Source organism: Oryza sativa, chromosome 1 (assembly GCF_034140825.1).
Source record: "Oryza sativa Japonica Group chromosome 1, ASM3414082v1".
Lineage (NCBI taxonomy): Eukaryota > Viridiplantae > Streptophyta > Magnoliopsida > Poales > Poaceae > Oryza > Oryza sativa.
In genome coordinates this window covers 38873885-38990751 of record NC_089035.1, presented here as the reverse complement: position 1 = coordinate 38990751, position 116867 = coordinate 38873885, and the positions used below count along the sequence as shown (strand labels likewise).

The window sequence follows — 116867 nt, the reverse complement described above, 5'->3', positions numbered from 1 at the left end:
GCAATTAGTTATTTTTTAAGCCTATATTTAATACTTAATGAAGGTGTTTAAACGTTCGATGTGACATGGTAAAAAATTTTGGCGTGGGATTCAAACAGGGTCTTATTCCAAAAGATGGGGCTGTAGAGTTCATGTAGGTACATGTTGGGGTGGGCTAGGATGCTTGATCAGTGGATCATCCATCATGTCTTGTCTGATTGGTTCTTTATTGAGTCTTTCTCAATCAGCATCAATCGACTCACCAAAAGGTTAACCTCATTTTGGGATGTGTCGACCAGGGAGGACCCATTGAAAACATAGCAGTTGCTTAGAAATTTCATTGGATTTGAACTCTAGCTTCTAATATAGGACCTCTTTGAAATGAATGGTTGTCACAGGAATTTTGGAGGATTCAATTTCCTAAGCTATTGTTGGAAAAAAAAGGCATAACAATTGTAGTGCTCTAAGGTATGCTGTAGAATTGGGAGTACTGTGGAAAAAGAACAATATTTGTGTGGTGTAGAATTATAGGTGTCTTACTTCATGTTCCATGGTTCAGATCCAAATGTCAATTGAAGTTAACTACATGCTTATTGTATACATCTTTAGTTGGTGTAAATTAAAGGCTAAAAAAATACTTCCATTATATAAAACTAGCATAAGAAAACGATAGAACAATTTTCTTTAAAAAAACTTGCGCTGGAATGTTTCAAACCTTAGGCCATATTTGATTTGAAGGAAAAACATAGGAATTTTATAAGATTCTAATCTTATATGATATTTTTTCCCTATATGGCTATTTGAAATAAATGATTGTAAACTATTGATGATCTTATGAAATTCGTAAGGAAGGCCTCAATACATACAAGTTTTGGAGGATTTTTAACATGAGCTCCAACCTCATGGAAAGTTTCCTACGAGTCTATTTCTCTCATCCAATTCCTGCATTTTTCCTGTTGTCCAATCAAACGATCATTCACATATTTTTCATGTGTTATACAATTCTTTATTTTGCACCTGAATTCATGTTCGAATCCAATATTTTTTTTCTATTCCTCCATTTTATTAATCATGTGTTTTAGAGGAGCATTTAGCCTTTTTTTTACTGGCCGGGAAACAACAAGTGGAGGCTCCTACGATACAATTTATATATATTTGTAGAGTTAATTATGAGCTATCTAGACATGATTGTAGAAAAAAACTTAAGTGACTATAGTAAAACTTCTGTTGCTAAACATTTATTGAGAGATTACTAAACAATATTTTCCGAACCTCGGATACCCTCCTTAATAATCCTGCACCCAATAAATGATAGATTATCATAGTGTACTAAGAACTTTTGCAACATTGTTATATATTCAAACCATCTATAATAGCAACTTTCATGGATGATTCACATATTGGATAATATGCCAATGTGTGTGTTGTAGCAGGGTGCAAACACCTTTTCCTCCAATTCGGTCAAAACACTACGAGGTTTTGCAAGACCTAAGTATCCAGAAGGGAAAACACTCATTTTGAGTGGAAACTACCTTTCCAAGAGGAAGAACACCTTCCCAAAGGGAAAATACCTTCCCAGAGGAAGAACACTCATTCCAATAGAAAATACCTCTTCGGGTGAAGAACACCTTTTTAGGGACATTCCATAATCGCTAATACAACTACACATATTTTGGACAAGTTACAATTTCACAGGTGTTTTCCAAGGACGAAAGAGAAGGCAAAGGGGAATTCGAATTCCCAGGAGGAAGAAGACGGTCCAGGACGGAAAAGGCATTTTTCCCAAGAGTTCGAGGAAGAGCACTACTCGAACAAGAGAAGATGCCAAGGGAAGATTCCGTGGGGACCACCTTCAACCACTCTCGCCAGCTAGCACCTAAAAGACTAAAAGACCCCTGGAGATGTACTAGAATGCCCCCACAGACGCTGATGTGGCAGGGGCATTAGAGTAAACTTACAAAGACCCACAGGGGTAAAAATGTAATCTCACGTGTACGACCACTGGTTATAAAAGCCAGTCAAAAACCTGTAGCAGGACAAGACATCTTGAATACAAAAGTAATCCTCAAAAGTTGTGTTTGCTGTTTGAGCTCGTTTCTAAGGATAGGCGGGAAAACACTTCTTTCCGGCCTATCCCCGATCTTGTTCGTGACCTAAGGTCACAACAGTGGCGCCGTCCGTGGGGACGGAAAGTCTCCATTGAATTGGGCTCAAACAGCAAATGCGACGTTCTCAACGACAGAAGACTGTGCCAGTACGCTATACAGGAGCTTTTGCAAGCGCGACAGCTGCACTCGAGAGAGAGTGGGAAATGGCAGTGGAAGAAAGTGACTTGGCAAGAGCAACAGAAACACTTGATAAGCAGTGGGCAGAGATGGCCAAGACATCCACAGCAGCAGGAGGTAATGAAACAACTCAAGAAGAAAGAATTGCTGATGCGGTGGTGGAAGAAACAGGGAAAACACCCATGAGTGATGTAGAGCTTGCTGAATTGGTCCAAGCGCAAGGGGCTGTCATGGTGAGTAAAGGACAATATGAGGAATTGCAAAAAGAGTTACAAAGATTGCAAACCCTACACAATCAGACAGTAGGAGCAGGAGGGTCAAGTGATCAGTGTGCAATACTAGGGGCTAGGGAAAAGCAATCAGATCAGGCAAAAGGAGATGCCCAGGGGGAGAACAACGAAGGAGAAAGTATCAAAGCCACCCAAGCTCAAGATCTACCACGAACCCAAGCTCCCAGTCAAGTACAAAACCCATCTCAGGCTCAAATTCCCATTCTTACCCAGAATACACCTCAAGCTCAAATTACCATTCCTACTCAGAACCTAGCTCAAACCTTGATCCCTAGCCAAAACCAAATTCCTATTCAAACGCACATTTCTTTCCAGCCGCATATTCCAATTCAAACTCAAAATCCTAACCAAGTACAATATCCTCAAACACAATTACATCAAGCCCACCCAGTTCTTCCCAATCAAATCCAAATTCCCCAACCTCATATCCTACAAAGTAATATTCCACGAACACAACCCCCACAAAATGATACACCACAAATACAAGTTCCACAAACCCAAATACCACAGATTCAAACATCTTTGCCCAACTTCACACATACGCAATCAACAAACACTCAAGCAGCTCAAAACCATCACCAAGTCCCCCAAGGTTTTTCCCTTTTCCATATGCAACAACCAGAGATGATGTTTGAACAAGGGTACATCCCACAAATGGCCAACCATATACAATATGCAGGTCAAATACCGAACCAAGCCTTTCAATTCCAGCCCACACAACCCTATTTTCAACCAACCAGAGCAATAGATACAAAGAATCCCTTAAGTCAAAACCTGCAAATGGCACCTTGGCCAATAAACTTCAAGTTGTCCAACATCACAAAGTACAAAGGAGACACAGATCCCAATGAATACCTCAGAGTATATGAGACAGCAGTTGAAGCAGCAGGTGGAGATGATACCACGAAAGCTAAGATACTCCCAACAATGCTAGAAGGAGTAGCATTATCATGGTACACTACCATTCCACCAATGACAATCTATTCATGGGAACATATGAGAGACACCTTTCGAGCAGGATTCATTGGGGCGTATGAAGAACCAAAAGAGGCAGATGACTTGTATGCCATGAAGCAGCTTCCAGGGGAAACATTGAGAAGTTTCATCGTGAAGTTTTCAAGGGTAAGATGTCAGATCAGGCATGTAGATGATGAAATGCTCATAGCGGCAGCAAAAAGGGCATTGCTACCCGGTCCTCTTCGTTTTGATCTTGCTAGAAATAGACCAAAGACAACAAAAGACTTGTTTGAAAGAATGGAAAGTTTTGCAAGAGGAGAAGAAGATGAGTTGAGAGTGCAAGAGGAAGAAGCCGTCTTGTTGGGAAAAAAGCAGTCAAAGAACAAGCAAATTTCCCAAGGGGAAGAACAAAAGGGAGAGAATACCGGAAAGCCCTGGAAAAAGTTCAAGTATGACTATAGACAAGATCAGAAAAAACAGGTAAATTTTATCGGAGATGGATCCAACAATGAAAGAGAAAAAGGAAAACATCAATGGGACAACACTCGCAGAGGGAGAAACAATTGGGGGCAATCTGGAAAAGGTCGAGGACAATGGTGGAATTCAGGCAGAGGTAGAGGACGATGGTGGAACAATGAAAGAGGAAAAGGAAGAGAAAATAAACCTGACCAAACCAAATTTTGTCAAACACATGGACCGGGAGGTCATTCCACAGAAGAATGTTACAGTAAGTTTTGTCATATACATGGTCCGGGAGGCCATTCCACAGAAGAATGCAGGCAAATGACTCACTTGTTGGAAAAACACGTAAATCGATATGAGAACAAGTATGAAGGAGCTCGTGATCAACGAGGACAAAATGCCATAGAAGCACCGCAAGTTATGAAGATAGAGGCAATTGAAGAAGTGCCAAAGAGAGTGATAAATGCCATAACTGGGGGCTCTTCATTGGGAGTTGAGTCAAAAAGGCAAAGAAAAGCATATGTCAGACAGGTAAATCATGTCGGGACAAGCTATCAGTCAAATCCACCAGTATACTCAAAAACGGTAATTTCCTTTGGGCCTGAAGATGCAGAAGGAATACTTTTCCCTCATCAAGATCCTTTAGTGGTCTCAGTGGAAATAGCACAATGCGAAGTGCAAAGAGTGTTAATCGATGGAGGAAGTTCAGCGGATGTGCTGTTTTACGATGCTTTCAAGAAAATGCAAATACCAGAAGATAGGTTAACAAACGCAGGAGTACCTTTACAAGGTTTTGGTGGACAACAAGTACATGCAATTGGAAAAATATCTTTACAAGTGGTCTTTGGAAAAGGCACTAATGTGAGAAAAGAAGAGATAGTATTTGATGTGGTCGATATGCCATATCAGTACAATGCAATTCTTGGAAGGTCAACAATCAATATTTTTGAGGCCATAATACACCACAACTACATATGTATGAAGCTCCCAGGACTAAGGGGAGTAATAACGGTCCGAGGAGAACAGCTTGCAGCAAGAAAGTATGAGCTTCAAGGAACACCAAGTGTGAAAGGAGTACATGTGGTTGACCAAAAACAGGGAGAATACATAAAAATACAAAAGCCAATTCCTGAAGGGAAAACAAAGAAAGTACAGTTGGATGAACATAACCCTGGAAAGTTCATTTTGATAGGAGAAAACTTGGAAAAACATATTGAGGAAGAAATCTTAAAGGTAGTAAAAGAAAACATGGCTGTATTTGCATGGTCACCAGATGAGTTGCAGGGAGTTGATAGAAGTCTAATTGAGCACAACCTAGCGATTAAGTCAGGATACAAGCCCAAAAAACAAAAATTGAGAAGAATGTCTACAGACAGACAACAAGCTGCAAAAATTGAACTTGAAAAGTTGTTGAAGGCGAAAGTCATAAGAGAAGTGATGCACCCAGAATGGCTGGCAAATCCAGTGTTAGTAAAGAAGGCAAATGGCAAGTGGAGAATGTGCATTGACTTTACAGACCTCAACAAGGCATGCCCAAAAGATGATTTTCCTTTGCCACGGATAGACCAGTTGGTAGATGCCACAGCTGGATGCGAACTAATGAGTTTCTTAGACGCATACTCTGGCTATCACCAAGTTTTTATGGTGAAGGAGGATGAGGAAAAGACATCATTTATAACACCATTTGGAACTTATTGTTTTATCAGAATGCCATTTGGTTTGAAGAATGCAGGAGCGACTTTTGCCAGGCTCATAGGAAAAGTCTTGGCTAAGCAGTTAGGACGGAATGTCGAGGCATACATAGATGACATTGTGGTAAAGAGTAAACAAGCATTTACCCATGGCAAAGATTTGCAAGAAACATTTGAAAACCTGAGAAAATGCTCAGTTAAGCTTAATCCAGAAAAGTGTGTTTTTGGCGTTAGAGCAGGAAAGTTACTTGGTTTCTTGGTGTCCAAAAGAGGAATAGAGGCGAATCCTGACAAAATCGCAGCAATCCATCAAATGGAGCCGCCAAAAAACACAAGAGAAGTGCAGAGGTTGACAGGCCGAATGGCATCTTTGAGTAGATTTCTATCTAAATCAGCAGAAAAGGGATTACCCTTCTTCAAGACTTTGAGGGGGGCAAACACCTTCGAGTGGACTGCTGAATGCCAACAAGCTTTCGATGACTTGAAGAAATACTTGCATGAAATGCCAACATTAGCAAGTCCGCCAAAAGGTCAACCTCTGTTAATGTATGTGGCAGCAACTCCAGCGACAGTTAGCGCAGTTTTGGTACAAGAAGAAGAAAATAGGCAAGTGCCGGTATACTTTGTCTCAGAAGCATTACAAGGACCAAAAACACGATACTCAGAAGTAGAAAAGTTGATTTATGCAATTGTGATGGCTTCAAGAAAGTTGAGGCATTATTTTCTGTCACATGACATAACAATACCATCGGCATACCCGATAGGAGAAGTGTTAACAAACAAGGAAGTCGCGGGGAGAATAGCAAAATGGGCAATGGAACTCTTACCTTTTGACCTGAAATACATATCAAGAACAGCCATAAAGTCACAAGTACTAGCAGATTTTGTGGCAGAATGGACTCCCAATGAGGTAGAACAACAGGAAGAAGTCAAAAAACCATGGATAGTATTCTCCGATGGAGCATGCAATGCCGCCGGAGCAGGAGCCGCTGCAGTTGTGAAAACACCAATGAAGCAAACGTTGAAGTATTCTGTTCAATTAGTTTTTCCTTCAACAAACAACACAGCAGAGTATGAAGGCGTTTTGTTGGCTATGAGAAAGGCAAGAGCGCTAGGGGCTCGGCGGTTAATAGTCAAAACTGACTCAAAGTTGGTAGCAGGTCACTTTTCCAAATCCTTTGAAGCAAAGGAGGAAACTATGGCTAAATATCTGGAAGAAGCAAGGCTGAATGAGAAACATTTCTTGGGAATAACGGTAAAAGCCATAACAAGGGAAGAGAATGGAGAAGCTGATGAGCTAGCTAAGGCAGCCGCAACAGGTCAACCATTGGAAAATTCATTTTTCGATATAATCACCCAGCCAAGTTACGAAAAGAAAGAAGTAGCATGCATACAGAGAGAAGGAGATTGGAGAGAACCGATCTTGAAATACCTTGTCAGTGCACAACTTCCAGAAAAGGAAGAAGAAGCAAAGAGAATACAACTAATGTCCAAGAAATACAAAGTGGTAGAGGGACAGTTGTATAAAAGTGGAGTTACTGCTCCATTGTTAAAGTGTGTAACAAGGGAAGAAGGCATGAAGATGGTGGTAGAAATACATGAAGGCTTGTGTGGAGCTCATCAAGCACCATGGTCAGTGGCTTCAAAAGTCATAAGACAAGGAATCTATTGGCCAACAATTATGAAAGATACAGAGAAGTACATCAAGACGTGCAAAGCATGCCAGAAGTTCGGTCCAATGACAAAAGCACCACCCAAAGAACTGCAACCAATTCCGCCAGTCTGGCCTTTTTACAGATGGGGAATAGATATAGTAGGTCCTCTTCCAAGAGCGAAGGGAGATCTGCGCTTTGTCATTGTTGCAATTGAATACTTTTCAAGATGGATTGAGGCAGAAGCAGTGGCAAGAATAACTTCTGCAGCAGTACAAAAGTTTGTTTGGAAGAACATAATATGTCGATTTGGAATCCCAAAGGAAATAGTATGTGACAATGGAAAGCAATTCGAATCTGGAAAATTTCAAGACATGTGTAAAGGCCTTAATTTGCAAATCAACTTTGCCTCTGTAGGCCATCCTCAGACAAATGGAGTTGTGGAAAGGGCAAATGGTAAAATCATGGAAGCTATCAAGAAGAGGTTAGAAGGATCAGCAAAAGGGAAATGGCCGGAGGACTTGCTATCAGTGCTTTGGGCACTAAGAACCACGGTAGTAAGGTCGACTGGCATGACCCCTTTCAGATTGGTTTATGGCGATGAAGCAATGACTCCAAGCGAAGTAGGGGCACATTCTCCAAGAATGATATTTGACCAAAAAGATGAAGAAGGAAGAGAGATAACTCTTGAAATGCTAGATGAAATAAGGGTCGAAGCTTTGGAGAAGATGGCATCATACACAGAAGGAACAAAGAGCTATTACAACCAAAAAGTAAAGACAAGGCCGATTGAAGAAGGAGATTTAGTCTTGAAGAAAGTGCTCAATGAGGTAGCTGTTGGAAAACTCGAGTCAAAGTGGGAAGGACCATTCATAGTCAAAAAGAAGACAGAAACGGGAGCATTCAAGTTAGCATATCTTGATGGTGAGGAGTTAAAGCATACTTGGAATGCTGTTTCTTTGAAGAAATTTTATGCCTAAAAAAAAGAAAAAAAAAGGGAGAGAGAGAAAGAGAAAAAGGAGAACACGGGAGCTCGAGTTTGTAGTATACTCACTCAGATGTAAATACGAATGATATCCAAGTTAATGAATATAAACAGGACGTAGGGTTTTTTATCCATAATGGAGGCCCGAACCTGTATAAAAAACATGCCTCTGTGTATGATTGCAATAGAACTCCGCACGCTCGGAGTCAAATACTCTCGACTAACAAAGTCGACAAAATAGAACTCCGCACGCTCGGAGTCAAATACTCTCGACTAACAAAGTCGACAAAATAGAACCCCGCACGCTCGGAGTCAAATACTCTCGACTAACAAAGTCGACAAAATAGAACCCCGCACGCTCGGAGTCAAATACTCTCGACTAACAAAGTCGACAAAATAGAACTCCGCACGCTCGGAGCCAAATACTCTCGACTAACAAAGTCGACAAAATAGAACTCCGCACGCTCGGAGCCAAATACTCTCGACTAACAAAGTCGACAAAATAGAACTCCGCACGCTCGGAGCCAAATACATTCGACTAACAAAGTCGACAAAATAGAACTCCGCACGCTCGGAGCCAAATACATTCGACTAACAAAGTCGACAAAATAGAACTCCGCACGCTCGGAGCCAAACACTCTCGACTAACAAAGTCGACAAAATAGAACTCCGCACGCTCGGAGTCAAATACTCTCGACTAACAAAGTCGACAAAATAGAACTCCTCACGCTAGGAGTCAAATACATTCGACTAGCAAAGTCGACAAAATAGAACTCCTCACGCTAGGAGTCAAATACATTCGACTAGCAAAGTCGACAAAATAAAACTCCTCACGCTAGGAGTCAAATACTTTCGACTAGCAAATTTCGACCTCGTCACTCCTTCGAAAGGTGAGGAGGACGGCGGTTTTCGAACTATTTTGCCTTAGTCCTAAAACCAGCTCAGGAATGCTCGAACTCTATTTTCCCCTCGCTCGAGCTCAGAAGGCGGAAAATCCGCGTGACGAGGTAAAACACGTTTCGACCTCGTCACTCCGTCGAAAGGTGAGGAGGACGGCGGTTTTCGAACTATTTTGCCTTAGTTCTAAAACCAGCTCAGGAATGCTCGAACTCTATTCTCGTTCGAGCTCAAAAAGCGGAAAATCCGCGTGACGAGGTAAAACACGTTTCGACCTCGTCACTCCTTCGAAAGGTGAGGAGGACGGCGGTTTTCGAACTATTTTGCCTTAGTTCTAAAACCAGCTCAGGAATGCTCGAACTCGATTCCCGTTCGAGCTCAAAAAGCGGAAAATCCGCGTGACGAGGTAAAACACGTTTCGACCTCGTCACTCCTTCGAAAGGTGAGGAGGACGGCGGTTTTCGAACTATTTTGCCTTAGTTCTAAAACCAGCTCAGGAATGCTCGAACTCTATTCTCGTTCGAGCTCAAAAAGCGGAAAATCCGCGTGACGAGGTAAAACACGTTTCGACCTCGTCACTCCTTCGAAAGGTGAGGAGGACGGCGGTTTTCGAACTATTTTGCCTTAGTCCAAAAAACCAACTAAAGAATGCTCGAACTCTATTTTCCCCTCGTTCGAGCTCAGAAGGCGGAAAATGCACGTGACGAGATAAAGTACGTTTCGATTTCGTAACTTCTTCCAAAGATAAGGAGGACGTAGTTTACCTAAGGGTGCTTGAACAATTGAAATAAAGAGCATTTATAAAGAAAAGAAGAAAGGAAGGGTTTATTTGATGTTAAGAAGGTATAACAGGTTACATATAAACTCTACAAAGAAGAAAGAAAAGAGTCGGGATAAACAATGTTGAGAGGAGAAGGCATTACTGTATATGGAACTATTGAATAACGCCTTTTCCATATTCTACGTTGGCGTTCGGATGGTTGGAAGTTTTGCCAAAAGGCTTTACTAGCAAGATTATTGTTCGAATGCCGTTCCCTAAACTCAAGTACAAAGTCACGTAAACTGTCATGTCGATGGCTTCGTTGCCATCGGAAAAACTTAAAAGCAAATATACAAGTGTTATAATAACAGGCTTCGAGTTCGTCATCGGAGACGGTGGTCCTGGTAGAAGAAAGCTTTGCAGGGTCTCGAAATGCTAAGTGCTTCACATTTCGAGTAGGCAAAGTGTTGTTGCGTCGAATCACAAGTTTTCGATTCGAGTTAATCTACAGCCCCCCAAAGAAAGGGAATTTCTGTGAAAAGCATGCAATAAGAGAAAAACATTATAGTCAGCTACACTATAAATTTTTACAATAAAGGCTCTCAACCATAACGGCTTTGAAGCAGCAAAATAGCATTGTTTTCGAATATACGAAGCATCCTTAACTAGTCTTTTCACGAACGTCACACATGTGCGCTCGAGCTCGGAGTACTACTGTCTTTATCTTGTTGGCTCGAACTGGCCGGCTGTGATTTTGATCTTGAGGCAAGAGATGCTCGGAGAGACCTCAGGGTATCTTCATATCCTTTCTTCTTCCAGTAAAGCACTTGGAAAGCCTTTACGACGGGTTGAGCTGCATCTCGAAGCTGTGCAAATTTGGCCTCATCATTAAGCATACCTTGGATATCAGCTTTAAGGGTGGTAAAGTGTTCACACCCATTCGAAAGCAGACAGGCCGAAAGGCTCTCCACAGCAGTCTTCGAGCAGCGAGATGCAAAGGGAGTAACGCTATCTTTTAGCCCAGTGGAAAATTCCTCGAACCATTTTCCCACAGCTGCTAAGGTATTTTCTTCCGATAGCAAGCTGATGTCAGCCCCTAGACTTCGCAACGCGATTCGAACGGTCTCGCAACTTTTCAGAAGAAGTTGGCGGCAATTTTCGCTCTCGAGCTCTAAAGCAGATATCTTCTCGCTTTGATTTTTGCAGGCGAGTTCAAGTTCTTCGTTCTTCTTCTCCAAGACCTCAACTTGCTCTCTCATCTTGTCTTCTGATTCAGCGCGTTGTCGTGCGACGTCTTGATACTCGATGATTTTTCGCTCTTCTGATTCAGCGCGTTGTCGTGCGACGTCTTGATACTCGATGATTTTTCGCTCGAATGCTTTTTCACGAGCGAGTAATTTCTTCTTTTCCTCAGTAAGCAACTTCTTTTCTTCGGAAAGCTCTTTCTTTTCGCCGCTTAACTTGCGCATGAGATCGGTGGTGATTTTCTTCTCGTCGGCCATTCGATCAAGTTTGCAGCGAAGATAATCCCGATCTTTTTCGAGTTTAGCGATGCGATCAAGTGATTTCTTCCGTCGCGTGCAAAGAGCTCGAAGAGCTTTCCGAGCAACACCACGTTGAAGACGAGCAAGGCTCGCAGTCTGCGCATCAGAAAATAGGTTTTTATTAAAAAAAAAGAAAAGAAAGAAAAAATAAATAAATAAATAAATAATAATAATAATAAATAAATAAAAATACCTGTGCAGCAGATACATCAAGTGCTGTCCAAGAGGACATAAGATCATTTTCTTCCAAAAACTCCTTTTCAAGATCAGGAGTAATCAGAATTTTCTCGAGTTCATCACCAATCGAACTCAGGGGGTGGCGATACTTTAGGTCATTCAAACACAAGTTTGGGCCATGATGGCTACTTTCCCCGAGTTCATTGAAATTAGGAAGACCCATAAGCCAATGTCCATCTTTTGCGCATCGTTCGCTAAAACCACCAAGAACATTTTGTATCAGCTCTGGGGAAGGGGTTGCGATGAACGGCGGTGACGGAGGTGGAGTTGGGTTCGAACTACCTGTAGTTCGAACACCTTCACCAGCAGCACTCTTCCCTGCTTCGGTTTTTTCGGCTGCATTGACGGGCGATTTTGCCTTTTTTGCAACCAAGTCTTTATCAGCTCGAAGAGGGTTTGTTGCCTCAACAGTATCACCCACTTGGGTCGAACAATCTTCCTCGACAACCGTGGTGGCTAGGGCAACAACATACAGTGAAGCTACTTCTTTTGCCGAAAGGGCAAAACTAGCATCAGCTCGAATTGGGGTGACATGGATGGCAGAAAGATCAATACGGATATCATCTTCATCCAAATCTTCATCACTATCAATAACAAGTTGCACTCGTTTAGAACTCGGTTCAGGAGGAGGACTGCTGGCAGTTTTCTTCCTTTTCAAATCAGCTAAAACAGTAGGAGGAGGAACTGTTTTGCTATCATCAGATTCAGACGAGTCGCTCGAGTTGTCGCTCGAACTGCTACTCGAGTCGCTATCATCACCCGAGTCGTTCTCTTCTTCATCAGCCCCTTCCTCGCCTTCTTCTTCTTCAGCATTTTCTTCCCCAATTTCTTCGTCAATATCTTCCACTTCAACATCATCATCATCATCAGAGGAAGAGGGCTTCACAGATTTCTTTTTCTTTAGTTTGGGGACAATTTCAGGATGAACACGGACAGGGATATCGGAGCCTAGAGAAGCGAAGACCCGATTTTGCCTTTTCCCGTTTTGAAGTGTCAAAAATTTCAAATGCTCATCCTTGGTATAAGGGCCAAGAAATTTCCGAACTGGGCGGACCATATCCTCTGGAATCACAACTACAAGGAAGAAGATAACAAAGGGAGAAAATAAATCTTCTTAACTAAATCACTTTTTCAAGACAAACAAGGTTTGCAGTTCGAAAAGGAAACTTACGATCAGACGAAACCACAAATGGAGGAAGACTGGAAGGGCAACTTTCGGGGATTTCTCCGAGAGTGATATCCCAGCCGCTCGAAAGAGGTCTAATTTTGAGAAGAACAAACTCTTCCACCAGGTCTCGGCAGCTAAATTTCGAAACAAGTTCTTCGATTCGAGGTTGTATGGCAGTGAACCCCGGCGACAAAGAGACTGATGGCTCAGAGACAGTTTTCGGTTTCTTCCCAGAGAACGAAAAAGGACAATCCTTATCATTCAGCAGGCTAAGAGGGATTTGATGATAAAACCACTTCGATTGCCACTTGTTCCCCCACTTTGCTCGAATAGCAGACACAGCTGGCCATGGACTTCCGCGCTTGGGATGAGGAGCAAAGTTTACACACCCAAACTTCGAGTTCTGTTTGGTGTAGTGCCGAGTACAATGGAAGTATGCAAAGTCTTCAGCTCGAGGGGTCCCACCGCAGCTTCGAATCATCCATTCGAAAAGCCCAATTCGAACTAAAGCATTCGGAGTCAATTGAGGAAACTCAAGTTTGAACAATTTCAGGACCTCAACCAAAAAAGTGCTGCACGGGAATTTAAACCCGGCGTAGAAGAAATCCTCAAACACAAGAGTGTATCCCAGCTTGGGAGAAGGCCTTGATTCTCCCACTGGTCGAATTACAACGTTTCGACCAGTTATCCAACCAACATCAACAAGATCGTTTAAGTTTTTTTCCTTAATCGAAGAGGCACCAATACCACAAGAAGTATCTTCATGGCTTTTTGATTTCTTGGACTTCGACTTTTCCGCAGTTTTCTTGTTTTTCCCCATGTTGTGTAGTGAGAAAGGAAGAAATCAAGCAGAGCACCAAAACTCGAATGGAAGAAGGAAGAAAGAGATTTAGTTCGAGTATTTCGTGATTTCGAGTTGATGGCAGAGCAAACGAGTGGTGGCGTGGGTCACGTGATAGCGACCCCTCCTGGCCTTATATAGCGCAGGGTGGTAAGGGTTGCGGGTTTACGAGCGGACACGAAACCCGAAGCGACGCGACCCCTTGAGCGCACCAATGAAATACCGGCACGTGGCATAAAAAAAATAAATAAATAAATAAATAAAAATGAAAAATAATAAGAATAAAAATAAATGAATAGTAAACGTGGCGTATATGCATATTTGAATAGTGTGTTTCGACCGAATAGGAGGACGGCGGTTTTCCCCCTTTTTCCATAAACTCAGGCACGGTTTCGGCCGAAAACACACATCGCCCTTACCCGTGAGGGGCTTGTTGTAGCAGGGTGCAAACACCTTTTCCTCCAATTCGGTCAAAACACTACGAGGTTTTGCAAGACCTAAGTATCCAGAAGGGAAAACACTCATTTTGAGTGGAAACTACCTTTCCAAGAGGAAGAACACCTTCCCAAAGGGAAAATACCTTCCCAGAGGAAGAACACTCATTCCAATAGAAAATACCTCTTCGGGTGAAGAACACCTTTTTAGGGACATTCCATAATCGCTAATACAACTACACATATTTTGGACAAGTTACAATTTCACAGGTGTTTTCCAAGGACGAAAGAGAAGGCAAAGGGGAATTCGAATTCCCAGGAGGAAGAAGACGGTCCAGGACGGAAAAGGCATTTTTCCCAAGAGTTCGAGGAAGAGCACTACTCGAACAAGAGAAGATGCCAATGGAAGATTCCGTGGGGACCACCTTCAACCACTCTCGCCATCTAGCACCTAAAAGACTAAAAGACCCCTGGAGATGTACTAGAATGCCCCCACAGACGCTGATGTGGCAGGGGCATTAGAGTAAACTTACAAAGACCCACAGGGGTAAAAATGTAATCTCACGTGTACGACCACTGGTTATAAAAGCCAGTCAAAAACCTGTAGCAGGACAAGACATCTTGAATACAAAAGTAATCCTCAAAAGTTGTGTTTGCTGTTTGAGCTCGTTTCTAAGGATAGGCGGGAAAACACTTCTTTCCGGCCTATCCCCGATCTTGTTCGTGACCTAAGGTCACAACAGTGTGAAACACATTTTCCCTAAAATAAAAGAATGTGTGAAACACATTTTCCCTAAAAAATGTGTAGAACACATTTTCCCTGAAATAAATGTCTAAACCACATTTTTTAAATAGGATAGAGTAAAATGTAGTGTCCATTTTAAGACTCAACAAGATGATAATATGCTAAACATTTTATTGAGTTCTAACACAACACACAATTGTTTAAAGAGAATTCTCTGATTGTGAAAGTGTGATGGAAAAGATGAAAAGGACTAACCTCCAAACTACTCTCATTTATTTTTCTCCACTTAATTCCTCATCTCAACCAGTCACAATATTCCCTCATTTAATTCCACCTCTCTCTACTTAATTCCCATAGAAAACTTTAGAAGTGCTTATATCTTGGGACGAAGGGAGTAAGATCAGAAGACACAAACAATCGCGAACATGGTTTGGTTGCTTGACTTAACTTTGAACAACAAAATATGTCTACTGCCTGAACACAAGGCAGAGAATACAAAAAAGACTTGATTACCAAAACATTCATAAATTAGGACCTAAATAAAGTTATTTGTAGATATCCCTAGGTCACATCCTACTGAGACACAGGTGACACCACAATCTCTCCATCGGTGCTCGAATTCTTCAATAGCATGAGCACATTGGCAGCTTCAAGTTCAGCAAAGCCATCTGTCTCGAGCATGGAAACATTGGTGGCAATGTCCTTCCCATGGAGCCTCCTCTTCGTCTCCTTTTCCTCTTGTACTATGCAGGACGAGCAGTGCCATTCCCCTTCAGGCACTAATGTCAATGGTGGGATCAAGCAATAGAGGTGGTATCCCTCATCACAACCATCACAAAGGATGATCTGCTCATCATCCCTATCGACTTTGCAAACTCGACAGAGACAAGATGGGCAATACCAATACTCGTTGCCCTGTTGTTCACTGCTCGCGATCTGTTCGTACCTTAGGCACCTGATATGGTAGAACTTGTATGGACAGAGGGAGTGGGCACATATCAAGAATCTCTTGTTAGGTTTTTCAACCTCATTGCACACCTTACAAAAGCTCCCTGGAGTGCCCTGTGACAACTCGATGAGTGCTCTTGCGCCATTATCCATGGCTTCATCTTCAATGGAAGCCTTGTCACGTACTATCTCAGAGTTGGTCACCACAAGTTGCTGCAAAATAGAAAGAATTGACAAGGTAAGAGATGTTATAATATATGCACACATAAAGGTGATACGCTCAGAAGACATAAAAAATGTAAGACACACAACTGATTTCAATTAAAAAAGTGTAGGGTAGGTCTAGAAAAAAGAACATCATTTTAAGCCTAAGAGTCTAGTATTCATAAGATTCAGGTGAAATAGGTTTATGCTAGATGAAAAAACTTCCAGTTTAGTTGCTTTATAAATATTAATGTGTAAAATATCATTTTGAGCATTTGATAGATTAAATGCATAAAACACAAAGGTACAATTTAGTTGTGTCATCAACATATAATATGCTAGAAACATTTTTAAAAGAAATGAGACATAAGTCTTGAAGTCTTGTTAGCTCAAAACATAACAATGGACGCAGTTAATAACCATCTAGGCAAAACAAACGCAAAAAATCAAGAGATTAAATGTCCGGCTTGGGCCTAGTCACTGAACGGATTTTATCCCCCCCCCCCTTGGGGTGTGTGTGTGTGTGTGTGTGTTAGAGTAAATATTGAACACTAAACCTATAATACAGAACAAGTGTGCACGTCAACTAACAAATCTAGCATGAGTGGTTGGCACTTCGTATTAACATGTCCATCTTGCATGCTTTCACGTTAACCTACGGATCCATCGAACATCACGTGTATGTAGACCAGAGCATGGGTTTAGGCAGGAAAACCTAGGTCTGATAGTAAGGATTGTAGTAGTACTTGACTAGGCAACAGGATTATTTTGATTACAAAATAATACAATATATGTTTTGGGATATGCTAGGACAAGGCTTGATTTTCTATAAGCTTGCATGCTATTTCCCAAGCCTACCAAAAAACACACACATGCTTTTCAAAAACTAGGTCAAGCTTTCTTTTAGAATGCATGTACCTCTTGGAGGCTATTGGTTAAAAATAGGGCGAGCATTCAGTTAGACCAAGAAATTCAGTCTGATCTTTTGTGTTTTTGTTTTGTTTAAAATAATATTGGTCATCCAGAAGTGAAGACCAAAATGTGTTGCAAAATATTGAAGACCGAGAAATTTGGTTTTCAGTCTTATGGTTCTGCGCGGTGACCTTATCCCTCTATCCCGATTCCTATCCTCTCTCCATGTTTTTTCACCGCCCCTTCTCTTCCCGATTGAGAGTGGCGACGCGAGAGGAGGCGGCGTGCGGCCATTCAGCGCGCATGAGAGAGGCGCGAGAGGCAATGCTGACGGCATGCGCCACCAGTGGCGCGACTTCACCTGCTCAAGCTCTTTGCGTTTGCGGCCCCCTCCTCTCCTCCCTCGGCACAGTCTCACACGTTGCTCTCGCCCATTGTTGTTTCAAGTCAAAGCCGGTGGCATCAGTAGGAAATCGGTAGCCCCAACGAATGACTACGGCTCTGTTATTCGGTTTTGGTATCAATTACTTGGGTTCAGTTTTTCGGTTTCGGACAATTTTGCTCACCTAGTTAAAACAATGCTATCAAAAGAAACAAGGTAAGCAAGGTGGTTTCTGTGCTAGATGAGTGTGTAAACGAATCCCCCCCCCCCCCGCCCCCAATCGACATGGTGGTTCCAACCCCATGGAATGGTGAGGATAAAGAGCTACCCATCAGCTAGGAGGTTCGGTTCACGTGTGTTTTGTCCATTGGATTTTCTTGTGCATGTACGCAAGGAGCATGCAACATTGTTGAGTGAAATGGATATATGTGATATGCACATTGCCATGCTTTGAGGATGAACTATAGAATATAAGTGCATGGGATCTATTTAGTTTTATTATGCGGATTTGCTAACCTTCATTTTATTTTATTTTTGGGCGGGGGGGGTGTGGGTGGCAGCTGTTAACAGTGAAATTTGGTAAGCCCCTAAGAGAATTCTCACATCACTAATAGTCGAATTCCTGCTATATTCGGGTAAGGAAATTAATCTATTAAAGGAAGCTTATCCAGAAGTAGGGGTGGGTAGAAAAAGACCGAACCGAAATGACCGAGACCGAGACCAAGGAATTCGGTCACAAATTCGGTCCGCACTTTCAACTAACCAAATTTAGTCCGGTCAATTTGGTCTTAGAATTCGGTTAACCGAATTGACCGAAAAAACCGAAATATATCAGTGGCCCAGTAACATATGTGAAATCTCAGCCCACTAGGCCCAATACCTCGTCACCTGAGCAAAATCATCTCCCCATCCAGCTACAAAACAACCATGTCACGACCTTATCCTCCCATCCACGAGGCCACAATCGAGTTTCAAAAAAAAAAAGAATCGGCAACTCCCTAGTCCCCACGGCGCGTTGGCGCGGCGGCGTTGCTAGCGGCGACCTGCGCTGAGCCGCTCGTTCGCCTCTCATGGCGGAAGAAGGTCGTGCGCCCTGTAGCACCCCCTGCCGCCTACCGGCCAGCCGCACCCCGTGGCGAAAGAGGCGTCGATTGCGGAAGAGGTCGGCCAGCCCTTGATGAAAGCGATGGAGCCGGGGGAACAACAACGATGGGAGATGAGATTGATGGGATCTGGAGCTTCTGGTGGAGTGAAGATCGACGAAATCCAATTCATGGCATGATCGATTTGCTTGATTTGCTTCTCTTTTTTTTTTTGCTAAATCGTGCTCTACTTGCTGCTTGGCTGCTTGATTTGCTCTTTTTTTTCCTGAATCGGTGCTCTACTTGCTATTTGCTAGTGGCATCATCATATTGTAGACTTGTAGTCTTTCATCTGAGTGACTGAGTTGCGATTATTTTTTCTATTGTTGAAACCGCTGTTACGGTTAGTTCGGTCTATGACCGAGACCGAACAGAACTAACCGAAGACCGAAGCACTCGGTCTTGAGTTTTCTTGAAGACCGGTCGGTCTTGTGATTCTGAAGACCGAATTTTCCAAAAGACCGAAGAACCGAACTGAATTTCTCGGGTAGACCAAATGCCCACCTCTATCCAGAAGTGACCGAGTTCAAAGAGGATGCGGCATGGCAAGTTATCTATTAATTAGGAATAATTTGTTAGTTTCCTTATATCTTTAGGAAAGTGTGTTTAGTGTCCGATAAGGACTTTATGTTTTCTTTTTATCTTTAGGAAAGTTTCTTTCTTGTCCTAAAAGGACTAGTATCTACCCATGGGTATAAATATGTACACCCGGGGTCATTGTAAACTATCTCTCGATCAATGCAACTACTCTCGACGCATCGCCACCCTCTTTTTTGAGGTTTTACTTATCAACCGACAGAATTTGGCACCTGACATAGGGCTGCATCAGTTCAGTTCAATCTCCGGCGAAGAGGTAAGTCCTACGTTCTGCCGGCCCTGGCAATTGTATTGGCTCCATCGGCATCGTTGAAGGCTGCATCAGTGCATTTGACCTCTTGAATTGCTCTGGTTCGGCTGATATATTTGCCTACCTATTTATCATATGTGTCTATTAATCTAGTCTTAGCATATCAATTTAACTCTATCGGTTGCTTCTCGTTTTAGGGTTTCTGTCGGTATCGGCTAAATCATGTTGCTAGATTAGATTAGTTTAGACATCTACCACCCTGAAAACTCAGTCAAGGGCTTGATTTTCTAGATATTATGTTTCTCTTCATACTTAGTGCTGCATCAGTTAAGTTTGATCTACTAAGTCATTCTTAGAACCATAATCTCTAGCCTACTTGTTGACTGCCAATAAGGGTTTCATCCGATGAGTTGTCTGGACGTTGCATCGGCTTACAAGGATCGCATATAAGTTGGATTTAGCCGATGATAACAAAGACTTTACCGTTTAATCTAATCTTGTGGATTTTATGACATCGGACCTCTAACCGATGTATGCTTTAACCTTCGGATCAATGCTTGTTCTATCATCTCATTGTTAGCTGATTGGTTTCTATTGGATTATATTGTTTTATTACATTATCATTAGCCGATTGCCTTTATTTACATCAAGTGTCAGACTCCACATCAAACACATAGCCGATAGCTCAAAACCCTATCGGCATCGGCTGGAATTACTACATCGGCTTGTCAGCCGATCAACTATTTGATCTATTGTTTACATATCTTGTCAGTTGCAGGATCAAACTGACTGACATGCCCGCACCTCACCAAGATTCAGACTTGCACTAGAGCTAAGCAGATCTCCCAGGCCAGTGTGTGTTTTTCGCATCAACAGCAGCCACCTAGCTAGTGGTGGGTAGTGGTTCGAACATGCAATAAGATAGTGTTGGTAACGGGGCATGGGATCTCGACCGGTTAGGAGGTGATCGTGTGGTGGTTTGTCCAGCAACGGGAGCCGTTGGATATGATTAAGATGGTGGGGCTGGCACACTTGTCATCACCTGACTTCAGTAGGGGGAGGACAATGGCTTGGGGGCTCACCGACGCTGCTGGTGGCTTCCGGCGGTGGCATCAAGTGGGAGTCAATCATGCGAGTTCACGTGCATCGCTGAGAGGAGAGAGAGAGAGGGAGGAAATATGATAATGCTATTGTTCACACACGAATGTCGACGTGATCTGGGATGTCCAAAACGAGTTTGGGATGAGGAGGGGGTTCTGTTAAATGTGGTATGGAAGTCCCTTTATATGGTGGATCACTAGTACAAGAGCTCAATAAGTTTGTGCCTTGTGCACACATGCATATATAGCTAGCTCTAGGACACTCATTTGAAATGACAATGTCAAAAGAAATAAAGGTATAATCCTCCCTGCGTAAGGATATACATATTAGTGAGATTGTTCTTGATTCCCACGAATGAGAATGACGATATACATATTAGAACTCTACCTTTGTAGCCAAGTGGTGGAGTCCAGAACTTTCTCATCAAAAAAGGATATACATATTAGTGGGATTGTTCTTGACTCGAGAAAAAAAAAGGATGACAAGGAATCAATCAATGAGGTGGTTCCTTGCTCCATGAACAAAGTAAAGAGCGACAATAAGGAACCAATTAGTAAGTGGTTATATTTTCTTGTGTTGTGCATAACATTTACTTGTATGTGATGTCCACAAGAAGTGCATTAAGTATGAACTTGCATGCACACATAGGAACATATTAAAGGTTTGATTGAAAGAACATCTAAATTAATGAAGATAGAAGATTACATGGACAAGGTGCTAAGACTTCATTGATGTTGTATATGAGATAGTCAAAGACTCCAAAACCAAGGACAGAAAGTCCTCACCGATGAGGACATGCATAATGAGGAATGCAATAGTGAGGTGATTCCTAATACTATAGACAATGAACCAAAAATATGAATTCCACTTGCTTTTGTTGTTTTGCTCGTGCATAAAATTTTGCTCAAATGATAAGTGTGCATGGTTACATAACACACAACAGGGTATTTAAACAAATACGCACGGTCTAGCTGCATGTGCCAACACTTAGAATTACAATAAGGATGGAGGGAGTAGGTGGAGGGTATTTACTCATTACAAGGGCATCATTGGTAGAAAAACTACACGCCTAGATAACTGGATGGATGGATTGTGATACAAGATGAGAATGACCTATGACGTAGATTAAGTTCATCATGTTGCATATTGCACCTTATTCCATGCTTAGGTAAAGAGAATATTAGATATCTATTATGAATCATAAGTTCCTAAGATATGTTCAAGTGGCTGCGTGATAGGTGAGTAAGATAAACATCGAGGATATGAAGGTGGCAGACAATAGTGGTAGAGCAGTGGTAGGAGTGGTTGAGATTGGTGTGGTATAAGAGCATATATATATATATATATATATATATATATATATATATATATATATATATATATATATATATATATATATATATATATATATATATATATATATATATATATATATATATATATATATATATATATATATATATATATATATATATATATATATATATATATATATATATATATATATATATATATATATATATATATACATGATAAAGTGTTAATTTGTTCAATCCTTGCCTAAGTTCCATTAATATACCATGTTTCCATTCATACTTAACAACGAAAACCTAAAAGGTCTGGAAAACCTTCATTACACCATGGAAAAAACAATTATAAAGGTGGGAGATGAATAGAGTAAGAGAGCTTGACCTCAAGACGTACATGCTATGATTTGATTGGGAGAATGTGCACCGAGAGATCAATTGAGAAAATGAATTGATCCTATTACATGATATAGACCGAGTTTATGGCATGATGGTCCCCCACGTGGATCGATGTTAAGGCCACATCACCTTTGAGCATTCTCCATTGCCTCAAAGGGTGTTTGATCATTAAATGGTTCTCCACGACTCAACCTAACATATGCTTAGGCCTACCCAAATGACACCAATTGTAATTCCAATTAAATGGACACTTAAAACATGTCCATCAGTGTGATGCGCATTTGTTGTCTTGCTCTATGGGATAAAAAAAATACAAGATAAATATCGTCAATACATGGAAAGATCCTAGATCATTTTAGGAAGGTGTCTTAGTAAAGAAGGGCAAAGGTACTCTTTCCCTATCATCAAGACCTTACATTAAAAGTTCACCTCTCCCTCGAACTCCGTCACCAGTAGGGATGGCAATGGGGCTGCCCCAATTGGGTTGTGCCACCTCGTCCCTGTCCGCGTAGCAAAAAAGTTATCTCATCCCCATCCCCATCTCCGCACACGAGGGAGGGTTTGCCCTCATCCCCACTCCCGTGCGGGTACAGGCCACCCATCGGGTGCCCACACCCAACAATGATATCTCATAAAATAGTGGATACAAGGAAGCAATTCATAATATTCAAGCTTTACAGGTAGAATATTGGCCATTTAACCGTGATTAAGACAACAAGACTTAGCCAAATGAGTTAATGAACACCAAACTTCACCATAATCTGTCTCTAGAAGCAAACAATAATTAGCATGATTACACAAGCCCATGGCCTCGTGGCAACCATGACAAGAGTAGGCTGTGGCAGTTGGCTTGAGGTGGCGACGACTAGGAGTGACGATGGCGGTGTTGAAGTGAGGCTGCTTGCTCCCTTGTTGACGGTGATGTGGTTCGGAGGTCTGCTCGTACCTTGGAAACAACAAAGCGGCGCGGAAGCCCTACTTGGAGAAGGCGATGCAGCATGGACGACGAGAGCTCGACAACACGGCTTGGAGGTGTGGATGCGATGTCACGCTCAAAAGCCCAAGCTCGCGTCGCAAGCGCATGGCAGGGAGGCCGAGCTCGCTGGTGGTGGCTCGATTTCTCGATCTGGATCTAGGGAGGAAGACCCCAGCGAACACAGTGTGAGATCCGACCGTGTGACCTAGGGTTTATTTAGAGCCCCTAATAGATGTATTCCCCACCGGGGATTGGGGTTTGTGGCCCCATTGCCATCCGTAATCACCGGCCTAGCCTAGGGGCATAAATTTGCATCGTTCCATTCATCATCAGGTTATCGATGCCCCAACAAACTATTTCGCCACTTGGCAGCACCGAGAAATGAGAAAAATTAGGGCATGCATACCCAGGAGAGATTCAAATTGGTCTCGGTGGTCGTGACATGAAGGTCAAATTGGGACGCCACCACCATCATTGTTTCCAACCCAAGCATCAGTCCTGCAATTATCTTCTTAGCCCACACTTTCATGCTTGCAATGCCCTTGAATGGCTTATTGCTTGCAGGCATGTGCTTGCCTTGCATGATGCTTGGGCTTCTGGCTCACGACCCTTTGGCTTCTTGGGACCCTGGCCTAAGGAATCATTGTCATGATACATGTGGGAGTACTGGATGGGGTTGGAGTTGGAGTGGTTGAGAGGATCAATATGGAGAGAGAAAATAATGTGCACAAAGCCAGATTGAGAAGGTTGGGACGAAAATGGAATGCGTATAATAAGTGATTTTGATCCAACTTGGATTCAGATTTTGTAAGGACTCCCGTGCCGCTATCCCTTGGCGACATAAGAGGCGAAACAGCCTTGAGCGGAAGCTTCCCCACCGCATCCTGCTCAAGTCGACATCGGCGATGGCAATGATGGCGTCTTCCACCCTATCCTCCCTTACTCCTTCCCTCTTCCTTTCCCTTCCTCATTTTCTCTGGTTCCACCTTGACTCGCCACCGTTAGCGTGGCCACCAGCGACGACGGTACCGGCGGCGGCAGCACCTCCCTCCCCATCCCCTTCCTTCCTCCCCAACTCTTCCATCCCCTCATTTCCTCTCCCTTTTCCTTTTATCTTTTTTTGTAGATCCAGATACAGGTGATATGGTTGGTCTTCGTGAGGGGACTGGCAGCTGGTGCTCGACTGGTGGCGGTGACGGTCTGGCTCCTTGGCTCGACGTGGAGCTTCATCAGTCCAGCTAGGTGGCGACACAGATCATCATGGCAATGGCCGTTGTGCAGGTAGTTGCGGTGTGCAATAGTGCATGTAGCTTCAGTGTGCTGGCGACATTTGGTGGCTTCCGTTGTGGACGCTTTGGTTGGATGGGACTCCAAGGCGATAGCCTTTCTCGGCTTGTCGGTGCTAACGACAGCGATGCCTTCATGTGTTGTTCTTCTTGAAGGCGTTGCTATGGAGCTCTCATTCAACTCCACTTCAAGAGATCTCTTCGGGTGAAAACCTTGATACGTTTGGATCAGGCGATGTCGTCATTCTGTCGGCATGTCCTTCTGGAAGGCTTTGTTTTAGAAGTTTTCCCCTTGTTGGATTGTTGTTCTTAGGTTTAGCGTGTCGATGCCAGGGTTTTCATCGATTTCCCATAAATTAACCGTGATACTGTAAGTTTTTGGGTATGATTTTCCTTATAAAGTGGATCAACTCTCTTCTTCTTTAGTGAAATGTAGGAGATCCCTGCCCGTTCCCTCGAAAAAAGAAAATAAGTGTTTTTCTAGAATAGTACAATGAAGATAGGAGCATAAATGTGCCAATTAATGCTTTTGAGCCCGGTGAGGGTAATAGTGGTGTAATGATCCTCAGGCCAACTAAGCTCGGTCGATGGGTGATTGCCATCAAAATGGGCTCGAGGTGAATAAAACTGCACCAGGCATGGTCCTTAATAAGTAAATTTGCCGTTGGTTCGGTAATCGTAGCCTATTTCTATACCTAGACATATTGAGGTAGGTGTACGTACAACTAGACAAGCAAAGGAAAATGACGAGGAAGGATACTGCAATGGGAGTAGAAAGTGATGTACTACCTCTGTCCACACATATAAGAGCAAATTTTGGAAAATATCATTGGTGAGAAAAGTGAGTTGCAAAATGATTATATACAAGATAAAAATGTTTTGGGATAAAAGGTTGCTTATATTGTAAGCCTCAAATTAGTGGTGTATAACATTAACATTATGTAATATATTTCCTTAAGGAGATTATTTAATCTATGTGTAGTACTAATATGTAAGGAAGACAATAAAGGATAAGAATTAATGAATTCTTCCATTTTATTATGGGCTTCAAGATCAAGAGCATTTACCAATTAGGGAGTGGTGCTAATCTACTTTCCTAGCATTACTATTTTTCCATAAATGATGGTTTTTATATATTTTGAAATAGAAACCACCTAGTGTTTTGTTATAAAGATAACCTTCTCATGATTACCAGTTTTTAGTTAAAACATTTACTACATTTGAGGATATATGCTATATAGTCTATGCTCCATATTACATAATCATGGCAATCAATAGTTGAGCCAAGTAGTACAAAAGTTACAAATACTCCTATCATCTACAGACAGATCTCGCAATGGTATCTATCATATTTTATCCCTATGAGTTAATTTATAAAAATAGCATAGAATGGTCAAAAAAAGACCAACGCTTACTATAAATGCGACAACATAAGCTTGTTTTATGTTTTTGCTAGCATATTATTTTTATAAAAAACAAATATTGTGTAAATAGTTGACATCTTTTCATGAATATGACATGTATAAATTATAGGCACTCAAACAAATATTGTAAAAATGACATATAACCCATTAGCCTATACTAGCTAAACAAAAGAGGGGATATTAATAATATATTATACCAGTTGCTCATGTTGTTTGCGCCTCTTGTAGGTGATCAGGGGCATCTTAGAGCAGATCTGAGAATGGTACCTCTCCTGCATGTTTCCATTTTCACCTGCCATCAACTTCTCTAGGTGCTTTTGTCAAGAATCCTACAATAGCAATGCACCCAAAGGGCCAAAAGTTAGAAACCAAAATATAGTAATCTAAAGAGTGAAAGAAATCAAATAAGCAAGACACACCCAACAACTTCAATAGCCTTCACAAAACAAGGGAGGAAGAAAGCTTGAAAGGGCAAGAGGTAGAGCAACCAACACAAGCTATGGCTAAGGATGGGGAGAGTGGATTTTAATCAACTTTTGGGTCCACGGAAGGAAAACAGAGGAGCCAAAGGAGAGGAAAAAATACGGGCTTGATAGAATTGTGGATTCAAAGAGAGAAGAGGGGTGGTGTCCAGATGTAAAAAAATTATGGCAACTTAAAAGTATTCCAGGCTTGACTCAACCTTCAACTTCGAGACAAAATAGAAACAACTGGAAACTTAAATACAGAACGCTAGTCTTTATGGCATTTATTTGTTTCTTGGCTCATTTCAAATATTGTTTTTCCTTCTCTGCCTCCTATTGATATCTCTAAATAAATGCCTACTATTTGAAGAGAGCCGGTGAGAAAATCTGATCTGGGCCGTGTTCCAAGTTCCCACCATGCTAACACCAAAATCATATCCACTACAATTATGGCATTGGCTACATGTGCCAGCAATATCTCATTATGACATATACTTGTTTCTTGGTTCTTAGAGATTTAATATCCAGTAAAAAAAATCTCACAGATTTTCCTATTAATGCTCCATTAATCTACATAAATGCCTACTATCTCAAGAGAGTTGACGAGGAAATATGATCAGCACCTTTGATTTGTGACAAACGTAGAAAGCAAGATAATATATTTACTAACAAGATGGCTTAGAAGTTGTAAAGTTCCTTTTCCCCTCTTTTTCCCTTTTCGACCATATTTTTAGTTTCTTATTTATGCCGTGCCAGCACTGACAACTGGAGCCCAACAAAAAACTTGGACCTAACGGCTAGAAAACCTACGTCTCAAGCTGTCCTTTTGACTTAAAGATTCAGGCAGTGACAAATCTGATCAAAACTGAAGGTGGCGCTTTATTGAGCTATAAGGGACAAAATGCTGGTAAAAGATAATTGGCAGAAACTAACAAAAGGCTACCATAAAACAGCATGCATATTCTGCAGCACACCTGGTACACATAATGAGCGTCAATCAACCAGCCGTTGAGAAATTAAAGCTACAAAAATAGCACTGTGAAAAACAGTTACAGGCCCTGTTTGGATCTGGAGGGCTATTAAATAGCCCTCTGGAATCTTGCTATTTAGGAGTATTAAACGTAAATTGCTGCCAAAACCCATTCTATAACCCCTAGGCTATTTTGCGAGACGAATCTAACGAGGTATATTAATCCATGATTTGCTACAGTGATGCTACAGTAATCAGCCGCTAATTATGGATTAATATACATCATTAGATTCGTCTCGCAAAATAGCTTAAGGGTTATGGAATCGGTTTTGTCGGTAATCTACGTTTAATACTTCTAAATAGCAATATTCCGAAGGACTATTTAATAACTTAATAACTTGGAGGATCCAAACAACGCCATAGCCAGGAAGTAAATTAAGAACGGCACACGAGTTGTACCGTAGGCGAGGGGGCCAGCGTATTGTTCATTCGAGTTTAACAATATGTGACGGGCCAGTTTTGGATGGTGAGCCAGACCACTTGGACTTCACGTTCACTGGGCTCGGCCCATTGCAGGGCATGACGCTTGCGTCAAAGGCCCATGGCACCGGTTCATCCCTGGGAGATGGGCAAGAGAAATCACAAGGTTAGTTCTATGACACTAGAGTATATGTATGCCGATCATGAACGAAAACACAGTCCAACACTGTACAACCAATGCTGTGGCTGGAAAAGGAACTATATAGATCATAAAAATTACGAAGGACCAATGGCATCCTCTCCACAAGGGTATTTGTTACAGCATCCGACAAGCGCCTAGGAGGATTGAAATTTCATCAATGCATACACCAAAACAATCAGCTCGGTTGTTGGTCATAGAACGGGAGACAAAGCACGGTTTCAACTGCCTCATCAGCACGCTTAGGAGGCTTGTTCTTCTCTACATGCTGAGAGGGGCCCTTCATGGCGTTAGCTTGTGTATCTACAAGGTCAGATTCTGGTTTTCTTTTTTTCTTCTTCATCTCGCCAGTGTTCCGGTTGATGTCGTCAGGATTTGCACTCGCACTTATTTCACGAACTCTGTCAAAACTTTTTGATCCCTGGTCAGTCACAGGGTATGTGGCGACAGGGTTTGTTATGGGTGGTTGTGCCACTTGCTGGATCAGTGCGCTTTGCATTACAACAGGGTAGCCATCTTGCAGTTTAGCTGCCGCAGCCAACCTTTTTCTCTTCATTCTCTCCTCGTTGCGAACCTGGATTAATTAAGAATAGAAAATAATGAGTTACATCATGTGCATGTATTTTTTATAAAAAAACATTTAAGGGGTTATTCGTCCAAAAAATGACTTTGCAGCAAGAGTTGCATGAACTATTCAATTGCCATGTGACAATTGACATAATGTTTCATACTATCACAAGATAACTTCAATCTATAGACAGGCATGCATTTTTTTAAGAAAAAGGGAAAGGACTGATGACCTTCTGCTGGTTGTATAATGATCTCCTTCGCTCCTTCGATCTATTAATTGCATCTTTGATTCCGACATTATCCATGGAACCTTCAGGCCACAACTCCGCCAGCTGGCACAACCAATATAGGCATATAAAGACATGCAGAGCACCATAAGATAAAGGGCCCTAAGATAAATAGTACAGCTAGAAATGATATCTCAACCAAAAGAACAATCCGCTTAACTACTTATAGTGTATAGAAATGCAAGCAAATAAACACCCAGCTTAAAATTACATCTACAAACAGTTAAAGGAAGAAAAACTGGATAACAAGTGGAAGCAGCACGGCAATTAATTTGTCAAATTTGATTTTTAAATATACGTGTAATATTAAGGGGAGACCAGGCAATTGGGCTCAACTAAGCAAAATATAATTCTGACATGGAAAAGCATAGAGGTCAATAAGTAATGACAAGGGTCAAAACATCAACAGTTACACAAGTTCTGAATCACAATGCGGAAGGAAAGGAATCTCGTAAAGAGAGAAAAGATCTGGTAAAAGTATCACGAGTTCTTTCAACAGACATCATAATGGTCCTTCTAGCTGTTAACAAATATAAATAGTCAGGGCAATTACCTCCACATATAACTTCCTGCTTTGAGGGCCCTTATCTTCGTCCATACCCTGACAAAGTAACAAGTATGCAGATAGATGTACATTTACAGACGAAACCAAACAAGTTAAAAAGAGGGGCAAAGCTGGTATGTCACTGAAATCAGCTTTGTTCTAAAGCAAATCTGCTACTTGTTTAGCTACTAAAAGTTATGAAGAGTAAAAACCACATATACTTGTATATTTATTTCCACCAACATCAAAATGATAAGACCAATAGAACCTTGAAAAACATAATATATCTACATGCTTATACCTCAACGTACAGATCATACAGATCACAGATCCTGTCCTCCAAAGCAGCATCCATTACAGACTTTCCTTTTAAATATCTTTTTTCATCATTCGCAATCTGAAAATCATCAGCTGATCCACTGTGGTGTTCATTGACCTGGTGGCATGTATAAAACATGACATCTATAATCAGAAGTGTTAAAGAAGGATGCGACTCCAATTACCATCGAAACATCCTGCTTCCATTTACCTTGGCCTTGGCAGCCACACGCGATTTGATCATTTCATTGATCTCCATTTTTACACGTTGGAATTTATCAGCCTTCTCTTGTTTAGCGGACAGACCTGATTCTACCATTTCTTTCATGTTTCTCTTTTAAAACAAAACAAAAAAACACACAGATCAGACGGACCAACCAAACAGAGAGTGCAATCTCATGGACATGTAGTTTGAGCGATTGCCAACAAGTTACTACGAGAAGTGGTATGAAATGTTATGTATTGGAGATCATGTTCATACCTAAAATATTTTTAAAAAAACATTTCTTTTTAACAGAGCAGTTTTATTTTTTTTATCAAATCTGAAAAATGCAAAAAGCAAAAGGTCAAATCAAAAGAATAAGCAACCACTATCCTATACTAGCAAAATTTCAGGTACTAAGGAAATGTTTAATTACTCCCATTATTTACCCTGAGTGTCCTTCGCTGCACAAGATGCCCAACTATGCCCATGAGGCGATCCATTAACTCATGTTCTTGAATCTTTCCATGGTTTGCCTGCACAGATCAAATGTATTAGAAGTATGAACTATTAAAAGCTGGCAGGTAGGCAGTACAGGGTTCATGAAATTGAGCACATAAATGTCAAAAGGGAAAACGGGTTCTGGTGTAGCTTGATATCGATTCACAAACCGTGCAGTGCTAGCACTTAGTGCAAATGAACTAATATCTCACTAACTACAGTTGAGAATAAGAAAAGGCTAGGTATTTTACATAATTCACAAGTTTAAGCGACACCAGTAGCTTCCAATGCCGCTCTTAGAGAAAAACTATTGTGCGTAAAAGAGATGCATATATACTGGGTACATAAACCATAAATTTCCGTAGCAAGTATACAAGGCTGAAAAAATTCTGTTAACAGTCACATATAAAAACACATGGAATTCACACATTTGATAAAATGGAATCACAGGTAGATTTGGTTATGCTACCACATACCGATAGCCTTGCAACTTTGGCTAGTTTTTGTTTTACTTCTGGAGGCAACCGTCTTTTAACTGCTACCTGGCCATTTGGATCTACCTCGTTAATATCGATAGCTGGTGGTCTGTCTGCAAAAGTATTCCAAGTACCTGAAGTTACTTTCAGAACTACTCCGTGATCCATGCTATAAAGCAAGGAAAAGCCATGTGATACTCACATTCAGCAGCAATCTTTTGCAGATCCCGAATAGCTCTCTCAAGTCTAGTGCCTTTAGGTTTGGTACCAGAACCGTCTCTAGAAGTGATTGGCTGCTGGGAAATACGAGTAAAATTGAGTAAACATGCATGTTTATAAGGTCATACAGGTCAAATATACAGCTATATATAGACTGCATGAGGATTTATGTTCATTTTGTGCACAAGTCATGCGACGAACAGAATAGCTCTTACCATTACTTGTCCAGAATACAGTGCACCAGTCGTTGCCATGCCGGAAAATTCACCCATTCCATGTTTTTCTTTTCGATGAATTTTGTTTGATGGATCTCGATTTTCCCCAGTATAGGCTCTTTTTTGTTGGAAATCAAGTTGCATTGAAGTATCCCTATCCCTGTATGCTGAATAGGCATAGTCATATGCCTCAGCAGTTTTTGACCTATGAGTGTAATCAGTAGGCTGGAGTCCTGCAGCTTTATTGAGCTCCGAAGAAGCATACGGCATATCCTTACTAGATATCTTCGTGTATGCTGCAGTATCAGAACCCATGGAAAAATCCATGGATTTCCTTTTGTGGACTCCAGCACCAGTTATATTCTTCACCACTCTGTTGTCATCATGGTAATACTCGCCATAAGAACCTATGTTGCTACTGGTTAATTTCTTCCCAACATGTGCACCACTTCTTGCAGCGGATTTTCCAGGCATATTGCCAATGCTCGGATAATCAGCTGGAGCAACCTGATTGTTTTCAATATAACCACTTGATGAATCTTTTCTTCTCCTTTTCTTTGGTGCAACATTTGCTGATGTACCAGCTTCACTGCAAAACACAGACAAATTGGCATATATCATCCACTCAAGCATATACATTAATATGCAATGCATGAACAGTTGCACACAAGTAAAGCATGTGTAGAGTGCTACTATTATTTTTTCCACTCCTTCGATTAATTTGGAAAAAAAAACATCTATGCTGCCACATATTAATGCATGTGTTTCTGTTAATATGTATTAAACTCTGAAGGATGAAAGTTTCTTGTAATAAGAAATGCACTGCAAATCCCATCAAACAAGATTATCATACTCAATAAAAAAAATCAAACATCCAATGGAATGGTGTGAGTGTGACAGGGTGTCCTCAATGATGATCAGCACAGGAGGATTGGGTAGAAATATTGTGCCTCTATTGACCCCAACCAAACTAAAGAGATTTTTAGGAATCTTACATCTGTTCCAGCTTCCCTTTGTTAACAAAATACCCATCATGCTTAGTCCTCAAATTATTGACTTCAAAATACTCATCCTGCAAAGATAAAAAAACATGAAAGCAATCACCAATGAGACAATGACAACACACTCTCAACATATGTACAAATACAGATTTGACAATGCAGAAAATATGTTTGAAGGTGTCACCCCATAAGGATAGGAAGTTTTGCACATGCTATCATACATATAAGCTGGCACTGACTTCTACATAACCCAAGTCATATTAGTACATGATACAGGGGTGAGGGATCACCCAATATGCTGTGAACATTTGAGTGCCACCATTTCCGAGACATATAGGTAACACTATGTGTAGATAAAGAACCAACTGTCCATATGCCAACGAATCGTACATGACATATGAACTATATAAAGGCCTCATCTTTTCGCTTATGCTTATGCTTATGCTCATTGGAAAAAATTTGAATTTTCAACCTTAAACTTACAGGTGATTTTGGTTTTTTTTTTTTGGCCGAAGTTTATTTTTCAGCCTTTGCTCCTAGATCGCTAAGAACACGTATATTGAAGTTTTATTCACAAATTACTTTTCGTTTGCAAATATGCTGTTTGGCTTATTCCAATAAGCCAAACAATGGGGCCATAAAACAATAAACTGAGAGTTCATGAAGGTATTACAAGAAGTAAAAATGTGGTGGGTGTTGATGGTAAATCATGAGTTTGTCTTACTGGTATTATCTGATGTGGTCTGCATCATTACATTAACAAAAAGAAAAGAAGTGCACTGATAGACAATCAGAAAAGAGGGAGAAGAAACTAAAGCATAAAATTGCCCCCGAGTTATTACTGGCATATTGACATGAAATTTGGATATGCTTAGAAATACTAACCAATTCAGCATCGTCAATAAAAGAATCTTCAGTGTCATATTGATCATCATCCGGTACATCATCAAGATCTTCTTCATCACTACTATGTTTGCCCTGGCAATTTTAATACAGAATCAGAACTCAGCGAATGGTGAATACATAGTCAAATAACAGCAGTCCTTACCATGTAAAGGCGCTCAATTTTCTCAATAACAGCATTGAACCGATTTGGTTGTGCTGGATCCTTTGGATCACTTTCTGGAGGATGCACCTGATTCAAAATTTCAAATGATATGATGAACTCGGTGCCAAATACAGAACCTATATTCATTGCTATGCAAACGTACAAGACTACAAGGTCTGACTAAAACATGTAAAATTGAATGGTAAAGGTTTTATGGCATAAACAACATAGTAAATTACAATGTCAACAGAAAATGTCACCGAGTATGGCATAATTTTATTCTACAGCAGCCATCCTGAAAGAGGTTTAGGCACGGTAAGAGCTAGGCAATAATTTCGAGCAGAGAGTTATCCCAAGGTACCAGGAAGAGACAATAAAACCATTTCAAAATCCGAAACGAGAACGCCAGTAATCAGCCAGCCAAAAATAAAGTCACCCACTACTCATGAGACATAAAAATAGCTTTTCTGCATTTATCCTAACCTAACAAAGCTAATGCCCTGAAGAGGCACAGAAGCTCCACTTTTCCACTTCTGGATCTAGTATTTAGGCTTCGCATCTATCTATTTACATCAGCTCACGAAGAGCACCTAAATCAGCACAGGCATTATTGGCACACAACAGTTGACCAACCGACAGTAGCAGCAGTAATGGTAGCGCTTACCGCACCAGGCTGACCGGGGAGCGCAGGGAACGCCGGGTCGGACGCCGCCACCGCCACCGCCGGCGCGGCGGGCGGCGGCGAGGCGGCCGCGTGGCCCGCCTCCTTGAGCAGCTTCTTCCACGACACGATGGTGGTCTCCCCGGGCCGGAGCTCCACGGAGAAGACCTGCCTCCGGCACCCCGCCGCGGCGGCTGGCGCCTGCTGCGCGGCGAGAGGGAGCGGGGCCGCCACCGGCGCAACCCTAGGCGCGGCCGCCGCCGACGCCGCCGCGACGGAGGAGGAAGGGGCAGCCACGGGGTCTTCCATGGCGAGGCTGGGGGAGGCCACGGGCTCACGGCATCAGATCGAGGGGAGCTAGGGTTTTGGGAGGCTGAGAGGAGGAGGAGGAGGAGGAGAGTGAGGCGGAGAGGGAGGAAGGCGCTCTAGGTTTTTTTGGTCGGGGAAGGCGACGCGGCGGCGGGGGGGGTGGGGGTGGGGGTGGGGTGAGGCGGGGGTTAACCGCCGTACGTAGATTTCTCGTCGCCGTCGTTGGCTCGGCGTCTCGCCGCCGTTTACCTTTCCCGTTTCCGAGCCCGGAGAGGGTATCGCTTGCCTTGATGGACGCGCGCGTGGGCCGGGGGAAATGTGGTTTGGTTGACTCGCGCCTGTCTTGGGCCGTGATTGATTCAGCCCAGTCTGCCAGTTTGCTGTCTTGAATTCTCGGAGGCCCATGTAGAGAAATCCATCTATCCACGTGGAAACGTGGGCCATGGCCATTGAGCGAAATCAGATTAGAAAAAGTATAATTTGACTCCCTCAACTATCGCCCGAGTATGATTCATATCCTCCCACTACAAAACAGATACATCGACCCCTACAATTATCAAAACCAATGCAAACAATGTCCCTCGGTGGTTTTGGCTGAAGTGTCGCCTACGTGGCGGTTTTGGCTGAGTCTTTGTCCTACGTGGCGCGTGGCATTAGAATAAAAAAATATGGGACCCATATGTCATTCATAAAAAAATATATTATGGGACCCACATGTCATCCTTCCTCTCCTTCCCTTCTTCCTCCCGTCTTTCTCTCTCCCTTATCTCTCTCCCAGCCTTTCTGATCGAAGCGGCGGTGGCGGCGGTCGGGAGCAGCTGCGGTGGTGGTGGGGAGCGGCGACGATGGCGGTCGGGAGCGGCGGCTGTGGCGATGGGGACGAGGTGGTTGGGAGCAGCGGCGGTAGCAGTGGGGACAAGGCGGTGGGAAGGGGCGGACGTGGGCCAGTGCTCGGGCTTGACGGCGGTGCAGAGTAGGGCGACCTCGGTGAGCCTCAGCATGTCGCCGTGGCGGTCCCGGTCGGTGACGATCTCCACATCGAGGATGTCTGTCGACCACTCATGGCTCAGCGCCAGTTGCGCCCACTCCGCCAGGTCGTCGTCCTCGTCGACGGGGACCTTCCCGGTGACCACCTCGAGCAGCACGAGCCCGAGGCAGAACACGTCGGCATGGGAGGACAGCCGCCTCCCGCACGTGAACTCTGAGCACTTGGCCGCCGCGAGACGATGACCGTGGTGCAGAAGCAGCGGGTAGAACCCGTGGTCGGTCAACTTGGCCACCGGCACCACGTCGCCGCCGCTGCCGGGCGCCGGGAAGACGACGAGCACGTTCGACGACTTGAGGTTGCCGTGCGGCGGCCGGTGGACGAGGTCGCCTGGCTCTGGACACGCGCGTGCACCACCACCGGACGCCGCCGTCGCTCCCTACCGTCGTCCCCACCGCCACCGCCGCCGCTCCAGAGAGAGAGATAAGGGAGAGAGAGGGGGAGGAAGAAGGGAAAGAGAGGGAAGATGACATGTGGGTCCCACAATACTTTTTATTGTGTGAATGACATATGGGTCCTACATATTTTTTTTTGTTTTTATTCTAATGCAACGTAAGCGCTACGTAGGACTAAGACTGGGTCAATACTGCCGCGTAGGCGCCACGTCAGCCAAAACCGCTTCCAAAACCACACAGGAATATATTTTGCACCGATTTTAATAGTTAGAGGAGTCAATATACCTGGTTTTGTGGTTGGAGGTTATGAATCATACTCGAGGCATAGTTGAGGGAGGCCGTGTTTAGTTGCAAATTTTCTCTTCAAACTTCAAACTTTTCCATCACATCAAAACTTTCGTACACACACAAACTTCCAACTTTTTCGTCACATTGTTCCAATTTCAACCAAACTTCCAATTTTGAACTAAACAGCAGCCGGAGTCAAAGTACTTTTTCCAATCAGATTTGAGCCGATCATGATTTGAACTCTTCAAAACTACTAGTAATTTTCAGTTCGAATTCATGAAAGTTCACATCATGCTATACCTACACCTAGCATGTATAGGACTGGACTGTATTGGTACTAGTACTACAGAGTATCATAGCCGTACGGGTATCATAGACAAGACAATACAGAAAGTACAGTGTCCTGGAAACGTCAATGATCAAATCGACCATCAATCCCTCCTCACCTTTCGGCTTTCCATCAACCGGAATCAAATCGGATAGCGAAGCAAAGCCAACGGAAGCAAAGTAAACAGGGCATTGCCGTTTCTGGAGCTCCCCTACTGAACCGCCTCGAAAGCCTCCTCATCACCATTCCTCTTCCTCCCATGGCGAACTCCTTTACTCCTCCTCCACCCCCACCGCCTCGCCCATCCACACCGACGCCAAGGCAGCGCTTGTTCTTGTTGTTGTTGTTGTTGTTGGCTTCGCTTTGCTGCTAAGCTAGCTGGAGGAAGGAGGAGGAGGAGGAGGAGGCGGGATGGGGCGCGGGAAGATCGAGATCAAGAGGATCGAGAACTCCACCAACCGCCAGGTGACCTTCTCCAAGCGCAGGAGCGGGATCCTCAAGAAGGCCCGCGAGATCAGCGTCCTGTGCGACGCCGAGGTCGGCGTCGTCATCTTCTCCAGCGCCGGCAAGCTCTACGACTACTGCTCCCCCAAGACCTCGTGCGTCCCCCCCTCTTCTCCTCCCCCTGGTTCTTTTGCACATAATATTTTTCAGTGTACTCTTTGTCTAGATGATAAGGTATATATGCAAGAATCGTTTTGATGCAACAACTAGGTTGAAGATTTTTACTCTACTCCCCAAAAAAAGGGAAAAGGGAGATTTTTACTCTACCAACTTGCCAGGACCGGAACTGTGTTTTTGTATTGGTTAAAGTCAGTTTCTTTTGCAGGAAATGCCATGTCCTTACTCTTTTTCCTAAAATCGGTTTTGAGTTATGCTGATATAGTATCTTGAACCACTCGCATCTGTTGCACTGACATGCTTGATTAACCTTCCAATGGTGGGACATGTATAAGGCTATCAAGAATCTTGGAGAAGTACCAGACCAATTCCGGAAAGATACTGTGGGATGAGAAGCACAAGGTATTTCAGAGCTACAATAGTACACTGTTTTTAGATCCGGAAAGAGTGATTTCTGACTGATGAGCACATGAATCTTTTCAGAGCCTTAGCGCGGAGATTGATCGAATCAAGAAAGAGAACGATAATATGCAGATTGAGCTCAGGTAAATTCTTCAGCCTTTAAATAGGGTTGTTTCCTTTTCATTTGGACTTCAGTATTACTGTATTGGTATCTGCGGAGATTACAGTCAAACCCGTTGTCATGGATTCATGGTACAGGCACTTGAAAGGTGAAGATCTAAACTCTCTGCAGCCCAAAGAGCTCATCATGATTGAGGAGGCACTTGACAATGGGATAGTGAACGTGAATGATAAACTGGTAAATATGTCTTTTGCATTTGCCTTCTCAATTCTTTTAACCTTTCAGCAGTTGACCATATAGGTATTAGCACTCATGAAATTTCTTTGCTACTGATGTTGCTTTGTTTGTTGGTATAGATGGACCACTGGGAAAGGCACGTGAGAACTGTATGTATGACCTAGTTTGGATTATTGAATATATTACTATTTCTCATGTGTTTTGTTAGCCACGGGAGGTTTCCTTTTATATTTTGGTCTCATTATTGTTATCTTGATCAACCGAAGGATAAGATGCTGGAAGACGAGAACAAGCTGCTGGCTTTTAAACTGGTGGGTTAATTTGCAGAGTGATCTGGATTTTTGAACTTCAAATAAATTGTCTGCATACCATTTCACTTATGTTCAGCATGTAAGCTATGTTTGCACATTGTTTTAGTAACCTCTTTTGATTTAGATTATAACTATGGATTATCTACTTGATTATAAGAAAAAATTAAATATTTTTAGAAATAAACTCAATAGATCGTTAGTGGTCTAAGCAATGGAGTAGAAGAATGTTTTCTGAAGCATGGGGCAAATAATCTGTTTTGATAATCCAACGAGTAATCTGAAAAGAAGAGGAGTTTTAGCTATCCCATCGTATGAATGCTTTCGTCATAATTTCTATGACCATTTTTTTTTCAGTGATAACTTAATGTTCTATAAGGAACCCAAATGAAATTCCTAAGGTGTTAAAAGCACCCAAGGATCTTTCCATCAGTTATGGAAGCTGGCAATATTAAGCAATCAGAGGATTTAAATGCTTTGCATATCCTGATTTCTATCACACATTACTCATTTTCAACAATGAATTGAATTCTGCTTTACCTTGTACTAGTATAATACTGCCACAGCCCACATAAGGAAATCAACTACTCCTTACCTAAGCCACAGCCCACATAAGGAAGTATAAATTAGACTTGCAGTGCCTGCAAGATGTGGTAGTTTATCATATACTCTCTTACCTAAGCCATTTTTTTTCATCCTTCTCATCCAGCACCAGCAAGATATAGCGCTGAGCGGGAGCATGAGGGATCTTGAGCTTGGGTACCATCCAGACAGGGACTTTGCGGCCCAGATGCCGATCACCTTCCGCGTGCAGCCCAGCCACCCCAACCTGCAGGAGAACAATTAAGCTGCTAGGTTGCCCCGCCACTTCGATCAGTTATCTCATCCACTGATCCACCACTGGATTGAATGTCCTAGTGCATTGTCAACTGTATCCCTGTTTTCATGTCTGTTTCGATGAACTATTGAGCATGTCATATGTGAGTTGCTTTGTGTGCCAATATATAGTCTGTCTCTAGTACAAGCTCTGTGCTTGCCATTCTGCCTCGCTGTAGATAGCACCAGCAATGGAGCTAGCTCAGATATCAGTAACTTCGTGCAAGCTGCAAGGTATGCTTGTGTTATCACCGCATTTGTCAGATGGTGAATAGTAGTTTGTGATTGTAACAAACAATTTATGCAAGCTTGGTTTCATGCTAATGTCGTTTCACTTGCATTTCAACACATGATATACTGTCAGTTACTGAGTTACATGACTCTGAGGCTCTGAGCATCAGTTAGCTACCACTTACAAATTAAAGTACAGTATATATTATGCATAATATCATTAGCATTCCAACACAAAGACAGTGATACACTGTCATTTACATCAACTATTGGTGTTGACTAACTCTGAACATCAGTTGGTCTGCATTCGTTGCAATTTTACATGCTGCAATAAACTGCAGCATTGCAGCCTGTAAAATTGCAGATCCATGGATGTCTCCAAACTCAAAACATATTTCTCGTTGCATCCATCAACGATTGATACCATTGCCCTCACCGGAGCATGTCGCCGAAGTCCATGAACGGGGGGCCGCTCAGCACGGACGAGGCGCTGAAATTGGCTTCGCCTTCGTCGAACGCGATCCTCTGGCCGTACGGCTGCGGCCGTTCCGGCAGGTCGGGCACGTCCATGTCGCCCTCCAGCATCCTCAGCGCCTCCGGCATGGTGGGGCGGCACGCCACGGTGACGTGCGCGCACAGGATCCCGACGAGCACGAACCTCTCCATGGCGTGCACCCCGGCGGGGCCCTCCCGCTCGCGCAGCGCCGCGGCGACCACCTCCGCCGCGCGCCCGGCCCTGACGAGCGCCCACGCCCAGTCGGTGATCAGCACGACGCCGGAGGGGTCGGACAGGTCGAGCGCGCGCCGGCCGCTCATCACCTCCAGCACCAGCACGCCGAAGCTGTACACGTCGCTCTTCTCGGTGAGCTGCCCGTACAGCGCGTACTCCGGCGAGAGGTAGCCGTGCGTGCCGGCGACGCGCGTCGTGACATGGGACTGCCCCTCCCGGCTCCGGCGAGCCAGGCCGAAGTCCGCCACGCGCGCGCGCATGTCGGTGCCCAGGAGGATGTTGGTCGCCTTGATGTCGCGGTGGTAGATCCCCGGCTTGACCCCGTGGTGCAGGTACTCCAGCCCCCTCGCCACGTCGAGGACCACGCCGCGCCGCTGCGCCCACGACAGCGGCGGCGGCCGGCGTCCGCCATCGCCGCCGTCCTTGAAGATGTAGTGGTCGAGCGAGCCGTTCGGCATGTAGTCGTAGACGAGGAACATCTGCTTGCCCTCGTCGGCGTCGTCGTCGGAAATGCAGCACCCGCGCAGCGGCACGAGGTTCCGGTGCCGGAGGTGGCTGATGATCTCCACCTCGTTGGTGAACTCCTCGTCCCCGCCCTCCATGTCCGGGTCGAGCATCTTCTTGACCGCGACCACGGACCCGTCGTCGAGCACGCCGCGGTACACGACGCCGAACCCGCCGCGGCCGATGAGGTTCCGCTCGGCGAACCCGCAGGTCGCCTTCGCCAGCTCGCCGAGGCTGAACAGAACCGAGCCGACGTTCGGCCGCGGGCGCGACAACCGCCGCTCGCCGGAGAGTCGGCGGCTCTTGCTCCTGATGCTGTCCTGCCTCCTCCTCCATACAAGCAGCGCTGCTATGACGGAGACGAGTAGCGCGGAAGCGACCGGGATGGCGGTGGCTACCGCCATGTTGGTGTGGTTGGAACTGGACGCCGGCGACGAAGAAGACGAAGGGGTGGAGAGAGCGAGGCCGAGGGCGCAGTTGGCGGTGCCGGGGGAGGTCGGGCCGGCAGAGCTGGAGACGCCGGCGGCGTAAAGGACGGTGAGGTAGAAGCAGTTCTGCGGATTGGTTCCCTTTGCGGCGGCGGCGACGAGTCGACCTGAGGCGTCGATGGCGGCGGCGAGGCAGCTGGAGCAGAGCGACAGGTCGGCGAGGTCGGAGCCACAGGAGGAGTTGAGGCTGCCAAGAACCGCGGCGTTGCCAACGGTGGCGACGTACTGCTTGGCGGTGGTGACCCCGGCGCAGTAGGACGGCGAGATGGCGAGCTGGGACGAGACGGGCCAGCAGGCGGGAACGAGCGTGTCCTGGAGCGAGAGCGGCGGCGAGGCGAGCTCGTCGGAGAAGGCGCCGAGGCAGGCGGCCGAGGCGTTCGCCGACGGTAGCCGGAAGTGGCCCGTGGCGCGGAGGCGCGCGGCGAGGCCGACGCCGAGCACGGAGAGCAGCGTCGTGCAGCAGGCGGTCTGGTTGGCCACCGGCGGCATGCACGGCGCGGTGTCCCACGGGAACGACCGCACGTACCCGAGGTCGAGCGGGCACGCCGTCGAGCTGTTCCCGCCCCCCGCCGCCTTCACCGCCGGCGACACCACGCCCATCACCACGGCGGCGGCGGCGGCGAGCCGGAAAAGCGGCGCGGCGATCGCCATCGCGGCGGATGGATTCGAGATCCGGAGAGCACGAGCAAACAGATGTGGAGTAGCGCTGTGACTCGTGCCTCGAGACGTTTTAAGCGCCACTGGGAGTCTATGGCTCGTGGGCCCAACCTGCAGAGGTCAAAAGTGGGGCCGACATGTCAGCCGTTGGCCCGGAAACCGCCACGCCGCGTCGTTCGCGGGAAGCAGCCGCTGCGCGCCATGGAAAGCATCGGACTTGGCATGTTGCTCATTTATCTCTGAATTTATCACATAGGAGTATTCGGTATTCCTGTAATTATTCAGATTTACGTCTTCTGCTTGTGTGGCTATGGTAGTATCAGTGAATGGATGCAAAAACACCTCAAATTCTCAAAGAGTTCGATAGGTACAGGGAAAAAAAAAGTGTAGAAAGCCAAGGTCCAATTCTTTCTAAGGATAACTAGTGAGTAGATTAGTGGCCATGGCAGTCTTTTTCAAGCTGTGTTCATAGTCAAACACTCAAATTGCATCCGGGATTCAGGATTATGCTAAGGAGGTCAACTCAGAGCAGCTGTGGTTTCGATCTCACGGTGAGAATCATGAGAAAGTTGGTTCCATGTAGCTAAAAAGATGCATCACGGGGTGGTTGATAGCTACCTTTGCAGCGAACAAACAATCTGGTGAGATGATGATGCTAAACTAGATAGATCGAGCCAACGAACTGATCGATACTTTATACTAGTTCTTACTTCTCAGCGATGCAGTAAACTGTAAACATTTCTTCGTCGGTTCAGGTTATCATCTTCAGGGTATCTATGTCAGGTTCTCCTTTTCCAAGTCAACGCTAATCTTGAAATGCATAGATGATCAATCCAAGATCGTCAAGAGCAGTAGCTCCATTCGTGAACAAACATTTTACCAAAGTTGGGGTTTTTCCACCGTATATTTGCCCGTGTTTCATAGTCATGAAAAATTAAAGAGAAAATCAATTGTATACCGCTAAAATTTTAGCTAATCCCTTATATATCCCTGAATTTTGCTTACTTCCTTCTATACCCCTCAAATTTGATTTTGACCCCTTCTATACCCCTCCCGTCAGTTGACCGTTAGTTGACTATCTAATTTCTATATGAATTATATTATTAAAAATGTAAAAACTTCTCGCATGAGACTATTATAGTTATTAGTTTGTTGTGCGATGCATTATTTATCCCAAAATTTATTTTTAGATAATGAAATAAAAAAATATGTATTTATTTTTAAAAAAAGACATAAAAAATTAGGAGCATTCATATAAAGATAGGACTACCAATGTTCACAATATTTTTTTATAAATGCTCCCGATTAAAAAATCCACTGTCCTATTAAAATTTCAAATAAAAAATTTTAATTTATTACATTTGTTTTATTTCTAAAATTTATGTCAAAATTTTTTGCACTAATTATTTAGTCTCATTAGTTTTATAAAATGTACATACTGTGCACTCAAACAAAATTTTTAATCGTTTTTGAAGCCTATATTCAAACCTAAAGTATCAAGGGTAAAAGGACATTTGCAACCAAATATAATAGTGAAATGATGGAAAATGTAACGGTAGGGATATGGAAGGGATCAAGTTAAAATTTTAAGGGTGTAGATTGTAGAAGAGATCGGGTAAATTTCAGGGGTACGAAAGGGATTGAGTGAGGGGTACACAGGGAATTTACTCAAAATTAAAAGAATGAACGGCCCGTGGAGCAGGTTCGGATAATGCTGGACTTAACTGGATCGAAAAAGCTATCCGCTATCTGAATTTTATTGGCCTACTTAGATCGAAAAAAAAAGGAATAAGTTCACTTCGTGACCCTCAAAAGCGATCGAAATCTAATCCGTGATCCTAAACCACAAAACCAGATATCTTGACCCCCCAAACTCTTGAAACCGGTGTAATTTGACTCCCTCGGCGGTTTTGGAGGGCGGTTTCACTGACGTGACGCCTACGTGGCGATATCGACCGAGTCTTCGTTGTACGTGGCGTTGACGTGGCACTTACGTGGCAATCGAATTAAAAAATATGAGTGGGACCCATTAGTCATTCAAAAAAAATGTGGGCCCACTGACATGAGGGGCCCCTACTTCCTTCTTCCTCCTCCCTCTCTCCCTTCTCTCTCTCCCCTTCAGCCGGGCAGGAGGGCAGCGAGAGCAAGCGGCGGCGGGCGAGGGCAGGCGGTGATCTCCCCTGTCCCCGGCCTGTCGCGGGGTTCCGATCTGCGGGTTCTTAGATCTTCGAGTTTGGATTTGACGCAGGGATAAGAAGGCGCTGGAGGAGAAGGCTGCCAAGAAGGTGGCACAGGCCGTGGGCGGCGGCGGCGGTACCTCCACGGACAACAAAAGTAAGGCCGGCGGTGCAAAGAAGTAGTCGGCACCGCCGTTTGTACGATTAGTAATGCCTTATAAGCTTTGTACCTCATGCATCTGCGGATTCCGGGCTCCCCCCGCCTCGCCTCGACCTAGCTCCCCCCCCCTTGCCGGAGACGACGACCTCGCCACCGCCGCCGCCGATGACACGGATGGCGGATTGCTTGAGCTCCCCTGGATTTTCTCTCTCTACCTCGGAGCCCTCGCCTGCCGCCACAGCTCGGGCCTCGCCGCCCGCCGCCGCTCGCTCTCGCTGCCCTCCCGCCCGCTAGCCGAAGGGGAAGAAGGGGGGAGAGAGAGAAGGGAGAGAGGGAGGAGGAAGAAGGAGGACTGACATGTGGGCCCCACATGTCAGTGGGCCCACATTCTCTTTGTGTGAATGACTAATGGGTCTCACTCATATTTTTTAATTTGACTGCCACGTAAGTGCCACATCAACGCCACATACAACGAAGACTCAGTCAATATCGTCACGTAGGCGCCACGTCAGCGAAATCGCTCTCCAAAACCGCCCAGGGAGTCAAAATGTACCGGTTTTAGGACTTTGGGGGTCAAGATATCTGGTTTTGTGGTTTAGGGTCACGGATTAGATTTCGATACCTTTTGAGGGTTACAAAGTGAACTTATTCCAAAAAAAAAACGCTATCTAAACTACATTGGGCCTAGTTGGATCGCAAAGATGGTGAGGCCTGCCACCATCCTGCGGCCCAGCGCCGAGTCAAAGAAAGCGTCTGTAGTGTATTTTACTACGAGTGTGTTTACCAATAAAATAATCTTGACGGTTGATTTTTAAGTTTTATTACCAGTATAAAAAGATATTATATGAACAAAATCTGTAGTTGACGTAGGGTATAAATAGATTCGGTCAATTGAACGAGAAAATATAAAATGTTTAGATTTATGAGTAAAACACATGATCGGTACTTAAACTTTAGCGGTAATGTCATTTAGATTGTAAACTTAAAAATTACACGGTTAAAGCCATGATCTCAGTTTAATAACCTTGTTTGGCCGAGGTTAACTGCTGACGCTCCACATAGGCAACAATTTTACATCAAGCCTCCTTCCGCGGGATAGCGCGGTGGTAAAATTGTACTTAACCCATTCAAGCTACAATATAAACCCTCCCTCCCCCCTCCCCCCCCCACACACACACAATCCCCCAAATCCCTCCTCCCTCGCATTCTCCAAATAATGGCAACCCAATCAACAACCAACTAAACCTTAGATCAAATCCCTACTATTTCAGTAGTATCATGCCGTATTGCATAAAGAACCAAACTTTTACCACTAAAACCTAGCTAGATGAATGCTATAGCTCAAGAAATAGGTGGGCAGTACTCACGATAGACAGGTGCCAGTCACCTTCTCCTCTAAAGTTGAGGTCCATTGCTGTCGTCACATCGACGATGGAGCCCTACCATGCGGCGCCTCTTGGTGCAGCTCAAATCGACGGCTGAAGTAGGGTGAGAAGGCCAACGATCACCAACATCACCCTACTAGGGGGAGCTAGGGAGGGGTTTCTAGGTAGTATCGTCACTCAAAGGGGCAAAGTGTTGTGGTAGAAATTGTCTATGTGTCACGTTGGTTATTAGCTCTGGTCAAACGAGATTTGGATCTGCTGTGGTTTATTAAACTAAGATCATGGACACCTAAACATGAAATTTTTATGTTTAACTAAGGATGATCATATATTTCACTCTAGATTTATTCTACCACCAATAGATATAACCGCAAATTTTGCCTTGCAAGATTTTTTTTATACATCTACCTTTTACAAATATACAACCGAAGGACAGGTTAAGGTTAAAAGTGCTTAACAATCGTTGTACTACAGCTCTAACAGGTTTAAGAGCACAAATGCTGGTCAAGACAAAAAGGGCCAGACAGGGGACAGCTCCAGCCACTGCTTTATTGTTTCTGTCCAGGCAGCAAGGGCCCCTGCATTTGTTTGATGCCATAATCAGTCGACTCCTTTTATACTCTAAGCCAGTTTAATCTGTCCAATTAGGTGCTTAAACTAGTACTCGGGTTATCATCGTATACATGATGATTCCTGAATCTTATTAAGTGCATGCATCTGTTTTATCTATCATATATACTAGTACTACTCTTCTGGAGCTTTTTTAAAAAAAAAAGAATGGCCCTCCATCACAAAGGCACATTCGTGTATCCCTAGCCATTGCTTTTCTTTCCTCTTGGGCTAGGACCGGTCAAATGGAGAATGTAAGCATTCTGAAAGTTATTAGTGTGATTCTATATGAACCCCAAATCATACTGAGTTTAAGTGCGGATGCTACTATGATCTAATGCACTCATTCTTAAGAACTACAAATTAATTATATCTCCGTTCTTTTCAGCCTATTCAATGGATTAATATCGCCCCAGATTATTTACTCCATATGCTTCTTGAAAATATGATTTGTTCTATGCTGTAGTATTTGTTAAGTTTATTTCTTATTTTATATACTTTTTTCTATAATCAAGTAGATAATTCACAATAATTCGGTGAACATCTGTTTCAAACACTACTCCCTCCGTCCCACAATATAAGGGATTTTGAGTTTTTGCTTGCAACGTTTAACCACTTGTCTTATTCAAATTTTTTTTGTAAATATAAAAAACGAAAAGTTGTGCTTAAAGTACTATAGATAATAAAGTAAGTCACAAATAAAATAAATAATAATTTCAAAAAAAATTGAATAAGACGAGTGGTCAAACGTTGCAAGCAAAAACTCAAAATCACTTATATTATGAGACGGAGGGAGTAATATCTAATCCTGAACAGTGACATATGGGCTTGGGCGCTTGACTAAAGTTGTCCTTGGATGCTCTTAAATCTCATGATACATTGATCAATCGAGGTCCATCCAACGGGAGATGAACAATGATTCATGGCCAAGTGGACTCCGAAAAGAGGAGATACCGAACCTATTCCATGGAACCAAAAAAAGAATGGACGAAAACTCCAAATCCCATCGCCGTGAGAGGCACAGATCTGCATGCAGACAGCCTTAAGCAAAGCACCCTATATAAACCCGGCCTAACCGCTGCAGATGAAACACACACCACACCAAGCTCTCACCAAGCTGGACATATATATCTTGCCATTTTGCTGATCCATTTTCTGCTTAATTGCTCGGTTAATCCCTGCAAGGGGAGTAGAACTGAAGCAGGAGATCGAGCAGCTATCTTCTTCAGAGAAAGGTAATTTAGCTAGCCATGCATTGGAAAGGATCTGTAAATGTGTTGCACGCACGCACTGAGGTAGCAAGTGGTAGAATGCAGGAGACTGTTGCCATCTTATCTTAGCTCTTATGATGCGAAAATCGATATCTGTTACAGTGAAGTTTTCGGCTATCTGACTGACCTTTGCGCGTCAGCGAAATTGAGTGGTGTTGCCGCGCTGTGATGATCCTTTTTTTTTGTGTGTGTGCTATATGCGTGTGAGGACCGTTGACTCGGATGCTGGGGTAACAGTGTGGTGTGGCAAGTAGGTACACCCTGTTCGCCCGTTGACCCCCATAAACACATGAAAATCGTAGTGCCTCAAGACTTCAAGAATAGTCAAGTCTGAACAAAATTGTACACCTGAACAGTAACCCTTTAGGATTTTGCCATTTGATGTCTTCTATCATATCTTTGCCAAAACCAGACCATCTGACATAATCGCCCTTGTGACTCAGCGATCACATTTATCTAGCTCTATATCAGATGATCTGGTTACATTTTTATCCATCATCTCTATGTCTATGTGAACTTGTGAAGTAGATATATAGATTTTTTTTTCTTTTGATAAAAGATGATATCTTTTTACGGGTTTATTTGGTAGAACTATAACTTCTAGATTCTGGTGGAAAATAGGGCTAACTCCAGCTTTAAATTTTTAAGAATCATATATTCCTCTTACTCTTAGGCCAGCGTTCAATGTCCACTCTAGCTGTGCAATTTGCAGTGTATCACCTTTCTCCCCAACAAGGCCACCAGCCACCGTTCCCGGCAGCCGCCGCCCGGCCCCTCGTTGCCGACATGGTCCTGCACCCACTTCGCTCGCGCGCGCGCGCGCGCCGCCGGCGCCTATAAATCGCAACCCCACCCCGGCCTCACCCACCACCTCGCACTTGCATTGCAGAATTCGCACATGCATCTACGTGCATAGGTCACAGCCTCCTGCTGCTGCTGCACACTGCTTGCTGTGTGTTGCTGAGCCGTGCACTCTGTGTTGCCAGCTGATCAGCTGAGACCATGGGGGAGAACGTGGTTGGCACGTACTACTACCCGCCTTCGGCGGCCGCCATGGACGGCGTGGAGCTCGGCCACGCCGCCGCCGGCTCCAAGCTCTTCGACGACGACGGCCGCCCCAGGCGCAACGGTAAGCGCATGCACGCAGCACACGGCGTACGTGATTAATCAAGCTTCTTGCTGATGGTCGCTGACTGACGGCGGTGGGTGCAGGGACGATGTGGACGGCGAGCGCGCACATCATCACGGCGGTGATCGGCTCCGGCGTGCTGTCGCTGGGGTGGGCCATCGCGCAGCTCGGCTGGGTGGCCGGGCCGGCGGTCATGGTGCTCTTCTCCCTCGTCACCTACTACACCTCATCCCTCCTCTCCGATTGCTACCGCTCCGGCGACCCCGTCACCGGCAAGCGGAACTACACCTACATGGACGCCGTGAACGCCAACCTGAGCGGGTTCAAGGTGAAGATCTGCGGGTTCTTGCAGTACGCCAACATCGTCGGCGTCGCCATCGGCTACACCATCGCGGCGTCCATCAGCATGCTGGCGATCGGGAGGGCCAACTGCTTCCACAGGAAGGGGCACGGCGACCCGTGCAACGTCTCCAGCGTGCCCTACATGATCGTCTTCGGCGTCGCCGAGGTCTTCTTCTCGCAGATCCCCGACTTCGATCAGATCTCCTGGCTCTCCATGCTCGCCGCCGTCATGTCCTTCACCTACTCCGTCATCGGCCTCAGCCTCGGCATCGTCCAAGTCGTCGGTACGCACGCCATGATCCATCATCCAAAGCTTCTTGATCAATGTGTTCGTTGCGCTGACAAGCATGGCGTCGCGGTGTGCAGCGAACGGAGGGTTGAAGGGAAGCCTGACCGGGATCAGCATCGGCGTGGTGACGCCGATGGACAAGGTGTGGAGGAGCCTGCAGGCGTTCGGCGACATCGCGTTCGCCTACTCCTACTCGCTGATCCTCATCGAGATCCAGGACACCATCCGGGCGCCGCCGCCGTCGGAGTCGGCGGTGATGAAGCGCGCCACGGTGGTGAGCGTGGCGGTGACCACGGTGTTCTACATGCTCTGCGGCAGCATGGGGTACGCGGCGTTCGGCGACGACGCGCCGGGGAACCTCCTCACCGGGTTCGGCTTCTACGAGCCCTTCTGGCTCCTCGACATCGCCAACGCCGCCATCGTCGTCCACCTCGTCGGCGCCTACCAGGTGTTCTGCCAGCCGCTCTTCGCCTTCGTCGAGAAGTGGGCGGCGCAGCGGTGGCCGGAGTCGCCGTACATCACCGGGGAGGTGGAGCTCCGCCTCTCGCCGTCGTCGAGGCGGTGCAGGGTGAACCTGTTCCGGTCGACGTGGCGCACGGCGTTCGTCGTCGCCACCACGGTGGTGTCCATGCTGCTGCCCTTCTTCAACGACGTGGTCGGCTTCCTCGGCGCGCTCGGATTCTGGCCGCTCACCGTCTACTTCCCCGTGGAGATGTACGTGGTGCAGAAGAAGGTGCCACGGTGGAGCACACGGTGGGTGTGCCTGCAGATGCTCAGCGTCGGCTGCCTCGTCATCTCCATCGCCGCCGCCGCGGGCTCCATCGCCGGCGTCATGTCGGATCTCAAGGTTTACCGCCCGTTCAAGGGTTACTGATAACTGATCGGATCACGTACGCACCCAGAACGACACGTCAAAAAAATCAAAATTGCCCTTCTCGTAGAAGGAAAACCAAATTCACTTCACACGATTAAACCCAAAACGAAAAAAAAGGAGCAGTGATCAGACGCTAAGGGAAAAAAAAGTGTAAGTGCGTGTCACTGTTGATGTACTGTAAAAGATAATTTATGAAGGAAAAAGATAAGGAAATGGAAGTGCCTCTCTGTACTATGAACTCCTCTTATCAGTCATGTCCTGGCACCAACCTCACAATCTCAGCCAACTTTGGCGCTAAAATGCACTCACCGTTCCTTTTTTTTTTTCAAGTGATTGAATCCACCAAGATGAAAGAATCTTCCTCTCCTCTTCCTTCCACCATAGGTAAAAGAAAGAAAAGAGAGAAGAAAGCACCATGGATACTGCAACAAGGAAGAATCTCGGAGGCTCCATGGCACGTAAAAAGCTGAGAGATCCCAAGCAAGCACACTTTGAGACGGGATCTCGCTTTTTCTAGTGAGTTGGATTCTACCATTCTGCCATTGCCAAGTCGACACTCTTCAGTGGGTTCGTGCTGGCTCTCTGCTCTTCATGGAGCCTGGACCTCTGCAGTCGCCATCAATGGAGAGTGGGGGAAGAAGATTCTGCGGCTGGTACTAAAATGTTTATCGCCTTTTCCTTTTCTCTTTGGTGGTGCCCAGTTAGCAAATGTTTCTGTCACGTGGTTGTATTTAAAGTCTAAAACCTTCATCTCGCACTGAACTCTGGAGGTTAGGGAGTGATTAGGCAGGCATCTTTTAGGTGCTCTTTTGTTTAGGAAAAGAAAAACACTCGAGTATGTGCTAGGACGAGAAATTTGCGTACCAGGTTTCTTTTGTGCAACTGTAGGCCACTGATACGAGATGGTTAACCAAGGCCAGAGAATGTGCGTATCACACGCATGCCCAAAAAGTTAACCGTAATTAACGAAGCTACTAATCCTCAGGTACATCCCCACGGACGACACGGGAGGCGACCTCGCCGTCGCCTGTCTCCCCTTCCTTCCTCCTCCGCCTCGCCACCACCCGAGCGGTCACCGATAAAGCCGCACGGCCGCAAGGATGGCGGCAGCAGGACTTCGTTTTTTCCTCGTCGTGCTCAAGGAGTGGGGGGCTGGGGGCGGCGGAAACCGCGCTGATCCGTGCCGCCCGGCTAGAGATGGCAATGGTGAATTCACCGTCGGGGGTCATGCCCGCGTCCCCGTCACCGCAGTGAAAATATTTCACCGTCCCCGCCTCCATCAACCACGACGGGGCTATAATTTCTCCAGCCCCGTTCACCACGCGGTGAATTTTTCCTTGTGGTGAACCCGTCCCCGGTTAAACAACATATTCAGTCACATTATATCAAATATATCCAAAATGCTCCACTCAACAAATCAGCAAATTACAGAAGGAGGAGGCTGCTCCTGGTGAAGAAGGAGGCTGCCGGCGGCGACGGCGGCTCCCGGCAACGGAGGTTGCCGGCGGCTCCCGGTGAAGACGGCTGCAGGCGCCGCGCCGGCCCGGCGGCGCGTTGACGAAGGCAGCTGGCAACGGTGGCTTCAGTCCATGGCGACGGCAGCTTCAGTCTCCCGGCGAGAGAAGGCAGCGAGTGGAGGCGCGCGTGGTGGCTGGCAAACGGCGCCGGTGGTGGCTGGCGAATGGCGGCGCGCGTGACTCGGGTCGGGTGGTGTTTGGCCGCTGGTGTGGTGTGGATCTGGATGGGTGGGAGTTTGACCTGTTGACTTAGGGTTAGATCATATATATGCCTGTCAAATGGGCTTCAATATTATGGGCCAATACATCTAAAAAGTCTAGAATTCCTCCCTTGTACAGTACAGTCGGGTCACAGTGGAGGGCGGGGACGGGGAATGGTTCACCGTCCCCGCCCCCGTCATCCCCGATGGTGAGAGGTTTTTAACCATTTCATTCCCCATGGTGAGTGGATATTAACCATCCCCTGTCACCTAATAGGTGAATTCACCGCGGGGAAATGGTGAACGGGCCCCCATTGCCATCTCTACGCCCGGCTGGATCTGGCGGTGGGGCAGAGTGGTCGGGCGCAACGATTGGAGGTGTTGGCGGCGGCGGAGGAGGAGACCGCTAGATCCGTGCCTGGATCTAGCGGCGGCGGGCGAGGACCGGCGCCACTACGGCCGGATCCGGACGGCGACGATTGTGGGCGACGGTGACGGCGGTGGAGGTGCGGGAGGCTGCGTGAAATCCTAGCCCGGTCTTGGCCAGACCAGCAACGATGATGTTCGAGCGTCATTCCCCTCCTAAGGCCGTTGTTATGCCATCTCACCCTCAAGTGTAGTTGTCGGGCGAAAGCCTAGTCTTGGTTCGATTTGAGATCTTGATAGACTGTGGCGGCGATGTTTCATCACTTCTCTCCGTTTTCGTGGTAGAAACTAGAAACATCGTCTAGGCATCACCTTGTTGAAACCCTCAAGCTTTTGGTGCAAGCTCACTCTAGATTCTCATCCTCTTGTGACAGCGTTCTAGTTTCTGCAAGTTGGCCATGTCGAAGGGACTAAGGGAAGAGGAATTTCATTCTTCTCTCTCACCCTCTCCCTAAATCCCGAAGACTTGGATAGAGTGGTTTTGCGTTGGTTGTAAGGGTCGGGTTTGGGCAAAATCTCGGCTGTGTTTCGTTGTTGGCCTAGTGGTGGTCGGTCACGCTTAGCGGCGGCTGGCCCGGTGATAGCCTTATCTTGATTTTGTGTTGGTGCTATCGGTGTGTGGGTGGTGATGTACTTTTTTTCATTTTTCTTGGTTACAATATTACAACATTGTAATCTTGTATTTTTTTTCCTACTCTATCAATGGAACTTACGGGTTACGGCTTTCTGGTGTTGGGGTTCGTATTTGGGCCTGATCTAGCGTGGTTACATGCTTGGGCCACGTCTCGGACCATCCGCTTGGGTGGACTCCGCGGAGATCACCGCTCAGTTGAACAAACTGGGCGCACGACACCGTCTCCGAGTCTTATCCGCTCAACGCGGTCAGTACGCGCGCGGCTGTTATCTTCCCGCCACAGGCTCAAACAAACGACACCCACCCACCCACACACACTACACTACAGCAACCAGCGATGTGGTCGGCGGCGGCGGCGCGCACGGTGACCCCGCTGCCGGCGGCGTCGCCCCTGCAGCAGCATCAGCAGCGGCGCGGGGCGTGGGCGCGGGTGGGCAATGGTCGGGCGGCGAGCACGACGGCGGCGCGGGCAGGGCTGTGGGACTTCGTGGGAGGGGACCTGGTGAAGCCGGACATGGGGCGGTGGCTGGACGACGTGGAGAAGCACAAGTCGCTGGCCATCTACCCGCCGCACGAGGGCGGCTACGAGGGCCGCTACCTCAGCCGCCTCAGCTACCAGGGCTACTACTTCCTCGACCTCTCCGCCCGCGGCCTCGGCGACCCCGAGACCACCCTCACCAAGATCCACCCCGTCTGCCCGGTCAGTCCACAAAACAATCCTCTCTCTCGATCTCGATCTCGAGCTAGCTAGTAGCTAGCTGCCTCCGATCATGGCTGACACGAGCTTGCTTGCTTGATTGCTCTGATGTGCGCAGCCGAGCCTCGGGAGGCAGCCGGTGGCGAGGTGGTACTTCCCGCCGGAGGTGGACTACAGGCTCAGCTTGCTGCACCCGGACGCCAAGGGCCTCGTCGTCTGGGTCATGGAAGCCAAGGTCTCCATCCATTGATCCATCGATCTCACCATCCTGTTCTCTAGCTCAGCTCTGCAATTTCCCGTTTCGTTTCTGCGTCCCGTTAATTTGTTTGGTGGTTTCTATTTCTGCAGGTTCTCTCCAAGGCCGAGCTGCAGTTCCTCGCCATTCTCCCTGACATCCGCCCCAAAGTCAGGGTGATCGCGGAATGCGGCAACTGGTACGTAAACCTGAACCCCGAAATTAATGATGACGATGTGTTCTTGTGATCTCTGAATTAAATTCTGTGCCCTGTTTGGCCCAGGAGGAAATTTGTGTGGAAGCCGCTGAAGCAAATCGCGGGCCTTGAGCCGGACCCTGACGCAGAGGAATGAACAAGATCAAGACCATTAACAGGCAGCCTGAAACAAAGTTACTTGATATATATCTCATCCAACACACATTGTTTCCCGCTTTGTACTTCACTTGAGAGAGGCAATGAAGAATGTACATACATTTTGGCTCAAATTACCCCAAGACAACCATGTAAAATCAAACTTTCACATAATACAAATCCATCAGAAGACCATGCGATCCTTTCGTCTCATCAGCGGCGTAGGTAGACAAGGTCGGTGCTGAGCAGGAACGGGTACCCGATTCCCCTCCTCTTGGACGGGAAGAGCACGAAGAGGAGGCTGACCACGAAGCCGATCACGAGGGGCACCGTGTTCACCACCTTCCTGGGCACGCCGGGGTAGTAGCACAGCACGATGTCGTGGTGCGACGCGGCGAACGTGACGAAGGCGACGAGGGCCAGGGCGGTGTGGAAGAGGTCCGACCACCGCAGCCTGTACCTCTCCGGCTCCCTCGGCCCCGCCTTCCCGCCGCCCCGCCGGCGACGCCGGCCGCCGACGCAGAACGTGCGGATGCCGCTCGTCGTGGCGATGCCGTACCGGAGGCGGCCGGTGGGGGAGCGGAAGCTGTCGGTGAGCGTGAAGAAGACGCAGGAGGCAGCGCAGAGGAGCATGAGGGCGCCGGTGAGGGCGCGGTTGAGGCGGGTGCACTTGCCGTCGTCGGTGAGGAGGGGCGCGAAGATGGCGAAGGCGAGGATGGTGGCGGTGGGGAGGAGGACGTTGAGCCGCGCCGTGCCGCTCAGGATGAGGTTGGTCAGCAGGATGAGGCTCGAGCTATCGTCGTCGTCTTCGTCTTCGCAGTCGTCGTCTTGGTGTGGATCACCAGCTTCGTTGCTGGCTTGATCGATGAGCACCTTGCATTCTTCTTTCTCAGCCATTGGTAGGGGCTGTATGAGTGTATGCACGAGCTTGTTGGGGGACTTGGGATGATGAGAGAAGGTTAGTTAAAAGAGTGAGCTGAAACAACTAAATAAACAAGAAACTGAAAAGAATCCACCTTTCGGTACTCATGAACTTAGGCAAGGAAGAAAGGATTGCTTCAGCAAGAGTACCGAGCCAACCGAACCTTTGCCCCCACATAGAAGCTAAGAACATCACAGCAACAGATAATGAAAATAGATCCAGCAGCCTGAATGAAGGGGAGGTAAAAAAAAAAGGTTCTTGACGGAAATCAGCAATGGTATCTTCTTGGAGTTGCTCTTCCTACTTCTAATTGTTCATTTCAAAGAATACAACAGTTCCAAAGAACGGCATATGCATCTATCAGACCATCACCCGGGATTTACATCCAAAAAACCTTTTTGATTCTAACCCATTCTGGGTATCTTGAGATGTATAAGGGGTATCTATCCCCAATCTGTACCGATGTCTCAAAAATTACAGGGGAGCCGAGCTTTTACCTTATAAGACCTAAAGTACATCTACAATTTGTATGGAATGAAAGAATGGCTGGGATTGCTTGCAGTTCGCTGGTCAAAATCATTCTGCTGCTCTTGGTGACCTAAGAGGGAGGCCTTCAGCAGCAGACCTGAGGGGGATGCCTTCAGCCGCATAGCCATCTTCATCATGTTTCGGTATTCGGATAGGTAGAGTTGGTGGGAGTCCTACGAGGCCAGAGTGAGAATTCACAAACATATTTTTTGCAAATTAAAGAAAGAGTATGAAATCATACCATCGACCATATCTTTCGTCTTGTGAAGAAGAAACGTCCCAGAAAGGATGGTAACAAAACCACACATCTCTGTCACAATTTGAGTTGGATTTTGACGATCCCAGTCCTGCATGCAAGTATATTAGTTATCCACAACACAACTTGAGCTTGTTCACTAAGCACAGCAGGTTTCCACCGCTACATGTATAACTGATAGGACAGTGGACAGCAGTGATAGTTTATATTTAAGTTTTGCAGACTGCAAGAAGTATTTTATATTTTAGTTTATATTTAAGTTAGATGGGACAGGCTGCAAGGCATAATATTGACCACAACCACAAGGCTCAAAATTATATAAAGATTCTATGTCCATGTAGCGTAACAATTCAGCCAACAGCCAAATCAACTGACTAGCAACAAAGTTAAGGCCCTGTTTAGATCCCACCCCAAAATTTTTCACCCTGTCACATCGAACGTTTGAACACCTGCATGAAGTATTAAATATAGGCTAAAAAAAATTAATTGCACAGATTGCGACTAATTTGCGAGACAAATCTTTTAAACCTAATTGCTCCATGATTTGACAATGTGGTGCTACAGTAAACATTTGCTAATGACGGATTAATTAGGCTTAATAAATTCATCTTGCGGTTTACTGACGGATTCTGTAATTAGTTTTTTTATTAGTGTCCGAAAACCCCATGCGACACCCTATATAATACCTAGCGTGACACACCAAAACTTTACACCCCTGGATCTAAACACTCCTTAATCAAGTTGAACAGGTCAAGCATTGATAGCAGGATTGCCTAGGGAACTTCAAAACAATAGCTTTGTCATGGATCATACAGTTGGTTCAATGTCTACAGCTTCAAATAATAATCAAATTTATCAGGTAATGGCCAGTAAGTCAGTGACTGCCCTCAAAAACAAAATATTTGGGGATGATATGAGTTGGACTAATCTTGATAGAAGAGAAGGATTGTAAGTGTTAACTTTGATGCCTAACTTTCCATGCAATCTTAGTCACACCACACATTATAAGGAGTTTAGTCCACTGCCACAGTTGTGGCTTCCAGACTCTAAGCCATAGCTGTCTCAACCCATCATCACAAAGTTGGGCATAAACCAAACATGCATTACTGGCACTGAGTACAGCTGTCAGCAAGCTGAGCTCGAGCAAGCTTAGGTCCCAGGCTCAAGCTCCACATAAACTAGAGCTGAGCTCAATCTGAGCCTAGACTAACCTTCAAGCTTGTAATTAGTCTAAGTTTCGACTCGGATGAAGCTCAAGCCTGCTTGAGCTCGGCTACACAAAGCTCGGAATCTCACCAGGACCGCGGTGGTGATGATGCCTGGAGATGTATTATCCAGCAGACCAGCAGGGGAGTACCCTGCTGCCCTGGTCACACTAGCAGCTCACAGAAGGAGAAATAGAGAGAAGGAGCAAGGAGAGTAGACAGGCGGCTGCCACCGGTATGAATAAGATGATGTGTGGCATACTGGCATGCAACTAGGATGCATTGCAGATAGCTAGCATTACTGCACTAGCCTTGGGCTTGACATTGAGGAATTGAAAACTTCAATGTAGAGCAGGTAAAGCATGAGAGATTGACAGGCTATGAGAAGAGCATAATCCTTATGCATGCATTAGAGCTTGGCTCAATGCGGAGCACGAGCCTTAGGCTTGATCTCAGTTCGTTTTAGGCTTGAGCCAAGCCCAGAACAAGCTGAGCTCGAGTAGCTCACAAGCCTTAAGCAAAGACTGTTAAGTGCCCTCGAGTTTTTTTTACAGCCTTAGCAGAGTACTAAGCACACAAGTACATACTCCATATTAACTAGGAAAATGTGGTATAGAGTGAATAGGATCGGTATTTCTGTACTCATCTAGCAAGAAATGCCACTTAGTTTCTACAGAAACATGTGCCCTTGTATTATGGGGTGGCCACAGAAGCAGATGGCCAGAATGGTAATAAATTTCAGCAGTGTATGCTTCAGCAAAATCTTACAGCATGGTATTTGTCCCGACAATGCTAATGATAGAAATCTCACAAAAAAGTTGAACAAATAGAACGGCGATGAGGTTCAGGACAATAGGTGATACTGTAAAGAGCGGTTCAAGAATCAATTGTACGTCACACGCTCAAACTATTGGAGAAAGAAGGGAAAATAAATGAGAAACATGAAGGTGTTAAAGCTCAATTCCTAGTTTCTGATTTGTTCTGATGAGACTCAGTTATCTCCCTTATTTATCATAATTCCTATGTACAAATATGGAAATAAAAAAAAGCATATTGCTGTTGACAAAATGCAGAGAAGGATATACTTTTGTGCTGAAAAATATAATCTGACAATACTCCGAGTAACCAACACATTACATTAGCATCTGAAAGCTATATATAAGCAACCTCAATGTAAAATTCTAGTCAAAACAAGCTTTGCTTCATTTATGCCAAACTTGCAGTTTTAAAAGTTAAGCTAAAGAAATGCCTGGCATACATCAATGCAGAAGGTCATAGAAGCCAAAAGATGTTACCTTGAACATTATCACACTAGCCAAAATGGTTAGTGATGTAAACATTGTATAATATATAGGCGAAACAACTGCAGTATTGAATGTGTCAAGAGCCTGTAAAAGGAAACAGAGTAAGCTTAGGGCATTTAACAAGCTATATTGAACTGTAAAGTGATGGACATTGTACAGTCATGCATGTATATCAAGCCTGAGTTCTAAACAGGCAGAATCAGGTGTTGTGATACTAATTTTAATAGCTAGCTAGTGTCCATTATGGCATGTTATATTCCAGTACAATTTCGTTCATGTTCCAATTTCGTTCATGTTCCTTGGACCTTGGATGACATGAAAACATATTATGATATAATGATAGTTCACTTTTAGGCCAGAAATCATGGTTACCTTGTTTAGATAGTTCATCTGAGTTAGTATACATGCAACAACAACAATGGTGAACATCCATGTCTGTGGATAGATTAGCTGGTTCATTCCTGAAAAAGTCAGTTTCAAGGCTATTCCAAGTGCTTTCACACTCATGACCTGCCAAAAGCAGCAATATACACAATTTTATGAATAGAGGATACTAGAACAGCTTAACTACTCAACAGTATTTTATGAATATCAATTGAAAAGAGTTATTAACACATGGAACACATACCGAGAGAGACCCTACAAGAGAACAAACACCAATATACACCATAATGTGTGTCTGACCATATTGGGGGATAAAGCGGAATATGAGCACAAAAGTCGCAGCAAGCACAGTGACTGCATAAAATAGAAAGGCTGCAAGGCAAAAGCTAAAACCTTAGTACGAGATAAAAATGTGGCCAGTAATGTTTTTGAGATTCAATTGTCAGCAACACAGTACCTGGTTCAGTAGCAAGAGCCCACACTTCAGCTACAGAATCAATTTCACGCTCCTGCGGCGCATGAAGCACAATGGTTGTTGAACCCACAACACAGAGGACACAACCAAGTATACCAAATATGTGAAGCTTCTCCTTCAACATAATATCTGCAAGAACAGCACTGTAGAAGAAATATGCTAAGATGAAGAATGAACAGACTGATGAAAATATAAACAGCAGGAGATCTCAAGATTAGGGAAGTGTAGGTGCTAGCTGTTACCTGATGATGATGCTTAGCGCACCAAGTGGGGTTACTAAGATAGCAGGAGCAAAGGCATATGCTGCAAAGTTAGCTACTTCTCCAACAATCACTGGAAAACAGCACTGAATACTGTCAATATCACACTGATAAGTATTAGCATGAATAATTACTTATATTTAGAAATTTTGACTTACTTGTAATCATTCCAGCCCACCACAATGGTTCATACAAGTAGGAGTAACCTCCAACGCCTGCAACCCAACCAATGTAAACATAGTCAGCGAAAAAGAACTATTGCCCATCCAAACTAACAAGGCACATATGTTATAACTATATTGTACACCCAAACTAACAAGGCAAATATGTTTATAACTATATTGTACATCCAAACTAACAAGGTATGCATCTTGCAGCCAAGCCAACAATAACCCCTTAAAAAGTTCAAACAATAGAGTTATGGTTTCTTCCCAATCTTATCAGGAAAATTTAGGCCATTCCCACTCTTAGCTGGACTAGGTCATCTAAAAATTTTACACGCTCAAATGTTCGGACAATTATTATAAACTACAATTCAATTATAGAACATGAAGCATAAACTCAAGAGTAAGAAATAGTAATGCATCATTATTGCGCCAACATATGCCAACTCCTCACCATCTAATTCCATGCCGTTGCCAATCAATTTAGTATCCAATCCACTCTCGCTATGCCTAAAATGCCTCATCATGGTGTACCCATAGGCTCACCACTCTCCCTAACCCTAATACAGATCCGCAGTACTTCCCCGGAGAGATCGCATGTATAGAAGTATAAAAGAAGACCAAACATTGTGGTTCGGATCAGAAAACCAAAAAAAGGAGCATAAACTACACACAGGTCCGGCACCGAGTAAAATGGTGATGTTAGGACGAGATTAGGTCACCTGCGCGGACGCCGGAGGCGCCGGCCTTCTTGAGCCCCTTCTTCTTGACGATGAAGCTGGCGCCGATGAAGAAGCTGGAGGAGAGCGCTAGCACCAGCCCCTTGATGTTGTCGGCCGACATCCCCTCCACCCAGCTCCCGCCCCCGGCACCGGCGGCCGCCGAAGTGGACGCCTCAGTCGCCATACCCCCCGGCGCCCCCAAATCCCGGAAACCCTTCTACAACCTCCGGGGGGTGCGACGCCGCTAGATCCCGCCGCGGACGTGGCGCATGCGGAGATCCGGATGCGGCGAGGAGGGACTGGCTGCGCTCGCCGTTCCGGGCCGGGGTAGGCTACGGGCGGCGAGGGCCACGCATTCGATCCGCTCTGGACTGCGTGGGGGGCGGGGAGAAATCGAGCGGCGGAGACGGCGGCGACGGCGACGGCGACGGCGAGGTTGGGTGGGAGGGGAGAGGGGAATTGGGGTTCGCGAGTCCACGCGACGGGGATGTTTGTGTGATGTCTCGGTGTGGACTTGGCCGCTACTACTACTTTGGCTGCCTCACCTCACCGGCTCACCGGACTCGTCTTGCTTAGCATCGAGGCAACTTGGGTGTACGCGTGTGCGGCGTGTGTGCTGGAAGTGAAAATTTGGACAGAGTGAGATGGATTTTGTGGATGTGCTTTACCTGCTATTTTCGGGTGTTACTAGTACACTCGAGTAGTCCAGTGTGTGCTTTGGATGACTTCTTTTTTACCAATTACAGGAAATATGCTCATGAACATCATGCGAACATTATGCTCACGTATTTAAAGACCAGTGGTAAATTCACTAATTTTTTACTGAAAGTTTACTCACATTTGTAAGACGGATCGCAAGCAAGCTGAAGTGCTGAAGGCACTTTTATCTTCACGTGATATTAGCGTAACAAATGAAGCATTCTCTCGAAAAAAAATAAAGCGTATTATTAAGCCAAATCAAACATGCTTTTCAGATAGCTGAACAAGTCAGATAAAGAGCCTTTTAGCGGAACTCTAGCTCTACCTCTTTTGCAGCTAGAGCACAAACAACGGTTTCAGCTCCAATGTTCCACCAAAAAAGGAATTAGAGTGGGTTGGAGTACTCTCACAAAATAAAGACATGGAGCGTGGTTTCAGACTGCTCCACAACTTCACTCTAGATACATCTCTTAAAGTTAAATTTAGAAGTTGAATCTCTACCAAACAAGCCTAAAGTGGCAGAAGAAATGAAGCATTTATAACTGGTTATGTTAAGTGGTCATCTTAAAGAGATATATATTGTATCTGCCTCAAAAATATAATAATTTCTAGAGTTCAGATGCTGTTTCAAATATAACTATCGAATATGTAATGCTCCGCTTTTCGTGAGGCGTTAAAAAAACTAATTCGGCAAAATCTTATATGCGAAATTTTTCGTTCTTTGTGTGCGAGTCTAAGTCGTGCCGTGGATCTCAATTTAATCTCCTTGTCCTTCTCGTCGCCATCAAAATCGTCCACCTCAAGATTCCAATTCCGATTCGAGTCTCCGAAATCAAATTCCGAAAGTCAATCCCTTCCTTTGAATCCTCTCCAAATAATTGTTCCCATTCCCGAAAGTATCAAACACCCGCTTTGTTTCCTTCCTCGTCTCCTTGAACCCTTGTGTACAAGTTTCAAATTTAGATTCAAATCCAAGCTCCAATTCTCTCCAATTCAAATTCTAAGAAGAAGTCTATTTTGCCTCCCTCTGTTTTGGATGGACCAGTTTCCTTCCCCTTGGCCCATCTCCCCTCTGCCGCTCCCCTTCTCGCGTGCGTCGCACGTGCCCAGAGCGAGAGCGTCGTCTCTCTTCCTCTCTCTCTCTGTCTCGATGCCTACGCTCTCTCTGTTTCCTTTCTCTCTCTCCTCTCGCCACGCTATGCGCCGTCGCCGCGAATCGATTTTCGCCACCGCCTTTGAAATCCCGCCGCTGCCTTTCGAATTCCCGCCGCGCCCTTGCGTCCACGCGCGCGCTCCCGCGTCGTGGCCGACCGCCCGGGCGCTCGCCTTTTGCCGTCATCCATGGCTCCACCGCTAACTTCCAAAGCAGAGAGGCAGTGCCACCCTCCTCTCTCTCTCACACACCAAAATGGCAAGGGACCGAGCCTCTTTCCTCCCTCCCCTTTTCCTTTTTCTCTTCCCAGACCGGCACCCTGCTCCGCCAATGGCGCCTAGCACCGAGGACCGCGAGCCCGCGACTGCCTCGTCCCCTTGACCGCCCCAATGTCGGTTCCTTCCCTTCAAAGCCCCATCCGCGCCTATAAAGCCCACAGCCGAGCCCCTCCTCTCAATCCCTCCCGCTTCACTCTCCACCGCTGCAGCGCCATTGTTGCTGCCAAACCACCATCGCCGCCTTGCTGCCGCCATCCTCGCCTTCCTCCGCCGTCGCGTGTGCCGGGAAGCTGGCTTGCGCGCGGAGCCGAAGAGGACTCCGGTCGCCCTCTCTCCCTCCCCTTCCCCGGCCCGAGGCCGAGGCAATCCCTTCTGTGCCGTCGGACGCTCTTCCCGGCGACCTCCCGACGCGGTAGCCCCGTTCTCCCTCCCCGCTCTTCCTCTCCCTCCTAACTTGCGCGATTGCTAGCCTAGACCTTCCCGAACGTGCCTAGTCACCGCCCAAGCGTCGCCGCTGCTCGCTGTGAGCTCGCCGCCGTCGACAGCCGCTCCCGGAGGCCGCCTCTCGTCGCCGGACCTCCACGGCGCTGCTCTGCTCCATCCGACCACCATGGCGAGTTCCCTTGGTCCCGGAGATGCTCCCGACGCCGCGAATTGACCCCATTCCCTCCCGGCGCGATTTCCCCTTCTTCTCCCCGCCGGCGTGCGCCGCCGCAATCCGTCGCCTCCGTCCAGCCCCGGCCGCATCTGAGCCGAGGAATGGAATCCATGCCTCCTTTCCTCCCCTCCGGTGGTCTCCCTTTCTCCCTTCGCGCCTCGCGCCGCTCCGTCGACGCGCGCCGCCGTCCGCCGTTAATCCCCGCCGCAGGCCGTCTTCCTCCTCTCGCTCGCCAGCGTGGCCGCCACCTCGGCGCCACATGGGCTTGTCCCGGTCAGCTGCTCCCTCCGTCCCCCGCTCGCGCGCGCGGTCCACCGCGAGCCGTGAGGCTGCGCGTGGGCCCGTCGCCTCCTAGTCCTCCGAGCACCGCGCCGTGCACCGCTCCCCCTCCCGAACCCCAGCGCCGCCCTTGCGTGCGCCCACCTCTTCGTGAACCGTGTCGCCGACATGCGAGCCCCACCAGGGACCCGCGTGGTGGACCGCGTCCACCCGAACCGCCCTCCCTCTCTCCCCGCGCGCCCTAATGGGCCGCCTCCCCATGGCCGCGCTCGGCCCAATGGCCGGCCAAGCCTTGTGAATCCCTCGGGCCGCGCCTAAGCCGCCCGAGGAAGTCTAAATCCGATCCCTCCTTCCTTTTCTTTTCCAAGGGAATTAATAATTCCTTTTCCTTTAGACAGAAAATCAAATAATCCTTAGAAAATCCATATCTTCCCAACCGCTCATCCGATTGATTTCGTTCAACTTCCAGTAAATCCATAAAATTGAGATCTATTCAATGGCACTATTAATTAGTCTAAATAGATCTTTCTTTTGGTCTTTTGTTTAGGTTTTCGATTGTTTGCGTATAGTTGCGGTTACCGGATTTTCGTCAATCGTGGGATTTCTCGAAGATACGTGAAGATTCGTGAAGACCTTGAGCAAGGCAAGTCACCCTTTGACCAATTGCTCCTATAATTGAAAAATCATTATTATTTTGTTTGCAACTTGCATTATTAGAATCACCCGTTTAACTTGCTTGGCCTCGGTTTGCATGCCAAACCGAGGGACCTACTAGTAGTCGCACTAATTCCTGTAGGTTGTACTACCCTGACTCCTTGTCACTCCACCTTTGTGGTACCTCGGTATTCGTGCTATCTAAGCACGTATACCAAATATCCCACATACATCGTTGTTTGTCGAAAACTTGGGAAATGGGTTTGAAAAGCCTTGAAAACCCGACATGTGGTGTCGGTGTGTTTGAAAATAAAATAAATTGTGTAAACTCACGATGCGGGGGTTGTGCCTGTGTGGCACTGTCCCGTATTCGCATATAAGGATCGATTCCTGTGGGAAATTCATCCGAGCATATAACAAGTGCGACCACACGGGTGCAATGGGACGCCCCTGGCTGAGTAAATAGCAAACCAGGGAAGCCTTGATGCCAAGAGACATGTGGATTCAATGGGGTGGTGTCGGGTGGAATCCTCAGGCTTCCTGGCACAGTATGGTCTAGGACCTAACCTGTTGTCGGTCTGGGACCCCTCTCGTTGGCATATGGCGACCCTGTGTCGGCTTTCGAAATGCCTTGTCATGAAAGCCTTAAGGTCACCAGACGTAGCTGTTCTCCACGGGTTGGATGATCCGGGTTAGTAATGTCGTGTGGGTAAAGTGTACCCCCTCTGCAGAGGTTAACTAACTGTTCGAACAGCCGTGCCCACGGTCATGGGCGGATGTAAGGTGTTTCCTATAGCGTAGATGTGTTTGCCTGTGCTTTGTAAAAAGTTGTTGTGGTGTGGGAATCGTTACCAGAATCAGCCTATGTGGCAGATGGATGACCTGAGTGGTCAAGAAACGAATCTGTGTGATTCGGGATGTCTACGGGCATCATAGACTAGGCTTCCCGAGTGGAAGCGGATTGTTGTGCTGCTGGGCAGTTGGACTCTGGGAGTCCGAGAAAATGAAAAGGCTCTGGGAGCCGCTTAATCAAGTGAAATGGCTCTGGGAGCCGAGAAGTAATGATCTGACCCAGGAGGTCGGTACATTACCAAATGAGCTATTGAAAAACATCTCTTAAAAGTCGAATCGAGACACAAGTCTCTTTTCGGCACAAACTTAGAAAGAAGTAGACCACTTAGTGATTTCAAAATGATTTCAAAACAATAGATTTGCAAAACAACCTTGCCTCTCTTCCAAGCTTGCATTAAACACCTAAATTCCCGTGACTTGCTGAGTACGAAAGTACTCACCCTTGCTCTATAAAAAAATATATATATAGTTCCTCCATCTTGAAGAGAAGATTAAGTGAAGCGAAGATTAGGGTTTCGTCCTGGTTTCCAGCCGTCGCCTGTGGTGTTGGGTGTTAGTCCGTTGTTTCCGCTGCTGCTGCCGTTGTTGGTGTTGCCTCGTCCGTGTCGTCGGTTGTAATCTCGGGCTATCCTGAGCTGCAACCCTAGTTAAGGTAAATAAGTCATTTATTTATTTCAAGGATTGCAATGATTTATATTTGTCACCGTGGGTACCAGCGCTATGTCCTGGGATTGGTACTGAGATCGCGGTCTCGTAGGAAGCGGTTCTCACCGTTTTTCCGACAACACGCCCCTGTTAGGTACCGTTGTACGGCGGTGCCGGATTGGGGGTGACAGAATACTTGTAAGGGTAAATTTTTATCACTAAACTACCCATACTAGAGTATCACTGGCCTTTTATATCATCCCAAGATCCCAACTAGTCGACAATTCACCCATCCCTAAGGAGACAAATAAAGTATTTTTATCTCTCTCCTTGATACTCGGCCGAGGGCTAAAACTGGCTATATTGTGGGACAGAAGGAGTGTACTACTTTAAATGCTATTCCATCCGTCTCATTTTAAGCGCAATCATGAGTTTCTTTTTCCAAATTTGATTGTTCATCTTATTTATTTATTTTATGATTAGTATTAGTATTATTATTATTATTATTATATTATTATTATTATTATTATTATTATTATTATTATTATTATTATTATTATTATTATTATTATTATATGATAAAACATGAATAATACTTTATGTGTGACTTATATATTTTATTTTGTTAAAAAAAATAAATAAGACGGACGATTAAAGTTGGACACGAAAACTCATGGGTTGTGCTTAAAATGGGACGGAGGGAGTAAAAATTAGGCTCATATGGTTTTACTAGCATATGTCATTATTGTAATATTCATGAGCTATCTTATGTTCCATTATCTCCCTCATGTCTTGGCCCTGGTTGAATCATCTTCCTCAATCGTAAAACCAGGTATAACGCTTCTCGCATATTTGAAAATCGATGCAAATCAACTTTTTTAGCGGTTGCGAAGACGGTTTTGTCCTATGTGAGACTCATAAGACTCACATGTCGGTGAGAAAAAAGATTAAAAAACGGCCCCACATCTTAGTATTGCGGCCGTGAGTGGGGCACTCGACTGGTGCGCGCGAGAGAGAGAATGGGAAAGAAAGAGAGAGAGGAAGAGGAAAAAGAAAAGGAGGTTAATTAGGATGACTAACACATGGAGCTGTTATTTTTTTTTAACTTTTTATCTCGCTTACATGAAGTCCCATGAACGCCATACAGGACGGAAACTCTTTGGAAACCATAGTAGGAATTTGATTTGCACGAGTTTTTAAAGATGTGGGAGGGGTTACCGAGAATGCTAATGGACGGGTGATTGCTCCCCCGTCCGCCCAGCGATCACCCGCCCGCCCCCTCCCCTATACGATGCACTCCTCCCTCCTCTCCCTCCTTCCTCCTCCCCTTCTTCTCTTCCTATTACAGTACACCACACAAAATTTTTAAAAAAACCAAAAAGTTAGAAAAAAATATGTATAGAAATACTATATATAAAAAATTTGAATTCAAATTCAAATTTGAATCGGGTATGTAAACTTTTGACTTATAAACTTTGGGTCTATAAACTTTAGGTGTATAAACTTTTAGATGTATAGAAATACTATATATATAGAAAATATTTGAATTCAAATTTGAATTTGAATCGGGTATGTAAACTTTTGACTTATAAACTTTGGTTCTATAAACTTTAGGTGTATAAACTTTAGATGTATAGAAATACTATATATAGAAAATATTTGAATTCAAATTCAAATTTGAATCGGATATAATTCAAATTCAAATTTGAAACGGGTATGTAAACTTTTGACTTATAAACTTTAGGTCTATAAACTTTAGGTGTATAAACTTTAGATGTATAGAAATACTATATATAAAAAAGTATTTGAATTCAAATTCAAATTTGAATTGGATATATAAACTTTTGACTTATAAACTTTTGGTCTCTAAACTTTAGATGTGTAAACTTGAGGTGTATAAACTTTAGATGTATAAATTTACTAAAATAGAAAAGTAATACGGTGCCAAAAAAGCAAACCAGGTGGAGGGGTGGAGGGAGGGAGGGGAGAGGGGATCGATCGCTACCCCCGTCTCCGGGCGATCGATCGCCCATTAGGATCCCCCAGGGTTACACCCGGTTTTGCGATTGGAAAAAGTACACCGAACGTCCCTCAATTTGTCGTCGAGTTACAAAACGTCCCCCAATCACAAACCAGATATATGACATCCCTCAACCTACAAAAATGTTTGCATTAGGTCCCTCAGTGGTTTTCACCGTGGTTTTGTCTGACGTGGTGGCCAAATCAGCGTGGGACCCACGTAGACCCCACATGTCAGGATGCCACGTTATCACCCTCCCTCTTTCCCCTCCTCTCCCTTCCTCCTCCTCCCCCCCTCTCTCTCTCTCTCTCTCTCACTTTTCTCCTCTTGGGCAGGCTGGCTGGTAGTGGTGGGTGGGGAGGAGGTCGCCGGGCGAGGCGGGTGAGGTGGTCCGACGGAGCGAGCAAGCCGCCGCTCTTCTCCGCTGCATGCCACCGGTCGCGCATGCGCCTCCGGTCTCCCCTGGCCTCCAGTTCTCTTTCCCCTCTTCTCCCCCTTCCTCCTCTCTCTCTCTTCCTTGGGTAGGGCAGCCGGCGGGGCGAGCGCGGGAGAGGAGGAGGGCGTCGGCAACACACCAAGCTGCAGAGGGGGCGGGCTCGAACGTGGCGGCGGCGCGGCCGGCCAAGGACCATGTGTGGTCGGAGCAACCGCCGCCGGGAGCTAGAGCGGCAGTGACGATGGTCTTATTGATCTGGATGTCGCCGCAGCCGCTGCTGGAGATGGTGAGGCTGCCGCTGGTGCCTTGTGATGGCGTAGCTGATGCCGATGAGGAGACCGCGCTTCTCGCCGCAGACGCGCGGGTAGCTCGCCGCCGCCCGCGTGTACCCCGATGACATCGTCAACGGCGACGGCAGCGTGAACGCACTGATGAGCGAGGACGAGCTCCGCGTGCTTGTCGACGCCGTGATGATGCACTACGACCAGGTGTTCCGCCTCAAGAGCTTCGCCACCTAGTCCGACGTGTTCCATGTCCTCTCCGGCTTGTGGATGAGCCACGCTGAGCGCTTCTTCATGTGGCTCGGCGGCTTCTGTTCCTCTGAGCTCCTCAAGGTTTGACACGAGTGATCACCCACTCAATTCAGTAACAAGCAAAGAATCTGAAGCTACCATTGACTGCTATTGTTGAATGATGATGATGATGATGTTGTTTGTGCAGGTTCTTGAGAGCCATCTTGAGCCACTGACGGATCAGTTGTTTATGGGCATCTGCAACCTACAGCAGTCCTCGCAGCAGGTCGAGGACGCGCTGTCGCAGGGGATGGAGGCTCTGCAGCAGACGCTGGGAGACACATTGGCATCGGCGGCCGCCACCGTGGTCGTCGGCGGCATAGGCGCCGACAACGTCACCAACTACATGGGACAGATAGCCATCGCCATGGCCATGCTCACCACGCTGGAGAACTTCCTCAAGCTTCGGTCAAACATCAATGGCGAACTAAATTGCTTATTACCATGGCGTGATGCGATGATTTTTTTTTGTGTAGGCTGATCTGCTGAGGTAGCAGACGCTCCAGCAGATGCACCGGATCCTGACCACGAGGCAGGCAGCGCGGGCGCTTCTCGTCATTAGCGACTACTTCTCGTGGCTCCGGGCGCTAAGCTCGCTGTGGTTGGCGCGGCCGAGGGACGCGCGTCACGGCGTGGCAGAGCGCGCATCGCACCGACCGCGCCCCCGGCGGCACGGCTAGGTACGCGCCGCAGCCACTGCATCCCGCTGTCGGCGACCTCCTCCCCACCCACCGGCCGGCCTGCCCAAGAGGAGAAAAGTGAGAGAGAGAGAGAGTGGAGGAAGGGAGAGGAGAGGAAAGAGATAGGATGATGATGTGGAATCCTGCCATGTGGGGCTCACATGGATCCATGCTGATTCAGCCGTCACGTCAGACAAAATCGGGTCAAAACCACCAAGAGACCTAAAGTAAACGGTTTTGTAAGTTGAAGGATGTTATATATCTGGTTTTGCAGTTGGGGGACGATTTTGTAACTCGATGACAAGTTGAGGGACCTTCGGTGTACTTTTTCCTTTGCGATTTAGGGGCACGATTCAACCGGTGGCAAGACATGAGGAAGACAGAATAGACTTATTCATCCACAGTTCCGTCGTGGCATCGTAACATGGGCCCGAACTCTCTTGGGCCAGAAGGTTGATGGGCCGTCATCCAGCCAGGCTACCGTGGTTTAGGCCCAACCGCGGCCGAAAAATCCCGACTCGTGCTCGTGCACCTCTCGGTTCTCGCAGCCTCCCCTGTTCGCCCGTCTACTCCCTTCAGCAGAGTGGGACGGATATATATTGCCAACTTTTAAATCTACTACTAGTAAAACATCAAATTTCATGGAAAAATCATCAGCTATTTAATTGTACAAATGTATGTATGCACTACGCACATGCCTGCCTGCTGCAAGCTTAGCTAGCAGGATGGTATTATATATCGTCACAGTTTACTCGAGACAGCGAGATACTTGGTGATCCGGCCGTGCGCCAGCACCTCGCCGGCGCCCTTCCTCCTCACCTCCACGGTGACGCACCCGGTCGTCTCGCCGATGCCCAGAACCCTCGCCTCCATCTCGATCTCCTCCTGCGACCACGCATGCATGATCGATCAATATCCATCGCGAAGCAGCCGAAGCTCGATCACGGGTACTGTACTTACGTTTGCACGGGCTGCGTCGAGGTAGGAGACGGTGATCTCGACGGTGACCCCCGTCTTCGGCGAGCCGCCGGCGAAGAACACGGCAGACCCCACCAGGTCCACCAGAGACGCCACCGCGCCCCCATGCATGCGTTTGCTCCTTGCATTCTTCACTCATTTTTCGAGTCGTAAGCATACGTATACACATGTAAGCGTAGATGTGTGCTACTCCGTCCCAAAATATCCGAGCGGATGATTTTTTTTTATATATATAACGTGTAATCATTCGTACTATTAAAAAATTAGTATAAATATATGAAAATATAAGTTAAAACTATAGTTTCTTTTATGATAAACAACAAGTTACGACAAAAAATAATATTTTTGTAACTTTTAAATAACTAGCAAAATGTCCGTGCGTTACAACGGGTGAAAAAATTCTAATGATAATATAAGTTTTTCATCCATAATCATGTCAATGACAATGTTTGTATTTTAATGAGCGGCTTGTTTTTTTTATAAACGGTGTTTTTTCTTGCTCGATTTTCTCAAACTATTTTTCAGAAATAGCGCATTTATTTCTAACAATTTTTTCCTAGCATGTTTTTTCCTTTTTTTTACTGATGACGAAAACCATATTTTTCTCCCCTTTTTTGTTTTGCTTTTCTCGCGTGTTTTTTGCCTATTTTTTCTAACAATTACTTTATCGCGTGGTTTTTTTGCCTGTTTTTTCTGAATATTATTTTTTGCTTTTTTCCAATACATGAGAATATATGACGAAATAAAAACCGTGTAGTAGATGGTAAAAAATCGATGGATCCTATCCGACTCAAGCGTCCATCAATTTAGCTTTTTTCTAACAGTTTTTTCAGAGCGATTTATAGTGATTAGAAATTGGACTTTGTTTCGCCCTTTTCATTGTTTTTCTCGCGTGCATTTTTTATTTTATACGAACCAGCTTTTTATTTTTTACGAACTATTTTTTGCCACTTTCTTAGGGAATCGGACAAACTTTTTTAGATTTTTTTCAGATTTTTTTCGCTTTTACAGGGATCAGACTTTTTTCCGTTTTTAAAGGAATCGGATATAGCGTTTTTTTCGCCACTTTTTTTTGCCTTTTATACAAATTAGATTTTTTTTCCGTTTGCATCTATAGTTTTTTTACCACTTAGGGGAAATAGACTTTTGTTGTTGTTGTTTTTTTGTTTATTTTCTTTTTTGTGTGGCTTTTCTTTTCCTTTTTATGCACCTTTCTGCCTTTGTTCTATCCCTTTTATTTATTGTTTTTTTCAAAAAAAAAGGACCAAAAGCACCTTATTGCAAGATTATAGGGACTCAAATGTAAATATAAAAATTACAGGGACTCAAATGCAAATGTACAAACCCAAAAATTAAAATCATATAAAAATGAAATGCTCTCGACATGTAGGTTCCATTTTTGCAAACAGATCTTCAATCCGGCATATCAATTTTTTTTTACCAAGATGTATGAAATATCACGCTATAGATTGAAACTGAGAGAAGCGGTGCCTAGTATCTCGGACTCAAACCGAGAGGAGTGGGACTCGGATCTAGAGTTGGACTTTTTTTTTGTTTCTGAGAGGGAATCGCAACGAGGAGTCGGGCTTTTTTTTATTTTTATCGCTATTTTTTTACGGGACCGAGTCGGACTTTTTTATCGCTATTTTGTTTTTTCTTTTTTTTTTACGTTTTTGTTGGCCCGGTTTTTTTTTTGGATCGGACAATTTTGGTTTTTTTCCCCGGTTTTTCCCCCCTTTTTTCTGGATCGGGCATATTTGGTTTTTCTTTTTTTTCGCACTTTTTTCGCCCGGTTTTTTTTATCGGACAAACTTGTTTTTTTTCGCCTATTTTTTTTTACGGACGATGGAAGCACATTTTATTTTTTAAGTAGTAGAGAAATGAATAGTCGAGCCTTATGTAAAAATGTTAATGGCGTTGTTTGTTTGGGGAGAAAGGAAGTACTCCCTCCATTTTATTATAAGCGTATCTAGGATCGATTGTGATATTTCATAGTAAAACGACTATGGACAGTTATCCATTTAAACTCATTGTATTATGAAGGGACTGTTCAAATTGATGCTATTTTCAACTATACTATTTTTTTGGTAAAGTTGCAAAAAATGTCAAATTTAATAAATGCATAAGAAATCCTACCAAAATTTTGGCAATTTGTCAAATTTTGGTAAGGTTTATTTTCGCTACAATCTAAATATGCCCGCAATATTATATACAATTCTAGATGCATGTATATTGCGACAGAAAGAGTGTTTACTACTCACTACGTCCTATTTTAAGTGGAGCCATAAGTTTCCGCGCCCAATTTTAATCATTCGACTTATTTGAAATTTTTTTATAATTAGTATTTTTATTGTTATGAAATGATAAAGCATAAATAGTACTTTACTCCTAACTTATGTTTTTAATTTTTTTTAAAAGTTTTTTAAATAAAACGGACGGTTAAAATTGGACGCGAAAAAACCAAAACTGTATTTAAAATGAGACGGACGTAGTAGCTACTAGTAGCGTACCGTGAGGCGAGGAGGGACGGTGAAGGAGCAGAGGACGCGGCCGGGCTGGATGGCGTCGACGCGGAGGCCAGAGACGGTGAACGTATCGTAGAACTTGCTGCCGTGATGCCGCCACTCCCGCAGCGCCTCGTCGGTGGCGCCGTTGCTGCCGCGGCCTGCCAGCTTCGCCATCGATCGCGGCCGCGCGCCCCACCGATAGATCGATCAGCTTCTCTCCGATGCCGCGTAGATCGAGATCGTGAATGTTTCAGTACTCCGTAGGCTGAATTTATAGGCGGCTGCACCTCTTAATCAGTTCGGCCACACACTGTATTAATCACAGGCCATAAATGGCTAGAAACTGGCCACGATTGCTGGTCGTCAGGTCCGTGTTGCAGCAATTTCTCACCTATCCACACGTGCTGCTGCTATAATTTATAGTGATTTACGATCTGACTCGTTTGCTTTGGTATGATTCTCCGTCGGTGGTGTTTCGTGGTTGGTCGGATCTTCCATTTCCATTAAATTGTTGGATTTAGTCCTATACCGTTATAGGATGATGGAGAAGCACGACTAAAAGGTAAAAACAATTCTCACCCATCAGACTAATTTTTTAGATTGTGCAGACCAGTATCTAAAGTTTTAATTCCGGTTAAACCTACGATAGAGCATATCTCAATGTGATTTGGGTGACCCATGTTTGATGGGTAGCGCTGCACACTCTACAAATGAAGAGGTATTAGAGCACTTAATTGTCGGATTTACTCCCACGTTGATAATCGATAACAGAGGACACCAAAATGTTGCCTATTATATTTCGTGCATGGGCTTTCTTTTCTCGAAGGGATGGGCTTAGTTGCTAAATCGGCCTACGATGCTCAGCGCGAGCGATCGGATAGTCTTCGCGCAATGGGCCCTAAAGTCGCTGGGCCGTGTCCGGCCGACGGCAACGGGAAAAGTTCTTCGTCTCCGCTCCTCTCCGCCGCCTCGTCTCGTCGCCTCCGCCGGCGAAGCCGAAGCCGTCCGCGCGCGCGCGAACGCGACAACCGCAACCTGCTGCGGGTCGCCGCCGCGGGCGCCCTCGGTAGAACCCCCCGCGTCGCCATCGCCCGCGAGATGCCCCACCATATATCCCGCCCCGGCGCCTTCGAGATGCCCCCCGCGCCTGCAGCAAGCAGGGCGGCGGCGGCGGGATGTACTCCGCGCTGTCGCGAATATACTCCGCCGCGCGCCGCCGCCTCGGCCTACTAATAGCCTCGCTCCCGGGCGGCCACGATGGGGGAAGGCGGCGGCGGCGGGGGCGTGGGGACGACCGGAGCAGCGCCACCAGCACCCCGGTCAGCACGCCCATGTCGATGTACTCGGTCATCGCGGCCGGGGACGACCACCCCACGCCGGCGTCGTCGGTGGCCGCGGAGGCTGCCGATGGGAGCGCCGCTGCGGGCGGCGGGGCAGCGGTCCAGCCCGCGGCCCTGCCGCCGCTGCTTCCGCCGCCGCAGATGGTGGTGCTGGCGCTCGACGCGACGAGGGACCACCGGGAGGAGGAGATCAGGATGGCGCTCAGGGCGGTGGTCACGCGCGGGGACATCCTCCGCGCCGGCGGCGACTCCCTCCTCGTGCTCGGCGTGCTCCACGCCATCACCAATCCCAGTGAGGGCCACGCTCCCCCTTCTTTTCCCACGGGTTACCTTCTCCCAGCTCTTTCTCCTTGAATTAAAACTCCCTCTTTTGTTAACTCCTACAGCTCAGAAATTGTACTTAGACGAATTAACCTACCCGAAATGCTGTCTAGTTGCATTTTGCATTTACATAGTACTCCACAATTGAAGTGGTATTACATGAGTACAAGTGGAAGCCTAAACATGTGCAAATTCTAGAGTGGGAATGGATTGTAGCACACTAGCACTTTTATCGTACATTTAGATAGAATTTTTATAGTGGCATTCTTGTTTTGTTAGTGAAAGAGATGTCAAATAGATGTGCCTACTGCAATTCTGTGCTGTTGGTCATCAATATTGGGGCAACATCTCGTTGGGTAGGACAACCTATAATGTCATGTAAGGGAAACAGAGTGACGAAGAGGAAAAAAGAAAATAAAAGAAGAAAAAAAGAAGATCCATGCATTCTTTATTCAGCGAATCACTGAAGACAAAGTTGGATTTCTGAACATCTAATTCCATCACAAGGAAACTGTTAGAATTCCTCTTTTCTTGTTTCAAAAACAGAATCCTATTCATTTATTCAAGAGATAGTCCAGCATTAATACGATGATATGTTTAGATCCTGCTTTTGTGAAATTTCACATTGAATGTCAATGATAACAGTTCCATTTTAAAAATATCTAGTCTGAAGCTGTAATAATTCGATTTTAAATAATGGTTAGCTAGTGCACCCTTATCCATCTTAGTACAGGTATGTTTGGAAATATGGATTCAGTTCCTGTTTGAGTGTTTGTGCTACTTCGAATGTTATATGTTAGCAAAGTAATGATTGCATTTACTGAAAACTTACTAGTTCTTTTTATTTTTCCTTTGTTTAGTGGGATACCAAACCAAGGCATGTATTGATTCTTTTGCCGGGACGAACTTGCGATTACTAAGTGATCAGGTTAAGGCGAAAGCTGAATTCTACCAAAACAAGCTCCGTCATGACGTGGAGGAGCTAAGCAAAGTCGGGGTACCAATGCTTGCATTTACGGAGTATTTCATAGAGAAATAAGTCTTCTTTTTATGAAACAAAACTGCAAGTACTTTCGTCTCTAATCCAGTAATCCCTGTCCAACCTTTTTCTGTCTGGATAATGAAGTGCTTCACCGATTAGATTGAAAACATGCACTAAAAATTGTGTTACACTCTGATGCTCGTTGTTTTTATTTCAGATTAATGTGACCCTTAAGGTATCTCCTGGATCACCAGCCAAGTTTGTCATTATCAATGAAGTCAAATCCAGCAAAGCTGCTTGGGTTGTACTAGATAGGTATGCACATTATGTCTTGTTTAACATTGTTACAGACTTTCTATTCTAGCAGCAGAGACAAATTACTGTCCACACAGTTCCTCTCTGCATTACAGGAGAGGATCTGTGTGACAAGTCTTAAGCCTGTTTGGTTCAATACTTGACGAGGTACTTATTTTGTAATTTTTTAGGCACTTCAGGAGAGATTTCAAGTACTTAGAAAAGCACATTGCCTGCAAGGTGGCAGTATTTCAGGATAACTTGGTGGTGCAGCCATTGAAGATAATTAGGACAATTCCACCGAGCAAAAGCATGGGGGAAGTAAAGGCTCTGCAGCACCTAGCAGTATCACTCGACCTGCGTTCGGAGACATTAGATACTGACACTCATAGTGTGTTGACCAAGTCATCACCTGTAAGTTATTTTGCCTCTCTAAGCTATCACGAGATGCATGAAACATCCAGTGTGGTCGGGAGCAGCATGTCATATTTGACACCATCAATGAGCGCCATGTCTCTCACAACGATTGACGGAACTGATTCCTTGTCCAACGGTATGGCATGTTTCTTTTGTAAAGCAAAATCGTAAGTTAGCAACTAGTGTACTTTGCTCAAAATTTCAAACTAGATAAACGTGTAAAGAAAGAAAAGGAAACACTGTGTCCTGGTTGTATTTCTGCTATTTCATACAGATAGAATTAGAGAGCTTTTGAAAACCTTTTCTCAGAGTTAAAATTGTGCAATTTTACCCTCCAATAGTTGATTTTATACAGCCCATGTACCATACCTATTTGCGCACATTACATATGCTCCTGTTGTCCTTACAGGTAAAGGTGTTGAAGGAAACATGTTCTACCACTATGATTCATCAGAGCGACCAGTTCTGTGTGCTGGTTGTGGTCTAAAGTCAGTTCTTTACATAAAGGAATCTATGAAATTCCCCTTCTCAGAGATTCAAGCTGCAACGTCTGAATTCTCAAATGAGAATTTGCTGGGTGAGGGTGGGTTTGGGCATGTTTACAAGGGCCAACTCAAGGATGGCCAGGTCATAGCAGCTAAAGTACGCAAGGAAGCAAGCTCACAGGGCTATACTGAGTTCTTCTCTGAAGTACAAGTTCTCAGCTTTGCCCGGCACCGAAATATTGTCATGCTGCTTGGGTATTGTTGCAAAGAAAGCTACAACATTTTGGTGTATGAGTACATATGCAACAAATCCCTTGAGTGGCATTTATTTGGTAAGAGCTTAGTTGATGTGCAGAAAGTAATTTATATTGTGAAGATGAAGGGTGGCTAATTTACTTTGCTCGTCACTTGATGAAATAGACAAGGACGCAAACTTACTGGAATGGCACAAGAGGCATGCTATTGCCCTTGGTATAGCAAAAGGGCTGCGTTTTCTACACGAAGAATGTCGTGCTGGTCCAATTATTCATCGGGATTTGCGCCCAAGCAATGTACTTTTGACACATGACTTTGTTCCTATGGTAATCTGGAGAATACTAGATCTCAGTCACTGCTTATCTGTTTATTTCAAGATGCAAATGCTTCATGCAATCTGACTGTGATTGTATATGTTATACCATCACAGCTTGGGGACTTTGGTCTTGCAAAATGGAAGGCTAGCAATGCTTCTATCCATACAAGGATTCTGGGGCAATCAGGGTTGGAATAAACTCAAATTATTTCACCGATAAAACTTTATCTTCTAATTTATGCTAACATTTTGCTCCTGTTTTCTAAGGTCTAACAGTACCAGTATTTCTTGTCATTATTGTCAGATACTTGGCTCCCGAATATGCTGAATATGGCATAGTTTCTGTCAGAACAGATGTTTATGCCTTTGGGATTGTTCTTTTCCAGCTGATATCTGGTCGCAAGGTGCTTGATGAATGTGGAGGGCAGTGTACACATATATTACAATGGGTATTCACTTTAGTAGATCCTTCTTATTGTTTTTGTCAACCTACTTACAGTAGACCTGCACCATTCATTTCTGACACCTCAAAATTTTCAGGCTGAACCTTTGGTCGAGAGTCTTGCACTACATGAACTAATTGATGAGCGCATTGCAGAAACATACGATACGTATGGGCTGTATCATCTAGCAAGAGCTGCATATCTTTGTGTCAGGATAAACCCAGAACAGCGGCCTTCTATGGGAGAGGTTGTTCGTCTTATTGAGTCAGAAAATGAACACATCAGAGATTTGTCCCGGCAATTCATCCCACACTTTACCAAGTGAAGCAGTATTCAGAGAGAAATCGTCTGCTTTGAGTTCACCCTTAATAATACTCTGCCACTGTTGTGATTTCTTTTTCCATCTCTCTCCCGTTATCTGTTCACATGCATACAACGCTGTATGTTTGAGGAATCAGCGCTTCACTTTCTGATAGTTCTGTCTTATCTTTGTAAATGAAAGAAAAGCATCTTGTCATGTTATTGTCCTTTGTGTTACTAACATCAAATTTTGGGGCTACTGTGTAGGTGAAGAGTGTGATCTGTAGAGTACGAAAGAAGAGTGAGCCGTGCTATGTTGTGACCATTTTATTAGCATATATGTAACTCAGCAGTTTAGTTTCTGCTAATATAAAGATATGCAATCTAGGCAGCTGTTTTCCTTCAGTTTCTCCATCCGTTGCCGTTTTTAGGTGAAAATAAGTACTAATCAGATAAGGATATGAGCCATCTAAAATGCTGACATCTGCTTTTGATCCCAGCTGAACAGGTTTCTGCAGAATATAGTTTATGGGGCCATTCCAATCACTAACTTACAGAAGAAATTAAAAAAAAAAACTTCTGATTAAAAAGAGATTCATGCTTATAGGGAATGAATTGACCTGTGGATTGCTGTCTGCCGTCCTTTTCCATCCTCTACAAGTTGGCAATGGAACCAGCATTCTGTTGAATGGGAAGTCTGAAATTCTGGGTCATCATTAGGCGGCCGAACCGTTTCAACGATTTGAGTTCGTAGGGGGAATAAAATGCCTTTTGATTGGATGCCTATTCCCAGGATGCAATTTCAGAAAATAAATGAGGGCAGAATGTTAGTATTACCCAAGAAGCCAAGAACCTGCAAAAGCATATATGTGTGCGCAAGAAAAGTTGCTGTTCTTCCCTCCTGGAATACTATAACGTTATCCTACGAAACTGAAAGGTGTTGTGTACTAGGAGGAAAGGTGCTTTTCCTACTAATGAAACAACAAGTTACGAGTAAACAACATCATTGGCAAAATTTTCTATGTTAATTAGAAGACCGTGCTAAAGTTGTACTATGTCAGTTTAATGAAACAAATTTTATCTTAGGAATCTCTGAACAAGAAAAAGATGAGTAGCACTCCACTCATGCATCGTGTTGTGACAGCTTTAATGTTGACAAGGAACCATTCCAATTTCCTTTACTTGATACAACAGTTCAAAGAGAATCTGCCAAGAGAAGGATTAGAAGGAACTTGTGTTACACTCAGGTCTCATCATTAATCTAATACTAATGGACCCCAGCCACCTCTATCAATATCAGAACTCGTCAGATGCTGACTCACACAGTGTTTTGATCAAAGCTGTTCTTGATATCCCATAGCATAGCCAATTGTTGAAATCAGCAAGCAAATGAGCAGCAGACGCCATTGCTGTTCCAGCTTGTAGGCAACCGATCAAAAACTGCAGAAACAAGGAATTCAGGTACAAGGATTTTTGCGTCCACATCAACTATAATTAAAAGCCAAGCTTCTCCATCGTTCGGGATTAGCAAAGAACACATATTCTGAATTGATAGTTCTGTACATTAAATGAGGAAAGGAATCATGTGTGTCATGTTAAGCGTATTGCGTCAAAAAAAAATGCTAAACATACTGTACACATAAGCAGGAATATGTTCAGGGATAAAAGCATATCGAAATGTCTGCGAGTATTCGGAGAAGCTCTTCCTGATGACTGTACTTGACTAGGTTTTAGCCTTTTCTGCCTGCGGTTTCTTGCTGAAAGATGACATAAGTCACAGGATTATTACTGTGAACTGATCAACGTCGGGAAAAAGACCTGTGAACTGATGGCTTCTGCAGAACCAAGGAGCCCATGGAATGAGATGGTCAGATGTTTTTCTTTTTAATAAACTCAACTCTACATGAAATTAACAATCCTTTGCGTGGTAAACTGGTAATTCAGTCAGAGTTTAGAAGGATACATCCAAGTAAACATCACACACACTGAAAGGCTAGATAACTATGGCCATTATTATAGCTTAAAGGTTGCGTCTACTTTGCTTGCCGGATCATCCAATCCAACCTTTGCCCTGAGCAACACATAGAAACTCTGAAACTGAGTAATCCTCTGTATTAAGACCACAAATTAAGCCAATTAACGGGGTCCATGCATGCTTGCGTCAACCCGCATGAGAAGATGCCATGCGATTTGGTTAACCCATCTATTAATAAATTAATCTCTAGAAATCGATCTACGTCGTGGCCGATCTCTGCCAAAGCATCTCTGTTGATCTTATCACCACATTGCCTCTGTCTCTTGCTCGTCGGGTGCTTTCTGCTTTGGGAGCTCCGGGGATGAGTGCCAATTTGGGCTAGATTCGTGGCTAGGTTCATGGCGACTGCAAATCGACAAGCGAGTGGGTAGCAGTAGAGCATTAGCAAGGACAAATCAGCATGTAGAGTGGTGAGTGACACTGCCCACTAAGGGAGCAAAGATTGATCTGATCAGAGGCCGGTGTGTCGCCTGTCTTTTGGGATCGATCAATCAATCAATGGAGGCATGATTGGTCTCATGCCGTACTGTAGGTTCATTGGTTTAGTTCATTGAATCTGGACGGCCATCTGGCATTCTGGCTGGATAATCTACTCTAATCTTCTGTAAAACTGGCAATGTAAAATGAAAAGTTTCTAGCAAATGCACAGCTGCTCGAATATCTGCCTATCCGAAAAGTCTATATTCATTTTTTTAGTATGCAAAACTCAACGGTAGGATTCAGAAAATGAATTAGTAGAATTTAGAAGCAATTCGATACATACCAGCTATTTCTTAATATTTCCGACTCAATTAGATAGCCTTAATACTTGAAAATGAATTAGTAGCTAGAAGCTAAGATATCTTAGCTTATCAAGTGCATGTTCACTCTGATTCAATTTTCAACCCTACTATTTTTTTCGCAAAGTTACTAAAAAAATGTCTACGTTTAGTTCGTTACCAAATCTGGTCAATACATAAGAAATCCTATCACTTGCCAAAAATGTATTGCTAAATTTTTTGCATTGCCAAAACTTGGTAAGGTTTATTTTGGCTATAATCTGATCAAGCCCCAAGATCCGATGCTTAGTTGTTTCTCATAAGGCCTATTCGGCTGTTAGGGTTGTGGTTGCGCCGTATCCAGCCAGAATAGTGTTATAAACAGCATGCATAATGTGCGACTGCAGATGCTACCACTGCTGTCGAACATGCCAAAATTTACAGCTTGATCGAATAGCTTCGCTGCTTGAAAATGAGCTAGTAGACAGAAGAGGAAAAATCCACATGCTAACCGTTTTTCAAAATTTCTAGCCCTTGCTATTCAGGTTTCCTTTTATTGGGTACTAGTGCTATAGAATATAGACACACCTAAATTAATCTTTACACAGCAGGAGTGTGCATTACGTCTATTCCAAATAAACCAATCTAGATTGGGACGCCTAATACAATAAATCCGGATTATGTCTAAATTCAGATTAGCGGATATAGCCATAGATCCAATTAACCCTATATTCTAATTTGTTGTATCATATCCCATTCCGATCGTTTATTTTAAGATGGAGAAAACAATGCAGAAGCACAAAATTTCTGCTGGGCCTTCTACCGGCCAAGCCCGGTAAAAAATAAATAAATAAATCGTGACCTGATAGAGCAAGGCGTACGATCCCTCCCTTCGGCCCTTCCAGAGCCTTCCCGGGGGCAAAAGCTTCCAGGCCTGGAGTCCGGACAGCGAACTCCTCCCGTTTTCCCGTCCCCGCATCCGCAAATCAACGGGGATAAAAATCCCGGGGCCCTAACCGCCCCCGCCCCCCGACGCCACCGCCCACGTGTCCTCTCCTCCCACCCGCCACGCGCCACCTCGGGTCGCTGCCCTCCCCGGTGGCGTCCTCCTCCCCTACAAGAACCCGAGCCCTCCTCCCCTCCCAACCCAGCCGCCAGTTCACAACTGCGGCAAAAACCAAAAACAAAATTCTCCCCCGGGTTATCGACTGCCTCATCTAGAGTTTCTTCTTTCTTCGCGTGTTCTTGGAGGAGGAGCGAGGACTAGGTGAGTAAGAAAGGAAGTTTCACGTCTTATGGGGGTGAATTCTTTTGCGGGATTTCTTGGCCTTTGTGTCTGGGATTCGTGGTAGATGCTGATGAGGAGATCGCCATCTCTCGTGGTTTGGATCCCATGTAGTTTTCTTGGATGCTGTATGAATCTTTGAGCTTTACTCTGCATTTCGGGAGGAGCTGTTTTGTTTGTGTGGCTGGCTGTGCGCGAAAGCTACTGCGATCCTTAGCGATGGAGTTGTTTTCTTCTTTTTCCTCCCTTTCTTGAAGATATTTAGACCAGGTCACTATCAGTCTTGAACGGATGTTATCTGCGTTGGAGATTGACTCCGTTATCATTCGCTCATTCATCTCGCCTCCAAATGATTTGAGCTTTTTCTTGGTGAATTTTCCTGGATTAGCTTCTCGTGGCCCGGAATCATCTGAAAGCCTAGCTTTGTTGCCTACTTGCCTCTTGTTGATTGGGATTTGCGGTGCCGGCCACGCCTCTGGTGTTTTAGCGACAGAAGGGATTGAATTTTTCGGCCAAATCAAAGGCTGGGCAGCTTGCGCCTCGCCTCCTCCTTGCTTGCCGTCTCATCTGCATTTGGGTTTAATGCGGTTCTGACCTTTACAAGGAGCTCCCTTTTTTATACAAAAGGGAAAAAAAAAAGTTCGGTTTCTGCTCAAATTGCCACTTGCAGAGAATACGTGCTTTTTTAGGAGCTCCTTTGAGGTACCTTTCTGTGTGTTCCCTATAAGTTTCTCTAGGAGATTTTTATGATAATATTCTCATCTAGATGGTGTAGAATTGTTGATAGTAAGGTTGCTCTTTCTGAATTATCTCTCCATTCTTAGCTCTATTTCGGTTCTTTTGAAGATTTGAGTTGTTCAGTTGCAAAACGACTTTATGATTGCTCCCATCTGTTTTGTTGAGTTTTTCTGGGATTAATTTGCTATATTCTGGTAGCATCAAGTTCAGATTGGGATTTGACATCAGTGCAGAGTCCCTGATAACTTCACTGTTGCTTGCAGGTTAGCTGTATTCGGAGCTTCAGATTATCCAAAAAAAAAAAAAGAATGGACGGTGAGCAGCTGATGAGTGGTGAATTGGACAATTCGTTCAACGCACTCATGGTTTCTGGAGAGGGTGAGAGTGGACAGGCACATCATGAGGGCACAGGGACTACCTTGTTAGGTTGGAAGGACCTTCCCATGGAGCTGCTCCTGCGGATATTATCGATGGCTGGAGACGACAGGATGGTAATCGTGGGCTCTGGTGTTTGCACCGGTTGGCGTGATACATTAGAATGGGGAGTCACGAATCTTTCTCTTTCGTGGTGAGTTTGGCAATTTGCCTTCTCCTCCCATTCCTGAATATGATTCTCACGAAACATTTAGATTCTTCGTGTCGTCTCTATCTGACCTTTTATGGGTAGATGGCTCACATAGTATTGACATGTTGAATATTACAGACATAGAAGAATTGTTATGTGATAATATCCACAAAATAGTTATGTAACTTTTAAATTGGATGCTTTTATAGCTAAAGAAACTCCGGATTTTAATTTTGTAGTGTTTATAGAAACTTGCCTGTTTGCCACTTATGATGTCTGACAAAAATATTCTGACTGGCTTGTTCCAATGTTTTCTATTGAGTCATAAACATCTTTTTTGAAAGAACCCAGCGAACTGGTTTTATATTATAGAAGAAGTTAGAGAACACAAAAACTGTACAGAACAGAAGAGGAGAGGCATTCGTGAAGGAACTCTTCCTGCCTGCACTCCTGAGAAAAAACAAAAGCCTAATCTCTTAACATAATACACTTCACTCCCTTGGCACCTACCATTTCCCACAAATAAAGCTCATCTATGATCTTGCCAGCAAGAGCTGATGGTGTAGACTCCTTCCCTCTGAAAATGCGATTGTTTCTTTCCGTCCAAATCTCCCAAAGCGTGGTCAAGAAAACTGAACGTAGTCCTTTCTGTTGCAACTTTTCTGCCTCATCTGTTTGCTCGCGCCACCAATTGAGAAGAGTATTGTTTGTGGTCACATTGAGTCATAAACATCATTTGTTGTGTTACTAGTTTTTTGCAAGGTGGTGCAAATGCTTGTTTGATTGAAACTTTTGATACTAAGACAGTCATACGAGAGTTTAAGAAGCATGATCAGATAACTTTGTATTGGCAATATGGTTTAGGAGTATGCTTTATTCAGACATATTGTTTAGTGACTGCAAAACCTCGTCATTCTGAACAAAATTTTGATTGCATCTGTGGACAATAAGGCTGTTGGTTAACCATGGAGAGTGTTGTTTTCAGGTGCCAGGCTCACATGAATGACTTAGTGATGTCACTTGCTCAGAAATTTACGAAGCTGCAAGTTCTTTCTTTACGGCAAATCAAACCTCAGCTCGAGGACAGTGCAGTGGAGGCTGTAGCAAATAACTGTCATGATTTACGCGAGTTGGATCTTAGCAGAAGCTTTAGGCTTAGCGACCGATCGTTGTATGCTCTGGCACATGGATGCCCCCATCTTACAAGGCTCAACATCAGTGGATGTTCCAATTTCAGCGATGCTGCTTTGGCCTATCTCAGTAGCCAGTGCAAGAACCTGAAATGCCTGAATCTGTGCGGGTGTGTGAGGGCAGTTTCCGACAGAGCATTGCAGGTACCAAAGTAGTTGCGCCATTGCTCTCCATCGAATTCTTTCTGATCTTTATAACCTTGATGCAGGCCATCGCCTGTAACTGTGGTCAGCTTCAGTCTTTGAACCTAGGCTGGTGTGATAGTGTAACTGACAAGGGAGTGACCAGCTTGGCATCAGGGTGCCCTGAACTTCGGGCTCTGGACTTGTGTGGCTGTGTTCTGATAACAGGTAATCTCCGATGTTTTTTTTTCCTTGATCAGAGGGCCTATTTGGTTCTCTACACTACCAATTAATTGGTAGTACCAAAATCTAGGTAAATTTTGGCACTATCAATTTTTTGGTAGGGCAAAGTTAGCTAATCTATGTTTGGTTTAATACCAATATAAAGCTAAAATTTAGTATGAGAGTGAAGAAGATTATAGAATGTAGCCAAAGTGAGCGTGGGCACTACTAATTGTTTGGCTTCAATCTAAACTAGCATGTTTACTATTAAAGTTACCAAAATTTTGGTAGGGTCACAGAATGTTAAAATTGTTCAGTTTGAATTTTGAATAACATTTGCTTTGACATGCTGATTTACTCTAAACTGTACGAAGCCTGACAAAATGGTATCTGATCAATTTCTTGATCTGCAGATGAGAGCGTGGTCGCTCTTGCCAATGGCTGCCCTCACCTGCGGTCGCTGGGGCTCTACTACTGCCAGAACATCACCGACCGGGCAATGTACTCGCTGGCGGCGAACAGCCGGCGGGTGAGGAGCAAAGGCCGGAGCTGGGACGCGGCGGCGAGGAAGAACGCCGGCGCCGGCGCCGACGGGCTGGCCAGCCTGAACATCAGCCAGTGCACGGCGCTGACGCCGCCGGCGGTCCAGGCGGTGTGCGACTCCTTCCCGGCGCTCCACACGTGCCCGGAGCGGCACTCCCTCATCATCAGCGGATGCCTCAGCCTCACCTCCGTCCACTGCGCCTGCGCTCACCACCCGCACCGCCATGGGAGGGCCATCCTCTCCAACCATGCCTACTAGCAAGCTCCCTCTTGTAGAAACTAGAACAGCTCGGATTTGAGGAAGATGTAAATTAAAACCCCAGGATTGCTTACGATGGACTGGGGAAAACTGCTTCTGTGTTTGTGGATGGATGGTGTCATGGATCATATGTTTCTTTTGGATCAAAATCTCTGAAGAGTATATGCATGAGGAATAAGTTTACTTTGTGACCCTTAAAAGTGATCGAAATCTAATCTGTGACCCTAAACCACAAAACCGGATATCTCGACCCCCAACTCTTAAAAACGGTGCAATTTGACTCCCTTGGTGGTTTTGGAGGGCGGTTTCGCTGACGTGACGCTTATGTGGCAGTATTGGCTCGGTCTTCTGTCCACGTGGTGTTGATGTGGTGCTTACGTGGCAGTATTGACTCGGTCTTCTGTCCACGTGGCGTTGACATGGCGCTTAGGTGGCATTAGAAATAAAAATATATACGTGGGACCCATTTGTCATTCACCAAAAGTATGGGTGGGACCCACTGTCATGTGGGGCTCACATAAATCATATTCTCCCCTCTCTCTTTCTCTCCGCGAGTGTGGGACGGTGGCCAGCGGCGGCGGAGTCCTGGGAGTGGCACTGGAGCGGTGACGGCGGCATGCGGGCGAGGGCCGGAGCGGCGGCGGCGGCGGAGATCGAGCCCGCCGTGGAAGGTTGGCCGTCGGAAGGAAGAAAACGGGCCACGAGAATGGCCGTGTCCTCGCCACCCTCGGCCTCGTGACTGCACTATCCACCACTGTGCTCCACGCCCTCTCTGCCGGCCACGACGCACCCGCCTCCGCCGTTCTCCCGCCGCGCCCACGAACGCGTAAGGGCCGCTTGCGTCTCGCCACCGCGACTCGCGTCGGCATCCCCTCGAAGATGGCAGCATCCGGCGGCGGCTTCTCCTGCACTTGCGACGGCGGCGGCGTTGAAGGCGGGAGGAGCGGCGCGGGCGGGGGAGGCGCCGCCGCCGCCGATGGACGCGGTCGGCGTGCTGAGCCAGCCGACAACGACGCAACCACACGCGAGTTGGGAGGCATCTGCGTTGAGCATTCTCCTGCTGGTTGCCGAGGCAATCGGCAAGGGGCGACAGATGAGGACTGGCTGGACTGCGGCTAGCAAGCACAAGCGGTAGCAACAGGCAGTGCATGTGTGTACTAACATCAAGCGGCAAGCCAACAAGCAAAGGGCTGACTGGTTCACCGCGTTGTCCTCGACCATCTGCCTCGTCGCCGCTTCGCTGATCAGTGCCCAGTGATCCGAGTTGAATAGCCAGCACCTTCCCGGCGAGCACGTTCCTGTACGTAGCACTGGCTGTCGAGCTCCCCCGGCGTGCCGTGGTCCAGGTGCACCCACGCCGTCTCCTCCGCATCCGGCGGGCACACGGCCCGGAGCTCGTCGCCGTACTGCGCGTCTTCGTTCACCATGGGGTATATCTGCTGCGAGAAGGAGGAGCAGCGCGAGCGCGTCGAGGCGGTCGGAGCGGACGGTGTAGCTGATCGCCTGCGGGCGGCGGCGGTGCCCGGGCTGAGCTCCACCACGGCGAAGATGGAGGAGACCACAGCGGCGGCGGCGGGAGGCACACGCGGCGGGGTACGGCGAGCTCGGCCGCGCCCTGCTCGACCTGCAGGTCGCCGCCGCCACACCCGCGTCTCCGTCGCGCCGCTCGCAGGCCGCCGCTCCACACCTGCGCCTCCGCCGCTCGGGACTCCGTGCAGCCGCCGCCGCTCGCCGCAGTCTCCGCCAGCCGCCGCGACACCCGCAGAGGGGAGCTCGGCCGCCGACGACATCTCGATGCCGGCCGTCGGGTGGTGCGGGTGGTGGTGGCAGCGGCACGACATGGACTCCAACCTACCTCCGCCGCCGCCGCTTCAGCTCCCGCCGTCCGCCGCTGCTTCAGCCCCCGCCCGCCTCCGCTCGCTCCCCGCGAACGGCTGTAGGGGAGAGGGAGAGAATAGAGAAGGGGGGAGGGGAGGAAGAAGAAACGGATAAGATGGCATGTGGGGCCCACATGTCAGTGGGATCCACAAATACGCAAGGAAATAATACAATTGGCCAAAATAGATAATGAGGGTCATCTCCATATCATTTTGCATTTCTCGACAAATATAATCTGTTTGGCTATTCTAAGTGGTTCTTTTTTTCTGGGTAAAGAGGAACTTGTTATTTTGAATTCTTGGGTTCAGGAATTCTTCTATAACTTAAATGACTCAGTAAAAGCTTTTTTTATTCTTTTAGTTACTGATTTTTTTGTTGGATTTCACTCCACCCGCGGTTGGGAACTACTAATTCGTTGGGTCTATAACGATCTTGGATGGGTTCCTAACGAGCTAATTTTCACTATTTTTGTTTGTAGTTTTCCTGTGATTCTAGATACATGTTTGAAATTTTGGGTCTTTTTTTGTTTAAACCGCCTATCTCCTTCGCTTGTAGTCATTTATCATTCAATTAGTGAAGCATAAACTCATTTGATCTCCTGATATTAATCAAAATTAGCATCCTTTTTCCTTTAGAAAGAAAGCCTTTTTCCATTTTAGCAAAATTCTTTTTTTCTATTTCTACCTGCTCAAGGTATTCATCATTCCAGTACAACTGTTGCAGTAGAATGACAACAGATTCGTGTATAGGGAACTAGATTAGCTTAGCTACCTATCTAATTTATTGTAGAAATTCCGGGATCTGTGATTGGACATGGAAAATAGAAATACTTTTTCTTGGGTAAAGGAACAGATGACTCGATCGATTTCTGTATCGATCATGATATACGTAATAACTCGGACATCTATTTCAAATGCATATCCCATTTTTGCGCAGCAAGGTTATGAAAACCCACGAGAAGCAACTGGACGAATTGTATGTGCCAATTGCCATTTAGCGAATAAGCCTGTGGATATTGAAGTTCCCCAAGCAGTGCTTCCCGATACTGTATTTGAAGCAGTTCTTCGAATTCCTTATGATATGCAACTGAAACAAGTTCTTGCTAATGGGAAAAAGGGAGGGTTGAATGTGGGTGCTGTTCTTATTTTGCCCGAGGGATTCGAATTAGCGCCGCCCGACCGTATTTCTCCTGAGTTGAAAGAAAAGATAGGAAATCTCTCTTTTCAGAGTTATCGTCCCAATAAAAAAAATATTCTTGTGATAGGCCCTGTTCCCGGTAAGAAATATAGTGAAATCGTCTTTCCCATTCTTTCCCCCGACCCTGCTATGAAGAAAGACGTTCATTTCTTAAAATATCCCATATATGTGGGGGGAAACCGAGGAAGGGGACAGATCTATCCTGATGGTAGCAAGAGTAACAATACGGTCTATAATGCAACGTCAACAGGTGTAGTAAGAAAAATACTGCGTAAAGAAAAGGGGGGATATGAAATATCCATAGTCGATGCATCGGATGGACGCCAAGTGATTGATCTTATACCTCCCGGTCCAGAACTTCTTGTTTCAGAGGGGGAATCGATCAAGCTTGATCAACCATTAACAAGTAATCCTAATGTGGGAGGGTTTGGTCAGGGGGATGCAGAAATAGTGCTTCAGGATCCATTACGCGTTCAAGGCCTTTTGTTCTTCTTCGCATCCGTTATTTTGGCACAAGTTTTTTTGGTTCTCAAAAAGAAACAGTTTGAAAAGGTTCAATTGTACGAAATGAATTTCTAGGTCCCGGGATTTCTTACCATCAAGTTGGTAAAAAGCCGCGATTTATTGGCGATTGCTAGAATTCTCTATGATCCATTTTGGAAATCTTTTTTTTGTTTAGACTATTTTTTGTTTGCGAGATGTCTTGTCTGCAATTCCTTATTTCTATCATCTCATGCAAAACGAGGAGAATGCAAGGCAAGGGCGAGAACAATAAAAGGAACAAATCCTTTTAGGAGGGATTGCTGGTCTTCTTAATCCTCTATTGGGCACAAGAAAAAGGCTTTTTTGCCTTTTTCTTGTGTCGATTCTTCTTGTATCGAAATATGAATCTTTTTTCTTCCTATTCGGCAAAGATTACTATTTCTTCTTTATTTGGGTCTGTCTCTTGAACCTCTTTTGCTTAGGTTCAGGCGATGTAGTGGACAAAAAGAGGGAAAGAAAATATGGCGTGGGACAAATTTTTTGTGACCAAATAGAATTGCTTGACTTGTTCAATTAAGTTCAATTTAGAACTTACAGAAATTTTGCAAAAAAAACGGATACTCTTCCATTGAAGGCTGTTTTTTATTTTTAGGCTAGTTGAGTAGTTTTAATTAAGGTTTTATTAGTTTATTACTCTAAATTAAATCAATGATTTACAAGAGACTTCCTCCGGGGAATAAAATATTGGATCCTCGATTGATCCTTTCTTTCTCCTCGCTTCATAAAAGTGAATTAATTTCATTGGCGAGGGGGTTATAAATCAACTGATGGATTACTTCACTAACATTATTAACAAACAAAATTAACAAACAAAACGAATAAATAGAGGGATTCTGACCATCAGAGCAAAGGCTTTCTCTTTGTTATTTTTACAAATCAAAATAGGAAACCCGTTTGTAGGTTATGGAATAGATTAAAAAAGTCGGGTTATAAGAGTAAGAATTCCGCGGGTCCTTTCCGCTCTAATCAGATAAAAGGGGGTAAGGACCCGCTAAGTTCCTATTTTTTCATGTTTACAACCTGGTCCCTCCAATTACTATAGAGATGAACCCAATCCAGAATATGAACCGTAAAAGAAAACACCTATTAAACCAATCACAGCAATACCGGTTACAGTACCTATCAGCCAAAGAGGAATTCTTCCAGTAGTATCGGCCATTTCCCCTACTTTCCTCCACATTTTATCAAGTGGTCATGCTAGAGACAAAAACAGTCATGGATAGTTATAAGGATGGTATCCTTCCAAATGGGGATAAGAGAATTCTTACTACTCTCTTTCTTTCTCTCAATTGAAGAAGTAATTGGAAAATAAAACAGCAAGTACAAAAATGAGTAATAAACCCCAGTATAGACTGGTACGATTCAATTCAACATTTTGTTCATTCGGGTTTGATTGTGTCATAGTTCTATAGTTGGAATTTGGTTTATCGTTGGATGAACTGCATTGCTGATATTGATCCCAAGAAAAAAACAGTAGGTACAGCTAGTCCGTGAACAGCCAGCCATCGCACTGTAAAAATAGGATAGGTTCGATCTATGGTCATTGAGGGCCTCCTAAAAGGATCTACTAAATTCATCGAGTTGTTCTAAAGAATCAAAACGGTCGGTTATTAACGGAATTCCTTGTCGGCTTTCTGTGAAATACTCGTTTGGCCGAGGACTTCCAAACACGTCATAAGCTAAACCCGTACTGACAAATAACCAACCCGCAATGAATAGGGAAGGTATAGTAATGCTATGAATAACCCAGTATCGAATACTGGTAATAATATCAGCAAAAGAACGTTCTCCCGTGCTTCCAGACATGCTGAGCTCCCCAAATTTTTGTACATTCAAAAAAGGAATTGATTCCGTAAAAGATGGGATCAACCAGTAAATAGAAAATTACTGATATTTCATCCTTGTGAGATTGTCAATTTTGTACCAAAGGTGTATTTTGAGTATACCAAATTAGTATAGCTATCCTTCCTATCCACGTGTATCTTTTTAATTGAAATGCCATGTAAGCGCCACGTCAGCACACAGATTAGGTCAATACCGCCACGTCAGCGAAACCGCACTCCAAAACCGCCAAGGGAGTAAAATTGCACCGGTTTTAATAGTTTGAGGGTCGAGATATCCGGTTTTGCGATTTAGGGTCATGGATTAGATTCCGATCACTTTTGAGGGTCATCAAGTGAACTTATTCCTATGCATGATCATGATCTACTTCCATTCGTGATTAGAGGCCTCACGGAGGCAGAAGCAGCAGACGGCCATGGGCATCGGGAACGGGCCGGATTGAGGAGATCGCACGGGAACTGGACACCGGCCTGCTGTGCAGTCGATGGATCGCGAAGCTCTCGATCGGTGCCAGCCCAATGGGCTCACGTTCGTTTCGGGCCCATTGCAAGCGACACCAGCCCAACACCTGCCATGGTCTTTCCAGGCCCAGGCCATAAATTTTATGGGCCGGCACGGTAAGGAGAAGATGACCTCTGCTCCTTGTTACAGTAGTAACAAAGATCAAAAAAAGGTTTAGTGTATTATCAGATTGGCTGCCACTTGTATGTATTAAGATTGTTTTACTGTACGATTCCAATACTGAGATGCTGTCGTCGACGAGGCGTGGGGGTGTGCGTGTGTCACGGGCTGTTGCAGCTTCCGCACGGTCGCACGCATGGGCACCACCATTCTTGTACGAAAGATTCTCCTCTATGTCTGAATGTCTGATAGATGCAAACCAACATGCGTGCCGTTTCGTCGCATGCAGAGGGACACACACAGATCGCAAACCGGGCACGGATAACACAGACGCCCATGCCTAGCCAGCCAGAGCAAGTTGCACGCATGCTTTCTGGATTCAATGTCGGATATCAGATTCAGTGTATTGCACCAAATTGCTCAGCAGTCACCAGCAACAAGCAGAACAAATCAGGGACTCAAAAACTCTCAAGGCTGCAAGGCGAAAACAGAGATGTTTTGATGAAGTAAAAGAAAAAGGAAAAAAAATACTATAGTACTGTAGTAAAAGCACCTTAACCGATGAGGATTAATTTAAGAATGATATACATTTTAGTGTCCTTAGTTTTGGTATTATTTATTTAGAGGATGATTAAACTGGAATAGAGAGAGAGTAGAACTTAAAGTTTCTGAATGATTGGTGATATGTTGCATGTATGCACACGTCTGCAATTTGACTAACATGATCACACGACAACAACATTGCTTGCTTGGCCATGAAAAAAATATCTCACTACTCTAGTGGACTACCAGCTGCAAGCAAATAGGACTATAGGAGGGCAAGGAGTCAAAAGGCCCAGCACGAAACGACACCTCCAGGCGTGCCTAATCTAATCCAATCTTGCATGACATTTGTTAGCAGCACACGTACTTTATTTACCCTTATTTAATCGCCTAAAAAAAAGCTTTTTTAAGTTTGCTGGAAAGCATTGCACGCAGGATTGACAGAGAAATGGTTTTGCTGGCTTCTTCAGCCCACGGGAATCCCAAGAAAAAAACCGCCTTTTACACTGGGGGGAGAGAGTGACTACCTGAGAAAATGAACACGGATTAGTTGGAGCTTAAGGACCTTAATTAATCTGAGAGTTTATTTTTACATGAATAATTATCCAAAGCAGGTAAAAACAATCTTATCCTAAGTATGTACCTCCAGCATTTCGGAACTGTGGATCACAAACAAATAAACGTGGTGATAAATTAATCCCGGTCAAAAAGTCAGGCATGGGCCGGTGGTGACTTTGATGAACTGGTAATGATATGCTGATATGTTCAGATGATGATATGTGAAGCATGCGTTAATTAAGTTAGAATTGTATGAGCTTATATTACGGATTACTAGATGACCAGAAAAATTACTTTGGATTAGCACTTAAGATGACCAGAAAAGGTAAGGGTTTAGGATTACGGAAAAAGTGGATGATAGCTTTGCAACATCAAGTACGGTAAGCTGATACCTGTAGAAGTTTCTGTTGGATCAAACCTTTTAGACCAAGACAATACGGTAGATCAAGCCTTCAACAAGAAGGCGACGGCAATTTCGTAGAAATTAACATTCATGGACCCACTAATTTGTACAGCTACTTGTCTATTTCTATTAGGTTATTTTCTCCACTATGGTTTATGCGCACTTAAAATAAACTTTTCCATAGTTTTCAACGGTCAAGCTGTGAAATGATCAGCTGCTTTGGTTTGGTTTGGTAGGGACGCGGTGAAGCCGAAAATGCCAAAACGTACTCCACACCAAATGGATAGGATCCTGTGTAAGCAAGCATCTCCATTCAACGTTTTGTGGCTATCTGTAAGACTGAGTACTCAATAGTCAATGTGAAATATCATCAAGACTATTTGAGAAAATTTGACATATATTGCAAATAAGCACTTGGGGGAGTTGACCTGCAAAATTACATATTTGAAATGGAAGAAGGAGCTTTGCTTTGTTTTTTTTTTAAAAAAAATCAAAGATAGAAAAGAAATAGTAAGTTTACAGCATTCACCAAAGCTCCATCCAACCGATGCCAGCGAACAAAATTAGATACTAGAGACGATATTACTAGTAAGTGAAATTGACAACATATCATTGGAGAAAATTCTAGTTTAGCTTAAAGTTTGCAACGCTTTCACTGGTCCACATCGTCTTTGATAGAAAAGAACACTCCTACCTCAAGTTCCTCATGTGGAATGGTCCTCCTATTACCTGCAAAAATATTTAGGCATGCGTGTTTGGTCCATGCATAGAACATCATCAGAATAAATGATAGATTGCCTCTATATTTTGTTTCCTTCTAGGATAATCTGATCCAAAGAAAGCTGGCAAGTAGGAGAGACAACGTCATTTTCCAACGGATAAGGAAGTCGATGATAATTACACATTTTTCATATTCCGATAATGACTTTTGACTATTTGGTACTAGACCTCATGTTCTAGATTTTTGTTGGTGTGGATATTAATATTATTAATCTCACCATCATATGGAAACTACTAAACACTACATTTGGAAAATTCATCTCAAGCATACTATTTCTCTTTTACTTTCTGCTCATTCATGAGGTCATAGTCACATGCATTAATTACATATCTCTGTATTTATACCTTTTTTTTTGAAAGATGAAATATTGATTCCACTCTTTAAATGACCATAATATCACTAGCCAAATATTACTCATATTACGAACTTGAAATAAACATACCACAAATTCTAATATTGGAAAATTTTATGTAAATTTCAATTGAATGTCAATCCACAAATAAATCTATTACTTACCACATGCACAAATAACATACTCCTTTACTACTATCCCAATAAGTTTTAATAGAATGAATGAATAAAAAAGAATAATTTATAGATAACCTATTTTAGCTACCCTTCATAAGCCATCAAGCAAAAAACAAGAGGCTAAATAATACACGTCATAGACCCATAGAAGATTCTCCCTTTGCCTTGAAATAAATTTACTTTTATTTATACGGTAGTACGGATACTAAGTAGTTAATGTTTTTATAATAAAAAAATAACAGCATGTCAAAAGTAACTAGAAGTACCAAATGTTCCTTACTTTCTACTACATCCGTCTCAAAATAAATTAATTTTTATATTTGTGTGTCTAAAATTTAACCGTCTGTATTATTTGAAAAATTTATGAATTTTTTTTAAAATAATTAGTCACACATAACTATTGATGTTTTATTATCTAATATGAATAAAAGTGTTTTATTATTTAATATGAATAAAAATGTTTTATAATCTAATATAAATAAAAAAAACAATTAAAATTGTTCTTAAATAAGATGTAAAGTCAAACGTTGTATTAAAAACTGAAAAATAAACACATTTCATGGGATGGAGTTAGTACGTCATAGATTCGATACTCCATACGTATACGTATAGCAGTCGGCAACAAGAAGTCATCAAAGGAGAGAAGCAAAACTGGAGGAGCGGGGCCTGGTGGTTCCCGTGGGCGGTGGCGCAGCCGCAGAGGATCCCGGCGGCAGTGGCGACGCGAGCAGAGGCAGAGGCAGCCGCAGCCAGCCGCCGGTCGCCCTGACCGCGTCCGTCCCTCCACCGCATGACATCTCGGACTTGGCTGCCCACTCGCTATCCCCAACCAACCAAACCAAACCAACCAACCATCTCTTCTCCTCTCTTCTCTTCTTCCCCTTTTCCTTCCTTCCCTCCTGCTCCCTCTCCTTCCCATTTCCGTTCTCCGCTTCCCCACCTCGCCTTCTCCGCTCCTCCTCCTCCTCCTCTCCTGCCGCTCTCCTGTGTGTGCTACCGGAAGCAAGCTACCCCCTCCTCCTGTAAGTGATTTTGCTTCCTCTTCGGCCTCCTTCTCCCAGCAACTGCAAAGATTTGTTCCTTTTTTGCTGGTTGTCTTCTTGGTTCTTGCTCGTCGTGCTCTTGTTTTTCTTGGATTTTGGATGCCTTTTTTTTCTTTAATTCTTGTGTTAGTATATAGCATGATGGGTGGTGTTGGTGGTGTCGTTTATGTGTTCTTTGAGATTGGGCGATCGGAAATTGGCTGGGGAACAAGAAGAGCCTGGTCAACTTCTCTGGTGTTTGTGTTGCTTTGCATGTAGAGGAGCGCAGGGCTTTGGGGGCTTTGGGATGTTACAACATAGAAGGGGAAAGGGAAATCTTCTCTTTTTTTTTGTGCAGTGTTAGTGATTACATCATGTTTCTTGGCTGATGCTGTCTGTGTGGATTGGAGGTTTATACCTCCAGAAAATCAGGTTCATGAACCACGGCAATTTGATCGGATATCGGTAGTATGATCATAGCTTGAACGGGACCCTGTAAAGATTTTTTTTTCTTTTTTCGGGGTATGTCGTGCTGGTGAGGTTTTACACCAATATTTTATTTGTGGCGCGTATGAGCTGTACTTTATCTCGGTATTTTCTGGTGTTTGTATTCTTGAATGTGGTTTTTGCGTTCTAGTCAGCTTGATTAAGGTTCCAGAAGCATGGCAATCGGTCAATATTGCTAGAGTAATTTTAGAACATGACTTTGCTCATCGTGCCCTACAAGCTTCTCGTTAGTTGGTACTGATTGGACAAAAGGAACTTTTTTTTTTGGCAGTGTCTGCTCTAGAGATTTAACTCTATCGATTGAGTTTTGGCATGGCTGGATGCCTGGATTACTCGTTGTAGCATGAGATCAGTTGGCATGTAGGTCAACATCGAAACGGCAGCCTGAATAACCCCACAGAAACTTCAAAATGACATTCTAACTCATTGCAATTTGCACGTACTTTCACCTTTCGGTGTTTGTTTCAATCATAGTTGGTGGAGATGCTCGAAGTTACTTCCATTATCTAAAAAAAAAATCATTTGCTTTGCTATTAGTTTGCATCAGAAGAACAATCAAAAGAAGCCGATTGAGTTTGTTAAATAGCTCCATGTGTTTCGAATGCAATGATAATGGTGTTTCACTCAACATATTGATGTATATTGTTTTATTTCAGGTATTTGTTCAATATCCATAATCAGAGGAAGCTGTGCCTTGAGTTTGAGTATTTAGCCTAGTAGGTTTAGAAGCACTACAGAAAAGTAATGTCTTTTATCAGGCGAGCAGACCCGTCAACCACTTACGCAGATAATCTTTACATACATAAATTTGGCACTCCAAATTCAAATTTCGCTGCACGAAGATATGCGTCCGACACACAGCTGTTCCGTTATGGGCCTGAACCATACAATCCTGAGAACTCCTTTTACAATCAACAGGCCTCACCAATGCCGTACATGGTAACAGCTGATGGCCATTCTCCATCTTCTGCAGACAATTCCTGCTCAGATGTGGCAAAAGACTCACCATTGGTGTCCAATGTATCTCAGCAGAATTCTCAGTCTATATCAGACAATCAGAGTTCTGAACTTGAAGTAGAGTTTGATGAAGATGATATCAGGATGAAGCTTCAGGAGCTGGAGCATGCTTTACTTGATGATAGTGATGACATCTTGTATGAGATTTCCCAGGCAGGTAGCATTAACGATGAATGGGCTGATCCAATGAAGAATGTCATACTCCCTAACTCACCAAAAGAATCGGAATCAAGCATCAGTTGTGCTGGTAGCAACAATGGAGAACCACGGACCCCAAAGCAGTTGCTCTTTGACTGTGCAATGGCATTATCTGATTATAATGTAGATGAAGCACAGGCAATCATAACGGACCTCCGGCAGATGGTCTCAATCCAAGGGGACCCTTCTCAGAGGATTGCAGCCTATCTAGTGGAAGGTCTTGCAGCAAGAATAGTAGCTTCAGGGAAAGGCATATACAAGGCCTTGTCGTGCAAAGAGCCCCCGACTCTTTATCAGCTTTCGGCAATGCAAATCCTCTTTGAAATCTGCCCGTGCTTCCGATTTGGTTTCATGGCTGCTAATTATGCTATACTTGAAGCCTGCAAAGGTGAAGATAGAGTGCACATTATAGACTTTGACATTAATCAGGGCAGCCAGTACATTACACTGATACAGTTTCTGAAAAATAATGCAAATAAGCCACGTCATTTGAGAATAACTGGTGTGGATGATCCTGAAACGGTACAGAGGACCGTTGGCGGTTTGAAGGTCATTGGTCAACGTCTAGAGAAACTTGCAGAGGACTGTGGGATATCTTTTGAGTTCAGGGCAGTTGGTGCTAACATTGGGGATGTTACACCTGCAATGCTAGATTGTTGTCCTGGGGAAGCACTAGTTGTCAATTTTGCATTCCAGCTGCACCACCTTCCTGACGAGAGCGTTTCAATTATGAATGAAAGGGACCAACTCCTTCGAATGGTGAAGGGTCTGCAACCAAAGCTCGTCACACTGGTTGAGCAGGATGCCAATACCAATACTGCTCCATTTCAGACAAGGTTAGTGATGTAAAATATCTTCTTAATTCTTTAGATCCACTTTAGAATGTTCCAGCCAAAGCTTACCTTTTATATTTTGTCTACCAACCTGTGAATGTACTTCCATCGCCAACTACTGACTCCTTATGAATCATGATAGCATCAAACATCTGAAACATTTCACCTTTGGTAGGTTCCGTGAGGTTTATGATTATTATGCTGCACTTTTTGATTCACTGGACGCGACACTTCCAAGGGAAAGTCCGGATAGAATGAATGTGGAGCGGCAATGTCTTGCTCGTGAAATTGTCAACATCTTGGCTTGCGAAGGTCCTGATCGTGTGGAGAGGTAGTTCCCAGTGCTATTTTCTACTCATACAGTCCACTCTCTCCTTTTTTTTTCCCTGAAAACATGCACAACCTGCAACTCCCAAATAGCTGACCGTGAACTTATTTATGCTGCAGATATGAAGTTGCTGGAAAATGGAGGGCAAGAATGACAATGGCTGGCTTCACACCATGCCCATTTAGTAGCAATGTCATCAGCGGGATAAGATCGTTACTGAAGTCGTACTGTGACAGATACAAGTTCGAGGAGGACCATGGGGGACTTCACTTCGGCTGGGGAGAGAAAACTCTAATCGTCTCCTCCGCATGGCAATAGAGCTTACAGAATGAGTTGGCATTAGTCTTGCTGTTATTTAGGAGCATCTGATGCAGAGACTGTAAAAAATGTGAACCACTGAACTTGTCAACTGATCTTACCTAATCGTAGATGTCTGCTTGTCAGAATAATCGAGTTAGTTGAACTATGTTGTATTAGAGAATTGGCACATGATCGTGTTGTATTCTGGGGTAGAATTATCTTGTCGACTCTGCTTCATGTATAAAATTATGTGTTGCTAGAATATGCCATATTTATCATCTTGGGAGCCTAAATGGTATTTGAGCCTGTGTTATGACAAATCGATCGCAAAATCTTATCATAAATCCAGTCATGAAAAAGAAAGCAAGCTCACAAGTGTTGCTTACATAGATCAATGGAAATATTTATATATACCAGAATGGCAGAAGAAATCATTTGTTTATCGAACAGACCGATCCTGTAAAATACATCAATTTTCTCTACAACATTTGAAAATTGTACAATGCTAGTAACTTGTATAAGCTTAAAAGACAATACATCGATTTTTTTTTCCTGAGAGGTACAATACATCGATTTTCTCTACATCATTTTGAAAATTTGTAAAATAACATGTAATCTGGGTGACCAGACTCTGGTAGTTTCTGAGAGTATGAATCGTGAACACAATATGCTATACATGATATGTGCATGTCAATCTTATCTTCAGTGGAAAGCACAATCTTATCTCCTAGGTAAGGTGTGCCATGAATTCAACGAACTACCATCACTGCCAGGTTGCATTTTCATCCGTTTAGTGGATTCCAAAAGTCCAACAAGGGACGGGAGAGGTCGTGGGACAGGGACATTCCTTGATCTGTACAGCCTCTTCAAACTTGCATTCAAGCATTTCGATGATCCAGTAACGCACAAGGTACCCCTTTCACAATCTGTTGTTTCTTCTCCTCTGACCATGCAAAGGTTTGAACTTTCAGCAAGATTTGTTGATTCTGACTCTATAACAACTTCAGACTTTTCAGGTTTATCAGCCACCGGTGACAAACTGCACTCACCAATAGGTGAAGACCGGATTGAGAGTTTTTCTAATTGCCTTGGGGATGCAGCACGCTGACAATCATCTTCAGATCCTGAATAACCCCTTCTGACCATGCAAAGGTTTGAACTTTCAGCATGATTTGTTGATTCTGACTCTATAACAACTTCAGACTTTTTAGGGTTATCAACCACCGGTGACAAACTGCACTCACCAATAGGTAAAGACAGGATTGAGCGACTTTCTAATTGCCTTGGGGATGCAGCACACTGACAAGACGGGTCCTCATCTTCATATCCTGAATAACTCTGTTGGGACTTCGATGCTTGCACTATGACAAAATCAGTCCGTGAATTTGGACATGTTTCAACTTCACTGCTACCATCACAGATCAAATATGCTGTTGAATATGCCCTGGCTTCTTCAACAGCAATGCGCTGATTGCACAGTTCTTCTCTCATTATGTCAATTTCTTCAGAGCCAAATCTTGCTCTTCCAAACAGTGTAATATCTGGTTCCTGAACTGGAGGGGATGGCATGAACTTCAGTTCAAGCGTGCAGATATCAAAGTCTGTACATTCTTCACCACTAGGAGAGGCTGAATGATCATGATCATCATCGACAGAAATCGAGTGATCTTCATTTGTGTGCGTGTCGGAATCCAGCAATGTAGAAGGGGAGGACACTGACTTTCGGAGAGGATTCTTGAATATCTTCCACAGTGGATCATCAGCAGTTAAGCAGGTCTTGAAACATTTTTTCTTTACATAGCTCAATTCCATGGCAAAGCATGGTGGTGTTGTTGAAATTACCCATTGAGGCTGGAGAAGTTCCAAGGCCTGTTCTAACTCATCACGAGAGGAATGGATGGAGAAACAAATGTGCCAGACCCCACAACCATCCAGCACAGCTTCTGTTAGGCTAGGTTTCTGGCTTTGAGCACAGTGCGCATACCACTGTGTTGAGGGACGGATAAATAGAGGTTCAGGCTGAAGGCTAGCCCTTGCCTCTTCAATCTTTGTACATGCTTTGTCATACAAGTTTTGGAATCCAAGAATCTACAAAGTAAGAAAGTTGCAAATGAAAAAGAATAAAATGAACCTCTCCATGCAAAACATAGCACAGACCAGACTAAAATGAACCTCTTAGATCCTGTACTAGCCAAGGTTGATTATAATCCTGAATGTACTGTTCTGTTCTAGCAAACAATTTTAGTATGAAATGTAGATAGAGAGGCTGGAATTGACTTTATCGGTTTCTTTCCTTTTTGCAAGGAGACTGGAGAGTGTGCTCTGTCATATGATTGTTCAATAGGCCTGGCAGCAACTAATTTTGCTTCAGAACAACAATAGGACAAAGGTCACATACAGTGTGTACTACCATGAGCATAGACTATGTACTCATAGTTAGGGATTGGATCAGACTGGGCCAACCAATTGTTTAGTTCCTTTCCAAGAAAATACTTAAGTGCATGCGCACAAGATTATTCACTACTTGCCCTTTATCCTTGCCAGACTTCTATCAATATTTTTTGACGAAACAGCAGCTGTCCCAAGATCCCTCTAAATCGCAAGAAAGGTAGTAAAGTAGGGCTTGGGGACGACCACTTGGGGTCATATGTGAAACTGGGTACCCACACTCATTTTTGCCGGGTTGGCCGAAGGATTAGGCAAGATTGAAACAGTTACAACATCGACAGGATGCTGTCGAAACTGGGTACCCACGCTCATCACTACATGTAGATAGTCCATGCAGTATAAACTATAAGCCATCTTTCCCTTCACATGCAGGGTTCCAAAATGGAGATAATGGAAGCTAGTGGAGTGTAAAAAAATTACAATGGAATTTATTACTTGGACTAGCCTACCATACCTGGAATCGACAAGATGGATCTTCAGTGATGATTTCTGGGGCTATGAGAGATAGAGCTCGAAAACAGTCCGAGTTCCTTCTCTTGTCAACATAAATCTTTGATCCAAATGTCCTTGACACCTCAATTAGGATCTCTTCGTGACCAAGAAGATCACATGCAAGATAGACAAATGGAGCATGAGGATGCTTCCATATGCAAGCTATAACCTGCAATCACTGAAACATTTCTCAATGGTGACCATCCATGTTGTCATATGCACACTCCTACAGTTACCAACAAGCACATTTAATCTAAGCGGAGAGGAAAACCTGCTGAATAGCTGACTCCTTGCTTGGTAGCTTGAGGAAGCATTTGGAAAATGTGCAGTCCAGGAACACAAAGTCTAAACGGCAAATGTTTTCTTTCCCTTTCTTTGCTATGTACTTCAGTGGCAAATTATGTACACAATCTGGCGTCAGCCGACAGTCCCCCGTGTGCAGAATGCTACCGAATTGACCCTCGAACAAGAACATAACCGCCCCTGGTATCACAGAACACGCAAGCATTAGCCGTGGTCAACCCTTCCCATTTCTCAATATACAAATTCAATAATGTTGCGCTGAAAATGGCCTCATAGAACGATGAATCACTCCGCCTGAACAGCGGAGCAAAAACTACAATTCCCATGGATCTGTTAAAAAAAATCGGCCGCTGAATTGAACAATCACTCCCACCATCACACCCTGATCCCTGACAACTAAGTAATCTACTATTTCTACCAGCAAATTATCAACTTATATATAGCACGGTAAGCTGTAACACGACGGTATGCAGAACTGAAGAAGCGGAACCAGAATTACCAGGGCAGTGATTGGCGTCGTACGCCGTGACGGAGAAGGCCCCGGCGGGGTCGTCCACCACCACCGTCTTCCCCACCTCCATCTCCACGAACTCCCCCCGCTCAAGCTGCGACACCACGAGCGACCATTCGATTAGCACGGCACCCACCACCACCACACGGGAACAGAATCGGCTTCCGCGAGTCGGGGGGGCAGTTTTACCCGGGGAAAATGGCGGAGGGCGAGGTCGAGGGTGAGCCGCGTCGCGTAGACGGCGCCGGGGCATTCCCCGGAGTCGGCGGCGCCGCCGGCGGCGACGAGGTGGTCCCGGTGCGCGTGGGTGAGGAAGCGGTGGCGGCGGCGGCGGGAGGAGGGGCCCCACGTGTCGACGGCGAAGGGGAGCCGCCGCGGCATCTCTATCGGCATCCTCCCGAGAACTTTCCGAAATTACAGTTCAGTCCTCCGCTCCCCTGAACCTCGCCGCCTCGTTTGGTGGGGCCATCGGGTTGAGTTAGTTGTGCCCGTTTATATACCCGCGGGAAGTGGCGCCTTCCAGAGGAAGAAAGGCTAACGGGCTAATGGATGATAACGGGTTTTATTTTTTTACATCCATCCATGACCCGCTAATAAGTAGTACCAGTCTGATTTTGATGGGCCCAAGCGTTGGTATGGGCCTTCACAAACCGGTGGCTTGATACACTTTCGGCCCAATAACAGTACGACAATGCAATGTGAGATCCATAAAGATGCAGCCCAATTAAACTAGATTTTTTTTCTTCTTTTTATGCATTTCTGCTCGGATTCTTCTTCATTATGGGGGCCTGGGGGGCATACAGTATCGTACGGTAGAAAAAAAAATGGGAAATGGCTTCACGCTTGCAAGAACAGAACGGGAAATACAGTATCATACTCTCTCGATCGGGCACGAGAGACAGAGATCAGTAAAAAGAAAAATCAAGAAAGGCGACAGCAATAATCTGCTTAACCACTAATCAATCCAGCAGCAGCAACAATGCTTTAAGCTGCATTCTTCCGTGCGTGTCGGCCGGGCGCCGTGCGGGGCCCCGAACGCGTCACACCTGGCTGGCGACCTTGTCGTCCGCCGACTTGCCATCGGCGTCGGCGTCGGCGTCGTCGGCGACGACCTTGTTGGTCTTGGCGTCGGCCATCTCCACCGCGGCGGCCGCCTTCTTCGCGTCCTCCACCTCGTCGGCGGCGTCCCCCTTCCCGGCCGCCGCCGCCGGCGTGGCCCCCTTGTGGTTCCGGTAGATCGCGTAGAGGATCAGCTGCATCAAGCCCAGAAAGCTCCCGCATCCATTGGGGATCTGCACGTCGTACAACACAACGATGCAATTTCGTCAGTTAAACTCTTTGCGTGCCATTCGTGTGCACGGCTATAGCTGCTACTCCTATGCTCCCTCCGTCTCATGAAAAATGAATATGTGGCATATCCTAATACTACAGATCTGGATATATATATATCCAGATTCATAGTATCACGAATCTACGATGCGTCATATCTGGTTCTATATTTGTTTTTCATGGAATGAAGGGAGTACGTACGTACGCCCAACATGTGCGCGCCAAGTTGGACGAGACACCGAAAGGATAACCGACGCCGCCGGCCATTTCGCGGCATTGAGTTGCAAACAGCGTTGCTTGTGCAGTGCAGTGCTGTGCTTTTGCAGCGGTTTGCATGTGCCCATCAGACAGTACGATCAATCGAGATCCAAACAAAAACACAAAAAGGCATCGATCGGATTGGATCATATGTCTCGTCGTCAGGTTACGTATCTTTCTGTAATCAACGTCGACAGGTTGCTTGTAGGCTTGCAGCAATTGACAGCGAAAAGAAAGACGATGAGTAAATTACCGCGATGAAAGGGTCGCGGCCGAGCAGGCCGTAGATGAACCAGGAGGTGCCGCACAGGAACACGGACAGGGAGAGCAGGAACGGCATGAACTCCACGCTCTTCGTCTTGATCACCAGCCTCTGCACACCGGAGTCAATTGATCAGCGAATCAGATTATGGTTAATTTTGTTAGTTATTACTCCCTCCGTTTCACAATGTAAGTCATTCTAACATTTCCCACGTCCATAGCGATGTTAATAAATCTAAACATATATATCTATTTAGATTCATTAATATCAATATAAATGTGAAAAATGCTAGAATGACTTACATTGTGAAACGAAAGAAGTACTATACTAGATCATTTGTGTGGTGTGTACTGTCTTACCATGATGGAGAGAGGCGAGGCGTACATGCAGATGGAGAAGATGGTGGCGGCGAGGCCGCAGAAGAGCTTGCGGCCCTGGCCGTGCAGGGCCAGGAGGGAGACGAGCACCACCATGGTGAAGATGGAGGTGACGAGGCCCAGGAGACCCATCATCTTCAGCCTGGCCTTCCTCTCCGCGAAGATGAGGAAGATCACCACGTAGATGGCCTCGATCACCGACCCCGTCCCGTTGATCGTCGTCACCAGGATGTTGTTCGGTGACACGAACGGCAGCCCGTACCTTCAACCACCATTCATCGTTCATCACAAACCAACAGCAATGCTGTAATTCTGGTTTTCTTTAAAAAGATATATATATATAAGTTTCAGTTATAGTTATAGATCGGTAGATTTCAGACTGTATCTTGTCAACAAAACTCCATCTGGAAAGAAAAGTTTTGACTCCCAGAAGAAAGCATGTGGGCATGCACACACAAGAGCGGAAAAGAAGGAGATTTTCAGAGCTGGTGCGATATGGTCTCTACAACTTTTATGATATTGTGCTTTGCCTTGATATTTTGGTACTAACACTAACCTGCGAAGAATCGACTCGCGGATAGTGTTTCTCACCTGCCAAACACACACACACACACACCTAAAATCATACTGGCCCAAAAAAGCTCACCCACTTTTTCGAGCTACAAACACTCGAACGTGAGGCTGCATGTGCTTGCACAACGGCCTCTTGGGCCCACATGTCACAGCCATCCTGGCCATGCCGGCAGCAAGGGCTATAGCTGCTGCTGCACACACACCAGTGATACAGTGTGTGTACAAGTTCCTTCGCAGGAGTCACTGTCACAGCGATGGCAGGTGGGTCCAGGAGTAGCTTTCCATCGACGAGGCAAATTGGACAGAGGCTACACTAGGAGCCAACCACTGTGGTTCCCATCAACAGTATCATCCAGTGTTTCCGGATGAATTACGGCAATAGGAGTAAACATCAAGTTAACTTTCAGTAATCAGTAGTACTATTACTGATGAGTCAATTACTAGGTTCACTAAACTTGCTCATGTTGTGGAGTAGTGTGTGTCTATCGAGAATCACACGAAACTTCTGAGAGAAAACGTAGTGTAATGTTGTGGGGGGAGAAATGCAGATGGTGTGGAGAGGAGTGTGAGGTTTCAGTTAGTTACCAAGCAGATAGCAGGCAGTTGAGAAGTGTCATGTTGTAAGGCACGCCGGAGAAGTCCTCCGTTGATCTCTTCTTGATGATCCTCCAGAAGGTGACACTGTAAAATGAAAAAGAGCCATCAAAATTTTCTCACCGGTCAGAAGAAACAAGCGGCATTCGTGCGACCGATGCACACGCATCAACGCATGGGTAGCTGCCGGTGAGGCCGGCAAACAAGCAAGCAGGGGAAAAATTGCAAGATTTTTTAACTTTGATAACTTCTTTTGCGAAAAAGGTTGACCAAATATCATGGTAGATGAAACTAAGGAGCAGAGCAAGCTGACACTCTCCATGAACAAAGACACTCTACTATGTTAGCTCCTTTTTTTTTTCCAGACACAGAGACTATGAGTTACAGGTATCTTTTGTTTCTTCTTCCCTTTTCACTTGTTTTTTTTTCCTTCTTCCCACCTCTGCTCACACGTTACAAGACCTCACAAATTGGGATAAGATTGACGATAAGGCTAGGCAGCAAGGAATCAGAAACTTACACTGGCGAAAGGAACAGGAAGAGAGCGATGACATTGCCTGGAAAACGGAGCCAACAAAAAACTTAGAACGAATTCACAGTAGTGTAAAACTTCACCAAAAATTAACCAGCAAAGTAGGTAGCTCTAGGAGCACCCATACACCTTCATTTCTTCGAGTGTTCGAAGATGGGAGAAACAAATACTACATGCACATATAGACAGATAGGAAATTAAGAACAAGCTGCAGCTAGCCATGGCGGCACACTCACCGGAAACTCCAAAGAAGAACCTCGCGATGTGCTCCATTTCGATACGTTTATCTCTCCTCCTTGTGGCTAGAATAGATCGCTTCTAGCTCTCCCGAGAGTACTGCGCTGAATGGATGGCTGGCTTTGCTAGCTTCTCAGCGGTGGACTACTGCTACACAACACTACAACACGGAGCTACTTCTACCAATGCGGTGCCTCTGTGTGTGTGCTTATATAAGGGAGTGGAGATATACAGAGCAACACTGGTGTGTAGAGAAATATGCCAAGCTTTTTTTTTTTAACGAAAAACAGCACTAGAGTGACTTTTCATTGAACAGGGCAGGAGAAAATACAAACCCCTAGGGGTAAAAGGAAAACGGAGAACCACTATAGCTGTACACTATACATAGTGCGGGATTAACTCACGCAACCGCTTAGCTCCTGCTAAAGCCAAAAGGCTTGCCTAATCTTTGATTTTCGTTAGTAGGAAGTTCGTTGCCAAGCTTAAACAGATGTTGTTTGAAATACGTACGACGATAAATTTTGCTCCTAATCTATGTGAAGACAGATATCAGTAAATTTGTCGGTACTTTTATTTCATTGTGTTTTTAGTAGTTCTGTAGGAGCATAAATATAGAGTAGATGTAGGAAGCCACAACTATTTTGTGAAAACTATCAGTACACTAGTACAACTTTAGCTATGCAATTTCATAGAAACTGCATCGATGATAACATGATTTAAACAGAAAGATGCAACTTTATATGTCCAATATATTTGAGCCCACACGCCATACACATATGCAATACTCGTGTTGTTGCATGTCGGGTTTATTATGTCATACACACGTAGAGGATGGAGTTACGATTTTCAAATAAATTATTGTCATTTTCCGTAATAGCTCGACAAAGTTGTAACAAATTGTTACTTTTTAGCCTGTGTTCAGCTGGGCTAGGCTGTGGTAGCAGCCAGTTTGAACTACCGCAGCCGCAGCGGCTACAACAGTAAGTGCCTCTGAATAAAGCCTTAATCATGAGTAAATTGCGTTGATGACATACAAACTTGTTAGATAACTATGATTTAGTACACATACTAGAAAAACCGTGTGGCTTCGCCACGCATGGTAAAGTGAACCTAGCTCATTCGACTTTAGTGGAGTAACTAATTAGGGCCCCTTTACTTGAAAGAAAAATATAGGAACTTTTATTCTGTATAGAAACGATAAACTTTGCTATAGGAATTTTTTCTATATGATTCTTTGAACCAAAGGATTATTGAAAACTATTGAGTCTTATCAAATTTCTAAGGAATGCCCAAATTCATACAAGTTTTGGAGTATTTTTAACATGAGGTTCAATATCATGCGAAGTCTCTTATGAGTTTATCTCTCTCATCTAATTCTTGCATTTTTCATACGGTCCAATCAAACGATTATTTCATATATTTTTATGTGTTTTATAATTCTTTGTTTTGCGCTTGATTTTTTGTCAGAATTTTATGTTTTCCCTATTCATCCCTCAATCTTCGTTTCAAAGTAGCCCTCACAAGACATATATAGGTTGCATTGGACCGAGGGAGAACAGAGAAAGGGACAATTTTGTTTGTACAATTGTACCCCTACTTTGATGTCAATACCGATTTTACCCTACATTTTAGGGTTGTTGTTTTTTGCCCTATTTTTTTCAATAAATGAGGCGTTTACCCCTGTTTTTGATGGAAGTGAGTGGGATTGGACTTAGTGCGGTAAAGAATTAGAGAAAGAAAGAGATAACGATTTTTTAAATTATTGATTGACCCTTTTACCCCTAGAAAATATCCATGTACCGCTTGGTGTCCCTCCAGGCTTGGGCACTTGGCATCAACTCTTCCCTTCCTGAACCCGAATCCCCGTTGTGAAACAGTGGCGGCAGTGTCCGTGGGCCGGCCAGGCAACGGGGACGACCCGAGCAAGTGCAGGCCACCTAACCCAGTTGCAGCGTGTAGGAGGAGGCTAGGCATTGTACAAGAGGCCATGGTAGAGAGGAGGACAATGGCGGCTGCTGTAGCTCAGCGTAGGGAGGAGGTGCGGCTGCTCGACGTGTCGAGGAGGCGACGGGGAGGAGGACAACAGGTCAACGACGGTGGTGGTGGCTTGATGATAAGATGAGGCAACAGCGGCGGCTTAGCGCGAGGAGGTGATGGTGGCGGCTCGACGTGGGGAGGACGTGGTGGCGGCTCGGTGGGAAGAGGAGGCAACAACGGTGGCGGCGGTTTATGAGAGGAGGCGACGACGACAGCTTGGCACAGGTAGGCAATAGATTTGCTTGACTTGTTTGTTTTTCTCAAGATGTCAAACTTTGAAGCAAATTTTTGTTGATATTTATGTTAAAATTATCATATTGGTAAAAGTTTATCGAATTTGCAATGTTCATGTGCTAAATGTGGGCAAATTCTCAATCATGAACAAAAACAGGGGAAGTTTGCAACATGAGTAAGGGTATTGAATGCCTTCTCGCTAAAGATTTAACATCGTTAATCTGTCCATCAAAAGTAGGGACTAAATTTATCTTTATTTCAAAAAACCATGGGCAAAAACAAAACCCTAAAATACTGGGCAACATCAATATTAAACATCAAAGTAGGGGTAAGAATGAAATTGCCCCAAAGAGAAAAGGTTATATGATTTCTATAGAGGAAAACACAGGAAAGAAATAATATAAATCACATGAATACGGATACAAAATAAGGAAACACAATAACTGTAAAAGAATGGATGTTTGCAACGTAGGAATTATAGTGGGTGATTTGATTACATCCTGTTAATCCTCTTTTAGTCTCTAACCAAAGTATGTATCATTACTTCTTTAATCCTCAATATCCGGTGGTAGGAGGAAGCAATAGCTGCCTGAGCTTTGCCAGCCGTACGGCGGCAACGCGAGAAATCACATAGCCTGCACGCGCGCAATTAGCAGGATCGAGCCGTCCCGCGAAACCGGCGTTGCCACGTGGCACAATTCTTCTTTCAATTGTTTGCATGGAATTCGTATTATAAGATTTGTAAAATGCTCATTATGATACACATATTTGTCTAGTGCATAAGAACTAGTACAAAACGATATATTGTGACTAATCATATTGAATTAGTAAAATGTCTGCACGCACACATGAGGACGTGAGATATGTCGCATGTGTAAATAATTAACCTTTATACATAATATTTATTTTATTATTTTATTATATTTTTTTTAATATGTATAATTAACATGGCTTATTATATGTTTGATTGGACATATGTATATTATATGTCTTGACATACAAGTCTACATAACATCCCAAGCAACATCCAACTTATTAAAATTAGTTACGACACGTTGGTTAGCTTTAGTTTGTACACACTAGATAACTTCGTGACCGAAGTGAGCGATTTACAGGTTCATATATTAAATCGGACCTACCTTGGAAGTTCATATATCAGTAGTGTAATTTACTCTTTAATCGTATAATTGTTCTTTTTGTAGAAAGATACTCATAAATATTTCATTTATAGAAGTGATGGTTGGCGATATACGTTATTGACAGTGTCCATGTCTAGAGACGGTGAGAACTAATCGCAAAAGGCAAAATAAATTAAAAAGTAAAAAGAAAATGAAGGGAATGGCTATTGGATGAATGTTCATCTGACCAACCTGTAAACAATATGTTGTCTTTCTTATCTACACGTTTATTTATAAAAGCTTCTGGCAGCTGTAACTTATCTAATAATTATAAGTTTTCCCCCAAACAATTCAGATCATCGCCTATGTTCTAATAGTCCGGTTGTATAATCTAGAAAATAAACTAAAAGCTGAGTTTAGCAGCTTCTCCAGATTTTCAGAAACTGAATACCAAGATGATCTACTCAAGTAAAACCTCAGCTCTCCTACTTTCCTCCGCAATCACCATCCACCTCCAACTCAATGCCACCTCCACCAGTACTACTGTACTAGTGCACACCCCTTCTCCGGCTGCAGTCGGTCCGCACTGTCCGCGGCTTGAGAATTCAGACAACAGAGAAAAGCTACGTAGTAGCACACATACGTACCAGCCAAATCCTTCGGCGGTGGAACCAGCGAAATTTGCGTGGACGAGCGTGTCGTTTTGGGGACATTAATATTGTTGTCGTGCGCGCGGCCCCGCACTGCCCCGGCATGGCGAAACTGCAGGTCTCTGCTCCTCGACTCCTCTGCACCAGAAGTTCCGTGCTATTTCACGAGACCAACATGTACATAGCCAGTTTACTCGGCTAGTCCACTAGAATCAGCGGCAGAGCTGGAGTAAACCACAGCCACAAGTGACTGTACCCCTCCCCTACTGATGGGCACGTTCAGAGAGTGAACAACCGCACGGAGTTTATAAAGTCCAATTTTTTCTTTCAAGTTCCCCTCTTCTCGTTCATTGATCTGGCTAGAATAATGGGCATATTTTTCTTGGCTGTAACAAATGTTGGATGATAATTACAGCCACATCAAAGATCTGTAGCTCGTAATCATGATGTGAATATGCGTTCCAAATGCTATAGATTTATTTTTAACAATTTCTGAAAAAACTGAATCACTGAATCTAGACGCAACGCTTCTCCTAAACATAAGAACAAACAGTTGTTATGTGAATGATCGGTAAGCTTTCTCGATGACATGCAATCTACTTGGCTGCGTTTGAGAGAAGCTCAAAGAGAAGAAAAAAAATCATTTCTTTTGCGCACACACTTCCTGAACCACTAAACAATATCTTTAAAAACCATATTAATCCATATTTTAAGTTTCAAATAATTAATACTTACTTAATTAGGCATCAATAGATTATCTCGTTTTATGTATATTCTCTATTTGTGTCTTCTTAAACACAGACGTAGTGAAAGTTTTCTAAATAGAAAGCCTTGTTATAGGTTTTTTCACCGGGCCTAAAATCTTATATGGCGTAGCAGCTATTTCCTCAATTTCAAAATATAAGGATTTTTAACATTTAAATATTGTTGATGTTTAGTGCATCATTTGTTCTATCAATCACCTTTCATTTGTTTTTCCCCCATTTTACCTCCACGTACTCTCTCATCTCCACTCATCCTTTATTTTTTACACTAAAATCCACTTTTTAATCTTAATTTTTGCTAAACAATATATAAATGCTTATATTTTATAGCAGTTCATAAGGTTGAATCCTCCATTTGACAGCTACTAATAATGATACTCCGTTCGTATTTTGACTTTTTGTTTATACTATTTGACCATTCGTCTTATTTAAAAAATCATGATACTCCGTTCGTATTATTTGACCGTTCGTATAATGATACTCCGTTCGTATTATTTTTTTACTTACTTTATTATTTAAAGTACTTTAAGCACAATTTTTTAAATAAGACAAGTAGTCGAACAGTGTAAACAAAATGTTAAAATCTCTTATATTATGGAACAGATGGAGTTGGACTCTAAACTTGAAATTTTAATCGGATTAACACGGTCAATGCCATGCATGTACACATGTGACCGAGAGGCCAGGACCCAGGAGCCAGAGACCCAGAGTATTTGACAACAGGTCTGGGTAGAACAGAGGCCACGCTGGAATTGTGTGGACTCTTGAAATCCGCAATAATTCTGCATGCACCAGCTATTGCATTCTTCTGCCTGATAATGATAATTTTCTGCAGTTCTCTGCTCTGCTGCCATCCGCGGCAAAAGTTGGAGCACATCGCAATGCGTATGTGCTCCCCTACACGGAATTTATCCGGTGCGTGCCCTTTTGTCCTACGGTAGTACGGTGTGAGCCATGCCCTTGATGCTCTCTGCCTGCTCGAACATCGATATTTCCCCCACAAAAATGGAGAATGTTTAGCCCACCTAATCAAAGCCGGTCTGTTTCCTCGACAGGTCCACGTCCTTTTTTTCAAAGATGGTTCAAATTCGGTCGCGTGTTAAAGAATGAAAGCACACAGGATATATCAACAGATTTGGGTGTCAATGTATCATCGCCCATCAAGGCCTAATTTAGTTCCTATTTTTTTTTTCTAAAAACATCATATCGAATCTTTGGACACATGCATAAAGCATTAAATATAAATTAAAAAAACTAATTATATAATTAGGGAGGAAATCGTGAGACGAATCTTTTGAGCCTAATCAGTCCATGATTAGCCATATGTGCTACAATTAGGCTCAAAAGATTCGTCTCACGGTTTCCAGTCAAGTTATAAAATTAATTTTGTCATTCGTGTCCGAAAAATCCTTCCAATATCCGATCAAACATCCGATATGACACCTAAATTTTTTTTCACTAACTAAACAGGCCCTAAGTTCCTTTCCTTTTCTGCTGAATGTAGCGTCCAAACCAGAAACTGTATATTAGCTCCAATTCATACATATCTCTAGATCGATGTGTTTGCTAGCTCAATCAGTGTATGACTAGGGGAGACCTGCAAGTCACAAATCACGCCGTGATCCTGATTATGATGTATCACGTATGAGATGATGATCCGTCGGTCCAGTTTGTCGTCCTTAATCTGGCAGATAAGATATGGCAGCAATTTGAACCCATCTACTGTATGTGACCAGAGTCTTGCACTGACGGCAAACTGACCAAGAAAAATTTTGTCATTGACTACGCGGTTCACCATCATTTAAAATGCTGACGTACAAAAGGTAGTACTATGATATATGTACACTGTACTGGATTATATATATCCTTTGGTTTATTTGAAACACAAATTGTGCAATGCAAAGTATGATGAATTAATCATGCAACAAACGCGAATCTTAAAAAGGGGAGAAAAATAAAGAAAACAGCGATAAGTACCTTGCATTACGTGTGGACCTCGCCAAGGTGTCCATCTGATGGCGCTCTGTGTTGGCTACATGCAGCTAAACCAGGGACGCTGCATAGTGCACGGCCAGCTGATCCGAACCGATATACCGGTGACAAAATTCGCAGCCCAATGATTCGACGTCCGTCTTATCCTTCACATGCGATGCATATATACTAGCCGAGCTGCTTTTGCAGGGTCCAGAAAATGAGGTAAACTTTTTGGTTTGGCTTTGTACGTTGCACATATTCTCTGGAAATTAAAGGCCTTGTCGTTGAGCATATCTTACAAAAACTTTATGCTCATGATGTGGGGAGAACGTACTGAAAATGAAATGCCGGGTAGATATTTCTTCTGGCAGATGCTGTTGTGGTCGTACTACATCATATTCGTGATTGATTCGATCATATCAGTGACAGAGTTAAGAATTTAATCCCGTGGATTAATTACTACTAGTTTGTATTTAAATGAAATTATTTATTTATTATATAAAAATCAAATTCTATAGAAGTGTTTTTTAAAAAGCTATAGGGTAAGCCAACCCTATAGTTTATGCATAAATTCATCCCTAGTCGAATACCATTACTTCATAATTTAGTGGGGTCAATTTTATAAATTCTAATGAATTTACAAGTAAATAGACTTTTAATAGAACTTTAGTAAGATTAGGGATGTCTCGCTGGTTTCAGCTTCTAAAATTATAGTTAAATACTCTCAAATCATCATTAAATTTAGGGAAAACTAAATAGCTCATTAGTTAAGCTCTATGTTAACCTTACTTTTTAATAATTTCTATATCCGTCACTGCGTATACGTATATGTGTACGTCCTTATCCAAGCGACGACGTATAGGAAGAAGCCTCGGGATACCGGTCAAAGTCGGCATCAACTCCATACGGCTGCGTCAACAACAAGACGACCCGGTCCCACTGTGGAGTTTACGTCGAACTGTGAACGACGCTGTTGCCCACCAGTAGTAGAACTAGAAGCGTGGCTGATCCGGTCACGGACAGTGTCGCCACGCAACAGAGAAGTAGTAGTAGCCGTACTATTCGTAGACTCTCTGTTTATGGGTGTAAATGCGTTCGTATTTTGCGTCCTATATGTGAGGGCAGCAGTATTATCCCAGGCGGATCCTAGAGTAAAAATAACAGTGAAGACCGAACAAACTGACAAAGCTTTTACCATTCTTTCTCATGAATACTTCCTCCGTTCCAAAAAAAAAAAATCTACGACTAGAGATTTATAGTCTTAGAATATGTCACATCCAATACTATATTGGTTTTTTATGAAACGGAGGAAGTATATAGAAAAAAATGATAGTGGGGTTCGAGCCTCCTCCGCTCCTACGGTAGATCTGTCATTTGTCTCTGGTTCAGCAATTAAAGTTAAACACGAACCCGGATGATATTGTGGAGTTGTGTTCAACCGTACTGGTACATGTACGTGCCCGGCCAAAGCGTACCATACCCCGGCAGGCTAACCTGTACTCCGTATACTGATATACTCCATAATCGATATACCAGAGCTTCTCATGATCTGATTAGTCATGGACGATGCGTGTAATGCATGTGGGTCGGCATTGTCCCTGCCTGACCGACCCAGATGCGTCTCACTCGATGCCATCCTTCAATCACCTAATTAGGTGCTTTCTTCGTAAAAAAAAAACCAACCGAATTAAAGATGACCATTTTCTAATGCAATAAATCTGTACATATATAATTTAGTCGAGGATGGAACGTTTTCTATGACAATAAATCTGTACATCATTGTCCTATAAAATGTTCTACTTCCTCCGTTTTACAATGTAAGTCATTCTAGCATTTTCTACATTCATATTGATGTTAATGAATCTAAATAGATATATATGTCTAGATTCATTAGCAACAATATGAATGTGGAAAATGTTAGAATAACTTGCATTGTGAAACGGAGGGAGTATCTTAATTAGGTTGGTTTTCTTTTTTTTACGAATAGAGTATGTACAATCCAATCATTGTCCCGAGAGAAGATCAGATCGACCTTTCGGCGTGTCCGTCGTGTATGCCATATATCCAGTTTCTCGAGTTCTTGTCACGGACTTCAACCAATTCTTCGTATGCTCTTGAGTAGAGTACACCATACGGACAGTAGTAGCGTGGTTACTTTCAGCAAATTCAGCTTGTGTTTTGTTAGGAATGGACGACAATGGATCGAGATACTGACTCACCAGATACAGCATACGTACGTTTGTTGTTGTTGCATATGCATGCGACGACGATGCGCGCGTCCGGCAAACGGAATCCTAAATCACACCTACTAACTTTGGACTGCCCACGGACACCACTCGTATATGACCATATGTGCAAAGTTGCAAATGCAAGCAAACAAAGCGAACGATCCTTGAACGGCACTGTCCCACTGGCTAATAAACCTACACCTTGCCACATGCTACTGAATTTCTAGACTTGTAGCGACTCGAAAAAGTTGGCACAAGAAGCTGCAAGAAAGCGATCGGAATTCGGAATACAGCGTCATCTGTTCGTCTCTACCTGCCTGCCTGCATTTTGCTGCCATATCATTGTTGATCACAGGAGATGATAATACAAATGGGCAAGCCCTGTTTAAGTTCGATTAAGGGTGTGTTTAGTTGAGGAAATGAAAATTTTTGGATGTCACATCGGACGTTTGACCGGATGTCGGAAGGGGTTTTCGGACACGAATGAAAAAACTAATTTCATAACTCGCTTGGAAACCGCGAGACGAATCTTTTGAGCCTAATTAACCCGGCATTAGCACATGTGGGTTACTGTAGCACTTATAGCTAATCATGGACTAATTAGACTCAAAAGATTCGTTTCGTGATTTCCTCCCGTGTAATTAGTTTTTTTTATTTATCTACATCTAATGCTTCATGCATATGTCCAAAGATTCGATGTGATGTTTTTAGGAAAAAAAATTTTAGGGAACTAAATGGGGCCTAAGTACGCACATAAAAAAAGAAAAAACACCCATCGGTTTATAATTAATTAAGTTTCGATCTTTTTAAAAATAATTTATCTAATATTTTAAAATAACATTTATATAAAAAGATTTTAATATGAAATGTGTTGTTAGTAGTTTGAAGAACGTGTAACAAAATTCGAGTATGGGAGAGTTAAGAGCAAGTTTAATAGTATAGCCAACTACTTACTCTAATTCATCTATATCCAATTTAATAGCTCATTTATACAATAGTTACATACTACAATATTAATACATGGTCCCACTTATCATACACACACTGTGTTTTAGAGTCCGTGCTACAGCTGGCTATAAATCTGTAGCCCGCTCCTCTTCTCTCTTCTCATTTATCTTCTTAAAATATATTTGCAGCTGGTTTATAACCTGCTATTGTACCTGCTCTAAGAGCAAGTTTAATAGTATAGCCCACTAATAACTCTAAATTATATATAGCCAACATAATAGCCAATTCGTACCATAGTTGCTTACTATGCTATTAATATCTGGTCCCACCCTGTCATACTCTTATTACGTCTTGGAGTCCGTGATGCAGCTGGTTACATATATGTAGCCCACTACTATTCTCTCTCTTTTCTTATCCTTTAAAATATATTTATAGCTGGTTTATAGCCTGTTATTGTACCTTCTCTAAGTATAGCAGCACGACAAAGAGCTTTTGGCCTTGTGGAGTTGTGGGGGAGTGAGCTGCGAGCAAATTAAAGGTGGAAAAGTGC

At 44.5% G+C, this 116867-nt stretch overlaps 15 protein-coding genes and 2 long non-coding RNA genes across 23 annotated transcripts; 7 read left to right on the top strand and 10 right to left on the bottom strand.

Moving 5' to 3' along the window:
• Positions 1 to 25626: 25626 nt before the first annotated feature.
• On the bottom strand, positions 25627 to 26416 carry LOC136354780 (uncharacterized). The gene is made up of 2 exons (XR_010738531.1): positions 26275 to 26416; positions 25627 to 26184 (listed from the first exon to the last, which is right to left on the bottom strand). It is a non-coding gene; the product is annotated as an uncharacterized lncRNA (long non-coding RNA).
• A 1596-nt stretch (positions 26417 to 28012) lies between these two features.
• On the bottom strand, positions 28013 to 34580 carry LOC4325002 (ubinuclein-1). 2 transcript variants are annotated; one of them, XM_015766634.3, is made up of 13 exons: positions 34014 to 34580; positions 33350 to 33436; positions 33187 to 33279; positions 32296 to 32372; positions 31301 to 31889; positions 31069 to 31162; positions 30867 to 30979; positions 30339 to 30425; positions 29899 to 30021; positions 29671 to 29805; positions 29379 to 29426; positions 28769 to 28870; positions 28013 to 28542 (listed from the first exon to the last, which is right to left on the bottom strand). In XM_015766634.3, the coding sequence occupies exons 1-13, from the start codon at positions 34317 to 34319 to the stop codon at positions 28147 to 28149; spliced, it is 2250 nt and encodes a 749-aa protein (XP_015622120.1). In that variant the 5' UTR covers positions 34320 to 34580; the 3' UTR covers positions 28013 to 28146. The 2 variants fall into 2 exon arrangements, with proteins under 2 accessions (XP_015622120.1, XP_015622121.1); XM_015766635.3 differs by having other exon boundaries at positions 31069 to 31159.
• A 1949-nt stretch (positions 34581 to 36529) lies between these two features.
• LOC4325001 (MADS-box transcription factor 2-like) lies at positions 36530 to 39264 on the top strand. 2 transcript variants are annotated; one of them, XM_015768509.3, is made up of 7 exons: positions 36530 to 36974; positions 37332 to 37398; positions 37480 to 37541; positions 37657 to 37756; positions 37876 to 37905; positions 38023 to 38067; positions 38780 to 39264. In XM_015768509.3, exons 1-7 carry the CDS (start codon positions 36787 to 36789, stop codon positions 38909 to 38911), a joined length of 624 nt encoding a protein of 207 aa, XP_015623995.1. In that variant the 5' UTR covers positions 36530 to 36786; the 3' UTR covers positions 38912 to 39264. The 2 variants fall into 2 exon arrangements, with proteins under 2 accessions (XP_015623995.1, NP_001403279.1); NM_001416350.1 differs by having other exon boundaries at positions 36598 to 36974; positions 38774 to 39177.
• On the bottom strand, positions 39254 to 41614 carry LOC4325000 (probable receptor-like protein kinase At1g11050). Its single transcript, XM_015768491.3, has one exon. It carries the CDS (start codon positions 41542 to 41544, stop codon positions 39604 to 39606), a length of 1941 nt encoding a protein of 646 aa, XP_015623977.1. The 5' UTR covers positions 41545 to 41614; the 3' UTR covers positions 39254 to 39603.
• A 5357-nt stretch (positions 41615 to 46971) lies between these two features.
• On the top strand, positions 46972 to 50020 carry LOC4324999 (amino acid permease 4). The gene is made up of 4 exons (XM_026022385.2): positions 46972 to 47116; positions 48139 to 48281; positions 48365 to 48907; positions 48990 to 50020. Exons 2-4 carry the CDS (start codon positions 48155 to 48157, stop codon positions 49784 to 49786), a joined length of 1467 nt encoding a protein of 488 aa, XP_025878170.1. The 5' UTR covers positions 46972 to 47116; positions 48139 to 48154; the 3' UTR covers positions 49787 to 50020.
• Positions 50021 to 52795: 2775 nt separating this feature from the next.
• LOC4324998 (NAD(P)H-quinone oxidoreductase subunit N, chloroplastic) lies at positions 52796 to 54042 on the top strand. Its single transcript, XM_015765502.3, has 4 exons — positions 52796 to 53263; positions 53379 to 53495; positions 53609 to 53694; positions 53779 to 54042. Exons 1-4 carry the CDS (start codon positions 52901 to 52903, stop codon positions 53846 to 53848), a joined length of 636 nt encoding a protein of 211 aa, XP_015620988.1. The 5' UTR covers positions 52796 to 52900; the 3' UTR covers positions 53849 to 54042.
• On the bottom strand, positions 53877 to 55008 carry LOC4324997 (protein DMP7). The gene is made up of 2 exons (XM_015765501.3): positions 54864 to 55008; positions 53877 to 54786 (listed from the first exon to the last, which is right to left on the bottom strand). Exon 2 carries the CDS (start codon positions 54742 to 54744, stop codon positions 54061 to 54063), a length of 684 nt encoding a protein of 227 aa, XP_015620987.1. The 5' UTR covers positions 54745 to 54786; positions 54864 to 55008; the 3' UTR covers positions 53877 to 54060.
• A 3-nt stretch (positions 55009 to 55011) lies between these two features.
• LOC4324996 (probable magnesium transporter NIPA4) lies at positions 55012 to 60610 on the bottom strand. The gene is made up of 9 exons (XM_015765500.3): positions 60068 to 60610; positions 59340 to 59396; positions 59164 to 59254; positions 58904 to 59064; positions 58691 to 58818; positions 58435 to 58572; positions 58054 to 58146; positions 55539 to 55644; positions 55012 to 55470 (listed from the first exon to the last, which is right to left on the bottom strand). The coding sequence occupies exons 1-9, from the start codon at positions 60249 to 60251 to the stop codon at positions 55346 to 55348; spliced, it is 1083 nt and encodes a 360-aa protein (XP_015620986.1). The 5' UTR covers positions 60252 to 60610; the 3' UTR covers positions 55012 to 55345.
• Positions 60611 to 67589: 6979 nt separating this feature from the next.
• LOC107278158 (transcription factor TGAL3-like) lies at positions 67590 to 69275 on the top strand. The gene is made up of 2 exons (XM_066306470.1): positions 67590 to 68355; positions 68462 to 69275. The coding sequence occupies exons 1-2, from the start codon at positions 68293 to 68295 to the stop codon at positions 68792 to 68794; spliced, it is 396 nt and encodes a 131-aa protein (XP_066162567.1). The 5' UTR covers positions 67590 to 68292; the 3' UTR covers positions 68795 to 69275.
• Positions 69276 to 69590: 315 nt separating this feature from the next.
• LOC4324995 (uncharacterized) lies at positions 69591 to 72745 on the bottom strand. The gene is made up of 3 exons (XM_015765503.3): positions 72482 to 72745; positions 69954 to 70100; positions 69591 to 69878 (listed from the first exon to the last, which is right to left on the bottom strand). Exons 1-3 carry the CDS (start codon positions 72650 to 72652, stop codon positions 69735 to 69737), a joined length of 462 nt encoding a protein of 153 aa, XP_015620989.1. The 5' UTR covers positions 72653 to 72745; the 3' UTR covers positions 69591 to 69734.
• Positions 72746 to 73408: 663 nt separating this feature from the next.
• On the top strand, positions 73409 to 77848 carry LOC9266095 (proline-rich receptor-like protein kinase PERK3). Of its 3 annotated transcripts, none has more exons than XM_015756646.3 (9): positions 73409 to 74110; positions 75000 to 75136; positions 75339 to 75436; positions 75607 to 75968; positions 76242 to 76649; positions 76738 to 76898; positions 77003 to 77076; positions 77193 to 77337; positions 77429 to 77848. In XM_015756646.3, exons 1-9 carry the CDS (start codon positions 73654 to 73656, stop codon positions 77654 to 77656), a joined length of 2070 nt encoding a protein of 689 aa, XP_015612132.1. In that variant the 5' UTR covers positions 73409 to 73653; the 3' UTR covers positions 77657 to 77848. The 3 variants fall into 3 exon arrangements, with proteins under 3 accessions (XP_015612132.1, XP_015612124.1, XP_066162532.1); XM_015756638.3 differs by having other exon boundaries at positions 73409 to 74143; XM_066306435.1 differs by lacking the exon at positions 75000 to 75136.
• An 882-nt stretch (positions 77849 to 78730) lies between these two features.
• Positions 78731 to 81439, bottom strand: LOC107278952 (uncharacterized). Its single transcript, XR_003240250.2, has 2 exons — positions 81287 to 81439; positions 78731 to 79071 (listed from the first exon to the last, which is right to left on the bottom strand). It is a non-coding gene; the product is annotated as an uncharacterized lncRNA (long non-coding RNA).
• A 134-nt stretch (positions 81440 to 81573) lies between these two features.
• On the top strand, positions 81574 to 85498 carry LOC4324993 (F-box protein SKP2A). 2 transcript variants are annotated; one of them, XM_015756658.3, is made up of 5 exons: positions 81574 to 81691; positions 82711 to 83015; positions 83998 to 84346; positions 84412 to 84553; positions 84961 to 85498. In XM_015756658.3, the coding sequence occupies exons 2-5, from the start codon at positions 82756 to 82758 to the stop codon at positions 85347 to 85349; spliced, it is 1140 nt and encodes a 379-aa protein (XP_015612144.1). In that variant the 5' UTR covers positions 81574 to 81691; positions 82711 to 82755; the 3' UTR covers positions 85350 to 85498. The 2 variants fall into 2 exon arrangements, with proteins under 2 accessions (XP_015612144.1, XP_015612151.1); XM_015756665.3 differs by having other exon boundaries at positions 81574 to 82411.
• Positions 85499 to 85785: 287 nt separating this feature from the next.
• Positions 85786 to 87578, bottom strand: LOC9268780 (uncharacterized). Its single transcript, XM_015756689.3, has one exon. The coding sequence runs from the start codon at positions 87188 to 87190 to the stop codon at positions 86594 to 86596; it is 597 nt and encodes a 198-aa protein (XP_015612175.1). The 5' UTR covers positions 87191 to 87578; the 3' UTR covers positions 85786 to 86593.
• A 7648-nt stretch (positions 87579 to 95226) lies between these two features.
• LOC4324850 (scarecrow-like protein 1) lies at positions 95227 to 98741 on the top strand. The gene is made up of 4 exons (XM_015755342.2): positions 95227 to 95265; positions 96429 to 97823; positions 97996 to 98151; positions 98268 to 98741. Exons 2-4 carry the CDS (start codon positions 96517 to 96519, stop codon positions 98464 to 98466), a joined length of 1662 nt encoding a protein of 553 aa, XP_015610828.1. The 5' UTR covers positions 95227 to 95265; positions 96429 to 96516; the 3' UTR covers positions 98467 to 98741.
• An 89-nt stretch (positions 98742 to 98830) lies between these two features.
• LOC4324849 (uncharacterized) lies at positions 98831 to 102669 on the bottom strand. The gene is made up of 5 exons (XM_015755332.3): positions 102392 to 102669; positions 102191 to 102296; positions 101660 to 101871; positions 101351 to 101557; positions 98831 to 100536 (listed from the first exon to the last, which is right to left on the bottom strand). The coding sequence occupies exons 1-5, from the start codon at positions 102593 to 102595 to the stop codon at positions 99169 to 99171; spliced, it is 2097 nt and encodes a 698-aa protein (XP_015610818.1). The 5' UTR covers positions 102596 to 102669; the 3' UTR covers positions 98831 to 99168.
• A 247-nt stretch (positions 102670 to 102916) lies between these two features.
• LOC4324848 (bidirectional sugar transporter SWEET1a-like) lies at positions 102917 to 106551 on the bottom strand. Of its 2 annotated transcripts, NM_001405445.1 has the most exons (6): positions 106364 to 106551; positions 106116 to 106152; positions 105587 to 105682; positions 104411 to 104690; positions 104043 to 104162; positions 102917 to 103494 (listed from the first exon to the last, which is right to left on the bottom strand). In NM_001405445.1, exons 1-6 carry the CDS (start codon positions 106398 to 106400, stop codon positions 103243 to 103245), a joined length of 822 nt encoding a protein of 273 aa, NP_001392374.1. In that variant the 5' UTR covers positions 106401 to 106551; the 3' UTR covers positions 102917 to 103242. The 2 variants fall into 2 exon arrangements, with proteins under 2 accessions (NP_001392374.1, XP_025878169.1); XM_026022384.2 differs by lacking the exons at positions 106116 to 106152; positions 106364 to 106551 and adding an exon at positions 105835 to 105975 and having other exon boundaries at positions 103028 to 103494.
• Between the last annotated feature and the right edge of the window lie 10316 nt (positions 106552 to 116867).

Bases quoted from the DNA above. Each gene is read 5' to 3' on its own strand.
- LOC4324995 (XM_015765503.3), bottom strand. From the start codon at position 72,652: ATGGCGAAGCTGGCAGGCCGCGGCAGCAACGGCGCCACCGACGAGGCG. The intron at 70,101-72,481 runs GTACGCTACTAG...AAATGAGTGAAG, and splicing joins CCGTCCCTCCTCGCCTCACG to AATGCAAGGAGCAAACGCAT. The intron at 69,879-69,953 runs GTAAGTACAGTA...GCGTGGTCGCAG, and splicing joins TCGACGCAGCCCGTGCAAAC to GAGGAGATCGAGATGGAGGC.
- LOC4324850 (XM_015755342.2), top strand. From the start codon at position 96,517: ATGTCTTTTATCAGGCGAGCAGACCCGTCAACCACTTACGCAGATAAT. The intron at 97,824-97,995 runs GTTAGTGATGTA...CACCTTTGGTAG, and splicing joins ACTGCTCCATTTCAGACAAG to GTTCCGTGAGGTTTATGATT. The intron at 98,152-98,267 runs GTAGTTCCCAGT...TTTATGCTGCAG, and splicing joins GGTCCTGATCGTGTGGAGAG to ATATGAAGTTGCTGGAAAAT.
- LOC4324997 (XM_015765501.3), bottom strand. From the start codon at position 54,744: ATGGCTGAGAAAGAAGAATGCAAGGTGCTCATCGATCAAGCCAGCAAC.
- LOC4324999 (XM_026022385.2), top strand. From the start codon at position 48,155: ATGGGGGAGAACGTGGTTGGCACGTACTACTACCCGCCTTCGGCGGCC. The intron at 48,282-48,364 runs GTAAGCGCATGC...CGGTGGGTGCAG, and splicing joins CGGCCGCCCCAGGCGCAACG to GGACGATGTGGACGGCGAGC. The intron at 48,908-48,989 runs GTACGCACGCCA...CGCGGTGTGCAG, and splicing joins CGGCATCGTCCAAGTCGTCG to CGAACGGAGGGTTGAAGGGA.
- LOC4325001 (NM_001416350.1), top strand. From the start codon at position 36,787: ATGGGGCGCGGGAAGATCGAGATCAAGAGGATCGAGAACTCCACCAAC. The intron at 36,975-37,331 runs GTGCGTCCCCCC...GACATGTATAAG, and splicing joins TACTGCTCCCCCAAGACCTC to GCTATCAAGAATCTTGGAGA. The intron at 37,542-37,656 runs GTAAATTCTTCA...TTCATGGTACAG, and splicing joins AATATGCAGATTGAGCTCAG to GCACTTGAAAGGTGAAGATC.
- LOC4325000 (XM_015768491.3), bottom strand. From the start codon at position 41,544: ATGGCGATCGCCGCGCCGCTTTTCCGGCTCGCCGCCGCCGCCGCCGTG.
- LOC9266095 (XM_015756638.3), top strand. From the start codon at position 73,654: ATGTACTCCGCGCTGTCGCGAATATACTCCGCCGCGCGCCGCCGCCTC. The intron at 76,899-77,002 runs GTAATCTGGAGA...ATACCATCACAG, and splicing joins CACATGACTTTGTTCCTATG to CTTGGGGACTTTGGTCTTGC. The intron at 77,077-77,192 runs GTTGGAATAAAC...CATTATTGTCAG, and splicing joins AGGATTCTGGGGCAATCAGG to ATACTTGGCTCCCGAATATG.
- LOC4324996 (XM_015765500.3), bottom strand. From the start codon at position 60,251: ATGGCGACTGAGGCGTCCACTTCGGCGGCCGCCGGTGCCGGGGGCGGG. The intron at 58,573-58,690 runs GTATGTGTTCCA...TGCTTTTGGCAG, and splicing joins CTCTTGTAGGGTCTCTCTCG to GTCATGAGTGTGAAAGCACT. The intron at 55,471-55,538 runs GTATGATTTCAT...CTGGCCTCGTAG, and splicing joins GACGAAAGATATGGTCGATG to GACTCCCACCAACTCTACCT.
- LOC4324993 (XM_015756658.3), top strand. From the start codon at position 82,756: ATGGACGGTGAGCAGCTGATGAGTGGTGAATTGGACAATTCGTTCAAC. The intron at 84,347-84,411 runs GTACCAAAGTAG...ACCTTGATGCAG, and splicing joins TTTCCGACAGAGCATTGCAG to GCCATCGCCTGTAACTGTGG. The intron at 84,554-84,960 runs GTAATCTCCGAT...CTTGATCTGCAG, and splicing joins TGGCTGTGTTCTGATAACAG to ATGAGAGCGTGGTCGCTCTT.
- LOC4325002 (XM_015766634.3), bottom strand. From the start codon at position 34,319: ATGGAAGACCCCGTGGCTGCCCCTTCCTCCTCCGTCGCGGCGGCGTCG. The intron at 33,437-34,013 runs GTAAGCGCTACC...ATTTTGAATCAG, and splicing joins TCCCCGGTCAGCCTGGTGCG to GTGCATCCTCCAGAAAGTGA. The intron at 28,871-29,378 runs GTAATTGCCCTG...TGGTTGTGCCAG, and splicing joins GCAGGAAGTTATATGTGGAG to CTGGCGGAGTTGTGGCCTGA.
- LOC107278158 (XM_066306470.1), top strand. From the start codon at position 68,293: ATGAGCCACGCTGAGCGCTTCTTCATGTGGCTCGGCGGCTTCTGTTCC. The intron at 68,356-68,461 runs GTTTGACACGAG...TTGTTTGTGCAG, and splicing joins GTTCCTCTGAGCTCCTCAAG to GTTCTTGAGAGCCATCTTGA.
- LOC9268780 (XM_015756689.3), bottom strand. From the start codon at position 87,190: ATGTCGTGCCGCTGCCACCACCACCCGCACCACCCGACGGCCGGCATC.
- LOC4324998 (XM_015765502.3), top strand. From the start codon at position 52,901: ATGTGGTCGGCGGCGGCGGCGCGCACGGTGACCCCGCTGCCGGCGGCG. The intron at 53,496-53,608 runs GTCTCCATCCAT...CTATTTCTGCAG, and splicing joins TCTGGGTCATGGAAGCCAAG to GTTCTCTCCAAGGCCGAGCT. The intron at 53,695-53,778 runs GTACGTAAACCT...TGTTTGGCCCAG, and splicing joins ATCGCGGAATGCGGCAACTG to GAGGAAATTTGTGTGGAAGC.
- LOC4324849 (XM_015755332.3), bottom strand. From the start codon at position 102,595: ATGCCGATAGAGATGCCGCGGCGGCTCCCCTTCGCCGTCGACACGTGG. The intron at 102,297-102,391 runs GTAAAACTGCCC...GTGGTGTCGCAG, and splicing joins CCCTCCGCCATTTTCCCCGG to CTTGAGCGGGGGGAGTTCGT. The intron at 101,558-101,659 runs GTTTTCCTCTCC...CAGTGATTGCAG, and splicing joins AGGAGTCAGCTATTCAGCAG to GTTATAGCTTGCATATGGAA.
- LOC4324848 (XM_026022384.2), bottom strand. From the start codon at position 105,917: ATGGAGAGTGTCAGCTTGCTCTGCTCCTTAGTTTCATCTACCATGATA. The intron at 105,683-105,834 runs GTTAAAAAATCT...TTCATTTTACAG, and splicing joins TCGCAAAAGAAGTTATCAAA to TGTCACCTTCTGGAGGATCA. The intron at 104,163-104,410 runs GTAAGACAGTAC...TCCGGTGTGCAG, and splicing joins CCTCGCCTCTCTCCATCATG to AGGCTGGTGATCAAGACGAA.